At 39.2% G+C, this 120,316-nt stretch overlaps 2 protein-coding genes and 1 non-coding gene across 10 annotated transcripts; 2 read left to right on the top strand and 1 right to left on the bottom strand.

The window, feature by feature from the left end:
* The first annotated feature begins 36,860 nt into the window (after window positions 1–36,860).
* Window positions 36,861–70,663, top strand: SGCE (sarcoglycan epsilon). Of its 8 annotated transcripts, XM_055710420.1 has the most exons (13): window positions 36,862–37,031; window positions 45,850–45,954; window positions 50,047–50,169; window positions 52,722–52,879; window positions 55,833–55,905; window positions 56,724–56,922; window positions 58,601–58,763; window positions 61,866–62,077; window positions 62,837–62,863; window positions 63,571–63,759; window positions 65,361–65,404; window positions 66,126–66,160; window positions 67,838–70,663. In XM_055710420.1, exons 1-13 carry the CDS (start codon window positions 36,914–36,916, stop codon window positions 67,886–67,888), a joined length of 1,497 nt encoding a protein of 498 aa, XP_055566395.1. In that variant the 5' UTR covers window positions 36,862–36,913; the 3' UTR covers window positions 67,889–70,663. The 8 variants fall into 8 exon arrangements, with proteins under 8 accessions (XP_055566396.1, XP_055566398.1, XP_055566401.1 ...); XM_055710421.1 differs by lacking the exons at window positions 45,850–45,954; window positions 66,126–66,160 and adding an exon at window positions 67,644–67,837 and having other exon boundaries at window positions 36,861–37,031; window positions 69,367–70,663; XM_055710423.1 differs by lacking the exons at window positions 50,047–50,169; window positions 66,126–66,160 and adding an exon at window positions 67,644–67,837 and having other exon boundaries at window positions 36,861–37,031; window positions 69,367–70,663.
* A 794-nt stretch (window positions 70,664–71,457) lies between these two features.
* CASD1 (CAS1 domain containing 1) lies at window positions 71,458–103,195 on the bottom strand. The gene is made up of 18 exons (XM_055710419.1): window positions 102,771–103,195; window positions 94,988–95,084; window positions 94,149–94,269; window positions 92,576–92,620; window positions 90,237–90,299; window positions 88,909–88,953; window positions 86,048–86,171; window positions 84,094–84,308; window positions 82,697–83,122; window positions 82,188–82,277; window positions 81,487–81,606; window positions 80,379–80,535; window positions 78,801–78,880; window positions 77,831–77,932; window positions 76,365–76,505; window positions 75,745–75,822; window positions 74,722–74,814; window positions 71,458–73,754 (listed from the first exon to the last, which is right to left on the bottom strand). Exons 1-18 carry the CDS (start codon window positions 102,901–102,903, stop codon window positions 73,488–73,490), a joined length of 2,397 nt encoding a protein of 798 aa, XP_055566394.1. The 5' UTR covers window positions 102,904–103,195; the 3' UTR covers window positions 71,458–73,487.
* An 8,135-nt stretch (window positions 103,196–111,330) lies between these two features.
* TRNAN-GUU (transfer RNA asparagine (anticodon GUU)) lies at window positions 111,331–111,404 on the top strand. The gene has a single exon. It is a non-coding gene; the product is annotated as a tRNA-Asn (tRNA).
* Window positions 111,405–120,316: the final 8,912 nt, after the last annotated feature.

The following is a 120,316-nucleotide window of genomic DNA, read 5'->3' as shown; positions in this document are numbered from 1 at the left end:
GCCGGGCGCGCCGAGAGCCGGCTGCGGAGCGGGAGCCGGCCCGCGCCCCCCCGCGCTGTTCAGCCGCGTACCCCGCCCCCCCCGGGCGGGCAGCGCGCCGGTGACGGACCCCGACGAGCCGCGGGGCAGCTCCGCGACCGTGGCTCGCCCCGGCAGCTGCTGGCAGGGCCGGAGGATGAGGGCGGATTGCCCTTAGGGTACAGCCGCAGCTAGCGCGCCTTTCTGGTCCGATAGCTGGGCGAGTTCACCACAAAAATGCTTTGGCTTTACGCAGTGAATAAGAAAAATTAATTGCGGAACGTGAAATCTCTAGGTAATTTGTAAAACTGGCAATCCGGGAAGGTAATGACTGTTAATCACATGGCAACTCCTAAGCAAAGTTCATTTAAACTAATTGCATAAATATCCAGAAAATGGCCTGGGGATGTGCGCTGCAAGTCTGAAAATTAATTATTATGCATACAAAACCAAGACAGCAGTCACTGAAAATAAAGACATTAGGTATATAGGTTCACAAACTTAATTCATTAGTTTTAATGAGACAAGCATGGGTACTGTGTACTACTACAAGTGTTCACAGGTGTCAATCTCTAGTTAATCTAATTTGCACCAAGGATATGCAGCTTGAAACGCTTACCTCAATGAAGTTTAAAATACCCAGTGCGTTATTATTGACAGGCAAACACCAAATCTTGGAAAACAGCATGTTAATAAATATACACGCAAGAGGCCAGGAACAAGGACATTTCAATAATGGTTTTCCCACTGCCAGCAACCAGCTGGTGCTGCCGTGGCCTCCCTCGGGCTACTGGTTGCCCTGCGGGCTGCTGAGCACTGCCGTGCCAAAGCAGGCTAGCCAGCCGGGAGAAAACGCCATCACATGAGGTATGGAATGAGCAAGGATACAGGCAGCACCTGAGCTTCAAAAGCAGTTACAGAATGCTCCCCTTCCGAGACCATATCCCAAAGCAGAAGAATGAGGGAACAACTCTTTCACAGCTGCTTGCGATGAGAAGTCCTACGGGTGATTCCCTGCACAAGGACTAAAAATACTGCAACTAACCAGGATATTCCCTATTAAATTCTAAACATCAGATAATGCACCAGATCTGAGACCTAACCTCTCTGGCAGTGCCTTTCTATCAGTATGATTTTGTAGATAGGAAGCTGTAAGAACACTTAAGAGAGCTGCTTGACTTTTGAAGATAAAACTACATTAACAGAACTTCAAGTGTCATTGAAGAAGAATAGAGACATGAAGCAGAAATTTAAACATTTTATTTCCTTTGTGAATTTAGGCGAAGCATGCAGAGTGGATGAACAGCTTAGCATGTACCAGATGTGTTTCTGGAAGAGTTCTATAATTCACATACAAACATGAAAAAAGGGACACAAGCAACCATGAAACAACTGAAGCAATTTTAAAGAGATTAATTCACATCTAATTATTAAAAGATCATTAGGAAACTATTCACTACCGTATCTACATAACCAGAGCCATAAATATTATTAAATTCTTTTTCTAACAGAAGTTTTGCAAACAAAATGGCCACTGCTGACCTGTATAATTTATTTTAAACAACGTACCCAAGAAAACAATTGTATTACTTCATGGCAGAATAGTACAAACTATATCTATATTATACTTTGGTAGAAAGTAAGAAAACGAGACCACTCACTGATGCTGATAGAAGCAGCACACAAGAAATCTTAAGCTTTCCACAATGACATTTTTGTTCTCCTTAAATGTGTTGTAAGTAGACAGCATAGCCATTAAAGCAGACAATACCCAGCTTTGACACAAGATCTAATGTGAAACTATTTTAGGTAGTTTCATATTCCTTTGATACCACCTCAGGTTCAGAGCAGCCAAGATTTCTAGAAACTACTGGCAGTTTTGGCTGCTTGATCAGACAGTTTTGACCTTATTTAGAAGGTTCAGCTTTGGTCACTGACATCTAAGATATTCAAACTTACTAGTCACAAAAAAAAATTTGATCTACGTCCTTATTTACACAGTGTCTATGTTAAAGAATATTATTATAGTCTCTAGGATAATTAACTGTATTTTGTTTTGATCGGTATGTCACTTTTCAAGACAGATTCTTCATGTATGAGTATGGCCATGCAGCTAACTATAAATATCAGAATTGTGTGTCCTTTTACATTTTCAGTATTTCTGCGACAATCCATTTGACTAGAAAGTATTTTTAGGCCTTGCTAAAGCATGATTGACATTTCTGTTAATTCCTGAGCAACATTAAAATGCTGCACAGCATACTTTAGGGAAGATAAGAGACCAAGGGCTTCCTTACTATGTTAGTATAAATTAAGAGTAACTTCACTGAAGTTACAGAATTACTCTGCTTCCCAACCAATGGGAATTTTAAATCTGTTCAGCTTAATAATTACATATGATAGAGTAGGAGTGTCATTTTACTTGCACTGGACTAGCAACTCTATTCAAATTATTCTGAAGTTGCTTATATGACAGGGAGAGAGACCCAAGATTTTTAAACTGACAGCATCACTTTAAATGCTGTTTTGATGCAGTCCTCCAGCACTGAAAGTAATTGATTTTCTGTTTATTCTGGATGCGTGGATTATATTTACTTACAAACATGACTGTTTGGATGTCACTGATGGGTTGTTTTGAGCCACTTCTGTGCTTAAACTGAAAGATTTAGATTAGGTATTGGGAAGAAATTCTTCACTGTGAGGCTGGTGAAACACTGGAACAGGTTGCCCCGAGAAGCTGTGGATGCCCCATCCCTGGAAGTGTCCAAGGCCAGGCTGGATGGGGCTTTGAGCATCCTGGTCTAGTAGAAGGTGGCCCTGCCCATGGCAGGGGGGTTTGGAACTAGATGGTCTTTAAGGTCCCTTCCAACCCAAACCGTTCTATGATTCTAAGCCGCTCAGGTTTTGAGATAGCAATTTATTTGAGCAGCACAGCAGCAGTGCAAGTTTTTCCACATGGCACAGGCAAAAGAAGAAAGTCATTCCATCATCTGTCTCCTGTCAGTGTCTTTCAAGTCTTGCAAGATAATATCTCTATGTACACGTACAAATGGAATCTATTTACCTATTCTGACCTTTGGCTAAGAAAGACTGTATCTGCTGTCCTGCCAAACCACTGGTGGGAAGGAGGTTTTTCTTCTTTATACATACCACAGCATAAACAGAATTGAGTTCTATTTTTTCACACTCAGCCATGAATTCTTACTACATAATCCAATTTAAAGAAAAATATCTTATCTGAACAAGATACATACATCTTGGCAGATAAAGAATGTTCAAGTTAGGGTTCCCCTGTACCAGAGTAGCAGGAGACTAAAATAAACAGCAAACAGCTGTAATAATCAGTTGATAACCCTTAGTTTCAAATGTTAGTAATCTGTAATTGCAGCGAGTATAATTCTTTCATATAGGAAGCCATTAATAGTTAAAAATGGGAGCTCATTAGTATCACTAATTTGGCAACTTCAGAAGATTCTGCTGTTTTTACATAGAACATGTCAAACTACTTGAAAGCTCAAGAATAGCATCAAAAAAAGAACTGTCCTGAAAGATCTGAAGAAAATCTCTGTTAACGATAACAAAACTGCATGTTCTGGTAGTTTATCAGAAAGGCAAGTACTAGCATTATGAAGGCCTAAACTCAGATTACTAATAGCCTTTTCTCAGTTACAGTGAGGAGACTCACATCCATTCTTAAACATTCTGCTCAAGAAATGCACAATTATGGCTACAATAAAATAGAATTTTCAAAAGGGAAAGAAAGGAGTTAGACACTGCATACAACTACTTACATTGACATAGTGGGTTTGCTTACATTAAAAGCTAGAAATCTTAAGAATGGTCAAAAGAGCTGTATTTCACCCGGCTTTCTCTCATGGGCCCTCACCACTGAACTCTGAATTTAAGCAGAACACAGACAATTATTAGTTGCGCAGCCTAGCTAGAATGATGCCAGCTAGTTGCAGAAAATACATGATCTCAGGAAAGGAAAAGACTAAATGTTAGGTCTGTTAGGAATTCACTAAGAATCAAACCCTGGCAAAACTCATATTTCATGCTCAGCTATTCAGGTGGGGAAATTATTGGGAAACATTCCAGAAAACAGATTAGTCGACAAAATGAGTAAGATACTCAAAGGTGAATGGTACCTGTCACAGACCTTAATTCATCAGATAAGTATCATTGGTAAATACACGGTAGAGAAAACTCTCTTTTCCAACATCAATGAGAAAGATTCAGACTTTGAAATGTTACTAATTAAACTATTCCAAACCAGAAAAGAAGAAATAAGAGATAGTTGGGATTCTCATAATAATTTATTAATTAATATGATTTCTTAATGGAAATACTTTCTTGTAAATAACAAAATTAATTTTCTACTGAAAAGAAATTATTTCTTAACAGTCAGAATATAGAATACAGAATATAATGGGGTTTGCTGGTCTGTGCAAAAGCATCATCTAGAGTATTTCTTGTCCAGTTAATATCCATTATTATTCTTAAAAAACACTTAGTGAGCTGGAGGAAAACTGGGAGAAGAGGGAGAGGTATACTTGATGCTCAAGAGTTTACAAGTGTACTTGATACTGTCAGTATATAACACACAAGCAAATCTGTTTGCTGAGTTCAGTAATAATTACCTTGCCAAGTCCAATAATGTCTTGTGCCATGAAGAAGAGAAGACAGCAAGTTCAGCTTTCACCCTCTCCAACTGACTGACTATTCGAATTCAGTGGCACTTCAGAGCCTATACTTGCATTCTGAAAACAGCAAGACTTCTCGGACAAGGAAACAGAGGCTGGACTTCACAAAATACAGCACACTACTGCTGCCTTGCAGTGTGCAATTTATTGGCAAGTGGGAAAACTGTCTGGATTTCCACACCCTGAAGCTGATGCATATGCCTCTGCTTGAGCTCCCATCCTAGGAGTGTCCCAATCCCTCCTGGTAACGTGAATGCAGACTGGTTACAGTTGCATTAGTGGAATTTGTTTCTACTTCTTCCTTTAAAAAAAAAAAAAAAGTAGTAATTTGAATAAATACAAATGAGAAAACAGCTGTTTAGCTCAAAACCAAGTCATCTGTCACTTACAGAATGCAGAACCAAACATAGTTTCCCGTACCTTGGTTACTTGCCACATACTTATATTACATTTCCCCCCTACCTAACAGGTACTGTCTTGCTAATACACCCTCTGAAAATTCTCTTTTAAAGCTAGATTTGATAGTAACTTTAATTTAGTGCATAAGAGCATTAAATACCTAATTACTATGTTCTATATGGCATCAGATGATGAACATAGGCCAGCTAAAAATATTCAGTTGGTTTGGAAAAGCCGTGCTCTTTGCCACAGCATAGAAAACTTATCACTGTGCCGCTGTCGCTGCAGAAATACAAGTTACCAGTTAGAGGTGTCTATAAATAAGAGTCCTGTGCTAACAATATAGCACCTATGGCAAGAGAAAGAGAACTAAGGTGACTGCTTCATCACACCATTAAGAAGAAAAATGAGAGCACTACCATCATGTTGAAACACAAAATATAAGAATTAAAGGAATCAAAGTCCACAAATTTACAATGACATCTTTAAGAAAGGGAAGGAACACTCACATTAATCAGTATGGAATTACAGAGGAATAGGATTACATAAATATTTGCATAAAACAGAGCAAGTAGTTGCATGATGCAGAAGAGACAAGCTTTTGAAGGATCTAGGCCATTGCCCAAGACAAAAATACCCATGAATAGCTGCTAGAAGGTAGCCAGCTTTGAACAAGCAAAACCATCGAGCCACCAGGAAAACAGAGAAAAGAAAGATCACAACTCTACATGCTGAATAACAGGTCTAATATTAAACTTTCAAGTGTGTAATATAAAAAGAACCCACTGAACGCGTCAGTACAAGGTCCACGGAGAGAAGCCCTTTGGCTCTCCCTGTCGGATGTGAGGGGCAGTGGCTCACTGGTGGCAGATGTCTTTCAATGTCTTTCTGAGAAACAATTTGGAGTGGAAAAAAAATACCGAGTTTCTTTATTGCTCTGAAATGTTACATTCCATTAGCTCTGTAAGTACAAATGAAAAGGTGCATCGCTAGACAAGGGGAACCTCTTGTCATTTCACTGTTAAGTCAGTGGCTAAGTCCACACAAGATTGCTGGAAAATGAAAACTGCCATTATTTAGAAGCTCCGCTTCCTGTCCGTCACCAAAAGGGTTGCATTCTGGAAAGCTGTGTTACGTTGCAATTACTCTGACGCAATGCATATTTCTGGTAATAACAAAGTAGGTGCACGTTCTCTCAGAAGGGAAGGGACCCATCTCTAGAAGAACTTGAGAAGCTGTACCGTGTACCAGCAAGTGTTGGAATAGGCCTGCACAATGGTTTAGGCAACAGATCCTTGGTTCTCCAGGAGGAGAAGTTTCTTTCTAAATCAGAGGCAAACAGGACACTTGCTACCAAGGAAAGGTATATTTACACACAACCTGCCCATCCATTTTCACCAAACAAGGTACGTCTGATCTGGCCATTTGTAACCTTACAGTGAATTGACGGAGACTGAAGAGCTCCAAGATGCCTCTGATGAATGGCACTCAGGTCTGAGAGGGCCAGTGATTGTTCACGTGCCCCCTGTTAAGGGTGACCACGTTCATTCATTCATGCACACTTTAGCACAATAACAAGAGCACTTAGTAAATAAGCTGATAGTAGGGCTTGGACCTGAATATTTGTTCGTGCTAGTGTCTGGGTAGCAAAAGCAGGTACTGCAAGCGGGCTGCTGGATAGCCTAATAGAAGCAAACATGCCAAAATTAACAGAAGGGGATGCAGGACCAAGAACAAATAGGATGGAGAACTTTAACTGTTTTACCAAGGGCTTTGCATAAATTCAACAGTTATGGTAAAATTCTTTATAATGAGGTCATAAAACTATTTTTTCTTCTTTCTCCTGTTGGCATTACTCTTTGTAATACACCTCTTAAAAATGACCAACCTCTCTTCCAAGCACTATCTTTTCATCTAAGAAAAATGGCTGTAAGGAAGTGGGGGACGGAGGGCAGGATTGAAGGGTGAAGGAAGGAAAGTGACATTACAGGGGTCTAAGCTAGTTAAGACCTACAACCCAGCAGTCTGCATTAGTTTCGTGCTGTGCCGCGTGAAAGGGAAACCAGTGTTTAGGAATAGACGGCGAGGAGGTGGAGGCAGAAGGGAAATACAGATGGGTACAAAACTGCCAACAACCTGTCAGATCTGAGAAGAGGGAAGTTGTAAGGAGTGCATGATGAGCTGAAGAACCCGACCCTTTATATTTATCTGTTTTGGATGTAGTGGAATTTTCAGATAGGGAATAAAATGACTGAAACAAAAGAAGGTAAGGTAGCTGCATGTGTCTATGCCTCTATAGAGGCAGCTTCAAGAGTTACACTAATACCTTGACTATGATGATGAAAACTAGGCTAGCAAGCAATGGCACATGAACAATAAAATATTGGAATGCATCATGTACTAGCTAGTAAGTGTCTTGATATTATGTAGATTCCAATAAAAAGAAAGAATGAGGTTTCATATATTTATATCTGTACAGAAGCTCTGTATAGAACACAAATATTTTCTCCAGTGTCTTCCCTTTGCATCAGGCATGAAATCACCAGCTCCAGTTGGGGTAGGTTGTATGGTGGAGATACTATCTAATCAGTCCCAAAAAATCCCAGCTGTAGGTAAATGGTTTTGCTTTGTATTATGGGAGCTCCAGCTTGTCTCATAACTGGAACAGGGAAAGAAGTGTTTAAAAAGAAAAAGGAAGGAAGTGGCTCAGGCAGAGCAATGAGGGAATGATGAGCTTGCATGGCAGTGCTCCTCCCAGATTGCACAGAGCACTGACTGAGGGCAAACCCCCAGAAACAACAGGCAATGGGTGGGAGAGAGGGAGGAGAAAAGAGCATTTTCCTAGTCTCTTGTATTGGAGAGCCTACTCGATCAGCTTTGAACAACTGCTCTACAACAGCAAATACAGACAATGAGGAGACCAATCCCATCAGGTAAAGAAATCTTTCCATTATTTCACTGTAAGGAAAAAGTACATGGATATTTAATACAGTATGTGGTAGTAGTAACTCATGGTGCTACTACTAGTAATGCACAGTGCCATTCAGAGAAGAAAAAAGAACACAGTGCACCAAGTCTTCAGAAACAGCTGAAAGAGTGGGAGTTTAGATCAAACCTAAATTCACTAGCACTACAGTTTGCCCATACATGATGTTCTAAGCAGTTTCTAAGTGCTTTGGAGGGGCCATCTAAAGCTATACATAGACGCATGCCTGCAAATGGGTACCACATTACTATTTTACTATCTTTGTAAAAAAATAACAGAATACTAAGCATAAGTTTAACTCTGATCATTTTTCACTTCCCACAACTGCAAAGCTGCCAAGTCCCTGCCAGATGCCTGAGTAAGATTTGTGGATTGCTGGAGGGAGCGTGCACCAAGTAAGGGAGTTTGAGGTTTTGCTTTTTCTGGTTTTCATTGCTCTCCCTCCCACCCAGACAGCAGATGGTGGCATTATCATGGATGGATTATTTGTTAACAAGGATCCCCTCATGACTTCTCAACATAAAAATCATCTAAGTGTCAGAACACAGGGCACACCAGGTTGGCCTAGTGTATTAACTGTTTCAAGTTTAAAGGACAATGGAGACAACTTACCAGAAAAAAAAATCATGGAAAAAGTATTTTCCATTGCAAAGAGAAAACACTGAATTAAATTCTGCTGTCTTAACTACTGTAAATTTACATTGTACCAAGCCATCAAATTCTGGTTGTTATAAGGATGAAGACTATTAAGTCATCAAATTATTCTACAGCTTCCTTGAATTCATTATGTTTAAAAATTATGGGATATTCAGTAACATTGTGAACTGGGAAACAGAATGAGGAAAGTCTTTCTGACTATATTGAACCATCCTAAGCGCTAGAAAAGGCAATGTCTGTAAACCTCCCAAACTGCAGAGAGCACTGGATTGCTTGAAAGCTGCATTTAGGACTTTGAACCTATATTGTAAAGGTAGAAATATGGGCAATTCACACATAAGGCTGAATTACTTATTCTTAGGCAGGCTTTCTGAATGTTGCCCAGAGCATTTCCTATTGCTCTTAGATGCCCCAAACACTTCCAATTTTTCTTCTAAATAGATTTTCTGAAGCTTTCATTCAGCACTGCTATAATAGTGAACTCACTAAATAGCCAGCAGAACTATCTGTTGGCAATAGAAAAAAAAATGGGGAAAGAATGTTGGGGGGGGGGGGGAGGGCAAAGCAGAAGAAGGAGAAGATATTTTAGGCAAATACAAATGGTATATTACAACTTGGACATTTCTTCTAATATGCAGAGTAAAACTGGGGTTCAGTAGTGGTACAAAAGGGTAAGTAAAGCATCCTTCAAAGGACAGCGTGCATCTCATGTTACTATGAAGCAAGAAGATAAAAACCTATTATAATTAAAAGACAGGCTGTACAAGTCACTTCAGGATCTCTAAGTGCAAGTAATACCCCTTCCCCTCCCCCTCCCTTCCCTTAATTTTATGGGTCTGTTCTTGCAGATATGTTTTAGAAAAATTGCTTAGTTTGAGCAAAAACAAGCTTATACTGTTTTCCACATTTATACATGGCAGTTATCCTTTCTGCCTTGTAGTCTGCAGTCTGGCAACCAATGTGAGCAGGCATTTCTCACTGAGGCCTTTCTGTTTTTCTGCCTTCTTTCACTAAAAACTTGGCTTTATCAGACCATCTTATCACAAGGAATGACTTCTGCTGCATTGCACTTTGAGAAGATCAACCTTCTGCCTACTTCCACTCTCTCGCCTTCCCCCTTAAACAGTCCTGGTAGATGTAAAACATTTGGTTCAGCACTGAATGGAAATTACTGATCACGTAGCGTTGTTTAACTTTTTGCCTTCTCCATTTCATTTCTATTGAGCTTGAAAAGCATAAACTTGAAATGAAATACCCAACCACCTGCAATTAATACCATTACTGAGATACACACTATTTCTTAGGCTAAAACTACCTGTAATACTTTGTACCACAGAATATATGATTACCCATGATACATACCAGACATCCCTGTAGTCGGAGACCGTAATGCTAGAAATTCTGAGTTTGATCATGCCTTCCATTTCAGCGATAGGTCAATAACAAGGTCCTCATGGATGCAATATCAAAAAGATTCAGAACTTCTTACTGAAGAAATGAGGAAGTTCACTAGGAGATAAGTCAGTAGGGGTATGATCCTCAGGCCACATAGGTGGGGAAGTTCAAGAAATTTTTTTGTAGGAATGAGTCATGAATTCTTCACTAACTGATTCATCTGTAACACAAGACATTTTAAAGACAACACATACAGAACAGCCCGTGTTCTTCATGGAAGGCTCAAAATTAGAGAAGAAAAATAAATGCCCCAGAGGAGAACTAATTTTTTTTTAATTAGTGTGCTAATCTTGGGCATGATTAAGAAAGTCTTTGTTTAACTTTCGGCCTTCTGAGAGCAGACCATAACATCACAAAACAGAGACTAAAGTAAGAGTAATTGTTGCAGACTATGCTGCCTTAAAATGTTCTAAAAGTAGAGATTCACATTAATTAGAAAGCTGTTCACATCTCATGCACTACTTCTTGCTCTGTGTTGCTTTTGGAGAAGGGAATTAATTTTGTATTATTTATTTATTTTACATATCTTATTTAGGTGTAATCAATTCTGTTACTTCAAACCTGTGCAAAATTAAGTGTATGAGGTAACAAGGTGATGGAAGCTAGTATTTTCTAAAAAAGCAGAAGACTTAAAAAATATTGGGTTAAGCCATATTTACTTCTGTGTACACTTTGAAAGCTTATTTTGTATATTTAACTAACAGCAGGCAGTAGAAAATTACAGAGATGGTGCTAACTTTTACATGCTTTCTTTGTTTAACCAAGCCTCTACAAACAAATTCAGTGAAGACCAGACCAGAACCCTATGAGAATTTTTAACTTTTTTCAAACTTACCAAATGGAAAAGGATATAGACCAAAGTCAGGAGTTCTGCTGGAGGGCTGTGCCCATGTAGATAGCTGCAGTATAGTGGGAAAAAGCCATCAACAAAAAAACAAAAGATATAACCTTCACAGTATGTAGGTGTAGGAACTCTCTTTTTTCCCTCGCTACTTCTTAGTTGAGCTAATCACAGCTCATAGTAAACCCACAGGGGAAAGCTATCTACTCAGCACCTCCTGTTGCATAATCTTATCCCACCACATGTGCGGTGGTCTTGCTCTACATGTTGACAGAGCAGAGAGCAGCATAAGGAAAGCTTCTGCACCTCCCACATTGGGATGCCCTATACAGGGAAAACAAGGAGGAGGTCATCTCTGTGCCCTTGGCAGCAGAGCCTATAGCTTTGCTTGCCCGCACAAGGGGAGCAGAGCCCTCAGTATTGTTCTCTTCTCTTTACTCATGCACACGAACAAGGGTTAGGTATACAGGGCCACTGTGGGACAAGCAGACAAGGAGGGGAAGCAAGCAGAGCATTTTTCCCTGAGGCCTTTGTTTTGAGAGGTCAGGAAGACCTGACACAGTGGTATAAGTCTCCCAAAACACAGTCATGGACTCAGTCTTCCTAGAGCTCATGTAACATTGCTTGTGTGTGGTGGGTTGACCCTGGCTGGACACCGGGTGCCCACCACAGCCACTCTATCACTCCCCTCCTCAGCTGGACAAGGGAGAGAAAATACAACGAAAGGCTCGTGGGTTGAGATAAGGGCAGGGAGAGATCATTCACCAATTGCCATCAGGAGCAAAACAGACTCAACTTGGTGATATTAGTTTAGTTTATTACCAATCAAATCAAAGTATGATAATGAGGAAAATAAACCCCAAATCTTAAAACACCTTCCCTCACCCCTCCTTTCTTCACAGGCTTAACTTTACTGCTGAATTCTCCACCTCCTCCCTCTGAGCAGCACAAAGAGATGGGGAATGGGGGTTGCAGTCAGTTCATCACACGTTGTCTCTGCTGCTCCTTCCTCCTCAGGGGGAGCACTCCTCACACTCTTCCCCTGTGTGTGGTCCTTCCCATGGGAGACTGTCCCTTCACAAACTTCTACATAAGTCCTTCCCACGGGTTACAGTTCTTCATGAACTGTTCCAGCATGGGTCCCTTCCACGGGGTGCAGTCCTGCAGGAACAGGCTGCTCCAGCATGGGTCCCCCATGGGGTCACAAGTCCTGCCAGCAAACCCGATCCAGCACGGGCTCCTCTCTCCACGGGATCACAGGTCCTGCCAGGAGCCTGCTCCAGCTCCAGCATGGGCTTCCCATGGGGTCACAGCCTCCTTGGGGCATCAGCCTGCTCCGGCATGGGGTCCTCCACAGGCTGCAGGAGGAGATCTGCTCCACCATAAACCTCCCTGGGCTGAGGGGGCACAGCCTGCTTCACCTTGGGCTTCACCAGGGGCTGCAGGGGAATCTCTGCTCCGGCACCTGGAGCACCTCCTGCCCCTCTTCATTCTCTGGCCTTGGTGTCTGCAGAGCTGTTTCTCTCGCATATTGTCACTCGTTTTCCTGGCTGCAGTTTCTATTAGACAGGGGTTTTCCCTCTTTCTTAAATATGTTATCACAGAGGTGCAAGCACTGTCGCTAATGGGGTCAGCTTTGGCCAGCAGCAGGTCCATCTTGGAGCCGGCTGGCATTGGCTCTATCAGACTTACGGGAAGCTTCTAGCAGCTTCTCACAGAAGGCACCCCTGAAGCCCACCCCCCCACTCCCCCAAAACCTTGCCACGCAAACCCAATACGTTGTGGGAACATTTTGTCCCTTGAAAAAGTGCACAGTATAAATCCCTGGCAGACTGCTGCATAAGTCGCATCCATGTTACCAAGTGCAAAAATGTGACCCCACTTACTGGACTAGATCCTCTTTTAGCCTAAGTCAGCATTGCTTGAGTCACTCTGCAACAGCTTAACTAGCCTATCGCCACCAGGGCACCTGCTGAGTTCCTGCAAGCTTAACTCCTCTGCTACAAAATCTGAACAGAAGACAGCCTTTAATTTCAGTGAAATCAGGAACAGATCAGTTCTGGGGAAGGTTATGCTTCCAACATACTGAATCGCAGTTGTTTCTTGAGTGCTCCTTTTGGTCCTGAATAAGATACCTTGCCACTTGCTCTAGGATCTTTTGGACTAGCAGTCCTTTCTTTCCTTAAAAAAAAAGAGACCAGTAAGTTTACCTCAAAAAGCAGTATGGTAAAGGAAGGACCTTGTATTTTTTTGAGATACAAACAGCATGATGCTTATGTGTAGAGGAATGAAGCTGGGTTAATTAGCATTGATAATATACAGCTGCGGGCTGGCTTCAGGGGCAGTGGGTTGGCCGATGTAGATAAGGTGCAGCTGTGGCTGGTTCTGTTAAGGGGTTGGGCAGCCAGGGAAGAGGGAGCAGCCGAGGAAGAGAGAATGGTGCCCTGGATGAGGAGAGACTTGGAGAAGGCAGCAGAGGGATGGACATGAAGGCTATGTTGGTATTTGATGGTAAAATACCTTGTTGCAGCTGGCTAGTTTGGAGAGTGCTGTGACATTTATGTAGTAAAAATAATCCTGGGCTATGTCATACACATTGTAATATCTACCTAAGATACAAAAAAGGAATGTAGCCGTTCAAGCAGTATCTGGAATAATGACAGATGGTTTTTAATTCTTGAGCTGCTTACCACCATTGTAAAAGTTGAAGTCAAGCTATTTCAGCACTAAGTCTACTCTTTTCCCTTCTTACCTAACCTTACTCGCTTACGCTTTTAGGTTTACATCTCATAGATTTAACAACTTCCAGAAATAGAGACTTCTTGTTTGAAGGACTACTTAGAGGTCATTAAATTACTTCTTGCCAAATTCTCAAATAATTGCCTCAAAGGTTTCTGTAAGGTAAAATATATTTGCATGCATAATTGGAAAAGACAACATAAAACATACATTGCCTCCTTTAAACCAATAATATTTTAATTGCTTATTTACACAAGACTACATAAACAAGTATGCAAGACTCTGCTGGCAGACCTGTCTGGCTGGGTCATTAAAATAATTCTGCTTTCATGCTTCTACCCTTCACTGGGAATCACACTCTTCCTTTTAATTTTTTTTTTTTTAATTTTGAAATGACTACTGCTATTCTTGCAGATAAAAACTGGCCCCAGTATACTGATATTAGACATGTAACAAGCTTCTTTTAAACCACTCTTGCAACATTCTGAACAGTGCCTTTTCTAAGCTAGTTTACATTTTAAGAGCTCCTTGAAGATTTCACCTCATAATGAAGGTCAAATAGGAAAACAATGAAATAAAGATGACCAACAAGCAAGCGTGATACCAGAGAATAAGCACACCGTAAACAGATTCTTAGTAATTCTAAATTAGCTGATGCTTGTATTTTTTCAAACAGAAGTTTTACTGAGAAAACATTCCTTCCTTAGATGGGCAAGAAAAACAATGTGCATCTGATAGTTTTGCCTTCCACTCAAATAGTACACTTTACAAAAGAGTGAATTTTCTATTAACATTGTTTGACCAAGATTTTCAAGCAATAAAGGAGCTGTATCGTTAACTCTTGACTTGTACTGTATCAAACTAAGATAAATTCCAGCAGTGGAGCCTACCACATGCAGTTTGAGAAGAGTGTGGCTGTACATTCAACAGCCAGGGCTATACAAGTACTCTAACCTAGTAGAAACATAGGCTTTCTTTGGGGGGAAAAAGATGCCTGCTGCTTTAGTGAAAGCTTTCCTAAAGCACCTACATTTGTAGAATGGAACAGTGGGAACTAAGGGTCCAGTGTAAAGAAGACCACAGCATATAACCATAGCTACTGGAGAAAGTCAGTGTAAATTTAACGTGACTGCAGACCAATTTAGTTAGCAGCACACTAATCTGCACAAAACATTTATTTCAGTGAGCATGACAGCAACATTTACAAAAAAATGACTGTCTCATGCAGGTCTGTAGATTAGTCTAATTAAAATGAATTAACCAACTTAAAAGTTTGATTTTAAGTACAGTTTTCTTATGAAGACAAGCCCACTTTCTTGGAGCATTGCCCACATTTATCACACTTGGACATTTTGTTCAGAGCAGACATAACATTTTTGATAATATACAGTATGTAGGATAAAGCCGCACCAGTTTGTGATGGGTGGGCTGATCCTCGCCCACTTGAGTTAGACAGGTTTTGGAGGACTTGTGAGAACAGCAGAGAGCTGCTCTCGTGATTAATAAGCACTCAGCATTGTTCGATCTCCCAGGAAACGATAATGTTTGATTTGGGCACACTGTGATTAAATGGCAGTTGTATCAGCCCTGCCCTTTGTTCCACTGTCTCCTATCAGATGTTTAGGAACCACCACCATTTCTGCTGCTCTTATATGATTATCATTACATTCTCTCTCACTGCACCACCCAGACCTTCAAGATAAGCAGCCCTGATGCCTTTTTTGCCAAAAGGATAAGTGCTTGAGATTCATCAGCAGTAAGCCTTCAGTTTCCCCTTTAACAGTCATCTTGCCTAGCGTCTGCGGTCAGCAATTAGGGATCTAGCTTAGAGAACAGTAGGGAACACAGTGTTAAGCAGCCCAGCAGTATTATTAGCATTTGGTAGCTTGTAATACTCCACATGCACAATGAGCCTGTTTTACAGACTGTAGGAAAGAGAAGGAGCAGCCTCTTTCCCAGCTAATGTCAGTTAGGTCAGCTGGTCACAGGAGCGAAGAATTTTGGTGATGTCCTTCACTCCTGGAACCGAGGTGACATACTGCATAAAGCTAGTAGCAAATTTAAGAACTGGGTAAACACTCGTCTCAGTCAAACGGTAAGAAGTGAATAAACTCTTCTAGGCATTAAAAACATGGAAATATTCTTCACTTGTGTTTACTTTTGAACACCAGACCTGTACAGAGCAGTAATTTAATATGAAGACATTTTAAAACATACAGTAGGAAATCTGATATTAGAATTCAGGAACAAAATGAGCACTACCTTACCCATTTAAACTGCACACCTCTTGCTTGCAGGGTCTCTTTGTACATGGCTAAGGGTGCCCCAATAACGTGACTCCAAGATAGGCCGTAACAGTTTGCTAACCCCACGTTCCCTAAGTGCACTTCACCTGATACCTGTCCTCCTCTTGTATTAGGTATTCTTTGATATTGTTAGCAATACAACTGGGGTTTTACCTCATAAGCCCACAAAACCACTTCTTTAATGTAGAAAAATCCTTTTCACAGTTTTTTTAATGCAAGCATCTCATTTTTTTTAGCTTCATCCACAAGCTGAGAAAAAATATTTTAAAATTTGAGTCCTCATTTTTAAATACAGTGATCGCCTTCAGTGTTTATAACATACTAATTACTGGCAAGAGACATAAATGGGATTTCTTAATTTAATCACTGGATTAAATCATTAATCATATCTATGTTTGATATATTATACAATGCAGAAATAACAATAGCTATTATCCCTCAGGATCCATTATTTCAACTAATTGAGGGGAAAAAAAAAAGTATTTCCAAACACTGTAATAATGCTTTATGCATGCACTTTTTTCTCTTTATGTTTGTGACATAAAGATTAAAATAATTACACAAAGGTGTATATTAAATACTTAAGCTCAAACCCACTGCAAAATCAGATTGTAAAGAATATAAAAATGAGTTTAAGATAAAACATATGATAAAATATTTTTTAAAAAAACATACCTTGCCATTTAATCTCCTGTAATTCAAATTTTAATTGTGCTACATTAAAACTACAAAGTATTGGTCAATTTTAATTGTCTGTAATGAATACATTTCTGGTCTTTTCTATCCGTCAGCATTTACAGAGAACTGGAACTTAGCTGCCAGAATTGTGGAACCTGCTTTCTTCTTCTTTTGCAGGTCATCTTTCCTAACAGATATCACAGATCTAAAAAAGGTCTGACATTTCTCTATCCTTTCCATATTTTTTCTCTACAGAGTGAAACACAATGTTCCCATCTCTTCTCAATATTTCCTGCAAATAATCCCAATGACTATGACTATGGCAACCAAATAATGGCCAGCTTAGCAGAGCATCTCATTGGATTTCAGCGTGACTTTATTCATTACTTAATGTCACTGTTGAGGGAGTCTGCTCCCTCCCATGGAACCACAATAAACAACCCACATTGTAGCTAATAGTCATGGTAAGATGTACTCAACATTGTACAAAAAAACGGGATAGTTCAGTTCTGGACACAAATCATTGCTAGGACCTGCAAAGCTGTCCCCAGGACCATTTTCTGCAGTGTTATTCATTAGTCTCTAAAATGTTGCATTCACAAGGTGGCTCCGTACCTTTGGCACACATGATCAACTCACCACCTCGTGATCACTGCCCCCTCTTCGTCTTCCCTGGACTACAAGCATTTAGATCTAACAGAGTTTCCCTTTCTACCTTTCAGGAAGTCTACAACCACAGGAAAATGCAGCGTTTTTCCCTTTAAATACAGCTAGTATGAACCCTACAGGTATACAAAGCAGACTTGGCCTCCTTGCAGATACCTTTTTTTTCCCTCTCCTTCAAAACATAATAAGCTCTAGTGCCTTCCATTAAACACTGGAGAAGTAAATCTTTGCCCACTGGTAAAAAGCAAGATTATTATTTGACTGTTTCAAGACTCATCAGTTCTCATTCTCTGGTTCCCATGGAAACTATCCCCAGTGAAGTTTGAAAGGGGCTATGCATGCAGCAGAAATGCTGATAATAATCGAGAAAATTAAGTTTCTGCAGGGGAAAATCTTAAGCAATTTTCAAATTTTGTCCAGCCCTTGGATGGCAAATCATTCGCTAGTTTTATTTTTGCCAAATAAAAAAGTAGAAATTAATATTTTGCCATGTTGATTTTTGGTTCATGAGATTTTTAGGGAAAAAAGGTACTGGAACAAGGAAGTGTATTTTCTCCGAACAGAGACCACTGTAATCAGCATGAAATAAAAGAGTACACTATTAGGTTGACATCGGTCTAGTAACAGACAATGTTTTCTGAGAGGTTTTGTATCTAGATTTATGGATAAAATTCTGCCAGCAGAGGCACATCTACAATCTCCCTTGAAACTGTGACACTGTTTCACTGAACCTGTACTATAGATTAATTTGATGGAGCAAGAAGTAATACATTACAGTTGGAACTGGTCCAGCATCCTCCATAGAAAAATACAGAGGTAAGGGGATACAGTAAAAAATGAAAGGAAATACAGTGTTCACTTAAATACAAATTTTTGTAAAATGTATGAGCCATCTATTAAATTGTGATCTTTGAATGAAAAGCAGTAGGTTCAATAATGACAGTACTTGATAAAAAACCCCTATGCTTAAAATTAAATCTAATTATCTTCTGTAGAAAGAAGTTATACAGATTTAAAACAGGCTGGATGATTGAAAGAAGTGGTTATAAGGATAAGCAATATTAGAGACATGATTATCAGGTGAAGTATTACAGAAGTTATGATTAGTAACTATTTTGTATCTTTTTTTTTTTTTACAGATTTGGAAATAGAACAGGCAAAGAGACAGGAAAAGGAACAAGAGCACTAACATAGGGCCCTACTCAGTACCTAAGGCTACATTCAACAGAGAACCTAAACACCTACATAATTGTGTAACAATCTCGAAACCATAAACCGGGCAGCTGTAAGTGCCTACTCCAAGGGGCACTTAAACTTGAAAATTTTCTAAAAATTCTGTTTCTGTGCAAGCAGAGGATGAAGCATCTTGGTAGTTGTGTCGCTTGCCTACTCTAGTTGAAGACCCAAACCCCCCAGGTGTCACGCTGGCCCCCAGGGAGCCCAATGCCTGTACTCAGAACATACCCAGCCTAAAGCGGGAGCCCAGAGTACTTCACAAAATGAAAAGGTGAACATTTTATTTCAAAACACAGTCAGGGAAAAAGAAGTTGTTGCAAGTGTTCATTTTCACACAGCATCCTGCTGGTTAGAGCACTCACTGAAAAAAACAGGAGACACCTGGGTTAAAGTCTTTTCAGCAAGAGGAGTTTCCTCTCCTGCCTCTTCTCGTCTCTTGCTTCAAAAACGTGCTTAAATATCAGGCTGGAAGGTAGACTGAGCAGGGGAAGGGGAACAGAAGACATGGAGGAGAGTACGTTTACCCCTGAGTAGTTAGGGCTGTCACCTGAATGACAAAAATGCAGATTGCACCACTTGGACTAGTTTTGGAGTTGCGTTTCAAATGCACAAACAAGTCTAGAAGCTGGGAGCAGAGTCAGAAGTTACCCCTCCCTGCCGGGAAAGCCAGGCAAGCCAGGCCAGGAGACATTCTCCTCCCAGCCCCAGGACTCCCACATTCCTCCCAGCCTACTCACAGAGCCTTGGCAGCACTGCTCCCTCCCCAGCTCCAGCCTCCTGGGCAGCCTGCTCAGCTGGGCACCCCCCAGGGCCTGGGAGGTGCGACTTCAGCGTGCCCAAGTGAGCAGCAAGCCTTCATAAACTTCTCGGGTTAATGCTTAAACTACTGATACACAGATTTGGGGTGTGAGGAGGAGGGCAACCACCACGGGTTTGGTGTTTTTGGTGTTTGTTGTTTGGGGGTATTTTTTTTAATAAAAGACATAGAAAGATAAAAGCATTGACCAGAGCTCAGAGCACAAGCTTTGCATGCGCTAGCAGGAGAGGCGGTGTGCCAGGGGAAGGAGATGCCTATTGCCCACAGAAAGCTAAATGCCAAAGCTGCAGAAGGAGGCAGGATTTCAGAGACATCCCTGTTCCTGTTAATTGGCTCAGAGTGGTTCCTGCTGAGAAAGCTGACTCTTGCGGATCACCCTTCTCCATATGCAACGTCCCTCACCCCAACTGTTTAACAGAGGTAATTAGGGTGCCAAACACCTGAGAGTTATGCACGGGAGCCTGTTTTCTATTTCTTCACTCTATTTCATCTACCTTTCAGCCTCTACAGACCACTGTTTCCCATTTGTTAAAAACAGACAGAAAATCAGCTTTCTGTTCCACAGGGGTGGCAAGGATAAATGTACTGAACATTGAGATGCTCAGACTACAGTAATGAGGATTGCAGCACAGGATAAACCGCATAGAGATAAGATCCCTGTCTGAAATCTTACCCATGCAGGCAACAAACCTAACTGACAAAAGTAACACGAAGTGATATCAAACAGTTAGAATATTGAGTTGTTTAAAAAAGACTGACCAACCAACACTGTGGAAGAAAAGTATCCCTATAGGTTATAGGCTAAAATCACAAGGTTTCTGCACATTAAAAAAAGCATAAAGCAGCAACACCCACACATCCAAAATTCTCTCCCAGTTTTGCTGCCTACGTGAAGGAAAGACGGTAATAGCCTAGGCCAGTACTTATCCCTCCACAGCCATGCAGCACAAGTTAGGAAGGGGAAATCGTAAGGAACTGGCACAACCAAAATGAGATATAATTTTTTATCTCTGGGCTGGGAAGGGGAAGAAGCAGATGAACACTGCAGAAGTGAAAAGCTTTGGCATAAAACAAAGTGGGGCTCAGACTTTGACCCTGCTGCTAGGTTTGCCTGGAGAAAGACGTTTCTGCTTCACAAAAGCTGAGATTTCAAAATCTGGCTTTGAGCCAAGCCAAGATGGAATTTTCCAAGCTAATGGTGTCCAAATATGACTTTTAGAAAATAAGCAAGATGCTTGATTTTCCATCAAGTAATGATCCTGTAATACAAAGCAGCATTTGTTATAAAAACACAGAATTCAGACTTTAGCATCAGAAATTTCTGGTTTTGTCAATGCAACTTCAGTCAAATCTACATGATTTGATAAAAAATTCTAAAATAACTGCATTTTTTGATTAAATGGTCTGTGAAGTTTCTGTCCTTACCTACTCACAAGTAAAATTCATGGTGAAAACAAAACCACACACAAAAAAACCCTCCAGGAACTGGACACAAAGATAAAATCAGAAAATAAGTACTAACCAAAGCAAAAGATGGATTTTTGAAGACATGAGAGTGAACGTAGTATGAAGAGGTTATCTATGTACCTTATCAAGTGAAAGACTATATCTACCCAGAGTTATACAGGGTTTCAAAATGGTAGCAGTTACCATTTAAAGTACATTGATACGGACAAGACTAGTGGACTGTGTGTACAAAGCCTTAATAATTCAGTAAGACAAGAGCAATACTACAGTACATCAAGTTAAATAATTCCTTTCTCACGCTTTTCCTGAACTGTCTCTGCTTTATTACTGTGCCATAGGAGCATCATTTCAGCACAGATTGATAGCAGAGCCTCACTCCTGTAGATAACAGAAGTCACAGACTGAAACCAGAGACAGATCTAAGGTTTCCTAACCTCCCCTTCCTTCAGCACAGAAATACATTTGGGAAGTTGCCCATTTTTTAACTGAAGTCACATAAATTCAGTTTCAAATGTGGAAAAATATGGAAAATAGGATAGATGGATAAAAATAAGCTCAGTCTGGGAGAACCCATAATTTTCTAACATTCACCACTGTGAACTGTTCAAGAGCTGCAGAGCTGTTCAGCAGAGGCCCCAGTTTGGAAGCCTAAGGTTGCCATCTTTTGGAATTGCATGTGAAGTGTCTAACTCCCACACAGTGCCATTTCATGAGGTTAGAAAACAGTTTAGTGAAAGAAATCTTGGATCATAGAAATCATAACGCTGCTGAAAAGTCTTTATCTCAAAGTGTTTTAATCAGTAGTAGCATCCAACTTCAGAGGTTTCCATGCTTTTCTTGTCACCGGTATTTACATCACCAAGGTAAATTCAATAATGGTTCTACAGGTCAGTGTGAAGGACCTCAAATTAGCCTGTGCCTGATGTGGAAAAGCCACAACATCTACTTTTTGAAGGCAGCACATGGAAAGGCTTTCCATTTTAACTGCCACCCAATTCCCCACCTTGTTCCCTTGCTCCTTAAAAGTCCCCTCATCATCATCATCCTAGAGGCAAGCTGGCCCAGGGCTTACTCAGGAGCTTTCTCATCTCCCTCCTGGTATGGGGTTCCTGCTACCACCCTTACTCCCTCCCTTCCTTGTCCCACCCCACACTCTAGCCTCCCCTAATTCTGCAACTTGCATTGCTCCCACAGAAGGTGCCTTCTTCACTCCCCCTCATCCAGGGTGCAGCAGATGGGAAAACAGGCAGTCTGTTTTCGTCTTCTGGCCAAGATGCCCCCTTTCCAGCTCAGGATCCACAAACCGTCAGCAGATTAACTAAACTGTTTTCCAGGATCATGAGATTCAGTTCTGCTCCTCAGCTTTGACAGGAATTGTTCCTGGGCCTAATGAAATTTTCATTTCGCTATACAGAAGTCATATGCACCACCCTAGTGGTAGAAGCAGTATCTGTATAAAGCAACATTTCCTACCAACACCTCATGGTGGTATGCCTGGTACAGCTGGTGACTGAGAAAATTGGGTTAAGAATCACATGGGGATGATACCATCCAAAGTTCATTATGTTCATACTTTAATTCAGTTCCTCGGCTTCTCTCAGGCCAAGCTTTGTAAGATGTTGGCAAAGATGGCCAGCACCCTTCTGGGCTGTATAAGAAGATCGTTGCCAGCAGGTTGAGAGAGGCAATCCTTTCCTACTCAGCGCTGGTGAGACACATCTGGAGTGCTGAGTCGAGTTCTGGGCCCTCCAGTGCAAGTTTAACATGAACAAAGTGGGGCAATTCCAGTGAATGGCCACGAAGGTGACTGAGGGATTGGAGCATCTCTCATATGAAAAGAGGCTGAGAAAGTTGGGGCTGTTCAGCCTGGAGAATAGAAAGTTCAAGGGGATCCTGTCAGTGTCTATAAATATTGGATGGGAGGGTGTAAGAAGATGGAGTCAGGCTCTTTTCAGTGGTACCCAGTAACAGGATAAAAGGCAATGGACACAATTTGAAATACAAGAAATTCACTTAAACCTAAGAAAACACCTCTTGACTGTGAGGGTGGCCAAACGCTGAACAGGCTGTCCACAGAGGCTGAAGTCTCCATCGTTTCAGATACTCAAAACAGAACTGGACATGGCCTAAGCATCCTGCTGTAGGTGACCCTGCTCTAAACCAGGATCTAAACTTCCCTTCAGTTCACAGCAGCCACTTATTTGCTTTCCAAACATACGTCTCCATGCCTCCTTCTGCTCAGAGGCACTCCTCTGAAATACCCTCAAAGTTACAATCCTATCTAATCCACTCTGTAAAGCTCTTCTGTTCCAATGTCTGCAAAATTTGGCCACCATTATTGGGTTGTTGATGGGCCGTGATGACTACTTACGGAGGCACTCTCACTGCCCCTTTTAATCCTTCTGTGTTTCTGCATTCTTCTGTTAACTTGTTTTATGCTTCGGGTACAAACTCTTGGATTTAGGACTGGCTTTTTGCCTGTGATTATACAGCCTCAAGCACCTTATGCACACCTAGAGTTCCTAGATACTATGGTAAAAGCAAACAGTAGTAAAACTGATCTGTTGATGTAAGTTTAAGTAGCATATTATCTATCACTTTTATTTTAGATACTTGTTCAAGAAGGTTTTCATCATGGAAGACATTCACTTCACTTAAGCTTAGCCGTTTAACTGCTAGAGACCTCATGGAAAGACAGATAAGCATCATCAGCAAGGCATTCATCTCACTTATCTCAAGAGACTTTATCTCAGCCTGGTATGATCTGCCTCTCTCTCTCAATTTAGTAGAAAAGGAACATAGAGACATAAAATTTAGCCAGCTGAGATTATGCAAAAAGACAACCTTTTGACTAGACATGAATCTTCATACTCATCAGTAAACATCTACCTTTGATGTCCTGGAAAAAATCCCATCTTTTCTTTTACCCCAAAAAATGGCAAGGAGAAATGTAAGATTTATTGTAACACATTATTCATGCAATTTAGTTACAAGATTATGCTTTACTACTTGCAGTCTTTCTTCACAGAAGCTGAGAGCAGATTCCAGTATGCATCTACTTCTTGTGAACTGACCCTGCTTTTTGAGAAACCGTTTTTCTCATCACAGACTATAAAGCTGCTATGAAACACAAAAAGCCACTCAGCTGAGCTGTTCAAGTTTGAGGTAAACATGCTTAAGATCTGGCTGGCTTAGGCATTCCTAAAAGATACTTAAATGTTTTGTAACTTTGACAATATTGAAGTGGCCCCAATAACCTGAAATTCTGTCGAAGACTCCAAGGGTACTGCTAGATCAACTCAAATAGGCCTGTTAATTAAATGCTCCTGTAAATGGCACTCAGTATTCTGACATTTGTGTTTGGGTGAGGAAACGGCCTGTTAGAAGTAATAATGGGCAACTGTTGTGACACCGAAAATACTGATTTCCAACAGTCTGTAATTACCAACTTATGAAGCCACGCAATTAACGTGTGTGTGTATATATATATATATTTCAAAAAATATATATATATATTTCAATATAACTTAACACAATGACAGTGAGAAAAATATTTTTTTCCCCAACAAGCTGACCAAGGCTGTGTGGTATCCTACCCAATTTGCAGCTAATACTGAGTAAAAGAGATTGAGAGAGAGAACATTTTGTGTCTTTGTTGTGAAATTCAGTCATGCAGACAGAGAACAAGTGTTTACTATTCTTTCAGAAAAAAGAAGTATCTGTGATGATTGCCAAGAAGGACTCACTTGCTCACTTAATGATGTGCAAAATCTTGGTTGAGGGCTGGAAATATTTTAAGTTGCATTTGAATTTCAGTAGGAACAGTGCAAAAACTCCTTTGTGGATATATAGCGGTCATCTCCAGGGCTACTCAAAGGAGACGGAATTCATTTTGGAGCTTGCTATGCTTTGTAAGTTTATAACAATGTAACAGCACCATTGACAAAGATTAGATTTCCTCATTATTTTTTTAATAGGTGGAGGAGGGGAAAAGGGACAGGCAGGATTTAGTTTCAGTTTCAGCAGCTTTAATTCATATCTAAGCATGATTTTACTCACTAAATAGCCTTAGAGATCTTAACCTTTAAGTAGTTACAAAATAGTATAATTCCTCATAAATACATGTAGAGGGGAAAAAACCAACAGACTTTCAAACACAAATATCAATTCAAGACTTAGGGGCACCTTAAAATCAAAGGAAAACTTTGTTGGCAGCACACTGCCCAAGATCGTTCTAAAGAATCTCATTTTTGAATATAATTTATGTTCCTCTTCTTGATATGAACTCAGAAAGCCAAAAATTTGCTAAACTGTTTCAAGACAGAGTTCAATTTACAGATGTTAAAAAGGAGGCAGCGATACAAAGTTTTTGGACTCTGGCAAAAATCAGAGTCATAAAATCATTTAGGTTGGAAAAGACTTTTAAAATCATCTAGCCCAACAGCTAACCTAGCACTGCCAAGTCCACCACTGAACCATTATGTCCCGAAGTGCCACACCTACACGTCTTTTACACAGCTCCAGGGATGGTGACTCAACCACTTCCCTGGGCAGCCTGTTCCAATGCTTGGCCACCCTTTCTGTGAAGAAATTTTTACTAATATCCAACCTAAACCTCCGCTGGTGCAACTTGAGGCCGTTTCCTCTTGTCCTATCCCTTGTTACTTGGCAGAAGAGATCAACACCCACCTCACTATAACCTCCTTTCAGGTAGTTGAAGAGAGCAATAAGGTCCCCCCCTGAGCCTCCTTTTCTCCAGACTAAACAACCCCAGTTCCCGCAGGCGCTCCTTATAAGACTTGTGCTCTAGAAAATACTAAATAGTCTCACAAATAATGGCTTGAGTTGAACTCAATATAGGCAGTTAAAGTAAAACCAAACATAGCTTCCTTGTCTTTGTTTTTTTAGTAATTATAGAAGTCTATCAGATTGTTTAGAGAGAATTCACTGTATTCTGTGAATGTTCCCATCCCCACATTCATTTAAGACAAAGCTCAGCCATACTGTGGCAGTCACACTACCAACGCTTGCAGTCAGGTGTTACTATTACTGAACAGTAATTTGATCATGTGAGCTCTTCCTGCAAGCTAGGGCCTGTCTTGTCACAGTTACACAAATTTGCTATACTTTCTGCTTGCACAAAAACTATGCACTTGGCCTATACAAGCCAAACACCTTTGTTATGTGATTATTAAAGGTTCTTTGTACCTAGCTCCAAAGGGTAAACAAGAGAGAAAGACACAGGAAAGCCAATTAAGAGCCATAATTTGCTATGTCGCACCTACTTAAATAGCAGGACCTTCAGTCTGGTTATTCCAATGGGAATATTCAGTTCTGTTCAACTATACTTACCACCTGACTATGTTTATAATCTCACAGCAGTTGTCCTTATTCAAAAGCACTTATCTGTGCTTTTAGAGCTCCAACATCCTGTTTGTCAGAATAACAGAACTATCATTTTGTAGTCATTCTTCTCTCCCACCACACTGAGTATTTTGCCAAGTCCTGTTGATTCCCTCTTTACAGTACGTCCTTGAAAAATAAGCAAGTCCTTTCTCTCACTCTTTGTGGTTGAAACCTTTGTCTGAGCTCTGATGATCTTTCTTCTGAAGTTCCTAAGCTACTGCTACCTCCTCTGTTGCTTTTTCTAATTCCTAGTTGGTACTCCCACAATTGCTACAAACCGTTTCCACAAAAGCACTCCCTCTTACAAACTATGAATCACCTCATTAGCTTCCTCCATCCCAGCAAGCAAGCATTTCCAGTTTTGTTTATCCTATTCTTTCTGATATTTCTGTTTTTTCTTTTGATCCTATATTCAATTGTATTGGCACTTCCAATCTGACTCCGTTCTGGCACTGGTAATACAGAGTCACTTCCCCAACCCCTGCATCAAATTCCACTGTCTCCTTCCCAAAGCATATCACTACCATACGTATTGTGATTCTACATACATCCTTCTAGGAATATTTTTTTGGCCAGGAAAAGTTTGGTTTGAGTATTCCTGAGCCAAACAAGAACAACTGCACTTAGCTTTCTATAAAGTTTTAACAGGCTCACATTAGAACTTCACAGTGAATTAAACACTGTAATTTCTAGCTTAATGCAGCTGATCTGCTGCATAAAGGTCCTCCTACACAACAAGCTCTCTCATGCAGAGATTTTGTCTTTGTTCTGACACTTTGCTGAGAACATATATGTCTTCAGATCATATAATATAGGACATTTATTCCTTGTAAAATCAAAATAACTCCCTGCCTTTCCCTTCCTTCCAAAAATGCAAACTATCCTCCCTCTCCCCTCCTCAAAAAACCTCAGCTAATCAACAAACCTCTAATTAAACTAAAGGACTTGAATCGTTAGCTTGCGGGCTGGCAATAATTTTACAACTCAGGGGATGGTACGTGCTTGAAATGAAATGTTACTTTTACAGGGAAAATGTTCAAATTTGTTCTTCAGATATACAATTTAAAGTTCTATAGCATTTATAAAACTGTATACTCACAATGAAATATAAATTTACCTTCTTGTATTCTAACTAAGCTTGTAGTTTCAAATTAAGCTACTTGTGCGTCACTGAAAAAATCTCACCAAAAATCTTCTGTATACGACACTGCCCCAAACTCCCATGATTGGGTAGGCTGGCAAGGATCCAACAACTTTACAAAATAAGGAGGGCAGGATTATTCCCCTGCCCTATGGCAAATATATATATACATATATGTATCAGTGTATAAAGTCACTTCTTTGTAACTGGATTTGGGTTCAAAATACTTAAGTTCTGTTATCTGTCTGGAGCCTTACAATGTAGTGCAGCTTCACACAAGTCACATCATTGATTACCCCTCTGCTCTATCTTCATATACTGTGTGTGGACTCTTCATAGTTTTTAACATACATAGTTACTACAACAATAGGTAGCAAAATCCTGGACTTTTTAGAGAAGTCTGGTCAACTTCAGAGTTATTTACCATTGATACATATCAGTAGTTACTGAAGAAAACTAGAAGACGTCCTCTAAGTTTTGGTGATGAACTATCAAGTAGGACATTTCCAGTAAACCAGAGTAAATTCCTACTATAGCTAGACAGACTCCTGTAAGGCAGAGAAAAGCTGTTTACAGTGAGCTATTACCCTTTAAACACAAACATTAAAGCACCCCTTGAGAGTTCACATTGTAGATCTGGACACACTTCACACATCACATCCTTCACTTGCAGGGATGCCAACTGTAACCTCCCTGACAGGGCTTCTGGTCTAAACAGCATCCCATTTATCTGCCACACACACCCTGTGAAGAACCATGCAGGGCCAGCCTGTTGCATTGTTTGCCACATCTTTTAGCAATTGCCTACTTGCTGCAGGCATTCATTAAAAGGTCAAAGCTAGCACAAGGCTGACAAAAGGTCTCTCAAGACGACAGCACAACGACAACCCCAAGAGACTCCAGTCTTGCTGTGGCAAGATGGTTTGGTTACCTCTAAGAGAAAGAGGAAGGGAAAGAAGTACCAAGAGCACGGGGGAAAAAAACCCCACGTTTTTAAAAGCAGCCTGGAGGGAACAGTCATTCACAGATAGGAAAGGCAGGCTGAGGTGTCAGACTGTGATCTGGGAAACATTTTGGAGAGGAATTAAAAGCAGCTCCTGCTTCTCGCCTTTGCATTTTTGCAAACCAGAGGCAAGGATGCTATCACCAGTTCAAAAGTCATCTGAGCTGGCCTCTGAAGCATGACGAGAGAGAGAGACCCTGCATGTCCTGACTACAACCAAGTAACTGTGAAGGGTCAAACACTACCAGGTATGTGTACATCTCTAACACTGACCTGTAGGGCACATTGAAGATGCTCAGCATGGTCCAGCCCAGACTCTATACCAAGGTGCTTATTATGCAGACACTGGTGGTGTCACATGCCCTAGGCTGGGTACTCAGGCAGTAACACAGAAGCAAGACTTAAACTCAGTAACACTGTAAGAATTCATCACCTGGTAGAATGTAGCTAGAATGTATTAAGTTTTATAGCACTGTGTTGATTACCCTCCAGTGGACAGCGTTACAGTACCACAAATCAGAGAAACACACAGACAAAAGCTAAGATGTTCCTTTAAAATGAAAGCAGAGTAGTGGCAAGAAAGACTGTGAAAGATTGCACACAGACAAGCAGAGAGGTTTAAATATTGTTCTGCACTTTTTGTAAATCTTTACACAAAAGAGCAAAACCATTTCTTCAGGAACATGTTGAAGAGAGCAGGGTACCTTTAATGCATTTAAGGAAATACAGCACATACACTATCTTGCAGAGTTAAAGAAGGAAGAGATTGACGAAATTGTAATTAAAATTTGGAATATTATTTTGAGCCTTTTGTACTAAAATTTTATGCATAAATTAAGGTTGAGTTTAAATATTTGAAGAGGAGCAACGGAGAGATTTAGAAGTGGGGAAGATTTAAAGGAGAAAGATACACATATACTAAACAAAGACTTGAAACAAATCTTCAAATTAATTCAGAGTTGCCATGGGAAATGGAGGTCTCACTCTACAGTTAAAACATGCAAAAAGTTCAGAATGTCACAAAACCAACCTATAACGTTAAATCAAGATGCTTTATATCTGTGGTCTGTGTTTGGCATAGAATTTGTTTTGCAGGAGAAAATGGCACAGATTAAGATTTTCATTGTGCAGAACGATACTTCAGAACAATGAAACTCAACCTCATTTAAAATCCAGATTCGCTAACAATGCAAAAACTATGGAAATGGCAGGTCACGACCACAGTTTGACTTAAAAATCTGTAATAATGCTGTGCTTAAGTTCAATCTTTTGCAAATTACTTCAATCAAAAGACAGCTAGGGTCTATTGGAAAATAATATGAAAATTATTAAAAGAATTCTTATAAAAATCTGAGGAATCCATGATAGGTCTTATTTGGAACTACTACATGACAACACTTGTGAAACCAGGACTGTCAGGTACTAATGATGCTTAGTGGTCATATTTATCAACCTGATGTTGTTGTAAGAATTTACAATGCTCAGCTTTTTCATAAAAAAAAAAATAATCCAGGAAGATGACGTATAATAATACGGGTTTGCATAATCAAAACCTTTGCATGTATATGAAGGCAAAAACAGTGGGCTGCCAGGAAGCTGTAGCTTATTTCCATGTAATGATTATAGCAGCAAACCTAAGAGAGTCAGAAAACACCTTTCTCCTTCTATTGCAGAGGAAGCTGAAAAGATGAATTTTGAGTCCTACAGATCTGAAGCAGAACATGCCAGGAGCATGTATGGAAAGGACTAGATCAAAAAATCTGGCTATTAAGAAAATCTTGGCCAAATTTTCAGTCTTGCACAGAACCTTTCTAAATGTGAGGATCACAGGACTTCTGATTTCTGTATCATCCCTTCCTTCTCCTCCTCCCCATTATTGTAGGCCTAGATTTAAGAGCATTCCCAGTTCACAGTGGTCACACCCACCTTCATTCACTAGATAAAAGCACTATTTGCAGTCTACTGCAGTACATATACCCTTCATCTACTTTGGATACTTCAGCATTTACACAATTTACTATCAACAGATACAAAAACCTTACCCACAGAAAGCAAACAATCTGTCCAAGATCAGTAAGTGAAAATCTTGAAACATGAATGCCCAGAAAAAGACTAATGCATTAACACTTTGGACCCCCAAATTTGAAATGATCTTTTTTTCCAGTGTGCTTAAATTCTCAATTCCTACCCAAGTCAGTGAGAGTAGTAAAGGACAAGACCCTGTGTAGGGTGTTCCTTCCCAGATTCACTTCTAGTTTCTCTGATCACCTGCCTTTAGATGGCTGGCTGGTCCTCTACCTCTCCAGATGAAACCTGCATTTCAATAACTCTTTATGTTACATTTTTCCTCTCATGATCTGTGCTAATTTATAAGCTGAGAGGTTTGACAACTGCTATTTACTTTGCCAGTCACACAACACCACAACACAGGGATAAAGAATTAGCTTCTCCTAAACAAAATATGGCTTACTTACCAAAAGACATCAGCACTCCACGTGCAAAGATGCAGCAGTTAAACAACAATCACCTAAGCGCAATCTTGTTTACACATGACATTTCTCCTGAAAACTAAACACACGTGGCTCTCCTGGTACTTATTCTCTGGGGAACAATTTTTAACATTTGCTGCCCTCAGTCCATCAATATACATCGCACAAACACACATCTATACAAGATACAAAACTAGCCTAAGATCCTGGATATGAACTCCATGCTACTCAAAACTAATTCAGATACATTTAGATAAGGCACATCTTGGATCTCATTTTAGACAGAACCACATTCAACATTCCTGAAAATACAGCTGCATTCACCCTTCAAGCCTCCATGTTCTCCTTGCTGCAAATCTGATTATTGTACTCTTTATTTTTTTAGTTGTTCTTAACTGCTACCCTTAAACAACCACTTCTGACCTGGTTCTCTCCACATAAGTTATTACCTCACACAAACACACTGGAGAAGACTTGATAGTTATTTAAAAGAAAATATACAGGTATTTCACTGTTCCTCCAAGCAAAGCTTATTCTGGAGCAGAAAGAAAACTTGTTGTTCTGTGAAAACCTTGGCCCTTCTTCCTAGCATCACATTCAAATTTCATGCCCTCAGGGTGAAAACATTCCATTTTTCATCAAACCATTTTCTTAAATCTGCACATAATACTCACCTGTCACAAGCTTTTGCTCTGCTCCTTTGAGGTGTTTCTGCAACTCCCACTCTTTTGGCAAGAACTCACTCCAGGTAAAAATCCAACACCTTCCTTTATTCATCATCTAGGAGGCATGACTAACTTTCTTTTTTCAAAGTTGTTGCCTTCAGCTCTGGGTGTTGACTACCCTCATATGAGGAACTACACCTTGTTCAGTGCTGGCACATGTTTCCGCTTCTTTGGGCTGAGAATTCATAATGAAGCTGGATCTGTGTGTTGCACCACCTAGCCAACATGATACTGACATCTTTTTGGCACCTGTTCCATTCCCCAATTTATTCATAGGCTCCATCTTGACATGGGAACTACTTCTCCAAAGTACAAGTGATTTATTGCATGAAATATATTAAAGCATTTAAGATCACAGACGTAAGCAGTCTCACCTATGTATGACAATGCATGTGAAATCCCTAAATGGAATGTGCAACATTAAGTCTAGATCACATTTCACAGGTGCCAAGTTACATTTGCTACAAATCCTGGTTCTAGAATAATGCCATCCCTTTCCTGTAAATTTTGTAATAAATTATTTGGTCAAGGGGGAGGAGATGGCTGTTAATGCATAGAAAAAAATATTTTAAAACCTTATTGCCAGAGATGAGGATTTACTCACCCAGCTTGCATTTGGCCAATGTGCTAATCTAGCCACTGTTTTCTCTAATAATTCCTTTTAATCTACTTCTGTGCATCCAGGGAGTGTATCGTCACACAGCTGCACTCCAGGGCCTATTCTCTGCTAACAAGCAGAAAAAAAAAAGTTAATCCAAAGCATAAATATTCTCATTTCCACAAGCAGGATGCCTGAAGTACAGAGGATCTTAGTTACCTTATGCACAAAAGGTGCATAGCTTTGGGAAGCCCCGAGTTAGCAGAATTTAGAAGTTCTCATTTTTCCAGCTGTTAACTCTGATAATTGTACTTCACATATGCTTTTGAACAGACACCCACTCTTACATTCCTAGGTGGGGGAGGTTTGCCTTGATGTGGATTACAAAAAAGGCTGAAACGAGGAATTTTTGTAGATAACAACTGATGAACAATGAATACTCAAGAATTACTTCAGAATTCTTAATTAATTTAGTCATCAGACTAACTTCTCTATGCAGATTTTACAAGAAATTAAACCAAATTAAAACCTAGACATTTAGGAATGGCAGAGCTCACGGAAAGATGTGGAAAATACTATTTCAGTGATACCTATACTGGACTGAATAGCCTACTAATCTGAATACTATAGGCAGACAGTTTAATAGATTTAGATGATGGTTCTGATACTATTTTCCCCCCTATGATAAATCAGTATATGTACAGTTTTGTGCCATTCTACAAAATGCAGCCTTTCCCAAAACAGAGAAAGGAGAGAAAAATCAAACTTACCACTGTCTAGTTATTTTTGTATCTTTCTAGAACAGCAGTTAGAAACACAGATAGAAATACTAATTCTCTGAACCAACATGTTCCCTAAAAGCTTTGACCACAGGAGAAATTGTGTGATGGAAATCACAGCCAATACTTTTTACTTTTAAATTAAGGTATGAGCCATCAGCGAGCATCCAGCAGAAATTATGTTTGAAAGAGAAGCTCTCACAGAAGAAAAGCACATCTCAATATTGCTTCACTCACTGCTGCCCAAGGGTGCCCTAAAGAGGGAGACAGGGGCAAACACAGCCCATTTGTACATATAAGGAGAGTGAAAGCTGTCCTATAAGGTTGAAAAGAACCAATATTTCTGGTGCAGTAGTGAATGTCTGAAAAGCCGCAAGAGCTACTCAGACATGTGAAAACATAACCTCTCTAATATGACCACTGACATGCAGGGCTAGTGGATATACAAGTGCTGGTTCAGCAAACTGAAGTCTGTGGGCTGTTTTAACTTACAGTACACTTCTTACTTCTTCCAAGTTCTTTTTTTTTTATTTGTTCTTGTTTATCGCTTCTATATTTGGACATATATAGCCTTTTTTCTTCCAAGCACATGGTATTTTCCAAAATACATGCCAAACTCTAGAGAAAACTACTACATTATATAATTCAATCTTTTGAGCTCCTCTTAACCATTTAAAATTCCAGGAAAAGATAAAACACATGGGCTAAATCAGCTAAAACTACAGGTCATAAAAAACTGTTTCTGTTCAACTCTGAGATGTAATTCTGAATAATATGCTTTGTTTCAATAAGCAACTGCTGAGTGAATTTCACATAATAGAAAAATTCTTAGAACCCTGATTTTTGAGAAATTTTTTGTTGTATGTAGTGTCCTGTAGGACTGCTGCATATAAAATGTAGTTAAACACTGCATAAAAACTGCAGTATACTGCAGTCACAAACGGCCACATTAATACGCCAAAAGGCTTCCAGTAAACATTAGAAAGACATGAGTACAAAAGAAATAAGAATCCTTGGAATGTAATAAAAGGTGGAGTTATAAACTCCTCAGGACTTGCAAACGAGAAAAAGAATTGTAGTTGTTCTTTTATATACACAGCACTAACAGAAGTTTCTCAGGCAAGTCCAAGTTTATCTTGCAGAGCTGCATCGGTGCTGTATTTTGGAATCCCAGCCTCAAGATACAATTAACACAAAAGACATAGATACTTGCCCACACGCAAGGGCTGCTATGAAGGAAGCAGTGGGACAAGGCAGGCCCTTGCAGCACTTCTTTACATATCAGTTGCACATAACCATTTCTTGTCAGGCAGTGTATCTCACCAACACGTTTTAGATAAACACAGCCTTCTTTTTATGCAGAGGTGGCAGAGCACTGAACATTACTACACTGCTGCTACTACATTAAAAAAAGGATATTGACAGTTTCATAGTGTCTATAGGAATAATATCTCAACCTGATATTACTTGGAAGGAAAATGGTAATTAATAAGCTGATGACAGTACAGATGTTTACAAAAATTGGACACTTTGCTAGCACAAAAATTATTGTTGAAAAGATAACAGTATTCTCACTTGTTACTCTAAACATTACGACCACAGGATGCTAGCTATCTGAGATTGTTATGGCACAGCTGCACCTGTATGGGCCTTGTATGCTTCCATAAGGGAATAAATTAAAGATCACATAAAACTTCAGAGTCGAAGTAGGCCTACTCAAAATTACAAAGTGCCATGAAACAGAAGAGTACTTCTAGAAAGAGGTAAATGAAAGAGTGTGATTTCTGCTCTTAGATATCTATGTAGTCAAATTAAAAATGTGAATATATTATGAAAGTCCCAGCAGAAAGAGAATACAAATTCCTTCATCTGGGATAATGAGCTGGTTGACTAAAACACCAGAGTATTTTTACACCTTAATGTCAGGCAAAACTTCTATACTGAAGAGCCTCTTGCTATGTAAAGTTCCCCTTCATGAGATAGATTAATGGAAATTTAGAGCTGTAACAAGACTAAAGACAGATAGGGTAAAGTCTTCTACAGTTGTCTTCCCCCCCCCCCCCCCCCCCCCGCTTATAAAGAGTTCAGAGAGTCAATACAATTTCAGTAACCCAGATTATATTTATTCCTTCCAAACATCAAAAGCGTACAATTCTTATTATTTTTCGCAAATGCATTTGGCTCACAAGAGTGGAAATGCTTATTGAATTTTATCAGAAATCAAAATTCTATATGCAGAACAAAGAAAGGAAGATCATTTCCATGCATAATGGAAGGCTCACTGCAGTCTGCAAATATTAAACATGACAAACCACCAGAAGGAGAAAATAAACCTAGAAACATTTATTTGTTGAGCTGGGGCTTTAGCTGCAGAAGGCAAAAAACCCCAAAAACCACCCACCCAGAAAATCTTCAACGGCATTCTATGCAATTTCAAGCAAATATTTCATAGAAAAATCTCCAAGTCTTGTCTCTGTTTAAATGTACTTCTATACTAGCCTATACAGCTAAACATTTACAAAGTATCTGTCAAAAAAATCTACCTTCCCATGCATAAGTGCCCTAAGGTATTACAAGTTCAAATAATGAGTCAATCAAACCTACTAAATAATACATAAAAGCAGCCATGGCTCTAGATGTGGTTCTATATGTAGTTCTAGTACAGGGACTCCTCTTACATACCACACAGAAAGCTGAGTGCAGCTCCCTAAAATCCCCTGTATTTACATAGCACTATGTCTTAAGTGGTTATATATGACATATACATACACCTACCCACAAAATGCCTCATCACTGCCAAGAACTGACAAGAATTTGACAGTATTCTTCCTTTGTATACAGGGAGATTTCCTTCCACAGCACAGCAAATACTGCCTTAGCTTTTGGGCTATAACACACACATTAAATGGCAACCAAAAATCCAGTATAATTACTGATCCTAAAAGCATAATGCCGCCAGTGTGAAGCGTGACAGAACAGAGTGATCAGACCTGACTTAGGAAATCAGGTACAATCTTTAGCAGCAGCCACAAAGATGCGAGAGCAACGCCAAGTGACAGGTCTCCAGGCACAGGGGAGCCCGGGCCCCTGACCATCCCCTCCTGCCACTCTACTCACAACTTCGCTAGATACAGCTGCTGAACGTCGGGAAAAAAAACACTTTGGATTTACACGTGGAATAGGGATATACCCTTAAAAAGGGGTAAGGTGTTCAGAAAACTGATGTTGCAAGGATTAGACAGGCCATCGTCCAAGCGCACACCGCGCCCCCGCGCCCCCAGGCGAGCCCTCCGGTCCTACTGCTTGTGCCCTGGCTCCGATGGAGGGAGCCGGGCTGCAAGAGGCGAGCAGCGAGGTGCACCACCGCTGCCCTCCCTTCCCCGCCCGGCCACCCGCGGCGCCCCGCTCCGTCAGGGCTCCCTCCCGCCGCACCTGCGCCGCCGGCCTGAGGCGAGAGCGGCCGGGCCCGCCCAGGGTGCGCCCGCCTCTCCGCGGAGCCAGCGCCGGACCCCGGCAGGGCAGGGCAACCACCCACCCGACCCTGCCGCAGCCCGACACAAGCCAGCCTGCCCCCACCCTCGGCAGAAACGAATGCTGTGGGCTCCGCTCCCGCAGAACCCCGCACCCGGCAGCCCAACACCCCGGCGCGCCCCCGCTGCCCCTAACATGGCCGCTGCGGCCGGGGTGCGGCGGGCGGCTCCTCCCGGCATGCCCCGCGGGGCAGCCGCGCTGCCTGGAGACCGCCGGCAGGGCGGGGCGCGGCGGCTGCTGCGGCCGCCGCGGGGCGAGGCAGCGGCGCGGAGGATGCGGCGGCGGCGGCGGCAGCAGCAGGAGCAGGCGCAGGAGCGGGGAGCGATGCGGTGCTGCGCGGCGGGGCCTTGGCCGCACGGCGGGGGTGCCCTCACCACCCTCCTGCTGACAGGTCGGTCACGGCGGTGTTTCACCGCGGCGAGCGGGCACGGGCCTCGTCGGCAGCCGCCGGCCTGCGCCGCGGTGCCCCCCTCTCCTGTGGGCTCCGGGCACCCTTCTGGCGGCGCCCCGCGCTCCCTGCGCTGTCCTGAGGCTGCGGCTCGCTGTACTCCGCTTTCCTCCCACTCCGCGCCCTCCGCCGGTGCGGGGCCCGAGCCGCATCGGCATCCCCCTTCCCTGTGGCTCCAGCGCTTCCCGGCGCGGCGGAGGGCACCCCGAAGGCGGCGCGGGGACGGCGGCCCGCCCGCCCTCGCCTCTCCCCCGAGGGAGCGGGGAGCCGCCGCCCGCCCCTCCCAGCGCGGCGCCTCGGAGCGAGCCGAGGGAGCCAGCGGGGCCCGGGCTGAGGGAGCCCGGCGGGGGCGGCCGGGCCGGGGGCCGAAGCCTGGCGGTGTGGAGCGGGTTTGCGGGCCGGGCGCGGGAGCGAGGCCTGCCTGCGAGCCGGGGCGGCGGGGGTGGCGCCGCTGCCGGGGAAGGGCCGGGTGGCGGCCCCCGCTCCACCTGACCGGGCTGGTGCCCGTCCCCGAGGACTGGGTTGGGCTACCTTGAGTACAGGGCTGTCTTTCGTATTAATCCACCCCCCCAGTTATTTCCCAGTTTGACCACTTAATCCAACAGTGCCAGAATTAAGACTGCAGGAGTCTTAATTCCGCTCCCTAATGCATGGGAGTAACAGCTGTTGTGCCATAGGCAGGTTTCACACCACAAGGTTCTTCACAGTGAAGTACCTCAAACAGGTAACACTCAATAGCAGCTCAGCCACAGGACTGCCTTTGTGAGACTGTTGCTACCCCAAGAGCAATTAACAGCAATAAATCTATTTCTTAGGTTACTTTGTGGTCTGAGAGGTCAGTGATGTGTCATCTGAAAGCTAACAATCTGCTCACTCTCTTCTCACTAGTATCTAGGTACAGTTCCAGTATGTGGCCATACTTGTCATAGGATACTGACAGTAGAAGTGACATGAGGCATTGGATATATTAAAGATGCAATTAGCACCTAAGCATTAGGTTGTTCAATATGAAGATAAAACTGTCAGATGCAAGGTGCTGCTTTCTCCTTATATGGAAATTCTTCCTGCCTCTTCTGCCTCCCTCTCCCAAGTTCAGTTGTGGAATAGCAACAAAGAAAGAACTAGGACAAGCTTACAATAAGCTTTCAGTATCAACTAAGATATTAAGTTTTAAAAAGTTCAACTGAAGTGACTTTCTAGAAGGTGAGTTGTGAGCTTAATCCACAAGTCCCTTCCAGGCTACATTCTAAGAGAAAATGTCTTAAGGTTTTTTAGTGTTAGCTTTTGCACTTCAAATTCAGACCTTTTTAAGCTTGCTTCAGTTGGATTTCGTTAGTTAAAACAGCAGAATACACTGCTTGAGACCAATGTAAAAAAGGAAGCATGAACCTAAGTTCAGTCAAGATCTTTTAAGAAATATCTATATAAAATTAATTCATCAAGTTGGAGTTCATAGTATGTTTCTGGTCACAATTCAGGTACAAGACAGCTCATAGAAGTTTGAGTGATGCAGACTTTCCCAGGAGTTTGCCTGACCTGTGCCCACACACCCCTTAATCACCCCGCCCCCCCCCAAAAAAAAACCAAACAAAAAACAAACCCTAAACAAACCCCATTTTTTTTTTTATGATAGCATCTTCCTGCTTTCCCAGAGCCTTGACATCTTAACAGTGAACAGGTGAAAGAACTTCCAGCCTCATCTGCTGGCTCTTGAGATGAGCCACAGCCCTGCATGAAAATTCTTTCTTTTGAATCCTGTTCTTCAGTAGACTGTACAGTGCTGAAGCATTACTTAACCAGGTGAAAGACATCTTACAAGCAAAATGGAACATGAGAAGTAGCACAAGATCTGTAAATAGATTTGAGTTCTCCTCTACTAGTAGAGATTAGTTTTTGCCATTTCTGTTGTAGCACTTGATCTACAGAAGAAATGTGACTTATGCTTTTTGCACTTCTTGAAGATGTATGAAACACATACTTAAAGGCTTTCTGGAAGAGGGTGGCTGCTATCAGAAGCTGGGTTGTCACCCTTCCACTCCTTCCTGCCCTCCCTGTGGCAAAACATTAATTCAAAACCCAGAGGTTTCAAGAGATTTAAGAGTTTAGAAGGTGTAAGAGTGATTTCATAATTCTAACATTTGTTCCGAGGAAGCTAATATAGTACTCAAATTGAAGGTACTGATTCTCAAACACTAGCTGGTGGTCATTTTGCACACTGCTAGAAAAAGTGGGACGTTGTTAGAAGTGACGTTTAATACAAACTAAGTAGTTGTTCTTTGACTCCAGTTTCATAGTAACAGAAGTTTACTTGGTAAACTTCTTACATAGTAAACTCTAATAAACTTCTACCAGATTAAGCTAGTAGAGATGTCTGCCATATTAGTTTGACAGAGCAATGAAATACTCCCATATTTGCTTCTACAGAGAGAGTGGTCATCAAAACATTGTTTGAATGGCTGTGGCCATTTTATGGTTATTGCCTGTATTTCTACATGTAAAGAATTAGTTGTCGGTGCCTGTATTGTCCCTGGAATCTGTTTTATCCCAGGAACAGGGAGTCATAGAGCAATGGAGTCATATTCACCCTTTCCTATAAAGGGGTTAAAATAGGGAAGCAGCTCATTAGTTCTCACTTCGGAGGCTGTGATTACATGGTCATATTGTCAAAAAGTTGTGTTGCTGCCAGAAAGCATTCACCTGTCCTTCCACATCTAGGTATTTTTCACTGCTTCCCTTGTGGGCACTGAATAACTTGTACAGTGACACTATGAATTGGGTCATCTGGCTGAAAACTAGGCAACCCACAAACAAAAATTTTTCACTGAAATTGATTTACTGACCAGGACTTACATGGGATCATTTACGCTGGTGTGTTCTAGGTGGCCAAGGATGTGCTGGGAATCCCCACTTTCAGCAGAGCCACAAACTTATGCTAGTTTAAAAGAACTGTGAAATCATGGGCTAGGACGGGTATTCAGGAGACTGAACTAGATCCCTGCACTCATCCTGCTGTTCACAGCAGAAGTGCCATTGGCAACACTCCGCTTCTCAGCTGGGCTCTGCAGAGGGAGGCGGAACATGTCGTGGATGATCTAGTGTTTTCAAACTAATACCGTTGCATACCTGCTCTTTTTTTCTTTTGTGGGTGCAACCATAAGGGCAAAGAAACAGGTTTTCTTCATACAGGGCTCTGAACCTCTGCCTGTGGAAGATGTTGCCTGTCAAGTCTTTGTACTAACCTGATCCAGATCAATAAATAAACTTTATCATCAGTGAGGACTTGCTTGAATAAGTAACTAAAGGAGGGAAAAGGTAGCCATTCCATTAGTATGCTTTTCATTACAGAAGCACATTATTTATAGGTGGTATAGCTTACATGGAGACATCTTAGAGGTCCGAAAGCCAGACAATAAGTCATCAGCTTTAAAGCAGGAGTTCATCTTCTAGATGTAACTTTTAGTGTATAAAGAGAGGCTTATTTTTGCTCCTTGATATTTTTAGATTTGGTTAGAATTTCATTAAAATACTTCAGGAGCTACAGTCACCAAAGTAAACCCCTTTCTTCAGAAGAAAGATTGTTTTCAATCAAACTAAAGAGGAGTAATTTCAGACTTAGACAAGAATATGTGTTTTGGTACAGCTTTTGGGCTCTTCTTGAGTAGATGTTGATAAATTTACAGCAGACCCTATCAGCGTAGAGTGCCTTCTTCTGGCAGAGCTCTGGGGGAAAGGAGCAAGTTGCTAGTTTTGATTACGTCCATAGGAATGTGAAAGAAACAGAAGAGCCAAGAAATCAGAGAACACATGTTAGTTTCACTCCTAATCAGTTGAACTGCTTTTCAAGCAAGTAGTAGTAGAATCAAGAAGTGTTCTAACCTCAGAAGATACTTTACATTGCTATCTTGCTGAAGTGTTTTCAATGTGAAACAGGGTGCTACAGACTGAGAGCTGAAGGTATGGATTTCAGTTTTCACAGATAAGTATTGCTGTGTTGGAATTCGCATGAACATGTTACATAGATTTAAAGTATACATTGTCTTGTTAACAGCATAGTTATGGCGCTCATTATGTAATACCAATTGCAACACAAACCACCAAAATGCCTTTTAAATAGATTAAATTCAGTGGCAGTCCAAGACATGAAGATTAGAAGTTAGAAAGAGCGATCTAGTGATCAGAGAGAAATCTTAGCATCTTGAAATCAGAAATTTGGAATGTAATTGCAGGAATACTCTGATAATTCATATCAAGAGATGATAGAAATGCGCGGGGGATCCTGGAATAGCAGGCTTATAGAGGTGACCTGGCCATACACCTTGGTTACACCATGGGGCTGGACCACAGGAACTGGTGATGTTTTCATCGCCTTCATGGAAAAGCTAATCTGATTTGGTTCTGTTGTCCAGCCTGCAGTAGGAGGGAGAATGGTGGTGGGTAAATGTTACTGCTAATAAAGCATGAGGTTTTTATTCTTCCAGTACTTAATTGGCAGCATTCCCAAGAATGCAAATGACAAAGTTTCACAGTGAGGCTGACAAAATGTCTTATTCAGTTACTTTTCTTGAATGGTATTGGAGAAATATTCAGATATTACAGGAATCAGTAGATAGCACAGAAACAGGTAGAAAACCATTACCTACTGAACACAGGTGAATGAGTATGGAGCTTAAGAACGTTTCTGGCTTTGACTTGAACTTTTACATCTACAATAAATGGAGTGCAGAGGGACAAGAGCAATCCGCAGTGGAAAACTAACACAAATTAATTCTTACTTCTTCAATGACAGCTACTACGTAAGAAGAAGTCTGTTAGAAGGCATCTAATCTGTATGTAAATTTCCACTGAAATAATCCACTTTAATTCATAGTAAATTTCTACATCTACATCTACAATCTACAGATTGTTACTTAAGTACTGCATATTAGGTAAGAGGAAGGGGTGTGGAGGTTGGAAGAGGAGGGAGAGTGGGTGGTGGTGCCACTTCAGCCTCCTCTAGTGGATGGTGTGACCAGCTGGGCAGGTATCTCCATGCAGACACCAGTGGATCCTCGGTTAACTGCCTGGGTGCGAGCTCTGATTTGAGTGGTGGGCTAAGTACCTTAATGCAGATGGTTCCCTCTTGACAGATGTTTTGTTTCATCTTGGTGGTGTCAGTTTCTAACTGTTCTGCTCCACGGTTCTCAGCAGCCAATCAGAAATCTGTGCTGTGTATGGACCTGTGCTGCCAGCTCAGGATGCTGGAAGGACTCAGACCCAGATGAGACAGGTGGTAGAGGAGTGCAAGGGTAGTTTTTTGGAGCAGGATGGTGTGGTAAGAGAGTAAGGGGTAGTGGAAGTATGGCGTAAGGTCCTGGTCTGTGGCATGAAGGTGGCAAGTACGTATTTAGGTCAGGTCCCAGATGAAAGTGGAGGTGTGGGAGAGAGGCGAAATGCCAGGTTTTGAGAGCCAGAGCTGTGTGCTGCTTTAGTAGTAGGGGAGACGGGCTTGAGATCCTACTTCAAAGAAGCGCTAAGGAGGATAGGTAAGGAGGATGAAGGATGGTGTGTGGATGTTAAGAGTGCAATAAAAAATGGAGATGGTGAAGTTGGTCCATGATACTTAGGTCCATTTCTGATTGTGAGGTGGGCAGAAATTGCGGGTATCTTCTCTGTTAAATATTCAGGTTTTAAATATTAATACTTAAAACCTTTACATAAAACCTATGTAAATATAATCAAAGAAAGGGAAAATAGTATAAAAAATAGGAATCTAATTTATAAAATAATACAGATATAATTAAAGGAAAAATAAAAGGATTAAGGAAAAGAAAATTAGAATAGTAATTAAAGAAAAAATTAAAGAAAAGAAAATGTTGTAGATGTACTTTACCTGGGCAAATTCAAGTCACAGGCAGAGCTGTGAGTTGCTCCCTGTGTTAGAAGCACTGGTGGCAGTGTTAAGACAGTCCTGCTGTTAGAAGCTCCAGCAACTGTGGCAAATGTGTAACAAACTGAAGAGTCTGATACTATTAACATTTTTTTCAGTGTGAGTACAAGGCTGATCAAATTAATTCTAAACTGTCTCTTTGATAAAATGCATAGTTTGAATTCCTGTATTCTGTGGTATAAGGCCTCTTTTGTCATCCTTTAATCATATTCACAGATCTTCCCTGAGCTTTCTTCATGTTGTCACTATGCTTCTTGAAGGCTCTATGTAAGTACTAGACAGAGCATTTGAACAGTGATCATATCTGTGTCAAGTACAAAAATAAAATCTCCCTGCTCTTCCTTGATGTTGCTGTTTGTATCAGCTGTTCTAACCAGTCTTCTGCTGAAAGTTTCCATTCAACCAGTTTGTGACGTACATCCCTGGTTTTTATCAAAGTTCAGCGTGCCTGAAGTGCGTGCTCTGTAGTGTGTATATTGCATGCCACCTTTGTTTCTGGGTATGCATTTATGTTTTATTCTGTTGAACTGAACATTACGCATCCTCTTTTAACAAAACAATGCAGACTGTTCTGTGTCAGTAGCATGTCATCTCCATTATTTGTCAATCTCCTAGCCTTTGTTTTTACCTGCAGATTTTATCAATATATATTATACATCCATGTAATTTTATTTTATATATATGTATTTTATATATATATTTATAAATAAAGATTGCATAAGGCCAATGCCAGAACCTTGTGAGGCCCACTAGAAATCTCATATAACAAATTAACAATGTAGTAACCCTATTCTCTTGCTTGAGACTGCCATTCCTACAGTGAAAGCTTTTGAATGGGCAGTGTGCTCCTGAATTGTTACATTTCGCACCTGTTATTTGAAATCAAATAGATGATGGTATATATTTGTATTAAAACATCACACTGTAAACTCTAGGATCTGAAAGCAGGCACGCTGGTTGCTTTTCAAGTTCTCCTGTAAAATGCAGCGTAGGGTGGAGAGGTGGACAGGGAACCTTTAATCCCCACAACTAAACCTAGCAAAGCTTGTGAACCCAAGTCAAAGACACTTACTGATTGTTTATATTAAAAAATAAATCTTGGAACCTGACTTGTTGGGGGTTTTTTGTTTGGGTTTTTTTTTTTAATACTACTTAAATAGGCTAGAATGATTTTGTATCTAGTTTCTCAATCAAAGTGCTAGGTGATAGGCTGTATATCTAAGGGTAATCGTCATTATTGCTGTCTTTATCAGAAAAAACTTGGGGACTCCTTAAAAGTGTCTGAAAAGATGCTTTCAATCCTTTTTGACTGTGATAAGTATAATACTCTTCTCCATTTAATAATTCAGTGATCAATCTTGTATTAATTGCTTTGCTTAATGCTGGTTTGTAGCTGACAAGTCTTTGATTGCCCAGCTCATCCTGTTGAAATACTGGAACAACTTTATTTTACCTTTTTGGATTTTCTTGAGTGTTCCAAGAACTATAGAAAATGTACACTAAAGGTCATATATAGTACTGAGTGGGATAATCCCTAGGATGGTATTATATTAAGACTTGTAATGTATTCAGATCCTTTGTGTGTATTGAAAATCTATGAAACTTAACAGAAATCCATGATTTAGGATCATTGTGGTGGTATGGTAATTTGAACGCATGTATATTTTTTTAATTGCACTTCATCCTCAGTTCAATTTTAGGTGTTTTGTGTGTGTAAATTATCATTAATAAATGGCTCACTCACATGTGTAGATTGAGTATTTGTGTATCTTGAGTGCTGCTTAAGTCAGATCTGTTGGGCTTCCTAAATTCTTTTTGGAGAATGTAGTATCAGTAATGTAATAGCTGACTGGTGTAACTATGTCAGCGGAAGTTTCCACAGATGTTTGAGCTTCTGGTGTAACTGATATTTGCATACTTCGAGTGTTTGCCATTAAGTGTTCATTTTTTCCTGCAAACTGGTATATCTATATGCAAGTACTGCTACTTGATGTTTCTGATATTGCTGGTTTTGCAAGGAAGTTAAGATGCTAATCTGATAACATCTTTTAACTGGTGTTTGACATGAGTTCTTGCTCCCAAACTATTTCAAAAAGAAGGCTGATTATTATGGCCACTTTCCCTTTCCTAGCATCTAACTGCAATTCCTTCCTTCTGTACTTTCAGTTGACATGTAACAATACAAACAGCTGGTTTATCTATTATTCATCACAGAATAAAGGAAACGAACAAAAAGTGGGAAATGAGGGGGGAGCTTTCTCAGGCAGTTCTGCTACTGGTGAAATAGTCTTTCTGTCAGCTCCGCAGCTGCTTTCTGTTTCCTGTAATCATTTGCTCCTCACCACATTTAAATCTTCTTGCACCTTCAGCTGCACTGATCCAGCTGTTCTGAGGATGTGTTCTAGCTGTGTGGGATGAAGACAACCATTTTTAAGTGGGTCTTTTTCAAAATTGACTATTGGTTATGTCTGCAATGGATATGTCTTTGCCTGTATATGGGGTTTTGCTGGTGCAAATACATGTATCGGAGAATGCTCTTCATCCTCTTTATTATCAGTATGCCAGCAGAACTGTATGCAGAGGTTTAAGCATTTAGTGTAAACCTAGCTTATTTCAAAAAATTAGTGTCAAAAAAGTGACTGTCAGAAAGATTATTATATGTTTATATATTCAAATCAAAACAAACACCACCATTTTTTTAAACTGAGTTTCCTAAACTCTGACTAAAACCAAAACCTGGTTTAGAAGGCATCTAATCCCATCTGACACTTTGTTTGTGGGAGTCTGTTGATCTGACTAATGTATTTTCTTTTGCATTTGTTTTATTCTGAAAAGCTTTTTTGTTAAGCTCTGCTGATGGCAATAATGGAACAGTTAACTGGACGACTAAGCAAGCCCACAGTTATATTATCAGCAGAATAAAGGCTGTTGGGAAGAATGGTGAGTTTAGGTTGTAAATTTAAATCCCATGTTGGTTCAGTCAAATCTGCTTTTAATACTACTCTTGCTCTTTCAGTCATGTCCTTGTTTTAGGAATAAGGTGCTATTTCAAGGTAAGTGATTTGGAAAATTTTACATTTCTTCAATCTTTTAAACATTCACAGACCTGTGTGTCTTTGAGTCTCCCCCAACTTTTCCTGTTCCTATAGCTTTGCTTGAAATAATGGCTGTGTGTATACCTAATATTGCACATTTTCTTACCATGGCTGGTTGCTTGGAGATACCTCTGCAGTTTGCTTAATACAATAACTTGTCTGTAACAATTTTAAAAAATCTATTCATGTACATATGTAAAAAGACTTTTACTGTCATTTATGCAAGTACACATAGAATATTGTAGCTAGTGTACACTAGCTGAGAAAACGCTTTGCACTGATTGCTTATCCAGGCAGGACATCTGGATTGGCTCCCAAATCAAGTTATTTCTGGGATTGGACTTCATCTGCTAAAAATCAATGGGGAGAGAACCCATTGAAATTCCCAGAAAAAAATTCAAGGTAGATTTTTTTTCTGAAGATTATCAACATATATGTTTCAACAGACGTGGAGATCTGAAATTTCTGAAGATGGGGGTCATCTGTATCTGATAACAGACTCTGGGCTGGAGACTGATACAATCCTAGCTGAATTCCTGGCTGTGCCCATGTTCAAGTCCTACAAGAATAATAATTGGGACAGTTTCTGTACATAATTCTAAAAATGATGTATGTTTTCCAACTTTCAGTTCCCCATTAATCTACTTCTTTTCTAATCTCCAGAATGTCTAACCTTTCTGCACAGATATATCTTGGGTTCTACGTTAAATCCTTCAAGGAATCTGGAAACAAGAAAGAAGAAAACAGTGCTGTCGAGGTAGCCGATAGTCTTCTTTTTCTAGCAGGGGTCTGTTGTGATCCTGTGTAGTGAAGATTTTTATTTTCCCATGGTTAGTTTCACAGAAGCCTTTCACAGTCCCCAAGATTTTAGTCTACCACAGGGAGTTTGCCCAGGCAATTCACATCTAGCAGTCAGCTGTATTAGATCAGTATCTAGAAGTTGGTAAGTATATTCAGTTTCATCCCTAGATCACCTAAGATGATTATGCATTCATCTCCAGTCTCAGGCAGCCTTACAAAAATAATTGTGGGTTTTAAAAGCTTCTGAAGAAAATAGCATTTCTCTTGTTTCATTATTGAAAAGCAGCGATTGCTGTAGTGGGCTGAAGACTGATGATTTTCCTTCAGAGTTTGAAGAAACTCAGGGGAAAAAAAAGAGGGCTTCTCTGGCAAGAGGAGTGAGAACTTTCAGTTTCTTAATCTCCATACTTATGTCATTACGATGTGTTTGTCATTATAAGATAAAATATATTTGTATGTTTTTTCCTTCTGAGAGGCATTTTTAGACTTCCACCAAGATTGCTGTTTCATATCTGCATTATATCCTTGTTGATATGCTTACTTCAGCAACAGAGAATGTCTCATTACTGGGAATGGGCAGGCATTTAGTGGTGGCAATAGTTTTCTTCTCAAAAGGAAAAGGTTGGGTTTTTTTTCAGTAACTGCTGATTCTGCTATCCTTCCTTTCTAAAACTATTGCCCACCAAGATCGCTGTTTCATATCTGCATTATATCCTTGTTGATATGCTTACTTCAGCAACAGAGAATGTCTCATTACTGGGAATGGGCAGGCATTTAGTGGTGGCAATAGTTTTCTTCTCAAAAGGAAAAGGTTGGGTTTTTTTTCAGTAACTGCTGATTCTGCTATCCTTCCTTTCTAAAACTATTGCTTGTGGAGAAAATATACATTAATTTTTCACTGTTCTATGTGTTTGAAATGGATTTTCATTGTAGAGTCAAGTACTCAGAAATGGAAAAATGTTTTATCTAGATATTTGACAGATTTTCAGCCAGCCACCATATTTTTGTCAGCTTTTCTGCTCTATTAATGTTATAAATTACTTTTCCAGCTTTTCTTGAAAGTATTTTAAAGGAAATTAATCAGTTGTCTTGCTTTATTTATAGCTCATTCACAGAAGTGAATGCAAAATTTTTGAGGGTCATCGATGTACTGATTTTAATTATACAAATCAAATATTTATATTACTGTACTTAAATTACATAATTAAAGTCACAGTAACTGGTTTATTAACCACACAGAATTGTAATAAAGTATTTAAATTTCAGGATCCATTTTAATTTTGTGTTTAAGGTAAAATTATTAGAAAGATACTGTCTTCGGTACTGTGTTAAAAGTGGTTTCCAAAAGCGGAAAAAGCAACTGCTGTGGAATTTGATCAATAGCATATCCAAAGTTTGATACTATTAATTCTGCAATGTCAGTCTTGAAGAGTGGGAAGTATGTAACTAAATGTAGAGGTCTACATTAAAAATCTCTGCATCTCCTCTCAGCTGCCTCTGCAGTCAGTGGAGACCTAGTCAGCGTAGTCAGGATTCTAGGACATGATTAATCTCATTTTACAGGAGAAATCAAATTAATCAACACCTAAAGTGTCTTGTTTCTTCTCCACTGACTATAAAAGGAGCCTGACTAACTCAGTGGTGGATGTTGTTTCTGTAGGCATCTAAAATTAGGTGAGAGAGATTCCATACTGAGTACGTGGTGCGAGGGGTGGAATGCCTGTGATTAATGCCTAATTAGCAGTGGCTTTTTAAGCAGCTCTCTAGTAAGAAGGTTGGTATAACAAGGCTGGAGAAATTTTACCAGCATTAGAAAATTACATGAGCTTGAGCCGTGTTTCAAGTGTATCTTGCTTATTGATCCAAGTGTTGAAATTAGCCCTTTAATCATCCAGGAGGTACAGATTGGTTCCTATGAGTTTGTTGCAATGACTCTGAAGTCACTTTCAGAGTCACTTTTCTCTATGAAAGTACCCCCATGCTGTAGAGCCTATAACCTTTGTTCAGAGATGTGACTTCTCATAAAGGTTCTTTCAGTTGAGCAAGCAAGGCAGGTAGCTGTGGCTGATCGTTTTTATTTACCACCTGTGAAATCCTCATCTCACTGACAAAATTTATCAGCCATGTTTGATTCTTTCAGGGCACTGACTTAAAATTCAGTAGTGATATGGAATATGACCTACAGTCAGTCCTGTGAAGGCAGCATGAGAAACATCTATTAGATCAGTATTCTCCATTTATACTTAAATTTTAAAACTTTTTGATAAAGTAGTTATCCATTTAATGTATCGTAATGATTTTTTTGTTTTTCTGATTCATTAAAATGTGTATATAGTACTGCATCAAATAGGTTATATCTAAATAAGATTTGCCTTTATCAACTAAATTTGTAACTACATAAAAATAGCATATTCCTTTGACACATGCTGGTTGTGCTGAATTGAATTTCCTTTAGGTTTTTAATTCTCAGTCCTGTAAAATACAGCTTTGTCTTTTTTGTTTGGAATCATTGACACCTGACTGGCCTACAACTACACATGCCCTTCTGTTTCATCCATCTTCAGTAATGAGCTCTCTAACCAGATTTTTAGATGTATGTTATCTGAACCTGCTGGTGTAAGAAAGTCTAGCTTTAAGAACTCATAGAAATACTCAACTGAAGTGAGTTTCTTTGTCATTTTCTGCACAAGAACTGAACTATTGATTGGTAAGGTTCATCTGTATTCATCATGTTCTTTATTAAATAAAATAACAAGAAAACATGATTGTATTATTCATTTAATGTGTATTTATTCATGTGGCATTACAAATAAACCAACTATAAAATTACAATAGTCTTCCTTTTTTTAAAAAAAACTGCAATAAAATAAAGAACTCATACAATTTCTAAAATCCTCATGTAGCCAGTTTTGTTCATTGCAGTGTTGGAAGGGATCCTATTGGGCAAAGAGAGGGTTTGCTCTGTGTTCTGTTCTTTAATCTATGCAACCTTTTAAAAATCTTATTAACAGGTATCTAATATTTGTTGCTTTCCTGCTCCCAGATGCCCACATTGCTGTTGAAATGCATGCTGTATTATCTAGAGCATGTCTCATTTTTGCTTTTTTCTGTCTCTTGTCTTCCTTCTGCTTTCCAGTGTACACAATTCTGTCTAAGGTGCACTCTGATCGGAATGTATACCCTTCTGCTGGAGTTCTTTTTGTTCATGTTTTGGAGAGAGAGTACTTTAAGGGGGAATTTCCTCCTTACCCAAAGCCTGGTATGGGATGCTAAGATCTTTCATCTTATATGAAAATGTAGGGGGAAAAAATGTTTTAAAAAATTCAAGTCTATTTAGCATACCTTAGGGTTCAGCATATAATGTACAAAGAACAGGTTTTAGTTTCTATTGAAATATCTTCAAATTAAATAAAATGTGTGGATGTACAATTTTAAAATGTTCTGGTTTGTGATCATAATTTGTGAAACGATGCATATAACTATTTATTGTGAAAAATGTATTTAAAAAATTGGGAAGGTATAATAGCACAATATGTTATTGTACCTGAGATTAGGAAGTATACCTTTTCTTCACTTTTGCATTAAATAGGGAATTGTGGAAGTTAAATGGCATTTTTGACAGACATAATTATTAATCTGATGACTGTTTCAGACATAGTAATGTATCAAGCTATATGAAGGAGCACTTTGAAAGCATGTAGTAAACTTGAGACAAAACAAGATTAAATCAAATATGAGACTACATAATGATGCTTTCTTTCATTTAAAACAAATGCTCCTTCGGTTTCAGCCTTCCTGTGTTTAGGAACAGTTTAATGTTAGTTAGCAGATTGTTTGGAGAAAGAACTGTAATTTCCGAAGTATGGTCTTTTGATGTACACCAAGGTAAAGCTAAAGGATTGATCCTTGCAGGTTGGAATACATACAAGCAGTCTGGGATGGTGGGGAAGACAGAGAGCATTCTGCTGCACATGCTTATTGACAATGAAAAGGAGCAATAAATACATAAATGGATCCTATTTATATAACTCCTGTTTTCCTATAGAAATAGGAAAAACTTACAATACATGTACAGTGTACACATAATTAAAAATTTTTTCAGTAATAAGCTTTTGAATTGATGTAAAAGTACTATTTTCAAAATTCACTTTAAGGAAAAAATAAGCTTCTGTTAGCATTAGTTAAATTTTGTCATTAATAGAACCAAGTGTTTTAAAAGTTTCTGCTCCTTGAAGAAATGTTTTTCCTGATATGTATACCTGAGTCTTCATTTCATGTAACAGTGACTGGCAGGGAAGTTTGCCTCTGTCCCAGTTTTCTCCCAGTTTTGGCACATAGATGGAAGGAGCCTGGAAACTTCACTAATGATGGATTGTCTTTTGAATGCTTACAGCCCCAGGCTGTCTTGACATTCATGTGATTCAAAGGCAGTATGAATCTGATTTCGGATACTGCTGAAATTGCTGTACCCATAGACAGTTGTGATCATATCTGCAATTCACTGTAAGGCCAGATGTTCCCATGGTCCTTTCAGTTTTGTCTGCTGTGCTAGATCATTAGCATGGCCTATCTTGATGAAGGGGAAGCCACAATGTATCTCAGGTGGCTTTCAGGATTTCCCCCAAATAATTTGTGATGCTGGGAATGTTGTTATGAATGCAGTAATTAGATTACTGAGATGTCCTGAGAGAGTTGTGAGGAAAGTTGTGTTACACTGTGGTGCTGGATTGGTGTGGTTCTGGTCCATTTTACCCACAGCTGGATGTGTAAATGCGTACCTGCAAGCTAGTTATCCTTTGGCAGTAGGTCTCAGTCTCTTCGTTCCTTTCTGGAGAAGATGACAGCCACTCTTCAAAGGGCTCAGTTTCTGGCTTCTGTGTCAGCCTGCCTGGTATCTTCTACTGTCACTTGTCCTACAGTGGCTGTTGTGGCCATTTCAAAGGCGAGTTGGAGGAGCACAGTCCAGAGGTGTCTGTGCAGGCTCAGAACTGATTTGCCAGAGTTCTGTGCCTCAGCTGGATTTGCTTTTGCCTCAGCAGTGAGGGTCCGGTAGTGTTTAGGCATGCCTGACTTTACTTACAAAAGCTAGAATAAACTTAAGTCAAGTCCAGACGTTTGTGAGAGTATCACCAAGGTCCCTGAGAACTGTTGTACTGGTTTGACTTGAGGGGCTTTTGCAGATTGCATCTGGGCTGTTGTATTTAGTAGTCATTAGTGGATCCATTTTGCAGGAACGTCTGGTCCTTTTTTGAGTTAATTTGTTCTCTAAAGAAAAACTACTGCCAGGCTGTTGGTACTGAAGACCTGTATATATACTCTGATGCTAACAGAAGCTTTCAGGCATTGATGATTACGCAGCCACTGGATCCGGCAAGCCCTCCCAGGTGCATTGGGTCTCTGGAGCCATCGTTAAAAACATGAAGAAAGTTTTTTTTTGGTATTGAAGGACTGAGACTTTTGTGCTTTTGTTAGTAAGGAGGTTAGATGCTTCAGTCCTAGGTGGAACTCCGCTCTAAAAATCAAACTTACTAGTTAATGGGCACGAGCACTCAGTTAGCCAGGATGCTAGTAAGTACCAGCACATCAATCTCTGTAGCTGTTTACACTTTTCAGATATGGTTAATACTTGCAAGTGCTAAGTAAGAGTTCGCATATGTCTGATACAGTAAAGGTTAGCAATTATTTTTTGTCTTTTTGGAAAAGTTTAGAAAACATAATTGGAAGTCATAATAAGACTTCGTAGTGGAAACATCAAAATCAAAGCATGTAGTATTTTCTTGCAAATGTTCTAATACAGTTTTTCTTATCTAGGTGAAATAAGTAATGATCCTATAACGTTTAATACCAATTTAATGGGTTACCCTGACAGACCTGGATGGCTGCGCTATATTCAAAGGACACCATACAGTGATGGAGTGTTGTATGGCTCACCAACCGTAGAAAATGTGGGCAAACCAACCATCATTGAGGTATTTTCTTCCAAAAGTCCAAAAAGACGTATTTTGTTTTAGAGTGTAAGGTTCAGAATTGTAAACAAGTAGTGCTTCTTAGCTTTGAAAAGAAATTACAATAATTTAAAAAGATTGTAAGTCAAGGACAGGGACGTGTAATATTAACATTTTCTCTGAGGTACCATTATGTCCTCTTTTGTGAGAAAGCCAAGTTGTATGACATTTCATTATTTACTTTTCAGGTATAACTAGTAAATAGCAATAGCCAGTTAACCTTAATGTGCCCAGTTGCGGTATCTCTTGATTCTTGCTGTTCGTCTAAGAGGCATTTCATTTCAGTAAATCATGACTATATTAAAGTTTTATTCAGAGTACAGGCAAAAAAACCTTTGCAAACAACTGTACTTGAAGAATAACTGAATTCTGAACTTGTAACATTCAACCCTAAATACAGACCAGACTTTTCTCCATTGGAAAATAGACTAGTCTGTGAATAAACAGGTTTTGGTTTGGTTTGTTTGGAGTTTTTTATTATTTTTAATTACCTTTAATCAGATATTTCCTGATTCATTGTTCACATTTATTGATAGATTTTATTTTAATTAGCACTCATATGTATTTAATTTTATTCTAAGTGTAACAATGACAAACCCCAGTACCTTTTTTTTTTTTTACAATTAACTACCCCAGTGTTTAAAAGAACTAATTATTTATTAAGCAGCAATTGAAAGGGGAAAAGGACTATATTCTCTGCCATGTATATTATAAACAGCAGACTGAATCAGACACAGTGTCATTCACTGTGTTAAGGAGAAATCTGCTCATTAACTTGCTCCAGCCGTTTTGCTGCTTCAGCAGTACTTTTGTCTTAAATTTTTGATGAGTTTGGGGTTTTTTTCCTGAATTGCATTTGATATCATTTTTCTTCCTTAAGAGTGACGTTGCTAAATGTTAAGTTATACTGTAGATAATTTCACCCGTGCTTAATTGTATATACATGATTCAGTTTTGATTTCAGCAGGACTAATCACATCTGTGAAATCAATCATGTGCAGAAGTACTGGCAGACTCCGCTTAGCTTTCTGTAGAGGAAGCCATTATTTAAAGTGGCCCTTTTTTAAATAGCATGTGCTTTTAGATTCTAGCATCTATATCAAGATCTCCATTCTAAGCATGACCCCAAGCCTATATTTGAACTAAGTCTTGCCTAGCATACCAATTAATTCCTTGCAGACCTGTTCTCAGATGTGGTGTTTGAATTAATTCTCTAGTATGTGAGGAGGGCAGTTTGCACTTGATCCACTTCCTAGTGCCATCTGAGAGGAGTGGTTGCATATTCCTGGCCTGAATATAACTTTTATTGTGTCATAATTCCTGAGGTGATGTCATGGGTAGGTCAATTAGTTAGAAGAGACCTCGTGAGTAGAAGAGCTTAACATTACGCATAGCACTGCAGTAGAGCGGGTAACATTCTTAAGCTCAAGCTCCTTTGAAAGCTGTGCAAAAGTAGTTTGTGTTTGAATGAAAGTTCAGTACAGAGGCAATCCTCGCCAGTGTCACTATTACTTGGTACAGGTGCGTGGTCCACACTGGCAGCTCTCACTGCTGGGGTGCAGACTCAAAGTGGGTACTGTTATACTCCTGCAAAGAGTTGGTACAAACAGAGAGTTAGGTTTTCTAGGTACTAATGTTTAAACTACTGTTGAAACAGCCCATTGAAAAATTAACAGAATTGAGGATTGGAAAAATCTCAGGAATTTATTTTCTATTAATTTTATAACAAAATTGTTACATTATGTAAGATGTAATTGTGCCAGGTAAGCTTTTCCCTCTACACTTCAAGGAACCTGAAGAAGACATTCCAGAGCATTTTTCCTTTTCATTTAAATGAAAAGAAATGCAACATGTTACTTTTGTTTGTTTAATAACCAATGTCACAATGCTGTGAAACTCTGTTTGCTGAGAAGCAACGTAGTTCTGTCACTGTTGCCACTCAGAGGAGGCTCTCCTTGTTCCTGAAATCAACGAGCTAAAGTCTAAAATTAGGAAATTATTTTTCTTCAGTTTGTTTCATGAAAAACTTAACCACTTTTCAGGGGAAAAAATGAAGTAGAGAAAATAATACATAATTAGACTGATATCCAGCCTCATTCTGTATTTCTTATGAACAAGCACTTAATCATAGTACAGCTTTGGAGTACAGGCACCTCTGAGGAGTAAGCACTTGTGAGCGTTTCAGGCATCCTGTACCTTTAAACTATATGATTGGTATCCTTACGTAATCTGACCATGAAAGCGTAAGTTTCCAAATATGTGTCATTAATGTTGCATCTACCTAATAGTTTTCAGTTCCCGTACAATTAGAGATTCCAGGATTTTTTTTTTAAATTTGTGTTGAAGTAATGCCTGTGAACCCATTCCTGGAGTATGACTTCACTGGTACCAGAGCTAAAGCTAAACCCCAGTCCCAAAGGCTAGAACTGCTGAGATCCCGACACTCTTTCCTTCAAATATCTCCATCTAATGTAGTTCCCTAGGAGCCATCAATGAATGTAGATTGTTACAGTATTGGTGGAAGGGAGCTGGGTGGTGGATGGGGAAATGGAGAAACCATCTTTGGTTATGGTTGTTCTTAGGTCAAAGATAGCAGAAAAGAAAGAATACACGTGTCTGGCCGAATACTTTTATCTGGACCAAAATATATTATTTTCACATACATCCCTTGGATAATTGTATTTGGCTACAGACTGGTCAAGAAAATTCCAGTATCCTGACTGAAGGTAGTACTGCATCAAATACATTGACCTTGCCTTTCAAATTTTACATTAGTGAATGAATGTTCATACATTTCAAAATAAGGAGCGTTTAAAAGGTGATAAGTATTTCTAAATTATCTATTTAATTTTCATTGGTGTTTCATTTACCTGATTTTCGTATTTGCATTGTGGTTTTGCAATCTTTTTCACTCTAGATTACTGCATATAACAGGCGTACTTTTGAGACAGCGAGACATAATTTGATCATTAATATAATGTCAGCAGAAGGTATGTACAGAAAATAGCTTGCTGTGCTTTGAACTGAGTAAGTAGAACCATCTTATGGGCTCCTGTTCTTTTAGGGTATAAAATACTGTAAAATAGTTGTCTGGTGTTCAAGCCAAATGCAGGGGCACAAAGGGGGGAAGTAAAAGAATATTCCCTGATGTGATTCAGTTTGTTATTTTTCTCCAGATTATTGCTGTCAGGTAGGACTGTTATCCTTCATTCATAAAAAAAGTCTGTTTGCCTTTTTTTGATTAATTTATTTTTTCTCATCTTTTCAAATGGGCCTTACATGAAGGATTTTACTGTCTTTCTGCACATTGTTTAGTTTTCTTAGTTCTGTATGTTCTTTATGCAAAGGACAATTGTATAGGCAGATTCAGAAAACAACAGATGATGACATATAGATGGACATTTGTGTCCTTAAAATTAGTTCTTTTCATTATATGTACATACTTAGTCTGGAGTGCTGCACGTTGGAATGCATTGTTGCTGCAGATCAGTTTTGACCCCCAAATTAGAATGAATGTCATTTTCTCTCTTTAATGAAGATTTACCAGCTGAGACTTTTCCTCTAGACTACTCTTTCAACTCCCAGTTGTTCCATAAATAGCTAGTGGTTTTCAGCTTAAGTAGTAGGTAATGGTACTAACTATTTAATTAAACATAATCTCATTAGGTTCAAAATGAGCTAGTTCAAATATAAGATTTTTGGAAAGGTGTGTCAATCTTGGAAGTTGTATTACGTTAATCATTACTTGAAATTCTTCCTTATGAAGCCTTTGTTTAAGGCAAAACTCTTGCTTTTCCATCACAACTAGATTTTCCTTTACCATATCAAGCGGAGTTCTTCATAAGGAATATGAATGTAGAAGAAATGTTAGCAAGTGAAGTTCTTGGTGACTTTCTCGGAGCAGTGAAAAATGTATGGCAACCAGAACGCTTGAATGCTATAAATATTACTTCAGCCCTTGACAGGGGAGGGAGAGTTCCACTTCCTATTAATGACATGAAAGAGGGGTAAGTACATGTGTCAGTCTAATGTTTTTGCTTTAATCTTTTTTTTTTTTTTTTTTTTCCCCCTTTACTGAAAAGCTTAATATTTTTTCAGGTTTTGTAGAAAGTTTACAATTACTGTTTTATGTTTTGGAATTTTGGAATTAGATATGAAAAGTTTACTGATGATGTTCTGAGCCCCCGTTAAACCATGGGTTTATCATGTTAGTTACCATTTCAACAGGCGACAGTTCCTATGTATTGATTTTACAATCCAAGGAATACTGATAAATTCCATTAATTAGAAAACAGTTGGTAGTAAATATGCTTATTTTGTAATTCCAGTTTTACTTCTGAGCAGTTATTTGGCATGCTTTTCAAGTATTTAATAGTTACCAATTATCAGAACTGAAAATTTTGAAACAAGGTGCAATAGGGCATAGGTTACAAAGGCACTTAGATTTCTAAGAGCGTTTAGCCAGTAGCAGCATCATTCATAGCTGTGCTCTTACTTAGAGAAATGTAGTTACGTACTTCAGGAGCACTGTGGACTTTCATGTGAAAGTGATAAGCTGAGGGATGTGGGGAAATTATGTTACTGAGTGTAAACTGCAGGAATGGGCTATTTCCAGTTGTGATTCATAACCATAAATTCTATTCCAAAATGATACTTCACTTAGAAACTAAAAAGGATTCAGCCTTCAAAATATGGTTGTGGTAGTGTTTTTTCCTGGCAAAAATAAAGATGCGTAGTTATTTTTAGACATTTTAGGATTAAATAATATCTAAGAAAGGGCTGAGGGTTCAAAATCTGAAATGTGTGCAGAAAATACTGTTTCAGAGCCCTTTTGTGCATCTGGAGTTTCTGAGCACATCTAAAGAAGGAAAGCAACTTCAGTAGCATACAGAGTAGTAGCAGAGACACTTAATACAAGTTGCTATATTTCAAACATTTAGTTTGATAATGCCTAATATATGAAATGGCAACCAGGACCTAATTTCTGTTTCAGGATCCACTGATACATCATCACGTAGTACAGCAGACTGTATTTTCCAGGAGCATTCTTCATGTTCAAATACAAAAATGAATAATACAAGTAGCACAGTAGCTCTTATTTTATGTACTGTAATGCTAAATGAAGTATTAAGTTTACATTCAGCTTTCAGTATTCTGCCAATTTTGTTGGCAGTGTATAGCTGCAGTATGCAATATTTTAGGCGAAGCTGAGTGCTCTGGCATGTTCATATTAGTATTAGGTATAGAAATAACTAGCCTTCCATGACTTTTTTTATGAAAAAATGAGAACAAACTCTGAAAGTACTATGCTGAGCAAGACTGAGGTTTTCCTTATGGCAAAATTACACTATTTTAATGCAATTTTCAAAAGTAGTACTGATTTACTTACATGAGGAATCTACACTTGGAGCTCTAGGACTTCATAGAAATTGACAACTCTGATGGTAAGTAAACATTTACATTACGCAGCAGAACAGAATAGGTTGTAAATAAGTAGCTAGAAAAATCCTTTTGATTTCAATCTGTTATTCATATGCTTAAAGTATAATTTTTAAAAGTAGTTTTAGTCTTTAAAGTCAGATGAATGTTACTGTGAACAATAATAATGTTTGGAAGAGTGGTTCATCATCCTTTGGGGATTTGTGAGAGGTATCCTGACAGTCTGTCACTCACCTCTTTCTGCAGTGTGTATGTTATGGTTGGGGCAGATGTTCCATTCTCTTCATGCTTACGAGAAGTGGAAAACCCACAAAATCAGCTGAGATGCAGTCAAGAGATGGAGCCTGTAATAACATGTGATAAAAAATTTCGTACTCAGTTCCATATTGACTGGTGTAAAATCTCTCTGGTGAGTTGTTGGTTTTTGGTTTTTTTTGTTATTGCATAAAAAATGTTTACAGAAGTGCAATATTTTGTGCCAGACGTGATTGAGGTAAGACTTTTGCCAGCCTGGCCAGACAACTCTGCCAAATTCCACTTTACTATGACTGATTAATACTGTTTTCCATCTAATAGACACTCATAAGGATTTTGCTATGTAGGCTAAATTATATTAGAGTTGAGCATCAGTGAAACCACCATATTCATTTTCATTAGCAGTGATTTATATAAATGGCCAGAGAACTCTAGGGCTTATAAAACTAAAAAACAAAATAGAAAGAGAGAAGTGTTGACTATGAATCAAAATAAATGGGAACATTCTTCTCAGTCAAACACAAGAAAAATGATGCGTGAACACTAGGCTATTTGCCATGGAAGGAGTATAATTCCCAAAGAGGCTTTTTAAAATTATTTTTGTTTAGCTCTGGTAAGGAAAATCAAGAAATTATAAAGTATTGTAAGAGAACATTGTAGGTAAGTTTGAACAAAGATGGTGAACATACATAAAATGAACTTAGATGGTTATTGAGCTGGTTCAGACAATCCAAGAAGAAACTGCAAGGGATACGTGAAAGGCTTTTGTACAATGTAAAAAATGTATTGAGTATGAGAAAAGGTATTCATACACAAATTTGATTAGTTAACTTCCAACCCTTTCTTTCTATACACTAGGAAAGCCGTTAGAAAGCTGGAAAATACTTGTTTTAAAAGAATATCCAGATTACTTACTGTTTTTTGGGTTTCTGTTGAGAAGTTCCAAAAGATGCATGTGCTTACCAGCAGCTGAAAAATAATAGAATGCAGTCAGCCTTTATCAAGAACAAACTATGTCAAGTCTTTGATTTCCTTCTACAAGAAAGAACAGGTGCAGCAGCAGATGTCATTTCTTTTTGGTAAGGTTTTTTGATAGCTCATAAGCAAGCTCAGAAACATGGCCCAGATGAAGCTAGGACCTAGTGGAGAGCTGGTTGGATAGCCATAATCATAGCAGAATCAATAATTCCTTTCCGTTCTTCACTAATAAGCATGGTGATGGAGCATGCTTATTACACTGAATTTGTGGTCCCTGTGAAACTGAAAGGATCTGCAGGTGCATTGAAAGACAGGATACAGTTCAGAAAGGTCTTCTTGAGAAATTGGAGAAACAGCCTTAGAAAACGGTGAATTTCAAAAGTAGTGGCAGAGGAATAGTACACTAACGCAAGAACTATCAACAGTACCCATGCAGAATGAAGCGTGGCTGGTTAGGAGTACTTCTTCAGAAAAAACATCCAATAGTAACAGTGGCTCATAAACTCATTAAAAAAGTCATGAAGCAGCATTGTTGTGCTGCTATGAGAAAAGCAGAGATCACCCTGGGGTGTGGAACAGGAACAGGCTTTCAAGAGAAGCATCACCCTGCAGCAGCCTATGGTGCAACCTTCTTGAACTCGGCGCTTGTTCTGGCAACGTGCCGCAATAACTGAATTTAAACAGTCTTAGGGGTGTTTGCTGTTGCCAGCGGCACTGCAGCTGCGTGTTGTAACCTGGTGCATCAAAGGGAGAAGGGAGCCAAGCCTCCCCATATCTAACCACAGTCTGCTTTTCACAAGACCAGGCAAACAAAGGGGAGGGGGTCCCTCAAGGTCCACGGGTTGTGGGAGGGACTTGAGCCTCATTTCCCGTAACCACAGCATAGAGCAGCAAGTGAAAATACAACCATCAAAATCCTCTTCCTCCCGCTTTTGATGAGGTGACGTTGGCGGTTAGCATTTAAATTTGTGGGTCCCAAATTCTGCAAAGAGGGGCAGCATAATACATGCTTCCTCTTAACGCTTGCTTTTTGATAGCCCGTTCGCACGCCATGTATGGGCTTCTGTCAGTCACAGAAGTGCAGAAGTATTTTCTGTGCATTACTTAGGATTTGGGATTCGGCTAAGCAGCCAGGTGGAACTTGGTATACCTAACATAGAAGAAACTGCAGAATTAATGAGTGGAGAATACATAAATTAATTTGTGTCAAACTGTCTTGCACTTATTTTGTATATATATATGTGTATGCATTTGAAGCTCAGCACAACATTATTTCTAGCATTCCATGAAAACCTGTTCGTTCATTGCTTAAGTTTTAATACAGCATTTTACTTAAAGTGTAAATTATAAAGGAAACACCATCAGTTGCAAGATTTTTCAATGAACAGGCAAAAAGTCAAGCATGCAGGCAAATAGAATTTATTTTCATTAATGATTTGAAGAGAGTTTTAAAACTTACGTTAAAACTAAATCTTAACAGTAATAGCTGACTGAAGATAACAAGAAAATGGAGGTGGAAAATTGAAAAGTCATGTGGGAAAGGCAGTCAAACAGTAGCAAAAAAAACCGGTTGTGTTTCTAGAAACATTAGACAGAGACATAAAAAAAAAAACAACTTACTTGTGACCAGGAATGCAGCCTTCTGGAGGTTAGTTGAATTGGGAGGTAGAAAAACTTGGGCACTCTGGCTCTGATCAGTTAAATGCGTATCTCATGTCAGGGTGCTTCCTGCATCGGGTGAGGAGGGAGGCAGCAGAGCTGCTCAGCCCTCGGCAGGTCTTTTTCGAGCACTGGATGTGAAGCTCAGTAGGGAGGAGGAGGGAGAAAATTGTAGGTACTCCACTCTTCATCTTTACCACCTTTATACAAGAGAGGGCAGTATTGCTATTTAGGAAGACTAGTAAGAAATTGATTCATTTGTCAAAAAGAAATAAGTATTGAATAACTAGTTTGCAGTAAAAAACATTTATTGATTTATTTTTTTTTAACTCAAATACTATTTGTGTGAGATATCCCTAAAATTAATTTGTAAAAAATATAGTATCTGTGGTAGGCACAAAATAAAGTAATAATATTACTTAACACATTCAACAAAATGTAAGGTTTATTGTTTAGAAAAAAAAGTGATTGGATGAAATTGTATAGAATTTGTAAAATGTGCAATATAGATTCTTTTATATGTTATGGTTGGTTAAATACTGCCTGTTTTTACATTCTGTTACTTTGTTGTATAATTGTCTTTTTTTCTTTTTTCTTTTTTTTTTTTTCTGGGTATCAGGTTGACAATACAAAACAAGTTTCCACCTTTCAGGAAGTGATTCGTGGAGAGGGGATATTACCTGATGGTGGAGAATACAAGCCACCTTCTGATACACTGAAAAGCAGAGATTATTACTCGGATTTCCTAATTACACTGGCAGTGCCCTCGGCAATAGCACTGGTGCTTTTTCTAATACTTGCCTATATCATGTGCTGCCGACGGGAAGGAGTGTGAGTACTTTAACACACTAATAAGTAATGATAGATTTTTCTAAGACTATAATGCATAGAAGACTATTTGTTAGAAGGATTCCATTCAGTTCATTAAAAAACATTAAAAACAGCCTAAAGGATATCTGCTTGAAATTTTGAACTATTCCTCATCCAAGCACATACAGTAATATCCAAGAGAATGGATTTAGGGCCTTTAGTCATTCTAGCTGAAAGGGTTAAAATCTCAGCACACACACAAAACTCCACAAAATCTCCACATGTGCGCAACTCTCCCAAATGCCCCAAACAAATAAAATACTAATAAAGGATCATTGGTTCAGGACAATGTTAAGTAACTTCTAAAATGCTAACTTTTATAAAATAAATCTGGTTGAGGAGATGAACTGAATTTAGACATATTATAAAAGAAAAACACATAAAAGGAAAGCAGCAAGTAACGTAACTTTTGCCATTTCTTACGCAAACTACAATTTCATTTTGTCACGGAATTTATTTTAGCCAGAAGCTTGTTCTTTAACTTGCATTTTCATTTCCCTGTGTGTATGTCTCTGTGTGTGTGTCAGTCATCCGTATCACATCTCTATACGTGCGTTCATCAAGGCCTCATCATAAACCCAGTTGCAAATGCTGCCAAGTTGCGTTTAGCAATAACCTTGTCAGCATTTCTACATCATGTACTATTTTCATCATCAGATAGATTTAATGTTCCAACTATCAATGCTATTATTTAATTCATAAATTTTGTTTTGTTTTTAGGGAAAAGAGAAACATGCAAACACCAGAGTAAGTGTCTTCTTTCCTGTTATTTTTCTTTTACCATTTAATTTTCATTCTCAGTAGCTTGTCATGCTTCATACATGTGTGTCATAATCTTCTTTCATTCTCTCTAATACATGGTTTAATTCATAAATGTGAAAGCTGCTTTTAAATCAGTCTTGGCAAGGATAGAAGACCAGAATAAAAAGGGTTTGAAATTAACAACTGTCAATTCCAAATAAAATAGTGCTGTTAGAATAAATATGTAAATATGCAATTTATTCTCCTGGTTATTGGACTTCCCAGCCTCTATCTTAAAGGCAGTGGACAGGAGAACAAATACCCTGGAAGGTATCCAGTGCCTGTACTACAGAGCGTTAAAATTTATCTGTGAGTTTTGATGAATCTACCACAAGAATCAGGAGTTAACCATAACTTTTATTTTAACTGTAGCGAATAAATTGAACATTAGCCGTAAATTGCACAGTCTTGGATCCTATGAAAAATACATATGCAGACAGCAAAATGGAATAATTACTGCCTTAAAAATGAAATAAATTCAGTATTTATTAAATTAATTATGTAAAGGTTTGCTTCTATATTGCTGCACTGTAGAATCTGTAGCACGCATCAAAGCCCTTGTATCTTTAAGAAAAACAATAATTGTAAAAGTCTGTCCATTTTAATAGAGCACTTAGAATATATACTTACTACTTTATTTTCTTTTGACATAGCATCCAGTTGGTCCACCACAGTGCTATACAGAAATCAACCAAAGAGCTTCGTGACATGTCTAAAAACAGAGAGATAGCGTGGCCTCTTTCAACGCTTCCTGTGTTTCACCCGGTTACTGGTGAGATTGTACCACCCCTTCACACAGACAGCTACGATAATACCAGTATGCCACTGATGCAAACACAGCAGTGAGTATTTAGATGTTATTTTTTAATACTTCCTGTGTTGCATAATTTAACCATGGATTCCAGTGCTTGTCGTCTGAAATGTGTTTATTACGGAGCTATTGGTAATGACTCTGTAGCTCAAGATTGCTGTGGTGTTCGCATTTCAAGCAGAAAGAAAGGACTTCTGTTACAAAGTTAAATGGCTGCAGACTTGGCAAGAAGCTTTGCGTGGAACAGTTGTGTTTCTGCATGTTTTGGAGAAAGACTACTTTGATAGAGGAATTAATTAAAACTGCTCTATTTTAGACACCCTGCCTCTTGACCCATGACTTTGGAGTTCTGGTATAAAACTACCACTGGATTGGTGGTAGTTTCATACCAGAAAACCCAGACTTTGTGAGTACTTAGTACCTGTCAGACATGGTTTATTTTTTAAACGTTAACACTGAACAGAGGAGCATATTCCATTACACAGATAATAAATACAGACTTGCCAGTCTTGGAGCTCTCAGCCATTTCCATTGTTGCCAGCCTCTCTCCGTGACAGAAACCAGAAGAGTTAGTTTCTATTCCTTAAAGTTAATTTATCAGTAACTTAATGAAACTGTCGAGCAGACCCATCCAGTGCTTTGCACACGGTTTTAATTCAGACAAGTCAGCAGTGCTGTAGAAAAAAGGCGTTTTTAGAAAGGCTTGGTTGAGGTGTCTGGGGTTGAGCAGATCTGAGGCAGTAGTCTCAGAAGTGGCTGGCGCTGGTTTTTGGTGTCGTGCTATGATACTAGCTCCAGTCAGTGGCTTCTCAGCTGGCAGGTCTGCATGGCCCCAGTGATACTGGTCCAGTGCCAGCACTAACTCAGCCCTATTTTACACATGCTTGCCCTGAATTCCCTTCATAATGTAGTTATGTGCTAGAAGAGTGTGTTCTTCCTGTCCCAAAGCTAAATTCTCCAGGACGTACAGCTGTATGAGTTATCCCTTGTACAACTGCTGCAAAGTGCTCTACCCGGTCTTTTACAGTTTCTTCTCTATTCAGAATAGCAATATTTTTTAATAACTGGAGTGCCAAAGCCTGTACCAAAGGCTTTCTTGAGTTGTGCATAGAGTACTTACCCACTTCACCTACATTCCAACCCCTAATTCCTTTCTGTAAAAACAGCCTTAGTATCTGGTAGCTGTTAAAATAGACACTTAAGCAGGACACAAAAGTGTTAACTTTGCCTTTGTAAGTAAACTGATCCGATTTGTAAAACTAGCTGACCGTTTGTTTATTTCGCTGTCAATAATGTAAGTTGCAAATACTGTCACGATTTCTGTGTTCATCATTTACAAAAACCAAACTTTGCATAACATCAGAAACCTGTGGTGACTTCTGCTGCCTCTGGCGTTTCACCAGATCTGAGCCTCTGAACATAGTTGACAGGTGGAATAATAGGAACAACCCCTTAACACTTTCTTTCTTTCTTTCACTGGTTTGGCTAACATTTTGACAACTGTATTTGCATAGTGAAAACGGATTATTGCTTCATAAGCAAAAAAAATGAAGTTTAAATACTGAACTTTCATGCATAATGTATTTTAGACTTTGTATGGAAGCATTAAAGATATTAAATTGCTTTTTGTAGGAACTTGCCACATCAGACTCAGATTCCACAGCAGCAGAGCGCAGGTCAGTACCGAGAAAATACTCTATTAAGTGACCAGTGTGGAGGAATCACTAGCCAAAACGCATACAGTCTATGGGCAGTGGAAACCATTAAAGTTTTACAGCATTGTCATTCCAGATATTATTTTTTTCATACATCAGTGAAAACTTTGGGATGGGATTGATACAACAAGTAGGAGAAATGCTACGTTAGGACTCAGCATGAGACAGTGGAGTCTGGTACAGCTAAGATAGAAACCTCCTCGTATAAATAAAGCTACAACCGGATTCCTAAATGTGCTTACACTGTTCAGATTCTCTAAAACTCGATAGGAAATCAAAATTTGTAATTCCCACCCATACTAGTTAATCTGTGAAGGAGGAGCTTTTCATTGCTGTTACTGAAAATAAAGGAGTTGATACTGGGGAATCTGTGGTGAGGCACGTATGCATGCTGCAGGTTTCCTGTGTCTTATTCATCACTTCTAAATCCTATATATAGGATATAGCCATATGACAGGGGATAAGGGTCATACAAGGAAAAAGTAGAGGCCACAGTAAAATTTTTGAATATTCAAAGAGGTATTTAGGCATTATTCTCTGTATATATTTATGTATTGAACATAATACGGGAACTACAGATCCAAGAGGAAGATTTGTTTTAACTTAGAGAGGAGTTACATAAGCAACTCTTTTTTTTTCATTCAAAATCCTTCTTCTTCATTACTGCTTTCGGGGATTAAAGGAGAATTTCGTATGACAACATTTCAGAGATTTGAGGCAAGTATATAATAGATGCTTCTGCCCATGTGTTTTGGGTTTTTTTGTTATCTGGAAATTAAAAACACATTTATAAAAACAACCCAACTGACTGCAGTTCTGCTAGCTTTGCTGTTTGTGTGCTTTATTATACGTATACTGGAAACGGCAGATGCCCCTGGCAGTCCAAGCCTCTATCCAAAGCCTCCAGCACTGGTTTGGGTTGACATTTAGCATAGCTTTTAACGCTCACTACTGCAGGCATTTGGAAGGCAGAGTAAAAATGTCACGTAGTTCAGCTCTTCTGTTCTGTTTTGTTACAAGAGTTCCAGTCCGTCTTGCAGTAAAAATCATCTGCTAGTGCTATGTGTTGACAGCAGTGAGAAATTTTTAAAAAGGTAAGAAATACAAGCTAGCTAGGTTTGTCTCTTGCAGGTCACACTGAAGAACTGCCATAAGAATAGATCTTAAAAATCCTCCTGCGTCTGTATTTTCTGCAGGACATTATTTTGGTAGAATACACCTGTTCTTTAATATTCATCACAGATGCTGCCTGTGACAAGCTCTCAGAAATCAGAGGAGGGAAAAAAAATGTATTTGGGACAGACAATGTGTCCTCCTCTTCTCTTGGTTTACAATGACACCTTTGTAACTCGGATGTGCAGGTGACACTGCAAGCCGTTCCATGACATGATGGCATGTGCCTCTTGCAGTTTATCTTCTAAAGGATATCTAAGACTCATGTCAGAAGGGTAGACTTTTAGAGTTACAACTTAAAAGAGAATTCAGGCGCTCCCAAGATGATTTTTTTTTTAGTAGCATCAGTACAAACTTACCAACCAATTTTCTTGATCTGTTCAAATCAGAAGTTTCCAGACACTTAAGGCCAAAAAAATTAGAGAACTAGATATTAATTCTTTAATTTTTTTCCTGTCCTACGAAAGATTCCCAATAATATATTCAGGATTATTAACATGCTATCAGTCACCACCATGAATAAGGAGACCTTTCTGTTTTAAAGGTTCAGTAGACCATACTTAGTAACTTGAAGAGCAGACTGTGTCTAATAACCACTAACCTCCTCAGGAACTATCTGAATCCCCAGTAAGAAACAATTGTTATTTAACCTTTTACAAAAATACGGACTTAACAGCTGAGATAACACTTGATGGTTTTCACAAAGTTCATGCAATTCTTTCCCAGTTATGTTTTAAAAGTGACAATTCAAATATATTAACGTTCATATTACACTGCTGAAAATTGCTACTGGTCTCTAATATGAAAAGTTACATTGGCAAAACTCATGAGGACTATTTTAAGGGGCTTAAATGAAAAAGTTTATAGGCTATTCCTATAAATATGCAAAAGACCAAACAGTGTATGTACACTGTATGGCGCATTTTCCATTTTGAGTTTCGCAGCCTCCTTATGAAGTCTGTTAGATCTCAGATAGAAAAATAAATTCCCGGTTAAACAGTCTTCTCCCTGATCTCTCTCTTCCCAGAAGAAAGCAAGCGAAGCTTCTTCACGTGTATGTCGTCTTTTGGTCCAGGTTGTACATGTAGTGTTTCTCCAATGTGGTTGTTGATACAGGGACTAATAAATCCTATTTATGTGCTGTTCAATCAATTGGCAGTTCAGTATTGTGGAAGCATCATCTGCCACTGATGGATTATACAAATTCTCATCTATTTGCAGGTAAATGGTATTCCTGAGGAAAGAAAACTAACAGAAGCAATGAATTTGTAATCGGAGAAGGCAGCAAATTGTCTTATTTCCTTATTTGTTCTGATTGATGCATGAGTTTTTCTGGTGTATATTGTGCATGCCCACAGTATTAAGACTATTTCAGTGCCAGAGAGTACAGTCACTTCCATGTAACTAGTGTACCTTATCCTTTTGTACTTTGGACATTTTTGACAATTTGTAAGCACTGATAACTTTTTATATTTGTTACATTCAAAAAAATAATCTTTCAAATATATGTATGAATAAATATCAAACTTTATTCTGTCCTGTGATCCCTCCTGAAAGTTTTAACAGGGAAATCAAAACTTTAAAATATGTGCCAGGTTCAAAGGATTTCAGCCTCTGTTCAGTGGGATAATTGCCTTACATTTGCACACCAAAAGCCGTAGTGTATAAGCATGAAAACTTGTGCAATGTGATGAGGTTCAGAATTAGTATTCCAAATTTATTAGGCATTAATTTTTTAGAGATTATCAAAACACAGTGAGCAAAGTTATTTTTGAAAAAAGAAAAATAACACCCCCCCCCCAAAACTTTTCCTGTTGAAAATTGGATTTTTGTTCCTTTACCAGATACTACCCTATTTGAAAACGTGTAACCAATGAAACATTTAAAATCTGTCCATTCATTCATCTGGTTTATGTTACAAGAAACTGTTACAAACTACAGGCAGAAATTAATGTCTGCAAATAAATAAGGGTAACTTTTGTTATGGTATACCTGGACTAACTTTTAACTCTTTAAGAATACTTGTTAAATAGTTCTTTTGTTATATTCCTGATGCCCCAGTACAAGTTTATTTTTTGTATCCTCCACCTTCTTTGCTCCAAAAAGAATAAAAAGAATGGTGGGAGAACTAGCTATGTAATAAACAAAGGATTCTGTTTTAGCATCTTAAAAAGGAGTTTATTAAATACATACTTTCCTGGAGGTGGCTACTTTGAGAGGCATTTCTCTGTGCAGCTGAAAGCTTAGTAAGATGAAATTTGTTAAAAGGATGTGAACCGAGGTTTCCTTATTCTTCAATAGATGGTGATAAATTTATTTTCTGACACTTTTCTGTGTATTTTAGATGAATTATTCTGATGCTTCTTTAAATCCTGAATGCAGCATAACACAGGACTTAAGGGTCTCCAGCTGTAACAGCTCACACCCAACAGTTCTTGGCGTTTTACCTTAAAGCATCATACCATTTTAAGCTGACACTTAGGCTTTGGTTTTCTTCTGTAATATTTTGTCTTTCAGGAGCTGTACGTTCATCAGGATGCTACATTGTAAGCAAAAAGCTGTCTGTTTAAAATTGCTAAATGCTGGTTATATTTCCTTAGTTGAGAGTTTTGAGGTCTCTGCTAAGAGAAATTCCGAGTCATTTAGGAATTTAAGACTGAGGCTAAAAAGAATCTGTAAAATAAGGTTATTGGAGTTTGTAAAAAGACCAAAAGTAGTCACTGGCTTTTTTTCTTTCTTTCTTTTCACAGTTATGACCATGTTCCTTCAAAACACAAACACTTAATGTTCATTTTTAAGTAAACGATGTGTTTATAGGCTTGGGCCTGAACGCAGCACCTCAGCAGGTAGTTAAAACAGTCCTGAGCTGCTTTTTAAGCTGCATTTTGTGCAACAAGTATGGTAACTTGCAGCAAAGTACGTAAGTGGCGCTCAGTACTTTATAGGTACTTGTATATTGTCAAGCCTTAAATGTCAGTTTGCAAGGCTGCCCTAAATGCCAAGCACAACCCACAGCACATCCAGCCGCATCTAACCCTGCGAGTAGTGCTGGGGGTTGTTACACACTACAAGAGGTAGTTCAAGCTACAGTCATGTAAGTTGAAAAACTACGTTTCTGAAACAGTTGGAATAAAGAGCCATTCCTACTTGCTTTCCAAGTGGCATGCATCGCTCCTACCTACCTCATCCAAAAGGGACCAGGGAAGAGATTTCATCAGCCAGTGAGCCTCCTGAGACCCCTCCTTTTTTCCAGCAGCTTGGATGGTTATCAGTGGTGAAAAGTGACCTAGAAAACTGCACACTGAGATTTATAGTGAATAAAAAATTTATCCAAGCTGTGAAAAATTTGAGTACAATCAGCACTTGGTTTCTACTAGTTCCTATCATTTTCTACTCTATTTTCAAACATACAAGCTGTCAGTGCTTTGAAACAGAAATGAATGGAATGGATTTTAAATAATTTTTAATGCAACGTAAGACTAAACTTTGTAAATAGTGTTGGTTTTGAATCGTAATGATTTCTGATAACTCGAGGATGACACGACAATCAATTAAGTACCAGCTGAGCTGCTCCCATCTTAGTTGTACTAATATGTAACAGTGCCAATATGTTTAAAGAAATTTCTTAAAACTGCTATGTACATGCATGAACAATCACTTTGTACCAGCGGGCACTCCACCTATTTTGACAATAATCTGATGATACAGGTGACTTGCGTATTAAGCACACCTGAACTATTTTATGATTGAAAGCTTCATTTATTTCAGGTAAGTTTAATAACAAATTATTTTTACTTACTAAAACAATTACTGTGGAAGCATAGCTTTATAAAGCTGGCTAAGGACACTTAGTGGCTAAAGAATTAGTAATAGTTAAACGTGCCAATAGTTAAAACAGTAAATTCACAGCCTCTTTTTAACAGTGTATGATGACAGTATGAATGGACATTGTATTAAGTGACTGTCGCAACCAAATTAAACAGAAAGCACTACAGCTGTCTTTGTAAATATAGGAAATGTAAAATCTAATAAATAGGAAAACATTAAGTGGTGAGATGTTTTTGCCTGGTTATTTTACGTAATAATGCCTCAACAACTTCGTGTCACCGTTGCCAGTGTTATGGACAGTAATACTGGATGGTGAGCATCTAAGAATGGAGGTGCAGCTGACGGCACAGCGTTTCTGTTTAGCTGATGGAGATGCTGAAATAGGTGGTGTAACCAGCAAGGATGGAGAGTATTTGCCCACTTAGTTCAGGTGCCCACATTAGATGGTACCTCCCTGATTATACAAAGAGCTCTGGGGACAGAAACTACCACTCTGAGTCCTTTGCTTAAGGAGCCCCTTCTGTTCAGTGTGGGACTTCAGTAGCTAAATTAAAAGCTACATTTCTTGACCCAAACAAATCTTAAGGATGGATTTCTTGATGTTGCCAGACTGCAGAAAAGCCAACTCCGTTCCTCTGCTTTCACACAGTTTGCTGCAGAATTTCTAGCTTGTAACCCAGGGAGGAAAAGTATTTGACACCTCCGCTGTGGAGTTCTGCTCAAGTCCCCTGACCTCCAAGGGTGGTTTTGACCACTGGAGCTGTAATTTCATCAGACCTGGGACAGTGCAATTAACGGCAGAAGACTCTTTCTTGCTGCACTGCATCTGAAATAATTTGTGATACAAGTGAGTATCTGCCCTTCATTTGAAGTAACAGTATCCAGAACATTACTCTGGGGGAAAAAGCAATACTAATCTGTAATTTAAAGTAGGCATAATAGTGAACTGTACCCCAGCTAGAGTAAAGCAATAAAAAGTTTTTACTTAATTGACGTTGCTCCCATTACAAAAATAAGCATCCACAGCACATTTATTTAATGTTTAAATTAACTTCATATTTTTACATAACCTGAAAAGAAAATATATTTATCCCACATACAGTCATAGTAAACAAGTGCATTATTTCAAACATTAAAAATAAATCTTTTAACCAAGTCTGTACAACAGATAAATAAAATTATATCTAAAATACTTAAAAGTTGTGAAAAACAAAACAAAAATTCTCTCTCAAACTCACAGTTCCCCATTGCTCCTAATACTGGCATAGATGACAGTTATGCATCCTATCCCCCACTACACTGTTCCCCTGTACCATTTCTTTCAGCCATGCAGATGTACTGATCGAGGAGGTTAAGTTTCCAAACACTGGAAGTAATGCACACAATGAGTATCCTTCCAGTAGCTTCAAAGTAGCTGGCAGGCTTTGTAAAACTGCTAAACTTGGGGAAGTGAGTGATACATATTATTTTTTTTTAATGATGAAACTTCTCCACCAAAAAAAGAAGTGAAGCCATTCCTTTAACACAGGTTTTTTTGCACTTATTGGTGGCTGCAAGTTTGAATTCAATTTAACAGGGATAAGATCAAACCATGCGCGTGACAGTTAAGCACGGTACAAACTGGGATTCATGTTTACAATCATACATAATTGCACATACGCTTGGAAAACAGTATTGTGCTTGTGGTTTTGCCTGCTAGCAAGTAATCCATAGAAGAATAAAATTAATAAAGCAACTAGAGGTCAAACCAGCACCTGAACGCAAACAACAAAAGGCAAAGAAATGACCACAACCTCACTAAGTGGAACATAAATTACAGCTTGTCACTGCCACACTGAAGGGCTGTTTCTTTCAATTTAACTTTTTATGCTAAAGGAAAGAGTAAGAAAGATGGGTGCTGCTAAAAAGGACGGGGAAAAAAGGTTCCTCCGAACAGCTCCAGTCTCATCTGTAGTTCTGAGACTCCACCATCTGCATGCAACAAGATAACCACTCAGTCCCTCCTCCTCGTATCATCAACAGATTTACTTCCACCCTTGACTTGCATCCTTTGAAATGAAAATACTATTACTGGAGGGAATATGGCACCAGTTCCTTAATGAGACCTAGGTTCAAGGTCACCTGCAAACTCAGAGAGAGGTTTGAAGATCACTGCTGCCCTGTTCTCCTGTTTCCTTAAGATCTGGTAGACTGGATATGATGGGATTTCATCTGAGTGGCAAAAGGAAGCTGGAGGTCTTCCAAGAATTCTCCATCTTGAACTGAGTCTGAAAATTATTCATCTGTTTGTTCACTGAGATGTTACAGAGAACTGCACATAGTTAAATGAATTAGTAGAAAATTTATGAAAAAGCAAACGATTTTTGGAAAAAAATCAAATTGTCTTTATAAATTTCACCTCAATTTACCGCATTCGCTGAAAACATCTTAAATTTCTAAAAAGATCCCATAAAATATTATGTAAACTTGTATATAATCTTAAATCACTGGTGATGACTTTTTATTTCCATGTATAAAGGGTTTCATATAACATATACTATCTCCACCCAAAATACTCATTTCTAAACAAAAAAACTATCGCTTTGTTCAGAAAAATGCCCCCATTTACCAATAACTTCACGTTTCACATCCGCTGAAGGTGACCATTAACGAAGGATCACAAGTTTGCTCTTTTCCGAGAATGATCACAGCATGTGTTACGTGTAGGCGGTGCCCTAGCAGCATCCGCTCTTCGTTTGGCTAATTCTGTGATATGCCCATGATATTGCTAAACCACTTCACTTCTTCGTGTCATGTTTAAACAGATATGTAAACAGAAACATATATCCAGTAGAAAAGACTCATTTTCACATGCAATTCTGTACAGTGCATTCTTGTTTCTCAGATTATTTGAGAAGGCTGTTTCCACACAAAATATGTACATTTGCACTATATACATTTTCCACACACTTAACTTAAATATCTTCTTGTACCTCCAGTTGAGAATTTTTGTTTAGGCAGACACAAAATAAACCTGAAGAAAGTTTCCAAGAATCTTTTCAAGTTAATGCCTTGACGGATCTTGCATTGCTGAGAAGAAGTGTAGTCCAGAAAAAAAACCAGCTATGCATAGCAGCCTTTTCAGCAGAGTTGAGTTATCTTTAGGAACCACAATCTGTGCTAGATCATTAGTGATCTGAGAAATCTCATGTGCTACACACACAAATATAAAAGTGCTGACAAGAATGTTAAACATTGGATATCCAGGAATGAGCACCAAGATCCCCTTTGTGTCTGCTGCCAGCCAAATATGGTATTGGCAAATGAAAAGCTGAAAGAAAAAATGAAGTGCGGTTAATAATGATTATATATATAAATATTTTTACTTACATAAAAATATCTAATTATTACTATTGCACCGACACACTATCCTTCTGCTTAAGTCAGACATTTATGATTAAATAACATACTTCGAGAAGCTGTATTCCACATGTTTTTCATTTACATTATGTCAGAGCAGATGAGGAGTACGCCTCCATTCAGTTACTATAGCTCTGGTGAGGGACTGAACTAACATATGCGCCTGCAAATGAAAAGACGATGCTTCAACAGCTGATGAATGGAAAGATCCCGGGAGCGGATCAGGACCAGGAATCAGAACAGCGAAAATGTGATCCTTTAAAAAAATCAAATTCAAAATCATGTCCTACATACACATTTTATTGCAATGAGTTTCCCCCCTAAGTTCCTATCCCTTTTTAAAGTATATTTTAGTAATCAGATAAAATTAAACATTTAATATTATTAAACAGCAAATAAAATGAAAAGCAAGATAATTCCTACTGTTTCAAAATACACACTCAATGCAACAAGATAATATTTGGACTAAGAAGGGGTTTTTTGTAAAGGTACATTGTTGATTAATGCAGGAAAGCTTTGTAGGGCAAACACTAGTTAGTATAATTCATGCTGATCCTTCAGCTGGCTTACATTTTTATCTTCCAACTGCATACACACCACAGCTTACTCCAGCATTAAGTCCCCACTCTCACAAGCCTATACTCCCGCCCCCCCCGCCGAAACAGCGTAAGAAATAAGTTTGCTACTGTGAGACTGCCACTTCAGCGATTTTTAAGTGTAGACAGAAGCTACAATGCCAAGAGGTCAAATACGACAGCATGATACTAAGTAAGCCAATAAATGTTTTCGCTATTTATGTGTTATACTCCAATATTGATAATAAAACCACCTGTCATTTCTAAGTTTCAATTCACTGTACTTCTCATCATTCTACTTACCTCTAAAGAAATTTTGCCAAACCAGGCAAAGAACGAGCTATACACAGATCTGACATATCCAGGAATGTTCCTGATGAGGATGAAAGCTAAAATCTTAAAACAAACAAAAAAAAAAGTGACTGTGGATGACAAGCAGATTACACACACACGCACATCAAAGGTTTAATCACTTTCGCTGTCCGAAGTACCCCATGCATTAAATTTTCTTCATGATCTAGTAAATATATAAACCAAACAAAAATCCATGCCAGTTATACCTAATAAATTTTACCTTGAAATTGCAAATCTCTTACATATTCTTATAGCATAGCAAGTCACATTTACACCTTCAGTAGAATCACTAGGCACCGTCACAAAACATGTTACACCATGCCAGCCTAAAATGAAAGTGGCCACAAATCGGAGCTAACCCTCAATTTTTAAAGAGAGGGTGTCGGTGGACAAACTAATATTAAAAAATTAAGTCACATATGCACTGAAGAGAGTAGGACAAACTATTTAAAAAGAGGAAAGGGAGGAAACAGAATCAGACAGCTGGGATACAGTGAGGCAGGGAACACAGTAAGAGGAAAATCTAAATTTAAGAAAACCACATGCATGCCCCTGTGGCCCACCCCCTTTCTGCCTAAAACTGACTACAGGGTCCCATAGGTTCCTTCCTACACTAACACCTCCCAAACACTCACGCTTCCCTACAGCCGCCTTCTTTTCTACTGCTGTGCAATTAGTTAAATGTTGGGTTTGGCCTTAAGCAGTGTATACGAAATCTACACTAAGGATATCAAGGTTAATCGAAAGCATAACCGCACTATGCGAGTTCAGTGCTTAAAGGCAATGAGAAACAGTGTACAAGGCAGTTAAACCCTTTTTCACTTTCAGACATTAAAGACTTTCAGAATGACGCTCAGTATCTGACATTCCATGTTAAAGCAAAAATATATACTTTTTTTTTTAAAAAAAAAGCCCCAACACGAACAGACTACATTCTATCACTGTAAGGAAGAGGATCATAATTATAATTACCTGCACCACAGAAACAGAAGGATGTAGTTCATTGCACTCTGTCTTGTTTTTACAGCTACTAGCCCAAATAGAGTAGGTCTAAAAGATATAAAAATCAGTCTGTGTAGCAGTTATATGTAACATTTAAAAATTAAGCACAAGGTAAGCTATTTTGAAGTGCTTTCAGCAGTAGTTGCTTCACTAAGATGTGAGACAGTAATAGAAAAAACTACATTGCGCTTAGTTTTGTGTTTGTCTCAAATTCATCTTTGCAACTGATGAATACCATACTTACTCACACCTTAAGATACATGCACACTGTTGGCAAATTTCTTTTATCACAAATAGACAAGCAATTAAGAGTGGAGGTAAGAGCCGCATTATCTACCATATTATTTTTATGATCCAATTTTCTTGTAACCTTTGCAATGAACTGAAAGAATGATGATGTTTTACAGTTTACTGAAAGGAAAAATATTTTATTGAGTAGACAGGTAGGGCTGTGCACAAAAACACAGCTGAAATATCTCCAGATCAAGATTTGATTTTTTAAATCAACGTATTTTCTAAACAAGAACTTCAGAAATCTTATTCTTTAGAGATTTACAAACCTGATTATACTAGTTATACTAAGTACGTACCAAAAAGGATACAACTGAAATAAATAATAAAACATTTGAAATTCTGCTGGAGAAAAGAGGGTCTCCCTTTCCTTCTGATATCATCTGACGTTTCTGCAATGCCAGGTAAATGAAAGCAAAGAGCATCCCATGAAAAACCACCTGTAAAAGACAAACAGAATGCAATGAATATTTCATGGCTTTTACAGGAACTTCAGGTACAAACTCTAACGCTACAGGATAAACTATTTGTAATACCAAAGCTTAGGCTTCAAAAGGTCCTTTCCCAGATTTACTGAAGTGAACAAAAATAGGCTTTCTACACTTGATTGTCATAAGCTGCATTTTTAACTCAACTCAAAAACTACAAATAAAGTACTCTTACTAATGCTTCAGAGCATTAAAGACATAACAACAAAATTTCAAGAAGCTTTCGAGTACCCAACATACCCTCTGCAATCTATGCCAGCATTGAGAAGGGCTTTCTCTGGGGAAAAACCAAGAGTCTCCGGCCCTCTCCCAAGCTGGCAGGTGAAAACATTCAACAAGCACTACAAGTGCTTCCCTCCCTCACAGACACAATTCTTAAACAGAGTGTTTTATGACCTTATGCCAAGTTCTCATTAGCTAGCAAGATGATGCTGTTTCAGGCCCATGTGGTGCTTATCTTCTGTATTTATTTTGAGACTTGCTCTTCAGCGGCGTCACAGCACACCCACTGTTCACGAGCAACAGCACTCCAAGCCTGAAATGCTGCAACACAGTGTGCGCTGCTGATGGGAGCAGCCCAGGACGAGCCTACTGTGTGCTTTGTGAATTTCAGCTACTGCAGACCAACAGACATAGAAGCGTGCAAGTCACCCTATTAAGCCTACGTTTAGTAAAGAAATGCTCCCATCTTAGAAACTCCACTTGCTTACCAAGAAGGCAAAAAACCAAAAAAGAGACCAGTGTCTCCCTGTTCTATTCCCCCACACTGTAGGTTCAGTAACCGGAAAGAAAGCACTTTCCCACTGGAAAACTATTTTAAAATACAGGAAAGAATAGTCTGGTTTGAGCATCAAGACCCTGATTTTAAAAGTGTTTCAGAGGTAACATTAAAAGAAATATATCCTTAACTGATATAACATTCAAAAATATTATTAAGAAAGCCACCACAATAATTTGCCTTGTATTTCAATAGCCTAAAGTGCTACAGGTGTTACACTTCCACACTAAAATTTTTGAGAAAAGATAAATCTCGGTCATTTGATGACTTTATTTTTTAAAAACAAACTAAGTAGGATCCAGCAGTAAGTAAATCAACACCCAAGCAAGGCTTTCACTGACATTTGCAGAAATAAGGTGGAGGTAGCTTAGTCTTCTATTAAACAACACACTAGAACAAATTCTTGCTTTCTCTGGAGGAAAGGAAAACAACCCTCCCCTCTCCCCACATTAAAAAATATACTTAAAAGACCATGTAAATTAATGCAAATGTTACACACATAGCGATCCAGCTTCCACCTAAACCACCATTCATAAACATTCCCATTCAGTTCAAAACACTTGGACAGTGGCCAGAAAGAAAATATCTTCTCAAATGCACCCTGTAGAAAATAAACATGGCAAAAGCATTAACAATTGTCAGCCATATTTACTACATCAATATGCTGTCTTTTAATATTATCAAATCCCTATTTCACTAGCTACGTGCCATTACCAAAATAACAGGCTTCCTTAAAAGGCACTCCCCCCCAAAAAAAAAAAAGAAAAAAAGAAACCCAAAAATACTTCTTCAGATGAGAGAAGGTTTCAGTTTTGCTTCCCATAAAGGTATTGGCACACCTTCCATTTTGTACGGCAGGCTTAAAGGAAGAGAGCACTGACTTGTTGGGATAAGGAACGCATACTCTACCTACAGAAGACTGCAGTTCAACAGGCTTGAAACCAATGAGGGATTAAAACCACACAATGCCCCCTGTAAAATCCAAGTGACAAATCCTGCCCTTATTTCTGTCAGCTACACTTACAGCATTGCAGTGAGTTGCCAATTCAGCATGAGAACCAGTCTTTTGAGGAGCTATTGAAGCCAACACCTGGTCTCTAAGAGACACCGGTCTTCATGCCACCACCTATCACCAGATGTATCACCATATGCTAGCAAAAAATAGTAACTTTAAGCACATAAAAAAAAACCCCACCCCAAAACCAAAGCATAGACTTTTGTATTTATCACATTTGTAGTAGTATACTAAAAATATGTCAAGCATTATAAACAAATGAGTAAGATACAGAATTGTGTTTTTTCCAGCATCCACACCAATTCAAATATGAAAAGAAACTGAAAGTTTCAATTTTTTTTCATCTGTATTTATGATACAGGAGCAAATACAGAAGTTACAAGCACATTAAAAAGTAGAGATAGGTAACATACTCTTAGGCTGTTAAGGATAAAAATAGTCAAAATTTACGAACCTGAGAATATGACAGAAAATATATACACGTCAGTAAGCAAACCAGTTTCAGCAGTAAACCAAAGTGCCACAAGCAATTCCCTGAGGAAGAAATAACCAGTATGCAGTCATCAATTTTTCAACAGCAAACCCCAGGACACATTAAATAACAACTGCCAATTGTTTAGTGTAGCTATGCTTAGTAATAGATACACTCACAAATAATTGTTCAACTATTACCAGCAGTATTTTACCACTATCTACATTTACATACCAAATTTTACTTTAAACAATTAAAATAAACATTCACAGTAATTAACCACCTATTAAACTTAAATTAAGCCTCATGTCTGAAACAAGGACAACATACATACAGAAAGAAGAGAATGTAGGTTTTCAAACAGAAACACTATTTTAAAGCATCTGCTTTCCCAAACACCCTGCGCAGGCAGTCCTTATTCTAGGTGAATACAACTAAATAAATAAAACACAATGCCCACAGCTTGTGTCTTCTGAAATAAGTAGAGCATATGTTATTAAACTTTGAGGTACCAGTTGTACTCCAAAGCTCAATTGCAGGTCATTAAGGACAAGTATCTTGTTAAAAGAAGCCTGAGAAACTGCCCATCAAAGCTGTCAGCTGATACTAAGGTCTACCCAAGCCTCAGCACTGCAACAGAGATCATCTCCCTCTCTCTCCACACACATTGGCAGCCGTAAACAGGGACATAAACAAGTGAAAGCTGTCATTGAAACATTTTCTAGTTTCACAGTACACTGTTGCTCTGAAGTACACAACAGTCATTTCTCTGTATCTGGAACAGAAGTGCCTTTGCAGAAAAAAACCCCAACATAATAGTGGAGCTATTTGCCTTTGAGATATTTTGTAAAACTACTGTCAGATTATATTTTTGCAGCATCTATTCCTGGTATGCATTTGGTATATTTCATTGTCCTATCTGTAGACTATAAAAACTAGGTATTACTCCCATCAATAGGGAAAGAGGATCTAAGATTCCTAAGGTTCTAGTTCTAATTTAGGTGAATTAAATAATAAGCATTTACCAAATGATGACAGCTTTTGAATGAACTGCAATGCATAAAATAAACTGGGATTCACTTTATCTAAGATACTAAAATAACTAACCCAATGTTCTTACTTCACAGGATATGGCGGAACTGGTGCTCAAGGTGGATGAGACATATTGGCAATGCAGAACGGGGAAGGTTAAATGCTCGCTGTTCATGCTCTAGCCATCCGTATGCTACAGCAACGGCCTCAGCTAGCTTGGGGAGTGTAACCTATGGGTTTAGCTTGCATTCAGTAATATTACAGCTCTTGATAGAACAGATCTCTGATGGTCAAAACCTATTAAAAGGTATTCTAATATAACTGTTACCAGAGACAGTTTAGTTACCAGCTGTTAAAATTTTCAGCTGACATATAGTTCACCCACGACAAACTATTTCTGCTAACAGCTGTCTAGCACGCTTTGGCTATGTTACGAAGAGACAGATCTACTAACAATACCATTTTCTGTATGGTTATCATTGTAGTAACATGCAAATGTTTTATAGCAGAAAGAAGAAAAACACGTACCATTTGCTTTCTTCTGGACTATCTGAGGCCATACAGCTAAGGTGGCATAAATGATCATAAACCAGACAGTGACTAATGGTACAAAGTAGTAGAACTGGTAAGGTCGGTCCATCACTATGCACAGTACCACAACTAAGAAATTGAGACGAAATAAAACCTGGAGGGTGTCAGAGGAGAATACATAAACTGGGAGGCAAAGGTGAGAGAGACTGAGGACGTGTTTCTTCAGCACTATAAGGAAAAAAAATCTATGTATTTCACACCTCACATGCTGATTCTATTTCAGTGGAAACTCAGATAAGTATCTCTCCTTAACATCCACAATGCAATACTACAGGCTGATCATGTAGTACCGGACCCATCCTATGCTGGCCTAGGTAGAGAGCGCAACAAAAATAGGGTAAAACAGAACTGACTGTTCCCCAGGCTGGGGACCGAGTATTCCGGCCACTGGATGCTGTTAATGCCTCTCTGCTTTCACACCCACAGGTACCTGGGCTATCTCAGTTAAAGCCAGGGTAATGTCATTACCAGTGCTGCAGTTAGGCTGTAGACATACCTTTAAAAAGCACCATGACCTGACTTACCTGACAATGTAATACTTAAGAGAAATAAAAGATCAATTCTTTAAAAAAAATTTTAAACTGCTACAGTACAGGCTGCCAAATGCGGAGAGACACCACAAAAACAGGTATGTTTTCCAGTATCATTACAGTGCAAAAATTCCTTTTCTTCATAACAAACGTAGGCTTCAATACACTGACTTTGGAAGACTGTGTGGATCATTACTTACATATTCTTCTCTACTGTAAATTGCTACTGCAACGAAAACTCCATTGCTATATACTGGAAAATATTTGTCTTGATATTTTAAAGCCTATGTACTTAAATATTTTACATTGTAAGTGTCATTTATATGCTATATGTTTGTATTAGATAAACACTACCGATAAAACAGGTCAGATTATACAGAAATAACAGCCATTTTTAATGTGCAAAACTTGGTTAAGTAATCTGATATCACACTATTTAGGGATTACAGATATATTATGGATGTTCTGCTATCTGAACAATTTTCTTTATAAAAACAGTAAGTAGAGATTCTTACCTGACACACTCTGTATACACCGAAGTCCCCTTTTATCCAAAAATATGAGAAGTGTCCATAACCTGTTTGGAACAGATATGCAGCAACCAGAACTCGAATGTGCATGTACACGGGCAAAAACTGTTGAGAAAAATAAAGCACCTTTTATAAATAGCCATGTAAATGCTTTTGGCTTCCCTTTTTACCCTCCTATTTTATATTTTTTCTGCATTGTGATAAATCAGGTTTAAATAAGAAAAGAAGCATTATGCTACATTTCCTTGTATTCTTACTAAGCTCTGCTGGTGCCCTAACCTCTCTGATGTTAAAATTAATTTCTTCTATTTATTGCTCTACGCTTTCCACATTCTATTACCAGTTAAGAGAGACTTAAGAGGGCTCTTTGAAAGCTTACCTTCAGCAGTTTCAAGTCCAGAACATAAAAAAAGAAGTGTTGCTAGCCATTAATGTAATATTCTACACGAGGAAACAAGTATTTTTTCCCACTGACCAAGTAATGCATAAAGTGCTCTTATCAATTAAATCGACACTTAAATAGAGAGAAAATCTAATTCTGTTTTTTTAAGTTTTTAAAACTACAGGAACAATAGCATTAGTAATTCATTCTATTCAATTTTAACACACATTTGCACTATCTTTCTTTTGAAGAAACACCCAAATTGCATTCCCACTTAAAAAAATATGAAATTCAAATCACTTACAGTGCTTGCTCCAGAGATATGATAAATCAAAATAACAAGTTGCATCCAGCCCTTCCATTCATCAGTCTGTTCTCTATTTAACACTTTAGTCTAATGCAAAACAAAACAAGAGTGTTGCTATTCCGAAATGTACAAAGGAACATCTACAAAACGAGGAGAAAAAGTTAAAAACGATAAACTACTTTATGGGAAAATAGGTCACAATTGTAAAAGCCTTCCGTCTAGCGGACACAGGTCTACCAGATTTTGACATGATCTCTACTCTTTTGTATCCAGGCTGTGCCCACTTCCAATATGACTGAGTGGCAATGGCTAAAAGTGCTTATACCCATATGCTTTCAAAAAGCTTTTGCATCTAATTCCATGCAAATGCCATATTGCTGGTAAGCGTATTTTTTGCAGATGAGTTTTCTTGACTTTGAAAATTTGACTTTCAATATTTAGCAATTAGTTATTTACACTGAAACTGGGAAACAATGTTATAAGCCGGATGTCAACATAATCATTACCTCTTTGGTATTTTCGGTATAAAATACCCCCAAAACCAAGATATAGATGATTGGTATGAAGAAAGATGAATGTGTATAAAATTTATTTTCCTTCATGAAAAGATTTGCTCTGTCACATAGATAAAAATAGGTCATGATTAGACCCAGCTTGCAGAAGGAGTGTAAGAGCATCTCTAAAGTAGAAGCACTAGGAGTGCTGATGGCAGGTTTCTTCTCCTCTCCACTTTCCAAATCAGTGCATGATTTGTTCTTCCGATAATTATTCCGATGAATTACATTGATAATTAAATATCCAATAATGGACAAAGTAAAGAAACAGAAAGCTAACTTCTGTATCAGAGTGAGAGGAGGCTGAGGCTGGCAGCAGGAGCCATCAATGGGCTTCATGATCTTATTGCAGTAGACGTTCATAAGAATCATCGCATTCTGTTAAAGAAATAGGCAGTTTTGTCAATTAATCTCTAATAAAAGTTAACATTTTCATCGTAAGGAATTTTCTTTTAGATCATGCATTGACATAAACCATGCAATTCTCCCTTATTATCACGTAATTTCACAGTCCCCCACATACCTAGCTGCATGCAATAGCAACGCCTCTTCCAAACAGGAAACCCTTGAGCTCCTTGAGGTAAGCAAAACCACCTAAACCTATTCCTTAGAACAGAAGGGTTCTCTCTACTGGCTGTAAAAGGAGCTATAAAGAGCTAAATGGGCTATAAATGAAAAAAAGCTAACAAACTTGGCTCCTAAAGGGGCACTGTAATAAAATTCTCTCAAACACAACGAGGAGGCTGAAACTTGTGGTGGGATGACACTTAGTTTCTAAACTGAAATATGCAAATGACTGGAACTAAAGCGACACAGCCGAGGAGCTCTTTTACAAGAAGGGCAGACTGACACAGCTCAGGGGGACTCACTACAGGCATATTTATATTGGTAGATTGCAGATAAAGTAAGAAATAAAGTCAGTGGCACTCCATGCAACCACGAAGGTGTGTATTGTGTGTTTTGTTACCCTTTTCATACTCCTTACTATATAAAATCATATGGGCATATAGGGGAAAATTTAAGACTTATTTCTTAGCACTGCTTTACAAATCATTATCACCCTAATTCATTCATGCAGTTGAAGGCACAAAGTTTGCACTCAGGATCTAAAAGATCTAGTGGATTAACAGCTGTTGTAAAATAGCTACAGACTGATGGGTTCGCTGTGTTTTTCAAACATCTTATGTAACCGACTGCCCTCCCACCCGTTGAGATTTTCTTAACAAAATTTCTTGGAGAATGTGCAGGTCCTCATTACATTCATAGCATCTGCCATTTCAGAACATTCACTTAGAATCTTGTTTAACTATTATTATCACTTGATGTTGACCAGTTATAAACACACTTACTGTATCTCTGCTTGATTCAGGGAGATGCAGGCCATCTGCAGACTTCATGATAGTTTCTTGTGCTATCAATTTTGATACACTGAACACTTTAACTTTAGCTTTGGAATTTCGGGAACTGCTGTTCAGAATACGAACAGCTGCTTCATTATAAGCATCTATTTTCTCATTAGTGATCATTTTCCGGCTTTCACTCAGCATATCTTCATAAACAGGATCTGAATTTGAAAGAACAAAGTATGAGCACATTAATCTTCTACTTGACAAACACATTTGCTTAGCTCAGGTTGCACAGGCTATTTTCTTGTAGTTTGTCACAATTATTTAATGGCATAGAAAAAACATACAGCGAGGAATGAGTGACTGTTGAAGTAACTAGGGTAGTAACTAGAATTGTTTATGATAAAATATACTTATCACCACTCCCTAGTCATGCATATGTATTTATAGATTAGAAAGCTTTGAACAGACATAAATTCCTGTCTAATTTCCCCAAACCCATGAAAAGTGTATAATGCTGGAGTGCAGAGCTGCTTACGCCTTCTCTCAGTAATGGAATCCCCCAGGGAAAGACTCCAAAGCCAAAGGACACAAGACAGGCAGCAGAACAGACACATGAAAAAAAACAAACAAACCACACCCTAAAAACTCTCAAACTCTCTAGTTACTGTGGAAGAAACCAGCTTCTCACTTCTCTAAGTCACAGTCCAATGCATATACCACTCGCTCCTGTTGATTCCACTTTAACTAATGGCAGAATCTCAGTCTTTGAGAAAAATGGAACATCACTTAATTGCCTGCAGACTTCATGAATTATGTAAATCTTAACACAAAGCTGCATGGGGTTCTAGATCAAAAGGTCAGCTGGAATCAATAAGCTGCTACGAGAAGCTGCAGATGTTTATAACTAGTCAAATACACTCTAAGCATTATAAGTTGATTTACTTTTGCTACCTCATGCCTGCTTTTGGACAATCAATGTCAACACAGCTCTGTGTACAGACTGCTTCTCCTCTCACCTGTTCCATTGAAGAGCTCAGATGTGACTTAAATGGACTGGATCTTTACCAACAGAATGGTGGGACATGTCTGGCAGCTAATTGCTTCTGTTACAGATAAACATGGTTTTGAAAGTAATGCGAGAAGATGAATCTGTTGATTCAGATCTAGAACTATCTTTGACAGGAACTTAGATGTGACTGTAAAGGTACAGCTGGATATATTGCTATCAGGGCTCAAAATCCGCCTATGTTTTTAACTGAGGTGATGACAATCTAAAACGCTATGTTCTATGGCAGATAAACCAGGAGCACATTCTACCTATGAGCTCGCTGTTCAGTGTCAGGGACATAGTTCAGTTTTATTGAAGAAAAGCAAGGGAATATAGATGCCATAATAAAAATCTCACAGATTCATTGTGAACCATGATTTTTGGCTCCTAACGTTAACTCATCAGTGCTCAGTGTACAGAAGCAAGTTTCATTGCAGAGACTTAAATGCTCTGTATTCTCAAAAGTATGTCTATTCATTCTAGACACACACAGAAGATGCACTTGTTGAACCTCTTCTATTATTTATGTAATCTGAAAATTTAATAGAACACCAACACAGGAATACAGTTGTTTTATGCACCTGTGTTCTTGACTCCCAGGAGCCATATACGGAGCACAGCACAGGCAGAACAGACCTGGCATGTTGAGTCGGAGAGTAAGCTAACAAAGCATTAGGAGTTGAGAAGGCAAATAATTTTCCTGACAGATCTTTAAAATCTCCATCACTACTAACAGCTAGCTAGGGACCAGCTATTTAAGGCTGCAAGAAAGGCCAGACTGGAATTCAACCAACACCCTTTCTACTCTGCAAGTAACCAGTATGGACTAAGTTTTCCATATCCTACAAGATAATGATTCAACAGATAGTGACAGTACAATTTGTTACCTACTGTTCATTACTTTACCTTGTAAAACCCAGTAAACATCACTACTTTTTGCTAATTTTTCCAAAAGAGGTGCAATTGAAGTGATATTGATTTTATACTGCGCGAGGGCTTCGTTGCTGCCATTGTGAATTTTGATAGACCACTGGAGAAATAAAGAAAGAGATTCAGAACCTGTATGTCTAAGGACCCTTAAGTAACTGATGCCATTACTCTGACAGTAGCTGTTTTTCATTATTTTCATAAAGCTAGATTATTCTTTAGCCTTTGCTTTTGAAGTGCTAAAAAATTTCTTTTGGACTGAGCAGATGTCTAGACATAAAATTACACTCAAACAGACCATTTAAATACCGAGTATATAATACTCAATTTAATGTTTATTTGATTTTTCATTAACTAAACGATGCAAGGTGTTTAATTAAAAGCCCCTTGACTTTGAACAATGACGAAGTAGCAAAGCCAGTCACGTTATAGAAAAATCATGGCCAATTCAGTTGATTTTGCTCTAGGAAAACTGACCACAGCAAGAGATGCGTGCAAAAAAACTTGATGGCGGTACTGAGTTCCAATATTTCCATCTGTTTTGCAGATACCCGCAAAGAAAAAAAAAAAAAAAAAGAGAAAAAAAAGAGCTATTTTAATTTCTGATTTAATCTTCTACATGAAATGACTGGGAGGATGCTGTAACCACCCAAGAATTTCTCCTAACTTCTGAAAAGAATTTCCCACACCATAGGAAAAACAGATTTAGCATTTTTTAAAGGTATTACTGTATCTAGACTGATTCAGTAAAAACCTGCAAAAAACCCCCTTTAGCCTAAATGTAATGAACTCTCTAGTTATTTCTAAATATCTACATAAAAATTGTGATGTAAGCCAAGTACACTGATCAATCCACTTCCTGAGAATATTAGTGAATACAAATTAATACTTCATGAAATCAAGTGACATGCAGCTGCTCTGAGAACTCACACTCTGGGACAAAAAAAGCAGTTTCTCCCTTTACTTATGAATTTACTTATACCTTTACTTATGAAATACGTATTTAAACATAACAGTATTTAAACAGACATTTTAAGAAGCATATTCTATTCAACAGGAAGTCAGGAACTAATAAGCAGAGCACTATAGTGACATTCTCAAAGCATCTCCTTTTCCCAAAATATGTAAGCAACTGAGTTTTGTACTAGCTGGAGCTCCTCCAGCTTGTAAGACTTTACTTCTATTTATAGGCTGTTACGCAGTTGACATCTTAAGACAGACATGTCCCGATCCATGTAGCATGACCAAACTGAAAACTAAGTTAAAGACACAGGTAAGTTTCAAAATGCTGTTAAGTTCAAGGGCACGCAGCAGTTTAATAGCAGGTTACCACACTAGTGCTAGCCGTGGTAATGTTGCTGATGCATCAGATTATTTTTTACTCTTTTATTTTTCTGCAAGTAACTTAAAATAGGGGATATTCATCTTTGGCCAACTCTAGATATCATTATTAATGCTTTGTGTAAATATATTTATATGTGTATAAATATATTACAAAGAGCGGAGCATCACATGCATATAATGTTAGTTTGTATATCCTGCTGTCCACAAAGGACAACAAGCTATGGCTAATGCATATATAAGAGTAAAAGGAATTATTTAGCTATGAGTCCTGAAGTTCTGCAACCTGATCTGCATGCCAGAACACTATTCATATATAACGGCATTTTCTGTGTGAAATACAATGACTCATGCTAGTAAGACATGCTACATGCTCAGAATGAGCAGAGATATTCCAGTCTTACTAAGATTCCTAAAGCTCAAACACTTATGTGGATCATACAGAAGAAGAAAATTTAGGGGGTTCACCTGTAAAGAAACAGAATTTCTGATCCCTCAGGGCATGTGTGGCTATCTGCATACACATATGACCTTCCCCTAAAATTGGGGGAATTCACTCTAGATCGGCGTGCCCGGGAGCTTCCAGCTTGGTAGAATGCCTGAACTGTCTCTAAACCAAACTGCTTTCAAAGGATTTTGTTGTAAATGGAACACAATTTCCCCCCTCCACATTTAAGCCGATATGAAAATATAATAGCTAATCCCTTTCAAATTTCAGTTCCAAAATATTTGGAAGTAAGGAACATTAAATGTGGAATTAATGAGATATGCAGTTGTTCGACTCCTGACTCCCAATACCAGCCAACTATTACAATAGACTACTTAATGGGGGCTGTTGAATTCTGTCCCTGGAAGTTTTAAAGAAGTGGTTGACTCTTGTCAAGCACAACACAGATATAACTGATCCTGCCTTGTGGCAAACCGATGGGTTAGGAGACCTCTTCGGGTCCTCGTCAGTCCTGCTTTCTGGGACACTACAGCCCATAGCAGTGGTGGAAACTTCCAGTGGAACAAGATTCAAGAAGTGCAACCTCTTTCGTTGTTGAATTATTCATGTAAAATTCAGAGTTTTGCCCATGTAAATCTAAAAGAAATACGTGTGCTCAAAAACAGCATTCCAGATTGGGTCATCTCCAAAAGCAGTATTTTGTGACTGAAAAGAGTTCATTAAAAATGCATCTCAGTAAGCATGTAAGTACTTTTATTAAACTTCCTTAATGAACAATCTGATTTAACAAAGCTACTTTATTAGCCAAGTTCAAGCTAATCAATGCTTATCAACCAGTTGTGCTGCCAAAAAGTACTGTACATCGCACAGCTACAATAAAGTATACCTGATATTTTAGAACTACTTGTTATAACAGAAAAATCACTGAGAGTGTATTTTGTTATTATAAATAGGGTTTAACAACTTCATCATGTAATCAACTTGAGACCATAAAATTTATCCTACTAGAACTTCCTTCTTTACTAAAATGCCCCATATATGTATAACTTACCGTGGCAGCTCCTGCTACAATTATATGAGGTTTTGCCACAGAACCCTAAGATGAAAGTAAAAAGGAAGTAATTTTAAAATATTCACAAATTATACTTATTATTATACTAAGCAGGTTAATTAAGATTCTTATCTTAATTAACTGTGGCTCAACTTGTCCATCAGTTAATGGTTACAAAAGAATAGATTGCAGATGCATTACAGAGAACACGAACTTGTGAAATACCAAAATTTTCATATAACAGAATCTGCAAAAGTGCCATGTATCAATAAGCACTTACAATTGTTATCTATTTAGCAGCATAAGCACTCTGTAAAATCTATCTGAACATCTTCTCCTAAGGTCAAATAAACTGTAGATCATACTATTGAAGTACTCTTTCTCCCAGTGCCTCTCGGTATTGTCAAACACCTGCTTGTGCTGTTGTACTGTCTGAAGTGACCAGTTTTTGCCCTAGAGGTCTGAAAGTTATATCTAGGACAAGGAACAGAACATGTACTCAAACAGAAGAGCATGAAAACACAAACCATTGATCACCTCAGTACCAGTCTTGCCTTGGCACTGTGAGGGTTTAGCAGCTCTCAATTTTTTGTAGTAATCACAGAAAAACGAATGATAACTTCAGCTATCTTGATGGAAGGTGTTGTGCAAGAATGACCAATAGGGTAGGAAAAAAAATCACTGGGGCTGTTACAAAATTAACTCCAGGCTATTTAAAGTTCAACAAAGGAAGAAACAAGAAAAATTTAGTTGTCAATCTGTAAACATGTTGTTACCAGAATTACATAAAAAGTTTCAGACTGAATTACATGACAACCTGTATCATAACTGAAACGTGAAATAATCATTATGTAATTTGAGGGAGATACTGAAAAAGAAAAATCAAGGCATTCTTGACTTCTCAAATTGCCTTTGTCCTTCAGTTTGGAACATTCAAATTAACCATAATATAAAATCACAGAATCATAGAATATCTCAAGTTGGAAGGGACCCATAAGGATCAAAAATATCCGGTCACATAAAAGCAGAGCCATTGCAGACAGAGAGGAAGTGAAACACCAAATCAGAGTAAAATCCTGGGGTTTGTCCCAAGTGAAGCCATCCTTGGGAGACCAAGAAATGCCCAGAAACATATATACCAGTAAACATCTGTCTTTCACTATTTTGATATCAAATTTCAGATCTCTGGTACATAACTGACTGAATAGATGTGATATGCTGCTGTTGCTGGTCTCCTAGAAATTATAGTTGTGCATATGAAAAAAAAAGAAAGGTAGCAGTCCTCATTCAGTTGCTGTATTTTCCAAAAACAGTTTTTAAAAACAAACCTCAGTCCAAGATTTGATACGTTGCCTCATAGAGCCATTAACTTCTGGATACCACAGAAAATCCTGTAAAATAAATGCAAGTTTACTCTGTAAGCTTAAAGAGAAGCAGTAGACTAATAACAAAAAATAAAAAAACCAAACTAAATGCCATCAATTCAACAGTGAAGGAAAAACACTCAGCCCACTGTGAGATTTCCTTCATAGTTAGCATGAAAAGCCCGACATTTCGCACTCGCATGGGAAACAGAAAGCAAAGGAAAAGAAACAGAAAAAAAAAACCACCACAAAACTTTGTCCCCATGAAAAAACAAGACATTTTTATTTGTAGTTCAGAAGTTGAGATTTCACCAAGAAGATAATTTTTTAGGTTCTGCCAAATGAGATGTCCTTGGGTTTCAAATACAATCCGGGATAAAACCAAGCTCACATCTACAACTTATTAGAACTTGCTTTCTGTTCAATTTCCCTGTTTTTACCGACAGGTTTTCTTCATCCCAGAACTTATTATGATTGATAGCAGGAAATCATAACTTTCAAACAAAAAGAAAACCTAACAACTTACTTTACAGCTTCATATATTATCAGATGTTTAAATCTAATAGTGCCACGGCCATTAAATGCATGACCTACTGACATTCTTTCAGCTGTCAGTAGTGCGCAACCTTCATCTACAAGGGCAGTTTAGACTTTGGCTAGTGCTATTGTGTCTCCCAGGTAAAGGCATGACTTCCTAGCATCTAGTTGCTCCTCAGGTGCAGAACTATCGAATGGACTACCAATACATATTAAAGTGAAATGGCATGGTTTACATATGCAGAAATCACTGTGTGGTAACTTTCTAATGCAGAATGCAGATGCACTGCTAGCAGAGAGGAAATCTCTATCTTCCACTTGCACAGACCTAAAGATTTTGGTAGTTCACTTGAGTGCTGTCAATTCACTACGTGGCAGGAATCTGTACAGCCCTCTGCAGTGGCGGAAGGACAGAAGGGTCAGCATGATGACTAGAAAGGGCAAAATTAAATTCTCCGCTTGTTCCCAGTGATTTTCTCTTTTGTTGGTCAAGTATTTTCCACATTGAGATTACTGGCTCACAGCCATTCTGAATGTGAAAATTCAGCTACCATGCCAATAATTTCAACAGCAGTAAGGCATCAAATCCAGAAACCAGCAGAGTAGAAATACATTCTTAACAACCCAGACATCTCCCAAAAGCCCAAACCTGTCATCTCAAATCTTGGTGGTTAGACACCTACCAAGGCTTAAGGGGTTTTGAAGATGTAGTTCTGCGTCAGGCTATGCCAACATAAATCACATTGCATCAGCCCCTTTCTTTGTCCTGCCTTGTGTTGTGCCCCTTCTTTTCTAGCACTCAAATAAACATACGATGAGCCACATCAGACCTGACCAAAAAGGAATCCTACAAGGTAAGTTTTTGGCTGATTCAACTCCTAATTGATACACTCCAAAGCTGTATCAGGGCTAGTTATAGCACAAAGACAGGAACATACTGTGAAGGGCAACAGGGTGGGACAGCACAGGCTTAAACTGCCATGGGCTCACACCCTAAAATGTTATTCTGTACCCTAAATCTTAACCATGTACACAAACAGATACTGAAAACTTGCTTGCAGACAACTCAGCAAATATACTGCTTCTTGGGTTTTCATGAACAGAGAATGAGTTGTTTCCAGGGCATAAACAAATACATGACTAGCAGAATCCCAGCACTGCTGACAGCTGTCATGGGAAGCAAAGAAAGCTATTGAGGACACCCTTTCCACTGCCAGGGCAGAGAAGAACAGTGTCCTTCATAAAACCTACCCTCAAGTACTTTGTTTGTTTTCTTTTTTTCAAATATTCACATTATATTCACCATTATGGTTACTTCTCCATGCAAAACCAGCTAAAGGAATACTTGGGATAGCACAGAGAGCTCAATGGCAAGTATGACAATTACCACCCCAGGTAAGTTGGCCCCAGATACATATTCTTACAGCAGTGGAAGAGTAAATTTCCTGGAAAAAGCTATTCTTAGGAATAAATTCTGACAAAAAGAAAAATTATACACACTTCCAGAGCTTATGCCCAAAGTTAACACAGAACACAAGCACTCAAAGCCAAAGCCTCTCAAAGCATCTTATTCAAAACATAGTATGCTAAACTCTGGTATATTTTGTAGAAAATTTTACAAAGGATGTCAATGTTCTGAAGCTTCTTTTGACTTTTACAACACTTGTGGAAATTTGAGAAATCCAGCTCTGACTGCAATTTGGATTACACTGTATGAAATAATAGTATGATTACGGCTTGCATTTTAATGCTAGATAAAAACTTACCACTTTAATTGAAGCTGATTTATCTTCAAATGGGATATTTCCATGCTGCCAAAAAAACCAAAATAAAACCAAAGATAAACTTTCAGAATGAAAAAAAACCCCAAAAACCTTACATTTGTATGTTAATTTGCTCTCACCCAAAGGTTTATCTTCAGTAGAATGGATTTTTCTTGTGTAAACTTGTCAGTAGTCATGCAAAATATTTATGTTGCTTGATAAAAACAAGCTACTTGCACAAAGGGTTATTTTTCTTGGAAGAAATCTATCCAACAAAGTCTGAAATGCTTTCCGTTTACTCTGCTACAAAGGTATAAAGTATTTTCCTAAATCTAGCCTCCCAAAATAAGAAAAACTTAAAAGATTTTTTTCTCTTTCTTTTCTTGCATTTCCTTTTCCCTAGCCTTCCTTTTCACCTGCCCATCTTCTTTGCACAAAACAACCAAGACAGTTTTTATTGAAGAATAAAAGAAAATAATCTCAGGCAGAAATAAAGCCTGGAATGCATTATTAAATTTGTTGAGTGAGACTGTAAGAAATCAGAAAGGAAGCAGTCAGATGCTGCACACACAATCCTCCTTTAAAATATTACTGAACACATATTTGTTTCAATCCTGGTCCAAAAGAATAGGTGTATTTTTTTTCCACAAACAAGGTCTTGATTTCATAAATACTTGACAAAAGATACCTCTTGACTCAAAATCAACTATAGCACTCTATCATCTCACCATCACTTTTGGGCAGCAACTGTGACCTAACCAGAAGACTAGGAAAACCGGAGTTATTCGATCAATCAAACATCTTGTTCTGACAAGTGAAATTAACTGCACTCCGTCTGCTGGACAAGCTACCAGCTTGCACTTCTAATCGACAAATCTGATGTACAGTTGAAAGTGAAAGGTGTCTCTCCCCTCATATATATACATAAATCCATGAAGGGATATGCCTAAGAAGCATGATAGAGCAAAAGAAATTACTATTCTGTTCAACAAATGATACAGCTAAATCTTTTCTTACTGCTTCCACCCAGCGAGCTGCAGTTTACATTCTTCGTCTTACAAAATTTAGACAGCTCTTCAGCAGCAATCAAAACGAAGGTAAGACCAGAAGCTATTTTTAGTTTCAGCTTCAAGTCAGACCTGGAAAACTGTCATTGCTCCAAGGACTTTTATGAACAGATTAGATCACCAATCTAATAGACATTTAAAATGACAAATTATAAGATGCGAATTACTACTATTTAAAAACACACAAAGGAGCAGTCATTTTCTCATCAAGAAACCAAATATGAAGCATAAGTTGCTATGGGATAAATCAGTTTCATCAATTTAATCCCAGAATGCCACAAGCTTTCTCTTGAGCTTCCTAGTTCACTTCTCAGATTCCCAATCATCTCATCTGAACCTAATTATCTTGGTCTAATTTGTTCTTCTGCAAAAGACTTTTCTGTGGTTCTCCTTCCTGATGGCTATGCCAACAAATGGTATAATTTCTTGCTTTTCTGAAATTTAGAGAAGAGTTATGAGGTAAATTAGGAAGAAAGAAACAAAAACATCATCAAAATAAACTATCTCACCTTATTTCCTTCTTCTCTGACTTGAGGATTTATGAGTTTTATAAATGAATAGAACAGCTGTCGAATTCTAGAATCTCCTATAAACACAATATGTTTGTCTATGAGGCAATTTTTTGCTTCACTGCAAAACAAAACAACATTCATGTTACAGGAAATGTATCTTTGAGGAAAAGTCTTTAGGAGATTGACAGTAATATAGATAATTCTAGCCATTATGTCCAGCTCTAAGGAACAGTAAATCTTTTTTAAAACATGCTAAATTAATAGAAAGTTCAGTGTAATTTGCATAGAAATGAAAATGAATGGTTCTGCTAATGTGATTAGGCAAACAACCAAGCAGGCTTTCCTATTCTGTGGTGCTACACAGTAGTTTCAAAATGGTAATATACAGCATAATTCTACTTGTTAGATACTTTTTTAAAAGAACTTTTTTTTAAAGTTCTCTTACTAGTAGGTGAAAAGAATGTGACTGTAGTTTTATTGGGGATTTTTTTTACTTGTGATTCTATACATAAGGTCAGCATTTTCCCTTTCAGCAGTCTGAGGGTGACATATGAAGCTATGCAGTCTCTTACAGTATCTTGTGGCTCTCTATAACATGTGTCAGTACTACTATCACCAACATTTATTTGTATTTTTACATATAAATACAATGACAGTAAACACCATAGAACACAGGTAATGTACAAGGAAAAGACTTCCTTCTGATAAATGTTGTAGATTTTTGAAAGCCTAGAGAATCAGCTATAAAGTGCAAAATAGGTGACACTGTAATTACTACAGCTGCAGTCAAACAACAACTCTTCTTTCCAGGCAGATGAACAGAAGGGTTTCCTTACCTGTTTTTATACTTATGCATCATACAACTGTGGGGTTGCCATACTTTTTCTCCAAGAAATCTCCCACTGGACAGAAGATACTCACATGTATCGCCACCTTTAAATGTTACATTAGGATTAGAATTAAGACACATGAAAGTTAAAACATAGCCCCATTGCTATTAAAAAAATAATTTGACAATATTTGAAAGACAGGAATTAAAACAATCAACAGCAGTAAACAAATTTAACTTCTTCTAAGAACTCTTCCACAAGTTTCTGCAAATTGCCTTCTCGCTTATTATACCACACTTCTCTGTAAATCAATCCTCTATCCCCCATTTCTGCTATCAGAAAGATATTGTGACCTAGAATGGCACTTCCATCACAAGATGCCAATTCACTGTATTATCTACTATCCAGAATACACTAATATGAAATTACAGAACACAACAATTCAATATAATAAACTTCTACACAGAATCCCCATACACAGCATCTTGTGTAGAACAGGAACCTCAACATGAGATTTACAAGAAAACCTATTATATCTCCTTGCTTAAGACATAGTGGTCACCTTAGAATAGGCAAAATTACATGCTGGGTTAATACACAAAGCAAAAAACATGTACACAAGAATTCGCTGATCATTCTGAACTGCAGGTACTTTTTCCAGTCAAGAAGTTTTACACTAATTAAGATTAATCACTTTACAGGTGGTGATGTTTCAAGTCACTTTAAGTTCATACATTAAATACCTCAGTTATGAAATCAGTGGCTGTTATCTCCCAGCAAACTCCTTGTCAGATTCTGCAGCCTTATAACTGAACACAACTGAACACCATTCACAGCAAGAGAAGTTGCCCTCCAACATTTTTGTCATACTTGGCATTTCAGAGCACTGACAAGCAGGGAAATAAATGGTGGTGAATGAAATGGCAGGTGCCTGTGCTAGCTTGTGCAGTATAGCAGCCAAAACTCTTTAGTTCTCTCTTATTTGAAAACTCTAGCTCTCTCCTACTTCAGGTGCTTGAAGAACATTTCAGGTATCTCTGGAAGTGTTCAGGGCCAGGCTGGATGGGGCTTTAAGCAACCTGGTCTAGCAGAAGGTGTCCCTGCCCCCATGATCTTTAAGGTCCCCTCAACCAAACCATTCTACGATACTATGATACAGAAGCACAGACAGTGCAGCTCGTGTATGCTGCTTTCTGAAAAAGACTATCAAATTAGCTTGCAAGAAGCAAGAAGTGGCAGCTTCTACCTCTACTTCTTCCTTGAAACTCCTCCTGCCTGTTCTCAGGAAAATCAGAAAAAGGCAGTGTAGAACAGACTGTATTTTAACTGTTACTTCTTGGCTTGTATATCCAACCAAACCCAGCAGCAGTAACACAATCAAGTAGTATTATTTACCATGATCCCTCATTTCAAAATGCAGCTCTCAACAACCAGACTTATTTTCTATCCTGGAACTTCAATTACTTACCACTGCTATTGCATCTCAACTACTAAAAAAAGCTGGAATAAGATGAAGAATTGTAACAGTCTCCAAAAAGGTCTGGATAAACATCTCTGTGTTGGTTCTCTGTGAGCAACCCACGCAACATACTCCTAACATGCAACATAAACTGGCTTTATTAAAACTGTAATTTTTTTACTCTGTCTTTCAGTTTTAGGAGCTCTTGGTCAGGCAGATTTTGAAACATAGAAGAAAAAAGTGTTAAAAATATAAATAAAATATATACATACAGTGATAAGCTCCTGTTTTTAATCATCAATAAGAGCCTATTAATCACCCCACGGTAGTTCAGGAATTCCCTCAAATTGACTAATAACCTCTCAAACAAATCCTTGAGATACCACAAATCAAATTGACACTTCCTTCCTAATCACAATGCATACTACCCATGTCATACTGGTTAATTACTGCACAGTAGCAACGGGATGTGGCAAATGGCCACACACAGAAGGCCACATTCTTCTGAACATTTAAAGGAGCTCTCATGAAGTATTTTATATACACACACACACCCCCCACAGACATAAGCTGAACTCAAGGTTTCCAGAACGGTAGTTTCTGGAAGTCTCCTATTTTTCAGCCGTTACAGGTCACTCCCAGTCAGCGACATCATGCTTTTTTCCAGTCTGTCCCTATCATTATTCAGTACAGTGCCATTTCTGAACAGATGACAGAAAAGATCTTCCAGCAGCAGTTTATTAATGCCTTTCTGCTCCTCTTTCAACCATTGCTACTTATAAAACAGCTACTGATCCTGTTGTCAAAACTTCTGCAGAAGTAGTTCAGACAGCAGATGACACAGAAAGCTGAATCTTTACCTGCTTTTTAAATAGTTGGCACAGCTCAGATCTGCTGGGCAGACATCTTTCTAGTAGAAATCATAAATCTGGTATGATCATAGTTCCATCTCTTCTTAATAATTTCAAATAAAATCCTGTTTCTATACTTTGGCTTTCAAGCAGCATAATTTCCTTGATTCTCAACAAGAGAATAATTCTCACACTTATACAAACTATTATTTTGAGTAAGTTGCATAAAAATGAAACTCATAAATAATAAAAAAAAACATTATCAAACTCATGTTGCTTGTGAGTAGATTATAAGAATAGGTGACTTACAGTTACTGCTACAAAGCCCTCTGCTTTGTGGATGATGACAACTAGAAGACAGAGTGACAGAACAGTGAACTACGTAAAAGAAAATCCACCACTAATTAAATTCCCTCTGAAATCCATTAACTTGCTGAGGAAGATGCATAAGAAAGTAAGGACAGTTATACATGGTCAGACCAATGATCTGTCTAGCCTGGTATTCTGCCTTCAACAGGTAACAAGCAGATGCTCAGGAATGAACAAGACGAGAGCTAAGTGATTATTTCCTTGTCTGATATTCTTCCAACTACATTCAGTCCAGGGACCTCCTGAGCTGGACATGGTTTCCTGGACATGTAGAACCTTCCACAGACTTCTTTCTGACAAAGTCATGCAGTCTTCTCTTCAATTTTTTAGCATCCTCCTACAAGAGTTTTCTATACCCACAGCTGCTCTTGAAGAATCACCTACCTTTATTTTAAATATGGCTTCTACCAGATTTAATTGGCACTCCTTAGTTCTTCCACAGGAAGACCGTTTGCACATATGTCTATCATGATTTGTAGACTACTGTCAATCCTTCCTCAAGATTTAAAGGCTGAAGAATCTTAGTTTACTGATTAGTCATATGAGAGCATGTTCCGTATCTTGAGTTCATGACCCAACCCTAGTAGCTCTGCACTCCATGGCACTCCATGGCACTCCCATCATAATTACCCACAAATAAAACAATCCCCCATCCTACACTATAATTACTGAAATAACATTCCAAACATCACACATTGTATACATTTTAAACATAGAGATAATATTTTAGGCCAAGGAGTTATGCCTTCTTTCCTAACTCCAGATACTGAGTATCTTCCTATTTCCTCAAGCTATTACTAGAAAGATCCTGAAACTCATATAGGAGCACTACTGATGTCCGTCTTTAAACATAATAGCAGAAGTTCTGGGGGGAAAATGAGGGAGGAAAATGAAACAAGGCTGAAACAGCAGCCAAGAGAGTAAATTGGAGGTTACAGCTAAGGCAGTGCCTCCAGAAATGCCCGAGTCTTACTTAGGAGATGAAATACACAGCTGCCAAAGAACCACTCATTTCAATATACCACACCTTCTTCTCAACCATTAAACCGTTAATGAGATCTTAAAAGAAAAAAAGTAAAACAAGCAACAAAAAACCCTAACCCAAAACCTGAGGGGAAAAAAAAAAAAATCTAAGTGCCACTCTATACACAAAACAGACCATTATTTTTAAGCTCTTCCTTTGTGCTTTGCATAAATTATGCTTCCAACATATTACCTTTTATTTTCATCAAATATCATCACACTCTCTATTTTTAAGAAATGGAAATTCAATTGTTCTCTATAATTCAAAATAAAAACGTAGTTTTAAACAGGATCTATCAGTGCTGATTTTAAGAATGCAAACCTTAAATAAATACTCATTTCCAACAAGGTTTAGGACTGTACCTTTGAAATATGATAATAACTGAAAAATGCACAGCACTAACTTCACTGGATAGTATGTAAACATTTAGCCCACTTAACTCTTCACAGAAACTGTTTGCAAGTTAAAGACAGTCCTTAACTTCTCTTAATTCACTTCAAGTTTTGCAAAAAATGTATGCAACCCCTAAACACACTAGTCTCCCTGACATTGATATGACCTTGCACAACCCCAGTCCAGCGTTTTTTCATACAAGTAACTTTTATACAGGCAATTTTTACTGCTAAGTATACTGGGCTGCTCCTATCTATAATACGTATTTGCACAACTGAGGCCAGATGAAGACAATCAGACAAAGGCATTCTAACTAGTCTCAGACATCCAAGAGCTCCCAAAGGAACCACTACAAAACCAACCATTTTATAAAATACATGCATATTCTCAGCTCGAGTTGATCCGTTGTGAACTTTTCAATATTGCAAATGGAGGAGAAAAATAGAGGGCAATCTGCAGAACATGGGTTTCTAAACTGAGCGAGATAAACCAGGCTTACTACCAAAAAGTTAAAGCATCCAATTGCTGCTCATCTGAAATCCTAAAAGTACAGGCACACTGAAAACACAGAATATCTATACATTAATACTTCCACTCCTACCCAGGGATAGTGAGAAAAGGGAAAAGATAGGAAAGAACCAGTTTTTATGTGCCTTTATCACTTTCAGAATGTCTTCCTCAAAAAAAAACAACCCACAAATAAAAAGTCTTAAAAATAACTACTCTTTCTCAAGGACTTTTTGCATACCCATGCTTGTACCACAGAAAGGATTCACTGATGAACCTTCTTGACATGTACCATTCTCTGTCTGGTTATATACATTTTTTGTGGCTTTTTCTTTCTGGCTGAATTGTCCAAGGAAAAAAAAACTACAGTAGGGCAGGCTAGAAGTCTCAACACTGTCCATGTGTTTTGGTGGTGTAAGTCTGATTATGTAAATAACAGAGGACATGAAATCACAAAGTATTTTGATTTAACACACAGTTTTTCTTCAAAGTCAGCTGTGCTCTTTGCCACCTTTTATATGTCCTACAGGGCACCAGGATCTTGTACATCATTAGGCACACCGAACTCCATGAATGACACCTCTAATTCCAATCTCATTTTCCCCATTATTCAGACAGTTGCTATTTCAACTGATGCAAACTTTAGGTTATCAGCGTCTTCAGATATTAAAGAACCAATTTTTTTTTTTTTTGGGGGGGGGGGGGGAAGTGGAATTCTACACTTTCCACAGAACAAATTGCACCTCTTTTTGTTCATATGCAGCTCAATCGTTTCCTCCGTATTCCTGGGTATCTGTGACAGAGAGATAGTATCCACATGGGTGCTAATTCATTGTTAAACTTCTTTTTTGCCCTAGCGTGGCAGAACATGTCTTCACATGAAAGAGTCAGTCTTGCCTGCTCTCCTCTTCCTGGCAGCAGCTAATGACAGATGCTCAAAGATAAAGTATAAAAGCATGACAAACACTGAGCAATCCCTTCCCTAGCACAGCCTTGCTTTCACAGCTTGGTGACTTTGAGCCAGAAGTGCCGCATGTCTGCAGCCCCACTTCACCCACCTTCTGCAAATCAGGATAACCCTTTTTTAGGGTATTTTTAGTACAAAATCTTGGTAATCTGTTTCAAAATGTCTTGTGTGGGGAAAAAAGTGCTTTCTTCTGATTTTTTTAAATATACTGCCTGCTAATTTCATCTTTCAGCTGATACTTTTTGTGTTATGACACAATCACAATCAATTTACCTTCCCCCAATAATTTATAATATTTGAGACTATTAGCAAGTTACTAATTTTCTGTCCAGGCTATAGAATGTTTATATATTTTATTGCTTCTTGTACAGAAGCTGTTTTATTCTTCTGCCATTTGTGTTGCTCTTTTGTACACATTTTCCAAGCTCTATTATACTGCTACTAAGAGGGGGTGACCAACGTTACAGACAATAAGCAAGGTGACAGTTACCTTTGGCTGTGCAATATCACTGTGAAATCTTGTTTTTTCATTAATTGCCAAAAATATCCTGACATTTGCTGAATTTCAGATGTTTGAGATCACTGAAGGGTTGTAGAATGGTCTCTCAAGTGCCTCTGCTTTTATCTATCCTAAAAACTTTTTGTCTGCTCTAAATGCTCCACCCTCACTTTCTGAACTATCTGTGTCTTTTGAATGTTGTTTGTTGAAAGAAGCCCAAACTGGTAACTCTGTTATCACTCCCATGCTACGCCCTGGAAAGCCTCTTTTACCCTGTAATAGCTTCAAGAAACTAAAAGCCTGGGCCAAAGGAACTTGTTGAAAGCTTTGTGAAAATCCATACAGACCGCATCAACTTAGATAAAGGCCTGCAGATTCCCACAGTTTTGCGATTTGTGACTCATCCTCCTCACTGACTCTCTCATAATATATTGTGTTTGCGCATATTCCAGTTTCCTTTAATCTGCTTGGTATGGCAGACTATTTTCTTAGACCGGTCTGGCAATCCCTCTTTAGAAAAGCATCACATTTGCCACCCTCCTTCCATCTAGTTTTGCGACTGATCTGTGCCTTAAGGAACACAGCATTACAGGCAAGTTCAACTGCTTCATGCTTGAGCTCCTCTTGAATTCTGTAAATGCTTGTATCTTGCAATTTAGTACTAAGCAGTTTATCAGACTTACTAGAACGCCAGCCAGAGGAACTGTATCCACAAAGATCTCTATCCCCTTCCCCATTTCTACAATAAACTGCCTCAGTCTTGCCTTCTGTGGACGCTAGCAGCGTTGGAATACGTCATCTGTTGTCCCAGAGTAAACAGAGCTATAGTAATCGCTCTTTGGATCAACTTTTTATTTACCTGCAAAAACATACCATGTTTTTTAGCATGAATTGGAAACTAGAAAATATTTCCTTTAGCAGTTTCATTAGCGTTTACAGATCACACCAGCTTCGGGGCCAAAACAACCCGAAAGAGGAGGAATGAGGAAAGCTCCCACGACCCCCGCGCACCTGTGCAGCCCACCCCTCCTTCACCAGCGATGGTCTCCAGACCCTGGTGACTGCCTCCTCCACGGCCACTGCCACCACGTGAAACCCAACAAACTCTTTATTTCGCTTCATCCACCAATGAGGCTGGATTTTGTTACGTTTGAGACAATAATGCAAACAGTAAAAGAACATACACCAAGTCTTAGACCGATTAAGATTTTAATCGCTCAGTTGCACGTTAAAGGTCGTTAATGGTCCCGGACGGGAGCGGTGCCAGGGAGGAGGGCACCCTCCGCCCCTGCAACCCCACCTGCAGCCGTGCGGCTGCACACACCGCCGCAAGGCCCCAGGCGCGGGGCTGCGCCCTCAGAACGCCGCACCGCCGCCCGACACGCCCGCCCGCGCCGCGGGGCTCGGCCCGGCCCGGCCCGGCCCGGCCGGCGGGAAGCTGCGGCGACCCCGGGGTCGGGCCCCGCCGTGGGGTCCCCGCCGCCGCCGTCCCCAGACTCGCCTCCCGCAACAGCCGGCGCCCCGCCGCGCCGCGCTGCCCCCGCCGCCCCAGCCCGCCGGGGCAAGGTACGCGTGTGGCCCCCGCCGCCTCTCGGCCCCGCGGCGGCTGCTCCGGGCAGAGGCACCGCCACCCTCCCTGCACGGCCGCGGTCCCCGGGCTCCGCCTCCCGCTGCCCGCCAGCCGCGGCCCCCCGCGGAGCGCCCGCGGCCGCCCTCTCACCTCGGTAGCGGCGGGAGGCGGCGTGGCAGGCGGTGAGGAGCAGGACGGCGCCCAGCGCCAGCGCCTTGGCGCTCCTCACGCTGAAGTAGTAGTTGATCTCCCGCTTGCCCCCGGTGTAGGCCAGGGCCGCCATCTTGGCTCCTCCATGACAACAGCGTGCGATGGAGCGGGCGGGCGCAGCGGGGCAGCACTGGGTCCCCGCTGGCGCCGAAGGCAGACCCCACCGCTGGCGGCTGCCGCCGTCCCCACCGGCGCGGCGGAGAGGAGCCCGGTGCCTCGCTGCCGGGGCGGAGCCGCCGCCACCGCCCTCCTCCCGGCGTCGCCGCTTCCCCTCCCCGGCGCTCGGCTCCCCGCCCCGCGGCCCGCCGGGGGCAGCTGGGGCCGCAGGCGAGTGCCCGCGGGATGCTGCACCTGAGCCGGGCCGGGGCGGCTGGCGCTGGGCGGGCCGGGGCGGGCTTTTTTCCAAGCAATGCGATTTGTAAACACTTGTCACTTAGCTGGCTCGGTCAGGCCAGGCTGGGAGACGTTCACTCCCTCTGAACGAGGGTAACGCTGTGCAAAGACACCGAACCGTGTTCACGGATTTACCTGGGTTCACAGGAAAAAAAAAAAAAAGGGAGGGGGTGTGTGGAAGGTGCGTGTTGCGAGTGAAATGCTGGAATCTTACAAAAGGGAAACCCTGTTCCTCCGCAGGCCGTCACTCGGGTCGTAGCGGGGGAAGGTGCAGGGCGGCGGACCTGCGCCCCGGGACCTGCCCCCCTGAGGCGGCGGTGAGGGGCTGCGCCAGGCCCGGCCCTGCGCGGGGCACGAGAAACCCTGCCACAAAGCCAGGTTACCGCATCTAACCCGTAAAAGCCATATGTAAGCAAACATAAAACTCAGGGAAAGTGTTCAGTAGGTATTCGCACAAATATGGGAAAAAAAATGGTGAGCGGTTGTCAAGCCTTGGGTTCACGATGAAGTCCTCGGTGTGCTTGGCAGACACCCTCCCTCAGGCCCAGCGAACTCTTCATTCAGACTGGCAAAAAAACAAACGGAAAAAGTTTTTTTTAACTGAGCAGGTAAATTGCCACCGTGAATTAGCTGGATTGTAAACACAAAAAAAGCGCCTAGTTTTCATTTCACCATCCTTACATTTCCCTGTCATTCAAAAAGCACTCATCTGGAAGTTCTGCAAATCCGTGAATTTGATTATTCATTTAATAATACATGACGAAAATAAGGTGAGAGTGGGGGGAGTGAAACATTTGAAACAAACCCAGGAAGTTTACACACTGCAAAGTTTTATTTTCAAATATTATCTGAAGAACAAGAACTTCAAGCATTATGCAAACATAGTGTGATATAAATAAAAAATTGAGTTCTAAGTATTCTGCTGATGTGCACTGTTACTATATGTTTAATGTATATCCCATTTCCACCCAACCAATGTCTTTACTATCTGCCACCTTGTACTCTATATTGTTTTCTGTTCAATCAATTCAGTCTGTTAATTCATCCACATTCTTAGCCATGTTTTTAAATAATAAAAACACTTCACTACTTTAAAGTGCTCAGATTTATTCTTTCAGGGGGAGAGCAAAAAAAAGGACCAGGTAAACTCCCAAGTGTACAGTTTTGTGGTTTCTAAAAAAAAAAAATCAACAAAACCAAACCAACAATAAAAAACCTCAAACAAACAAAAACCTCCAAACCTGGTCATAGTATGGAGTCTTCTACACCATAAGCAAAAAATTCCCATTCATGTATTATTTTTTGGTCATGCATCATTCAAAAAGCCAAGAATTTTCAAAACCTTCTGACTGTGAACAAACTTTATTATTTGTTAAAATATTCCTGTTAGTGCTTAGCTTTCTTTGTGTCCTCATTTCACATATGTTCACGTGACAGCTGCAAGCATTTTACACTCTAAGAAGCAACTTAAACATTTTTAACAGCTTCTCTAACTGAAAGTATTCACTAGAATATTTTTTCAGCTTTTTGCATTGTTGCTCATTAATGATTCTTAATAGTCTTATGAAATGCATCTTTCCTGCAGTCATTGAGGACCACAGATACTCTTCTTCGTTTGTTTTTGTAACATTTATTTATGAACAAGTAAGACTTTTCATCCAACCAAAACATACTTACTTCAGCCTGTCTTATTCTGCAATATAACTGTTTGCTGGCTATGTTGCAAGTCTGCAAGGTGCATTTATTGCTGTGAGTGTAGCTCCTCAAAACTTACCCTAATTAACACGGTTACTATAAGCTGCGTAGATGCAGAAGGCATGGACTTCAGCTGGAGCTCCTGGAGTGCTGACTCAGTTCTCGGTTAGGATGGCTGCAGTGCTTGAGCAGGGAAATTTAACCTTTTCTCTCAAAATTACTAAAGTATTCAGCTCTCTACTGCATGATAATCTCTCTGGAGAATGTCAGGGATCTTCAATTAAATCAGCTTTTTCCTATGAAAGAACAGCAGAAATTAAGAAAGTTACCATCAAAACAACCATGCTTTTATTTATAGGTATCTCAGAAAATTCCAACATCCAGAAATAGTGGCTGTCCCACAGCCTTTGGAGGACACCTTCAGATCCGCTGCCTGCCACTACAAGCCCCTGGGCAGTCCTCGTTTGCTATGAAGCACTAACACTGGCCTTCAGTGATGCCTGAAAACCCCATGCATGGATTACATCTCTGTTATCTATGACTGTACAAATGCATACCGATACTGTTGCAGGTTGAATATCTTAATTAAGAGAATCCACCTATGTATACTAAATATTTACATGGATGTGAGCAAGGCATCTGCTTTTACTTCATCACTCCTTTGGAGACATTGCTTAGGTGTTCAACAAGGGAGATCTTCATTTCAGCCAGAAGCTTTTGGCTGAAGTGCCATGAGTTAGGAAGTGATTTGCGTGCAGGCGGTCTCACTTCTTACACGTACCTCCTTGTTTTTTGCAAGCTAATTGGATTTGGCATCATTACATATACCTAAGTAAATCACACCCAAACCACTATATATAAAAGGCCTGATATAAAAGGCTAATTAGGGATTGCTAAGTATCCTGTGAAACCAGCTCCAGACATGAACTATTATTAGCTAGAAGCAGCTTGGTAAATTGGATGTCTGCTTTATTTTCTTCTCTGCTGATAATGCGCTGGAAGTAAACCAGAAGTCTGCTAGCTCTTCTGCCTCAGTCAGACCTCAGCTTTTGGTTTGCAAATGCTACAGCTTCGCATTGGCTTTCTGTTTGCTCTGCTGGAAGCACCAAAGGCTGTCCGTGGGAGGGGAACACCCGGAGCAGCCACAGAGAGAAGACCCAGTGAGCAGACAAGCGGTTCCTTTGAGAGGCAGGGGACATGTGACGCTACGATGGGATAATGTCTATGCATATCAGGAGTAAAAAACATGAGGAGGGATTTCACATTTCTATTTTCTACAAATGTAGCCTTGGCTTAACTGAATCCATAATTTTCATGAGAGACGGTGCTGCTATGTATGGTCACTAATGACAGAAGCTAAAAATATTACCGTGGGGTTTGGCTGCACTATTTCCCCTATGTGGCAATATAATAAAGCAACCAGGAAAGGTGGGCTTCATCTCACCTAACTCCACCCACTTGTAGTGAACCAATCTATTTTAAACTAATCGTCAGCCTCCCTCTATAGAACTGGTGCAAGGATGGTGCTGGTAATTTACTCACAAGTTAAAGTAAGGTGGACAACACCATCAGGAATAGCAACTCTCTGTTGAATCTAGATACTAAGTTTAAATTGGACAGATGTAATTTACACATATATGATTTTAGGTGAGATAATTCTTTTTTTACTGCTTCCTAACTTTGCTTGGCAGGCTCAGCATAAATGGAAGGAGAACCTTGTGCCATGGGTCAAACCTGGCATGGGTAGGCAAGTTTGCTGACAAGCCTAGTTCACAGTAGACCTCCCCCTCTTGATCTTCCTGTTTTCAGCCTTATAGCCACGTGTAGCTGCTGGAGTTAGATCTGCTGTCCTCAGTCCAAGTCACAAGGCAATCCCAAGGACTGTAAGCATGTAAGAACAGATAAAGTGACTACTATAGCTATTACAGAGAGCTGATATTTAAACGCTGTCAGTCAGAGGAATACTCTAGGGCATTCTTGTGTGATATTTTCCCTTTTGAGCTTTTATATGCCTATAGGAGTGGATTTACTAATGGGAGTAATATACTAAGCTAATATTTATAATATATAAAGCTAATAGGAGTGTACATACAAGTATATACAGCAAGGAATATAGGCTCCAGAGCTGGAAGAAAAAAAATGTGGCTTACCTATAATCTGTATGTTTCATAAGGAAAATGTTCATATGTTCATAAGGAACATAGTACTTGTTGCGTACTAACTGGAATATTCTCTACATTACCTTACAGGTTAAGTGTTGAATGATCAGTCAGTAGGATTTGCCATACACCAAACCATATCACATCTTAATTTAATGTGTGCATCATTGTCTGATTGCTCTGGTCATACTGTAATTCCAGAAATAAAGCTGTGTTCTTCAACAGATTCCTGGGTAGAACAATATTTTCTGTAGTGCAGCTTTTCCTTCAGCAGCTTTTGCTTTTGTGTACTTGCCATCAGACATTATAATTGCTACATTTTCAGCCTCATGGTGGCAATCAATCTTTCCATAAGCATCAAGTTTCCATGTGACGTGTGCATGCATGGTAGCTATCTATTGTAGATATTTGATTACATTAATGAAGAGGGAGTACAGAGAGTAAGAAGTTTGTTTTTTTTCTCAGTGGACTTATTCAATCAAGCAGTTTACCCTTAGTACTGTCTCAGCCGAATACTGAAAAAAATATACCACCAAACCTGTAAGACCTTGGAAATTCTATCACGAAGTACTGCTTTTACAGATTTCTACTTTTGTAAGAGTTATAAAAATGGTTCCTCAGTAGTCTGTACTAAAATAAAGCTAATATTAAATGAAGTAGTTTTGAAATCACAAGTAAAAGGATATGTTTACCTTTATCAATGAGAGAGGTACATCTGCAGTTCCATAACATGAAGCTTAACAGTGTCTTCATTTCAGGTTTCTGTGGATCTGAAATAGAGGTGGATTGGAGGGATGGAGACAGGGAAGGGAAACACGCAGATTTCAAATGTCTAAGTCATCTGTCCTCTTCCATTAAGGACAGTCAGGAGGCTGCACCTCTGCATTGTGGGCTGTGGTCATCACTGTGCAGCTATACAGTTTTGAGTCTGGACAGGGACTCTGCGTGGTTCATTAATGCAAATCGATTTTTCTTTCAGCTGCTTAGATCCTTATCCTCAAAACTTTGTGTTCATCAATGTAATGGGTTAAGAATTTTCAATTTAGATGAGTTTCTTGGGATGAAGGTACTATTTGTTTCCATTTGCCCCCTCTCTTTTCTTGACTCCCAATTGCGAGAAAATGGTAGTCACTGTTAGCTCTTTGTCAAACTGGCTTATTTATTTTCATCAACACTTCATTTTCACATTGTTCCTCTTCCCGGTTCCACCTTATGCTCCTAGATGTGTCTCTTCAAAATTCAGGATTCTTTATATTTGTGAGGCGGTCTTTGGAAGCCTACACAGTCACTGTCCAAGCCGTGTTGTGTTCACGGAGCGTCAGAAGCCTTCTCCTCTGTTTGGCTGCCAGCAATACAGATGCCGTGCTGTAATTACTCTTTAAAACACACAGAGAGACAGAGAGAACATAATTTTCATTTCTGTCCATGTGGTATCTAGTAAAAATCATTAATGCTAATAATGATTAACATTCTGTTACATTATAGTACATTAGTAAGCTGTCCGATATTGGTCCATTAAAAAATACTTAGCCTTGAGTTTGAAAAGTCCTACATCAAAGTCTCAGGCAGCTTATGCTTAGTGTGTGTCTAAAACATCTTCTGCTTCAATGGTCACCTTTGTCACAGATGTTAGATAGGTGTGCTCTGATGAAAAGGCCTGTACCTGTGTGAGTAAGAGTTGATTTTCATTTAATGATCATCCTGACATGAAGCTGAGAGGCAAGGAAGTTCCAGGAAGAACTTTACAGAAAATACGAATTAGGGAATACAGCAAATGAACTAAACCAAAGTAATAAAAGATTGCATGAAAGAAATGCGTAGGCAGAATAGTTTTTACAAATTTAATGGGAAGGAAAACAGTACTGATTGTTTCTACATTTAAAAATGTTAAAGAACATCAGCTAAAGAAATCTTGAAAAAATACTAGTAGGTGGTCCAACTCTTAAGGATAAGTCTTGCCCAAGATTCAGATTATGAGCTGTAACAGATTAAAAATTCAGTGTATCTTGAAGTGCAAACATCTGAATGACCATGGGATTCCTCCCAGGGGAGCAATGACTGAGTGCACATTAGTTCTAGGGGTTAATATCTAGCTGCTAATATAAAGCTGCATTACTACAAATCTAACAGGAAAATGTAACTGACTTTTCATCCTGTCGCTAGGCCAGCTAGGTCCAGTCTTTAGCCTAATTTTTATGCTTTGTGCTACTGAAACAAATCTGGTTTTTGTTTGTGCTCAGATTTCTCTCTGTGTTGTTTCTCTTTCCCATGATACCATCTTAGCTTAGGCCTAAAGATGAAGTTTTAAAATATAATTTATAAGGCATTAGAAGTCCTATTAAAAGCTCTTTAAAAGTCTTTTCACACAGCTACTTTTCTGCTAGTGCTGCTTGGACAGGCTTTACTCTTGTTTCTACTGTAGGAGGAATATTTTTGCTCTGTGCTTGCGCAGCATCTATTCTTACAGTTCTGTTCGTGCCTTGTGCCTGTTGATACTGTTCTGTTTTCAAAGCCTGGAGTCTGTAATGGGGTCAGCAATCAATATAGAGCAAAACACAGCAAGGAAAAGACTAAAGGAAGGCAGGCAAAACCTAGAAAATGATCAAAAGAACATCATGAAGAGGCTCAGCTAATGAGGAAAGTTGGATTTCCTTGGAAAACAATGTTCACAGGCATAAAAGCACTATAAGGAAGGAGTGACATTTTGAGAGTTAAAGGCGGGTAAAAAGTTGCAGCAAGAAAGCAAAGTTTTCCTGATAGAAAAGAAGGTTGGAAGTGAAGCAACTATTATTGGCCTGCATTGATGTCTGGAACCCTGGAATAGGAAAATATCCCAGTGGATAGGAAAACACTGGGATGGGAAACCAAACCCAGTGATCCCTGAGACTAGACAGAGGCAAACTTCAATGTCACAAAGGACATTTGGATAAATAAAAAATAAGGACAATATAAGTATTAATGATGAATGAAGTGACATCTCCTACGGCCCATGAGAAACCGGAAGAATGTTCCACCAGGTTTCAGCCCTCAAAGCTAACCAAACTGTCAGCTGCTGTTGTTTTTCACTTGTGTATGTTTTCACTCATGTATGATTGCTGCTATTTTTGTACAGTTTAGTGGTTCAGAACCTCTCCAAAATAGAAACTAAAATATTATAACATACCTATGTCCATAGGCGTGTACTTGACTAGGCTGTTTAATGCTGCTGGAGGAGGGATGCACAGCAACCCCTCCACCTGGCCAGACCGGGCATGCTTGCCTGAGGTCAGGGAAGTATCCCTGGTTGTTGATTTTGACAGTGAGAGATCAGGCCTTTGAAGGAGGGCTTTGTTCTCCCTCTGCCACCCAATGTAGCTTCTACAATAAGAACAATCTTATTTTCCACTGTGATTTCTTTTGGGAATATGCAGGGTGCTTGTCCTGGTTTCAGCTGGGATGGAGTTAACTTTCTTCTTAGTAGCTGGTGCAGTGCTGTGTTTTGGCTCCGATGTGAGAACAATGTTGATAATGCACTGGTGTTTTTAGTTGTTGGTGGGTAATGTTCATACTAAGTCAAGGACTCTTTGGTTTCTTGGGCCCTGCCAGCGAGAGGGCTGGGGGGGGGCGGGACAGCTACCTGAACCAGCCAAAGAGGTATTCCATACTATGGGATGTTATGCTTGGTATATAAACCTGGAGGGTTGGCGGGGGGGATTGCTGCTGGGGGACTGGCTGGGCATCCGTCGGTCAGCGGGTGGTGAGCAGCTGTGCTGTGCATCACTTGTTTTCCTTTTCCCTTTTCCTTTGGATTTTACCCTTTGCCCCCCACCTTTCCATCTTAATTGTTATTATTATTACTAGTGTTGTTCTTACCTCTTTATTCTGTTTAAATTATTAAATTCTTCTTATCTCAACCCTCATTCCTTTTTTTTTTTACATTTTACATTCCTTTCCGATTCTCCTCCCCACTCCTCCAGGCTGCGGGGGAGTGAGCGAGCGGCTGCATGGTGCCTGGTTGCCGGCCGGGGTTAAACCATGACAGTGCTGTTGAGTTGTTTTTGCATTTAAACCCTGAATTACTTAGTTCCAATACGAAATGCTCAACTACAATGAAACATTGTTTTGTAAGGGTTTTTTTCAGCTTGAAAGATTCTAGGATATAGTAGGGTTTAGTGCAGAGTATCTCTGCTACGTGGAATCAATGTTTTTAGGAAGGCAATTTTATTTTAGGATGGAAAATTAGTTATTATTATGAAGAGAATGGTAACCGGGGAGTCTCTGTGGCGCAATCGGTCAGCGCGTTCGGCTGTTAACCGAAAGGTTGGTGGTTCAAGCCCACCCAGGGACGGGCTTGCCCCTTTCCTCTGCCCATGGCAGAGGGCTGGAACATCTCTAAGGTCCCTTCCAGCCCAAGCTGTTCTATTAAATTTTGGAAGACAAATTCTCTGTCAGCCTCAGGCTCATTCACACACTACTTTGCTGAAGTATCAGCAGAGGCTTAACAGACTAAAATATTTCCACGGGTCATTATTTGAAGATGAAATTGCATAGAAATAGTTTAATTTAAGCAGAATATTACAAATTGTTCCTTTAGGGTTCACATTGTTCTGGCATACCTGTTTGTCTATACGGTGCTGTGTTGCTGTGAGCTCTAATGGGTCTGTGTAATTTTATGATATTGAAATATAAACATATATATACAAAATATCAACATGGGTTACTGTGTACCTCAGGCTTAGCAAAGATTTGTCACTTAGGAATTAACAGGTAGCTGAGTAGTTGTGCTATTCCCAGAAATGTTGTGTGAAAGCTTGGTGAGCTGAAATCTGCAGGACAGCTGTTATTGTTTGCTTCCAGCTTTAAATCTCCTGTGCATGGCCCACTTTAATAGTTGCTTTTATAACAAGCATACAGATCTAATTAATGACGGTCATGTTTTTGCTTATGCTTTAAAAACACTTGTACTGAGAAGCTTAACTAACAGAATATGACTTTCTTTAAAGCCTAAGTCCGGAACAAATCCATATGCAGTGAAACCACTGAAGCCCATATCCTTCAGCAGCTCTCTCATGTTAGCATTTTATGAGTCAGCCCTTCTGTCACAGGGAAAACTGATAGGGCTCCCTCTCCACTGCCCATCTGTGTGTTTTCACGGTATGTGCAAGAATTTAATCTTTTTGAAATGTTCCTTTCTCCAGTGCTGGAGCACAAGGATCTAACTGCTAGTAGAGAGGCAAGCGAAATGCTGGTTTCAAAGCTGAAGGCAAAAACTCTCACGTACTATCTATCGACTGGGGAGAAGGAAGAAATTGGCTGGTAAAGAGGTGAACCAATAACAAAGGAAAAGTGCTGGCCTTGATCTAGGTGCAAAAGAGCAGCTAATAAAACCAGAAGAGATCTTTGGTCTTGCCTGTTGGCTTTGACAGAGTGCTTCCACCCTACAGATAAGGCACCAGTCTTAAAAGCACCTTCTGCTTTTCAGAAGGTGGCTCTGTGCCCTCACGGTGGCAGAAGAGTGCAAAGCAACTTGTAAATGGGAAATAAATCCGAGCTGGTTTTCAACACACGAGATCCAGATCGTATCAGATACGCAGTTTACAATTGTCGTTTTTTAGAAGATCATGCTATCATAAATTTCAGAGCTTCAGATAGTGAAAGGCTATGAGTTTAACTTACATAATTATTTAAACTTCATAACCATGCTAAGAAACAGATGAAGCGGTCAGTAAGAATCAATGCAATTATTCTTCATGTGTTTGAACAGTGTGCACTATCATGATTGTGGCAAACAGGTAAAGGAGTTGTTAGACAAAGCCCACAGAAAACAGCTACTTAGTTGTTGCATATGAGATTTATGCTGTATTTATGTAGAATTAACATAGGGAACAGGTTTATAGACCAAGCTTCTGGAGCAGAGGATAAGGGGAAGAACATTGACATGGACCTGGAAAGAAGGTGAGAGAGAAACTCAGTTAATCCAAAGGTCGGTTCTTGGCTTATCATTTTATTAACAGAGTGTTCACACCTGGAATGATACCCAAGTCTTGTTGCAAAGAAAGAATCTATGACATCCTGATATACAGAAAACAGTAAAGGCTGTGAAGATGTTAATGTCATTGTATACAGGGCCAGAGGAACACTGGCTTAAACATGAGCAAGGTCTTAGAAAAAGTATTGTTTACTATTGGATATGCTTGTCAAAACACCTTTTTCCTGGTTAACCTGTGGGCAAGGGGGAAGGGTAGGAATGTCATTCCTGAATGTCCAGAAGACAAAGAGCTCATAGTCCCAAAGGAGCTGAGGGCATCCTAGCTCAGGAGGAGGGAGCTGAAACATCAGTTCCTCTTGCCTGGAGCCAGCCAAGGACATGTCCTCTGTAGGCCCAAGCCACCAGCTTGTCTTGCACAGGGAAAGAATTCTTAACCTTAGCTCTTAAGATACTCAACAAATTGGAGACTACTAACTAAACCAATATTTTCAAAAGTTACTACATGAAATAAAGTATTTGAAGTTTGCACCACAGAAGCAAATATGGAACTGAAAAAGTTCAAAGGATCTCTTGTATCTGTTTGCAAATGAATGTAGCTGAGAGAGATGATGATACACACTTTAATTCTACTCTGTGTACTGTGAGGCAGATGATCTTTGTGGATGTGGTTTGGCCTTTTGCTCCTCTTCAGAAGAATAAGTGGAGGCCCTTTGGATCTCACTGCAGAGTCTGGGGAGCCAATCATTTTTGGTATACGCAGCTTCTGTAGGAATTGAGATTTTAGATAACTGTGGTAAACCAAACATGGTGTCAAGATAGGTACAGCAGTAACAGCCATGATGTTCCTTTGAACTGAAGAATTGTGAGTCTTACTCCCTTATTCCCTCTAGATACTGAAAAAATAAGGAGAAGGTAAAAAAGACTATCAATCAGAAACAATTGTATGCGTGAAAAGCATTTTGCTTTTTATTAAAATTAAGGAAGGCTTTGTGTAGGTGACTTCTCTTGATATATGTTCTAGGCACTGTTTAGAGAACTTACTGGGAATCAGGAGCAGAGACTGACACCTGAAGACACTAAATATCTTAACCAAAAAGTAGTGGTAAACACCTTTGAAAAAAATTGCCCAGAAAAACCTGTAATCATTATGGAGGGAGGATTTCATGGAGACAAAACCCTGTCCTTTCGACCACTGGGTAGAGAAGGTAATTTCAGCAACCAGGCTATTGCATGATTTTCCCAGGCCTGAGAACCTGGCCATTTTTATTCCTTCAGGGAAGAGTACAAAAATAATTTGCATATGGCAGTGAGGTAACAGAAGGAACCACTTTAAAACAAAATCTAAGTGTAGAACTAAAGCTGGCAGGTGAGATAGCTTACTATGCTGGTGTTACGAAGAAGGTGTGGAAAGGAGAATGGGACAGATATTTCTCCAACAGTCATGAACATGGTAGAACCACTTGAACAGAAAACCAAAAGCAAATTCTGGTTTTTAATAGGAATCTTCTAATTATCATATTATGTACTTATTTTAATTAGTGCTATTTAATATTATAATACCAGCAATAATCAATAATGCCCTAATTAAATGTATTAAATAATTAATTGATTAATATCACTAATCTTTACAATAATTATAACATTTAGTTATTACTACTACTTAGTTATTCAGACATCCTATTGTTCCAGTCAGTTTTTAGGTACTGTAGATTTTTTTTTAGAAAGAGTATGAGTAGGCTGAGGAAATGCTGCTCTTCTGGATAGTTTGAATTTTAACAAAATAGTTCAACCTCAAGACACAGGATCAGAGATTCCTTTCTTGCTTTCTGAAGCGAGAACTACTTTCTGTTTGAAAATAAAGATGCATAATGATAGAAAGACAAGGGCCGTGCCATTGCCTGCCTTTGCAGACAGTAAGCCAGGGCCTGATTCTCCCCTGTTCTGACTCTGATATGGAGGAAAGACTCCTGCCATGGAGTTATTGCCATGGAGTCGATGCAGAAGTTGATCATATCAAACACCCAATAAATGCTACAGCTGGTGTGTTGTCATGGTAAGTATCTTGGAATAGTGGCATTTCTGAAATAACCCTCTCAGCTGATTTCTACTGTGACAATTTGTGGAGGAAATTTGTGCCCTCCATCAGTGCTGAGAGGGCATCCAAACCCATTCTCACCTCAGACTGATTTCCTGCCATTTTCCCCCACTATGAACCTTATGTTAACCCTGTACATGCATTCCTGTAAAGCAGAATTATCGATACCCAAGTCCCGCTGTGAGGTCTGGAGGCTTAGTAGATTGTGAATGATTTACTCAAGCATGGGTGCAGTTGTTAACAGCTTCCACTTATGCCTCAGGACAAGGCTTTCCTTGCCTTGCAAAGGAATCTTTACAGATTCTGATCTTTACAGAAGTGCAGGCAGGCAACAGGAGGACAAAGCTGAAACCTTGCCCTTGATTAAGATCAAATTAAATAGTCCAGAGTGATACCAGTATGAATGAAGCACTTAGAAAGGGAGGTGGTGTAAGTGCTTTACTTCTCCAATTGATTTTCTTGTGTGAAAACCGAGGGCATGCTCGAAAGCTAAGTTCCTGACGATGGGAGCTGACTGAGCATCTAGCCATTTGTTAGGAACACAGAGAGGAAGAAAGAGATGCCTGTGAGATGCCATCTTCAATTTTATTCCTTTCTGCCACCTGTGTTCTTATAAACCTCATAGCAGTGTTGTGGGTCTGGACAAATGGAAGGAACCCAGCTCTGCGTTCCTCTGTAAATTAAATTCCTTTTGCTCTGACCTGTTCCAGGTCACTACCAAACGTACTGCATACCTAAAATGACAGGAATCCAGTCAACAGCAGTATCTTTGCACAGAGGTGGCTGCAGGAGACTGATAGGTGAGTTATGGGCAGCCTGTTTACAAGTATTTGCTTCATTGGGGAGCTATTAATCACATGAATTTGCATTTGCTATTTCGAATTCATAGAACCTGACAACTAAAAGACTAAATTATTATTGTCTTGAGTCTTTTTTACCCCAAGTAAGACTGCAGTTTGCTGCCAGGAGCTTTCCTGGTTTGGATAGGTATTCTTCTGATAACCAAATATATTTTTAGGATGAGTTGTGATGCTGATACTTTGCAGAAATGGCCCTTAGGGAAATTCTTGGCCATAGGCAGCTCAGAAGATTTGGATAGTAACCATGACAGGGAATTCAGGAAAAAAAACCTCACAAAAATACTCTTCAGGGGCCGGTAATTAATGTCTGAGTCAATAGGTGGTGCACTACACGTGTGGAAGTGGTGGTGAACTGCTCTGGCTGTTTCACTGAGGGTCTTAAGAACTGGCGTGTGGGAAAACTTTCATTTCACCCAAAAATTTCAGTGACTTGAAAGCAGTGAGAGAAAATGAAATACATGTGTGTTTGGAAGATGTTGACAATAGTTACTGGAATTAATTATATATATTTCAAATGCCTGTGTTCAAAATGGCATTCACATGTTGCATTTGTTTGTTTTGATACTTATATTTGGCTTAATGAGAACCATCATTTCATGAGTAGCTGGAGAGTATACTTAAGCATGGAATCATGTTTAGGAAATTTTGCTCATGTAATACTTGTATTCAGCCACCTATTTTCCAGGAAAGGACAAATTTATTTCAGCCTAAGAATATAGACATACAGTCATTTCTGTGGAAGATCTTTGTTTATGTTCTGTAGATTGCATTCATTTTGCATCCAAGATTTATGGGAGGGCAACACAGAAAATCAGTGGTTTTTTTAATGAGCTCAGGATGAAGCATGAGTAAAGCTAGATGAATTAGAGATACTTCTGGTAGTATGTCTAAGCACTGCTTTGTTTGAAATTGGTATACATGATTGTAATACTGTAAAACACTGCATCAAGTGGGTGGTAGGAAAGGAGCTTTTAGGAGATCTTGTCTGAAACCACTAAGCACTACAGCAAAACTAATCAAAAGTCACATCGAAAGCTGCAACTTACACCTGTGTGGTAGAAGCGTAGATCTGTTAATTTGTTAATGTTGTTTGTCACTTACTTGGATTAAAAGCAATTTGTCTATTCATAGTGTTTAGCACAGTATTTGTATCTTAAACTGATAAACACAGATCCTCCAGATAAATAGTGGCTCGTGGTTCCCTTCCCAGTGAAGAAGCGGCTTGCTGTGCAACCACTTTCCAGGTTTTGAGTTTCTTTCTGCTCTGTGCTTGTCAAATTTCTGGTGTTCTCATAGCTCTATTTTTTACCTACTTATGCCATGTTCATGCAAAAGCATATGCTACAGAGAGCCCAACGTGCTGCCAGCTGAGCCCGCTGAAGCAGTATGTATCAGGTTGACACCGGGCCCAGGAGAGCAAGTTATGCTCAGGAGGAGTGAGAAAATGGGAGACCAAATTCATCACCCTCTGGCAACTGTCGTGGTTTTCTTATTCCCATTTATCTGAATGACTCCCCTGCATACTGCGATCACAGGCTGACTGAGAGGGAGTTGTGCTTATGGAAATACATCCTTATAAAAGTGCAGGTCAGACCAAAGAGATCTTGTCCGTCACAACTGGTAAAATTCAGGCATCAAGAGGACTATGTAGCAAGCCCAGTTCATACACACAGAGGCACTTCAAACACTTCTGAAGACTTTTTAGTAAGTATGGGTACCATAAGGAATATTTGCACTTGAGACTTCAGGCTTCAGTTCAGATGCAATTCAAAGCACCTTCTGACAGGAGCCTTTTAATCTCTGCTCATCTCCTGGGGACATGATGTAAGAAGAGCTGACAGACAGGACACGTGTATTGATCACACAAGTGGGTGGTCAGTCCCACAGATTCCAAGGAGAAAAATGGTCTGAGCGCTGCAGTACTTTCGTTTACTCAGTTGCATCAAAACTGAGCACCGTGTGTGTCGGTGGCTCCTTAGTCTCCCTACCCAACCTTCTGCAGCTTCTCCAGCAGTTCTGTTCTGTGCAGTACAGCCAGGGCTTGCTGCAAACCTTCTCTTTCACTAGTTACTCCAGCTGTTTTCCATTCCTTCCAGGTTTCTTTCTCGTCCTGAATGCAAACATAAATCTATTTTAACCCTATTGTTTTAGCTAATTTATGCTAGTGGTCGAGGTGCATTACCGCTAATGCATGCCTGGTCATAGGTAAATTTGGATCCAGAGATAATCCTTATAGGGAGGCAGACCACTCCCAAAGATGATTAAGCTCACTTTACCAGAAGTTTGCTCAACATTTTATATTCCTAAAAGTAGAAAATATGAAGGCTCCCTTCCCTGTCTGCCATTCATCTCACTTATTTTCAGCTATGAGCCTTGAGAGGAAAGACAGTTTCTTCCATACTGTACATAGCACAAGCAAAATACTTGACTGTGCATTACTTTCTGAAGATCTCAAAACCTGCGGGCCAAACCAAGTATCTCCTTGGTGCTAGTGAGGCTACAAGTTGAGGTGGATGCTATGTATTTTTTGTGCTTTAATTTCCAAATGAGTCCACTTTTGTGCTGAAGGTGTGAAAACACAGAATTTGGATGTTACCCATGGCTGGTAGAAAGGAAGCATTCTCTGCCTAGTAGGGCAGGCTGTGAAATAGATCACAGAGAGCAAAGGACAAATCAGAAGATGACAAGAGACAGCGTCTGCCCTTTCTAAACTTCAAGTATTTAAGTGTAGGGTGTTTCTTTTTCCCTTCTCAGGCAGCAATAGTCCACCTCCCAGTCCTAGCAATAATCTTTGCTTACATCCTAGCAGATTACATAGACCGAGGGATGTAATTTTAGCCTTTCAGTCCTTGTAGGAACTTGCTAGCTTGTAGATAATCTACATGAGAAAATTCCCTTTTTAAAGAGGTTAATTATTTTTTTTGACAATAACAAAAATCAGATTTTGAAATACTAAGACAATGATTGAAATACTAACCATCATGGTCCAATGAATAAATGCAGGTATTTACCTCCGGAATGTTTTACTCACTTAAGAACAAAGGGGCTATATTTTATCACGGCAGTTCCTCTCTTACTAATTCAGCACACAGCTGTGGGCACATAGCAGCTGCATTTAGGGCCATGTTTTGGTGTTTTCCCTTCTTTCCTTAATCAGTTCATTGCAAGCAAGAATGAAGACCTTTTTTATAAACGGCTTTTAGTGCTTATTCCTCCTTGCACCATTTGGAGCTGCCTTCAGACACTCAGCTGCTAACCTTTGTAGTGGTGCTTTCTTCAGGTTACAGGGAGCTGCTTCTGGATATTTTTAATTCATGCTCCTCTCCGGGGGTTCCTGCTGACTAAGCTTGTCTCACCTGCCCCCTTACCTGCTTTTTCTGTTGTCTTCACAGTCCTTCGTGTTTTCTCCCAGTGCCTTCCCCATTTGAGGAACATGGCTGTTGGAACTGCAGTTCATTTCTGTTTTTCAGAAAAGCGCTATTGATACGATAGCAGGCTCTTAAAAGGCCTCAGATAAGAAAAAAATTATTAAGGTTAGCAACAGCAGATAGTTTTGTCTCTCATACAGAACTGGGTGAGCTATAAGGGCCTAACAGACACTGATCTTCCTGACAAGACAACTAAATTTAGAGATTCCTTGTGTGGACTTCTGCACATCATTTCAAAAGCACACAGGCACAGTTCTGCTGATTACGGCACAGCACCAGCCAGCACAGCTCTCCCAACACCAAGGAACTGTCTTCAAGGGTAAGACAGAAGCTTCATCCTCCTTCTATGTTTAAGTGAGAAAAAAGATCCTTCTTTTGGCATTAATCCTGCTTAGCATTTGGAAAAAATGAATTATTTCTGCTTCTGAACTTCTCATACTATGAAGCATAGGGTTACTGAGTTTCTTGTGGACTTTTCAAAAGGTGGTGTTGAAATGAAGAGTCAAGTAGACAATCACACCCTTAGTTGTAGGCAGTCTTCAAATGCTCTAAGCAAATGTTTTACAGCAATGGGCTAAGATAGCTGTAGTAAAGCAAATGTATTGTAAATTCTGGGGATGACTCTGCCAATGCATCTAGGCAAGTAACTTAACTCATTAAATAGTTTCTTTTGGAACACTGGACATGCTTTATTTCATTTTTTCACAATTTATTTAAACATCTCACATATACAAAATACATTTTCTTTCTTTTTTTGAGAAATGATTATTTTTTTTTAACCCATTGTAGAAGATGGAGATGAGATTTAAAAGCAGGAGCACCTGATTTTGGAGGAAGAGGACAAAGATGAGCAAAAATGATCCACATGCTTAAGCTGCGGGTGAGACA

The sequence above is a fragment of the Falco cherrug genome, chromosome 4, assembly GCF_023634085.1.
Source record: "Falco cherrug isolate bFalChe1 chromosome 4, bFalChe1.pri, whole genome shotgun sequence".
NCBI lineage: Eukaryota > Metazoa > Chordata > Aves > Falconiformes > Falconidae > Falco > Falco cherrug.
Note: the sequence above shows the minus strand (reverse complement) of the source record. Positions and strands in the feature narration are given on the sequence as shown.

Excerpts from the sequence above, each read along its gene's own strand:
- CASD1 (XM_055710419.1), bottom strand. The coding sequence starts at position 102,903 with ATGGCGGCCCTGGCCTACACCGGGGGCAAGCGGGAGATCAACTACTAC. Across the intron at positions 84,309-86,047 it reads TGTTTACTGGGTTTTACAAG|ATCCTGTTTATGAAGATATG; the intron begins GTAAAGTAATGA and ends TTTCAAATTCAG. Across the intron at positions 78,881-80,378 it reads AGTCCAGAAGAAAGCAAATG|GGAATTGCTTGTGGCACTTT; the intron begins GTACGTGTTTTT and ends TTTCTTCCTCAG.
- SGCE (XM_055710420.1), top strand. The coding sequence starts at position 36,914 with ATGCGGCGGCGGCGGCGGCAGCAGCAGGAGCAGGCGCAGGAGCGGGGA. Across the intron at positions 37,032-45,849 it reads CACCACCCTCCTGCTGACAG|CTTTTTTGTTAAGCTCTGCT; the intron begins GTCGGTCACGGC and ends TATTCTGAAAAG. Across the intron at positions 56,923-58,600 it reads ATTAATGACATGAAAGAGGG|TGTGTATGTTATGGTTGGGG; the intron begins GTAAGTACATGT and ends CTCTTTCTGCAG.